The 104,000-nt window shown below is 55.5% G+C and overlaps 6 protein-coding genes across 14 annotated transcripts; 3 read left to right on the top strand and 3 right to left on the bottom strand.

Moving 5' to 3' along the window:
* Window positions 1-4,796: 4,796 nt before the first annotated feature.
* Window positions 4,797-28,427, top strand: RFX1 (regulatory factor X1). The gene is made up of 20 exons (XM_065875574.1): window positions 4,797-5,118; window positions 12,068-12,177; window positions 12,415-12,498; window positions 13,407-13,511; window positions 14,447-14,563; window positions 15,678-15,773; window positions 17,254-17,348; window positions 20,568-20,934; window positions 22,997-23,178; window positions 24,201-24,320; window positions 24,411-24,526; window positions 24,753-24,871; window positions 24,954-25,063; window positions 25,515-25,666; window positions 25,741-25,838; window positions 26,941-27,090; window positions 27,184-27,392; window positions 27,826-27,979; window positions 28,063-28,108; window positions 28,258-28,427. The coding sequence occupies exons 1-20, from the start codon at window positions 4,797-4,799 to the stop codon at window positions 28,425-28,427; spliced, it is 2,922 nt and encodes a 973-aa protein (XP_065731646.1).
* A 1,365-nt stretch (window positions 28,428-29,792) lies between these two features.
* On the bottom strand, window positions 29,793-37,708 carry DCAF15 (DDB1 and CUL4 associated factor 15). Of its 8 annotated transcripts, none has more exons than XM_065874134.1 (13): window positions 37,573-37,708; window positions 35,889-35,986; window positions 35,664-35,799; window positions 34,922-35,028; window positions 34,703-34,842; window positions 34,447-34,617; window positions 31,846-32,280; window positions 31,649-31,740; window positions 31,418-31,546; window positions 31,240-31,325; window positions 30,902-31,006; window positions 30,709-30,824; window positions 29,793-30,321 (listed from the first exon to the last, which is right to left on the bottom strand). In XM_065874134.1, exons 1-13 carry the CDS (start codon window positions 37,702-37,704, stop codon window positions 30,266-30,268), a joined length of 1,803 nt encoding a protein of 600 aa, XP_065730206.1. In that variant the 5' UTR covers window positions 37,705-37,708; the 3' UTR covers window positions 29,793-30,265. The 8 variants fall into 8 exon arrangements, with proteins under 8 accessions (XP_065730206.1, XP_065730210.1, XP_065730209.1 ...); XM_065874138.1 differs by having other exon boundaries at window positions 35,664-35,742; window positions 37,573-37,704; XM_065874137.1 differs by having other exon boundaries at window positions 35,889-35,950; window positions 37,573-37,704.
* Window positions 37,709-52,905: 15,197 nt separating this feature from the next.
* PODNL1 (podocan like 1) lies at window positions 52,906-57,397 on the top strand. The gene is made up of 9 exons (XM_065873820.1): window positions 52,906-53,184; window positions 53,680-53,773; window positions 54,052-54,116; window positions 54,276-54,385; window positions 54,631-54,787; window positions 55,050-55,165; window positions 55,613-56,270; window positions 56,971-57,119; window positions 57,247-57,397. The coding sequence occupies exons 1-9, from the start codon at window positions 52,906-52,908 to the stop codon at window positions 57,395-57,397; spliced, it is 1,779 nt and encodes a 592-aa protein (XP_065729892.1).
* An 885-nt stretch (window positions 57,398-58,282) lies between these two features.
* CC2D1A (coiled-coil and C2 domain containing 1A) lies at window positions 58,283-76,099 on the bottom strand. Of its 2 annotated transcripts, none has more exons than XM_065873229.1 (29): window positions 75,839-76,099; window positions 74,335-74,470; window positions 72,716-72,831; window positions 72,557-72,622; window positions 72,162-72,296; window positions 71,844-72,078; window positions 66,252-66,385; window positions 65,863-65,935; window positions 65,613-65,684; window positions 65,390-65,520; window positions 65,238-65,310; window positions 64,401-64,534; window positions 63,918-64,029; window positions 63,664-63,836; window positions 62,850-62,972; window positions 62,712-62,770; window positions 62,504-62,620; window positions 61,302-61,375; window positions 61,168-61,226; window positions 61,002-61,053; window positions 60,812-60,911; window positions 60,634-60,724; window positions 60,193-60,330; window positions 60,037-60,101; window positions 59,402-59,465; window positions 59,181-59,307; window positions 59,030-59,106; window positions 58,896-58,943; window positions 58,283-58,812 (listed from the first exon to the last, which is right to left on the bottom strand). In XM_065873229.1, the coding sequence occupies exons 1-29, from the start codon at window positions 75,896-75,898 to the stop codon at window positions 58,792-58,794; spliced, it is 2,865 nt and encodes a 954-aa protein (XP_065729301.1). In that variant the 5' UTR covers window positions 75,899-76,099; the 3' UTR covers window positions 58,283-58,791. The 2 variants fall into 2 exon arrangements, with proteins under 2 accessions (XP_065729301.1, XP_065729302.1); XM_065873230.1 differs by having other exon boundaries at window positions 58,792-58,812; window positions 60,037-60,098; window positions 75,839-75,898.
* A 1,066-nt stretch (window positions 76,100-77,165) lies between these two features.
* On the top strand, window positions 77,166-94,587 carry BRME1 (break repair meiotic recombinase recruitment factor 1). The gene is made up of 9 exons (XM_065873819.1): window positions 77,166-77,196; window positions 80,904-81,078; window positions 83,691-83,772; window positions 84,017-84,121; window positions 86,782-87,727; window positions 87,851-88,068; window positions 91,748-91,836; window positions 93,926-94,018; window positions 94,434-94,587. Exons 1-9 carry the CDS (start codon window positions 77,166-77,168, stop codon window positions 94,585-94,587), a joined length of 1,893 nt encoding a protein of 630 aa, XP_065729891.1.
* A 2,734-nt stretch (window positions 94,588-97,321) lies between these two features.
* Window positions 97,322-99,776, bottom strand: NANOS3 (nanos C2HC-type zinc finger 3). Its single transcript, XM_065875372.1, has 2 exons — window positions 99,317-99,776; window positions 97,322-97,389 (listed from the first exon to the last, which is right to left on the bottom strand). Exons 1-2 carry the CDS (start codon window positions 99,774-99,776, stop codon window positions 97,322-97,324), a joined length of 528 nt encoding a protein of 175 aa, XP_065731444.1.
* Window positions 99,777-104,000: the final 4,224 nt, after the last annotated feature.

The raw sequence follows: 104,000 nt of genomic DNA, 5'->3' as shown, positions 1-104,000 counted from the left end.
CCGGGAAGCTGAGTGCTAGGACTCTAGTTTCTAGTGGGAAGGTGTCACTCTCCTAAGGCCCTTCTCCAGCTTTAGGAGGTAGCCAGAAAGAAAATTTTTCCCTGGGCCCAGGCTCAGACTCAACCTTCCGGGAGGCAGCTGGATGAGCTGGGGCTGTGGGTGTCATGGGAAAGGTGGGGACCTGGGAAGGGTGTCTCTGGAGCTAAGGGTCTCTCCCTCCCCTTCCTGCCACATGCCCCAGCATTTTGGGGCTGAAGACAGGGGATAGGCTAGGCAGGATCCACCCCCCTCCCCATCACCACCTACTAGGGACACGGCCTCCAGATAGCAACCACACAGTGCATAGTCTTCTGGCCTAAGGGGCCTGTTCTGGACCAGGAGACATCACCTGCCCCTGTAGCACAAGCTTGCTGCTGGCAGGAGGCAGTAACTTTTTCACAAGGTCTTACCAGTCGGCAGATTTGAACCGGCTTTTGACAGTCACTAGCAGTGTGTTCCCAGCATTGTGGACACTCATTTGACAGTAAAAGTTGAGCCCCAGCTGTGTGCTTGTCAGTGTTTTAGTAGCTGGGGATAGAGTCATGGGCAAGGCAGGTCACATCTCCACCCCTGGGGAAAGCTTACCTTCCTGGTCGTGGAGGGAAGAGGAAAATAAACAGGATACAGGGCCAGGAAAAAAATAAAACAGGAGTATGTACTCCAGAGGGCTTGGAAGGGGGTTACTTGAGACCTGAGAAGGTGGCATATGAACTAGGACATGAGTGATAAGGAGCCAGCAGCTGGAGGCGAGGAGAGCATGCCAGTAGATGGAAGAGCTGGTGCAAAGGTCCTGAGGCAGGAGGAGGCCTGGAGCATTTGGGAAGCCACATTGTGGCTAGAACATTCAGAATGAGAAAGGGGAAAGGGCCAGATCCCACACGGCCCTATGGGTCATGGGGAGGGCTCTGGATTTTATTCTCTGTGATCGGGTGCCTTAGAGCCTTCTCAATAGAGAAGTGACACGATAGGGTTTGTGTTTTCAAAGGATCTTATAGACTATACAGGCAAGAGTAAAGCCAGGAGCCAGTGATGAGAGGGTCCAGGCAAGAGTTGATGGTAGCCCAGACTAGCATGGTATTGATAACGATGGAGGGAAATGCCCAGCCTTAGGATCTGTTTTGGAGGAATTATTGACAAGTCTTAAAAACTAAGTGGCTAGGGAATTCCCTGGCAGTCTAGTGGTGAGGACTCCATGCTTTCACTGCTGGGGCCCAGGTTTAACCCCTGGTTGGGGAACTAAGATCCTACAAGCTACATGGTGTAGCCAAAACAAAAAACAAAAAAACTGGATATAGAGGATGAAGGAAACACACATTATTATATTTAATTTCCCCATTCCCCCAAAAGTTCATTTTTGAAGCCAGTCTACAAGTGAGGGAAGTGAGGTTTTCTTTCCATTTCCTTGGGAGGGCCTTGTCCAAGATGTAAACCATTCAGTTAAGTATCTGGCATCTAAAACAGTTGGCAAACTACAGCCTTCACCTGTTTTATATGGCCTGTGAGCTAAGACTGATTTTTACATTTTTAAGACTGATATTTTGTGACATGATTAATATATCATGATATGTGAAAATTATGATAATTCAAATCTAAGTATCTAGAAATAAACTTTTATTGGCACACAGCCACACTTGCTTGTTTACATATTGTCCATGGCTACTTTAATACTCCAGAGGCAAAGTTGAGTCATTGCAATAGGCTGTCTGCCTTCAAAGCCAAAAATGTTGACTGCACAGAAATTTGCCAGCTCCTGACCTAAAGAATTGATTCAAACATTCTCCAAAAACAGGTGTTGGCTTTGAAGATAGGTGCAGCCATTGGTGCTTTTTTTTGGCAGTTTCGTTGCTAAGGAACAGATCTGCTGAGTCATGCTCAGATAGACCGGGAATGCCTCATCCTGTATAAATATTTGTGACTTATTCCTCTCTAGGGGACACCCTACAGAACTCTGCTTAACCTAGTCTTCCACAAATGGCAAAAAAATGGGGGTTCCCTGGTGAAATAGTTATGGGAAATATGTCATTCTGTGTCATTCTTCCTGGAGACTAACAATGACAGTGCTGAGAAGGTCTCCCAACAGAGAAGTTGGTTTAACTGTTTTATCCATCTCCTCTTTCCCCCGCTTTTTTTTTTTTGTGGTACGCAGGCCTCTTATTGCTGTGGCCTCTCCCGTTGCGGAGCACAAGCTCCGGACGCACAGGCTCAGCGGCCATGGCTCACGGGCGCAGCCGCTCTGCGGCATGTGGGATCTTCCCGGACCGGGGCATGAACCCGTGTCCCCTGCATCGGCAGGCGGACTCTCAACCACTGTGCCACCAGGGAAGCCCCTCTTCCCCTTTTTGAGCTCAGCCTTTCAGTTGTCTCATCGCCACCTCCCCCTGCCCCTGAGGGGAAGGGAGGAGGCCTGCAGGGTTGGCACCTCGAGGAGGAGAAAGCACCAGCAAGTGTGGAGCTTTTAAAGCCCTTTTGTGGTGGGAGGGGCCCCTAGGGGCCAGCTCTCTTAGGGTTGGGAAGGTCCAAGCCAGGGTTTCTCAGTGCCCCCAGAACCACCTGCCTCTGAATCATCCAGGGGACTAGCTCAAACAGCAAACTCCAGGGTCATCCCAGACTCTGGCAGTGGGGCCTAGGAACCTGCATTTAACTAACTCCCCAGGTGAGGCTGATGAACACCAGAGTCAGAGTCCCCCTTGGCACCTCTTTCCAAGAGCTTGAGGACTGTGTCTCTCTCCCCCTACCAGCCCGAACTGGCATGGATGTTTGTTGAATGAATAATAATAATAGCAACTTCCATTTCTCAGTGCTTATTGGGTGCTGGGCTGATCACATTGGATCTTTACAACAGCCTTATGAAACAGGTGTTCTCATCATCCCCAGGTGACAGATGGGAAAACTGAGGCCGGGAGGAAAGTCAGCTACACGTTTATGAATTAAGAGACAGGCCAGGGTTCATGTGGAGGTGGGTCTGACACTGGGCAGACAGGTGCTGATCAGCTGCAGTGACTTGAGCACCTGATCTGGGCCAGAGTTTGGACCCAGTAGTATGAGACCTGAGGAGGTGGGCCTCTCTAATGCTGGCAGAAAAGAGTTTGGGAAGGGCAGGGGCTGGGGGAAGATGTCTTCTCTGTGTGCATGGCAGGCAGTAGCCTCTTCCGTCTCCCGGTGGGCAAGCTCCCCCTGCTGCCTGAGTCCCTGGCAGGCCACCCTTCCGTCCTGCCCAGTGGGAAAGCCCAGAACAGCGCCCCTGGACCTGAACCAGGGCCCATTCCCCCTTGGCAAGAGAAACCATGTGCCTCACCCAGCTCCTGGGAGAGGGACCACAACCTTTTAGCAGCCACAAAAGCTGCCTCTGCCTGGTCAGGTGGGCCCCATTCTGAGGTCAGCGGGGGCTGCTGGGCCTGCCCTGTGGCCAGGACCTGTTCCCAGCCCAGCTGCCCCTGGTCCTAGAAGGCCACTTTCCTTGAGGAGCTCACACCTGATGTCACCACCCGTAGCTGCCCTCACTTTTGTGGCATCAAGCAGCTCAGGAGGCTTTTTGGACTCAAACAGTATCCCTGTGTCTGGCACCCCACTGGGAATGATACTCAGCCAAGGATCCAAGCCCAGATGGCAGGCAATTAGGGAACTGGCACAGGTTGGCCAGGAGATAGCTTTCCCCATGACTTTCCTTTCTGGCAATTAGCCAGCTAGTCAAGTGCTTAGAATGCCCAGGGTTCAGACGCAGTCCTGCCACTTCCCTGCTGTGTGGCCTGGGGCAATCTCAACCTCTCTGAGCCTCAGCTCCTCCTCTGGCAGAAGGAACCCAAATTCAGATGTGATGGTTGCAAAGTCTTAAATTAAGGAACGTAGGGGGACTTCCCTGGTGGCGCAGTGGTTAAGAATCTGCCTGCCAGTGCAGGGGACACAGGTTCAAGCCCTGGTCCAGGAAGATCTCATATGCCGCGGAGCAACTAAGCCCGTGCGCCACAAGTACTGAGCCCGCGTGCCGCAACTAATGAAGCCAGCGTGCCTAGAGCCCATGCTCCACCACAATGAGAAGCCCGGGCACCGCTCGCCGCAACTAGAGAAAGCCCATGCGCAGCAACGAAGACCCAAAGCAGCCAAAAATAAATTAATTAATTAAAGAAAAAAGAAAACCACAAGCTTAAAAAAACAAAAAGTCATGTAGGGACTTCCCTGGCGTGGCGGTCCAGTGGTTAAGACTCCACACTTCCACTACACGGGGCACGGATTCAACCCCTGGTCAGGGTACTAAGATCCCACGTGCCACGTGGCGCGGCCAAAAAACAAAAATTAAAATTGAGTAATGTAAGGAAAGCACTCAGCACGGTGCCCAGCCTGCAGGAGCCCTCAGGAGAACTGTATTATTTGTTTTTGGGTGAGAGCGGGAGCTCTCCCAGCACAGGGGTCCCCCAGGCGCTGGGGTCTAGGAAGGAAGAAGGCAGGAATCCTGGGCAGGGATGAGTGGAAGAGGTGCAGACCAGCTCCAGTCCATACTTAGTTGCCCTGCAGTGATGGATTTGTTATATCTTGCCACCAGCCTCAGGATTTAATTAAGTTACTGATGAACTCAAATGTGTCTCTAGGGAGCCAGGAGCTGTCCCTGGTTTCCTCTGCCTGTAGATTAATTCTTGTTTTTCCTTCTTGTTTTTTCCTCCTCTTCTCCCCCGCCCCGCCCCACCCCACCTTTCTTCCCAAGCAAGCAAAAAGAAAAAAAAAAAAGAAAAGCCTTATTTATTATCATTTTCCCCACTGTTGGCATGGCAACACAGGCGTACGTTACTGAGCTACAGGCAGCCCCGCAACCATCCCAGCCGCCACAGGCCCCTCCACAAGCCCAGCCCCAGCCACCGCCACCACCAGCCTCAGCAGCACCCCAGCCCCCCCAGCCCCCCGCCACCACCGCCACCCCCCAGCCCCAGTATGTCACTGAGCTGCAGAGTCCGCAGCCTCAGGCACAGCCACCGGGCGGCCAGAAGCAGTACGTGACAGAGCTCCCGGCCACCCCCACGCCCTCGCAGCCGGCCGGCACACCCGCCCCGTCCCCGGCGTCCCAGCAGTACATCGTGGTCACCGTCTCCGGTAAGTGGACACGTGCTCAGAGCGAGGGCACTCGGTGAACAACCCCAAAGGGAGTTTTGGGGAGCCTAGCATCCTGGATGTGGGGGCACCCTGGCGCCCTCCCATTGTCACTTATTATGCCTGTTACCAGGAGGGCAGCTTTTAAACTCTCTGGGGTTCCCAGGTGGGATCTGGGGGGTACCTCTGGGGAAGGAGTAGTCAGACCAAGCAGGGAGGCCTCTGTGCCCCCAAACTCCTCCCCACTGGGGCAGCTCTTAGAGCTGTTTCTGTCTCTATCCTCAAGTAAGGTGTCACTTGAAGAAAGGATTGGGCAGTGGAGTTAATTTGCAAACGCCTGCTGGAGATGGAGGGTGCACACACAGCCATCATCCGTAAAGGGATCATAACAGCTTCGAGCGCTCAGGGGCTGCGTGTGAGGTGCTCCCTGTGTCAGTTCAGGGAGGTCCGCTGGGAGGCCTGGAGGGACCACTTCCCCTCCCCTCCCATTTCATTTTTGGCAAGACTCAGGCCAAGCGGGGCTCTTGGCTGGGCGAGTTCGTGAGCATGTGATGTGGCCAAGGGCTCCTGTTTGTCACTGTGGCCGCCCCTTGAGGCTGTGGAGCAAATGACCAGGAAGCTTGGGTCATGGCACCCATGGTTCCTGCCTAGAGCATCTTCCCCATGCCCGCTTATTCTAGAATGGGGATGGGCTGAGCAGAGGGAAGTGGGAGCACAGGGTCACGACAGGCAGTCTCCCCCCTAAGGGAGAATGTGGAGCTCCGAACAGGGCTCGGCGTCATTAGTGGTTTCTGATGTGCTCTGTGTAGAGGGGAGGATGCAGCGAAACCTCATGTTGAGGCTGGCCCTGGTCCTCCCAGAGTGGAAAAGGAAGTGGTGGGCATCCTAAGGGCATCCTGGGAGGCTGCGGAAGGAGCAGGTCAAGACTGCGTTTAGGACCATAGGACAATAAAGGGTCAAAATTTGTGGCAGTTGACATGGCCCCATAGGACCAGGACAGAAGCAGCTGGGCCCCGGCAGCATCCTGGAGGCTCCTGGCTGTGTCGGGGTCCCCAGGGAGGGCCAGGGGGTGGGGCACGCAGGGGCTCAGGACAGTGACTCTTTAACACACAGACTGGTGTGGAGGGATGGTACGCAAGAGTCAGCTGAGTGCAGAGTGAGGCCAGGCCAAGGACGTGGCCAGGGTCACCGGGCCACAGATCTCCAGGGGGCTCTCGGTGCTGCACAGGGATCCTGCTACATTTCCTAGCCAGCATACCCCTCACTGTCCGAGAAACCCACTCCCGCATCTCTCACCTCTGTCACCTCCCTCTCACTGTGTGCTTTTGACCCCTGACCCTGCTGCTGACCTCTCTGGGGACAAGGCATCATCACATGACAAGAAGGACCCCTTCTCCCACCCAGCCGGCCTCCCAGCACCCGGGGTCCATCTGCACCCACCAGCTCTGCTTTCTGGCTTCTGGAAGGGTGAATCGGCCCCCTGCCTGTTCCAGGCTGCCCCCTCCAAGACTTGCTTCTGCCATCCTGGCCTCCTCACTGGGTTCCTCTCTTGCTGATCTTCTCCACCTGCTTGAAAAGATGCAACAGCTCCCATTTTAACCGGGCCTCCCAGGCCCTGCACCCCCTTCAGCTGCTGCCCGATTTTCTTCCCTTTAAGTTCGAATTCCTCAAAGGATTCATGCTCCCTTCCTTAGTCTCTTCTCCCTCACCTCAGCCACTTGCACCTTCCCTCGCCATAGTCCTAGTCAGGGTCACCCATGGCCCCTGTCTCGTCGATCCACTGGTCACTCTCTGTTCTTCTCTTCCTTAGCCTCTGGGCAGCGCCTGACACACTGGTCCCCCTCCTCCCAGAGCTGCCCTCCTGCCCTGGTCTCTGCCCACCTCCCTCCTTCCTCCTCATCTCCCTGACTTTGTCAGCAATGACCTCATCAGGTCTGAGGTCTCCTCTCTGCTCCAGTGATTCTCCCTTCATGGTGGCCTTGTCCAGTGCCTCAGCTTGCGATGCCACCTCTTATGCTGACAGTGCCACGTTGAGGTCTGCATTCTGGGCTTCAGCCCTGAGCCCTAGCTACCTGGGAGCCATCAAAGGGACCTCTCAAACCAGCATGGCCAAATAGAAGTCTGGATTTGTTTCCTTCTTCAAATCTGGCCTCCATTGAGACTTCCTTGTCCTAGTAAATATCACCCCCAGGTCTGGGTCAGCCTTGATTCCTGTCTTACCCATCCTTTTTTATTTTTTTTCTCTGGCTGTACCGTGCGGCACGTGGGATCTTAGTTCCCTGACCGGGGATCGAAACCTTGCCCCTGAAGTGGGAGCGCAGGGTCTTAACCACTGGACCGCCAAGGAAGTCCCCTGTCTCACCCACCCTTGAGCAAGCAAGATCTCTTGGCTCCACCTCCTAAATGCAGCCAGAACCCACCACCTCTCCCACCTCCACGGCCCCCTACCCTGGTCCAGCCTCTGATCATACCCTTCACAGTCCTCCCCCCACAGCAACCAGAGGGAGCCTCTTGCCAGCTCTTGATTAGGTTCCATCATGTCCCAGCTCAACCCAGATGATTCCACGGCAGGTGGCCCTGGGAGCACTCTCTGAGAAACCTTGGCCTGGCCTTTCTTGGCCCTAGGAGATCTGGCCCCCTGTGGCTCACAGGAAGGGGCTTAAAAAGCTCCACACTCCCTGTGCCCATGCTGACAAGTGTCCAACCTCCTGACTCTGGCCTTCAAGGCCTGCTGGCCACCCAGCCCTACCTGGTACTAACCTGCCCCCTAGCATACCTGCTTCAGCCCCACTGGTCTTCCTGTGGCTCCTCAAACCTTCCAGGCTTAGTTCGTCTCTGGGCCTTTGTACTCACGTTGCCCTCTGCTGGGAGCACTCCCATCCCAGACCTTCTGGTGGTTCATCCCTCGCGAATGCTGGCCTGACCCAGCTCAGTCCTCATACCCCATTAGCCCCTGGGCAGCCAAGAGCAGGTAGGAGGGCTTGTCTGTCACTGCTGGAGGACTTTTCGTAGCCTACAGGGCATCTTATTGGCCCTGAACCTCCTGAATGCTGGCTTTTGCTGCTTCAGGTGTCCAAGGTCCCCAGAACAAGGGTCTGGAATGGATGCACATCTCCAGGCCCCAGAACACCCCAAGTCCCATCCTACCTCCTCCCTTCCCCTTGTCTTCTCCAGCTCCTCCCAGCGCTCCCCCAGGGAGTCCCTGGTGCTTACAGGTCAAAGCCTTTGTTTCCCTCCTCCCCTGGTCCCCCCATCTTGCTGTGGGGCACTCAGTGTGGACGGGTTGCAGTGTTGGCGTGAATGGCTGTTGGCGTGAATCTTAACCTCCCTTCTTTGGTCAGGCAGTGGCTTAATTGTCTTCCACAGTGGTCCTGGGGAATTTCATTTCCCTTCTGCTCCCTGTTCTGCCAGGAGCAAGCCTGTCCCCGGAAGGCTTACTGGGCAATGCTTCCTTGATTTGTTCTAAGAGGAGGTTGGGTTGCGCCCTGTCACTGAACTCGTGCTGCTCCGTTCACCCCTCCCCCATCCCCTTGCCGTGATTTCCTAGGGTTCCTCCATAACCCTCTCCCAGTTTTAGTGTCCCTTTTATCTAAGGGTGGCCCTTGGGCCATGTGAGCCAGTCCTAGGGGTGGAGGTGGGGGTGTAACTGACACCAGCAAAGGCTGCAGCAAGGTGCCTGGGGTTCCTCCAGAGCCAGAAGCAATCTGAGCTGAGCAAGGGCCCAGGGAGTGGCAGGGAGGAGGCGGGGAGGGGCCCTGGACCCAGACCTGGAGCCTAGGCTGGAAGCCAGCCAGGAGCAGCACCAGAAGCGGCTCAACTAACCCGAGCCTTGCAAGCTCTGCCCTAAGGTGACTTTGCAGGTGACGGGAAGGAAGCTCAACTTTCCCGGCTTAGGAGCAATCCTCTAGATCCATAAATCCCTGTCCTCAGAGGCAACCGGACTCTCACCCAAAACCCGGGTGGAAGGGTCCTGCCAGCTGTCCCTAGGAAAGCGAAAGTGAGCCTGTGGAAGGGGATAGGGCTGGGCTGAAGGAGGGACCATGTCCAGCCTCTCTTCCCTGCTTCTGACCTGGAGTCCTTGGGAGTCCAACAAGACTTGTGTCCAGGAGAGGGACATGGAGGGTGTTTGTCAGTGTCCCCAAGCATAGATGGGGAAACCGAGGTCAGGGCAGACAAGGGACTTAGGACGCTGGGGGCAGCAGGAGTCCACAGGCCCCCGCAAAGAACCTTTGACTGAAATCATCGGCAGGACGGGAGCAAAGGATCAGGAGGGAGAGGGCCCTGACTGCCCCATCTGTTGTCCGTGGTGAACTGGGTCCCAGCTTGGAGTCGAGCCTCAGGTTTCCCTCCGTCTTCCCCTAAGTAGCTCGTGACATTTGAGGCCTGAGTAGGTCTCAGTGAGGAAGTGCAAGGCCCAGGGAGGAAGAGACACTCATCAGGTTAAGGGACAGGAAATCAGCTGCCGCTTCCTGACTGGAGACTTGAGACAGCAGGGCCCTCTCTGGTCTGGTGCACATGCCCAGAATGGAGTTTGCACGCACGCGCACACACACACACGCGCACACACACACACACACACACACACACACACACACACACACACACACACTCAGAGCCAGGGCTAGACACAATGGTAGGGAGCCTGCCCTGGCTACAGGCAGACAGGGGCTCACACATCGGAAGCCCCTTGTCCAAAGAGTAGACTCTGGAACCTCACCTGCCCGGCATGCCCTCCTGGCCTGGCAAAGATGGGGATTCTGGCCTTGAGGGCTACCCCAGAGGCAGGAGATGGGCAACAACACTGGTTCCCAGGGCTTCCCTGTCCCAGGCAGATGCTTGATCTCAGCAAGTCCCCAGGCCTCCAACTGCTCAGGGTCCCGCTTAAGGATCAGCCTTGGCATTTTCATCAGGGCACCGGGGCCTAGGAGGTGGCTGGGGCCAGCCCCCCATTCGCTGCCCACCCTGAGCCAGGCCAAACCTGCCACGGGCCTCCTCTGTCAGGCACTATCCCTTGGGCTGTGCCTGGCTTCCTGTGCCTCATGGACACGCAGGTGTGCCGGGCCCCTCACATGACTTGGGGCTTTCTCGGGTTCCTCCCAGCGGGCCAGCTCAGGGAGGGCCTCCTCTTTTACCATTCAGGGAAGCCTAAGTACAATAGATGCGAGGGACAATTCCAGCAAAACATAGGAATCGGTGCCCCCTGGAACTGGTTGCAGAGGCAGCTGGCCAAGCAGGCCTGTGGTTACTGTCCGCCCCACATCTGGCTACCACTCCCCCACACCCAGCATACATACATTCATGTGCTCTGCCCCAGACTTGGCCCCTGAGGTCCTTGCTTCTACCTAGGGTGATCTTTCTGTCCCGGCCAGGCCCTTCTCCATGTCTCCCCACAGCAGCTGAGGCCCAGCTCCCTGCTTTGGAGAATGAGCCCCAAAGGGATGCTCTGGACCTTGTGGTGTCCCCATAGGCCCCTGGCTCACTGTCCTCTGGTACCCACAGGCCTGAGTCTGCACACCACTGCCTTTGGGCCCTCAGCCTGGGCCTGACCGTTGACTCTGGGTTCCACGCATGGTGTGACATTCATGTGGGCACAGACACGAGCCTGTGTTCTGGTCTGCCAGTTCCCGGCTGGACGACCTCGGACAAGTTACTTCCCCTCTTCTGGTCTCTGTTGCCCTCTCTAAAAACAGAGGTAATAAAAGTTCTTTCCATTTCCAGCTGCCCAGGAAGATGCTACTGCAGTGCCTGGGGCACCGGAAGTGCTCTAGTTACTTTTATTATTCCTTGCCCACTGCCCTCCACTCCCACCAGAGGGCTCCCAGGGCATGGGACTGGGACCTTGGCTCCTTCTGGCAGCACATTGGAGGAAGGGCAGGTGCATGTGTGCCCCCAGCCCTACCCCACAACTGAAACTGCTGGGAGCAGCCAGGCGACACAGAGGGGGTGGGGTGGATTGTGTCCCAGCTGGGGTGAGGGTCTCCCAACCAGCGCCTCTCAGGGACACTCGTGCTCCACGCCCCTCCCTCCCCCCCAGCTCCCCTGTTAATCACTTAGCGAGATGTGCATGAAACTCGACCCGTGCCTTCCTGATAGCATCTCTGGGTACCAGCCTCCCTCCTGACCCCACAGAGTGGCCCCAGCCCCACGAAGGCCCCACGAAGGCTCTGCCCACTGGGAGGGAAGTGTGTTTATCCCAAGAGGACAGCCAGGAACTCTGCATCCACTGGGGGGATTAGCTCCCCAAGGTTGCAGGTATAAAGCCGCCCGCACAGCCTGCTGTGCCCGAAGAGGTGGGCGAAGAGTGCTGGGCAGGCTCCCCGGGCGGTGGGGCAGGTGGGCGCCATGTTCTATGATTGCCTCTTCTTGGCTGCCTGTCAGCGTGAGTACCCGCCCGCCCGGCTCCAAGCCCTCTGCCCCCCTACACCCCAGTGAGGACTGGGAAGCAGGGACGGTGGAGAGGGAGGGGGTGTTTGGCCGCAGGCCTGTGAGACCTTCTGGGGCGACTTCTCTGACCAGCTTCCATCCCTGGGAAGCCAGGGGTCATTTCAAGGAAGGTGGCCCCGACGCCTTGCAAGGCTGTGGGACCTGCGGGGGGGCGGGGGGCGGGGTCAGTCACGGTCCACAGTCCTGCCTGTTGGGCAGAGGCGTCCATCCCTCCAGGCCTCCGCTGCATCATGGCTTCTCAGTCACCGCTTCTGGTCTGACTTCGGGACAGTGAGGGTGGGGGTGAGGAGGGAGGCTGCTTCTGGGCGTTAAGGATTATAGGCCCTTGGGGCCCCCAGCGCACCCCAATGGGCAGTGCTGGGGCTGACCAGGGGCCAGGCAGGGTTCTTGGAGAGCCTAGCCCCATCCAGAGCTAGCTTCAGGCTGCACTGTCGCATCCCAGCGGGCTCAGGCTCAGGGTGGGGGCGGTGGCAGCAGGCGGAGCTGACCTGGTGACCTTTCCCTACAGAAGGTGCCATGCGGGCCAGCGAGACTGTGTCAGAGGCCAGCCCGGGCTCCACGGCCAGCCAGACTGGAGTCCCCACTCAGGTGGTGCAGCAGGTGCAGGGCACCCAGCAGGTAGGACACACACCCCTCCCCCAGGGGTGTGTAGAGAGGGCACCTGAGGGGGGCAGCGAGGCTGTGGCCGTGGGTACCTTGCTTCCCCCCTGGTCCTGCTGCCCGAACCATCTGCTCACCTGTTCTTATCAAGATGTTCACTGCTGCCGCCCCAGCAAATCCCCCCACCTCCCTGCTCCGGGCCGGGCCTCCCTGGGGAAGCCAGCGTGGCTCAGGTCCCTCCTCCTTCCCCCGCAGCGGCTGCTGGTCCAGACGAGTGTGCAGACCAAGCCGGGCCACGTGTCACCCCTCCAGCTCACCAACATCCCGGTGCCCCAACAGGTAAGCGCCCCGCATCCAGCCCCCACCCTCAGAGCCTCCCCAGGGTGCAGAACCCACCCCTGTGGCCTGTTCTTATCTACCCTCACCAGCATCAAGGCTATGGGGCCTATCCAGGGGCTGCCCTACCTGCTGCCCCCAGCCGGTGAGGCCGTGTCAGTCAGGGCCCATTGGGGAAGGAAGAGCTGCAGGAGTCATCTTAACAGAGACCTGAGGATTGACAGTAAGGAACGTGGCTGGTGGGTCCAGCCCCAGTGTCCCAAAGCAGAGAAGCCAAAGCCGGTTAGGAACCAAGAACCCATAGCCAGCACAGGGGCGTGAGTGCATGGTGGTCTGTCGCCTGGAAGGCTACACACCGGGTGCTGGCATCCAGCGTGGACCGGGACAAAGTCCTGTCAGGTTTCAAGGGTGAGAGCACATTTCCTGTGCCCGGTGGAGCCAGGCTCCCTGGACACACACTCCAGCTCTGCTGCATTTGGGCTCCAGGATCTCGGGCAAGTACTTTCACTGTCCTAAACCTCTGTGAAGTGGGGGAGTGACTGCAGCATCAGGACTGTCAGGGCGATTCTGTGAGCTAGCAGGCACGCAGCACTAGAACGGCGCCTGGCACAACACAGGTGCTCATTTAAAACACACAGGCCGGGGCTTCCCTGGTGGCGCAGTGGTTGAGAGTCCGCCCGCCGATGCAGGGGACACGGGTTCGTGCCCGGTCCGGGAAGATCCCACATGCCGCGGAGCGGCTGGGCCCGTGAGCCATGGCCGCTGAGCCTGCGCGTCCGGAGCCTGTGCTCCGCAACGGGAGAGGCCACAGCAGTGAGAGGCCCGCGTACCGCAAAAAAAAAAAAACAACAACGAAAAAACAAAAAAAAACCCAGGCCGTTGTCAGTGAACTGTGGTCCTTCTGGCTCCAGGCTCTCCCCACACAGCGTCTGGTGGTGCAGAGCACAGTCCCGGGCGGCAAGAGTGGCCAGGTCTCCCTGACGGTGCATGGCACGCAGCAGGTGCACTCACCTGAGGTAGGTGGCGGCCCCTTTGGCCACCCTCCCCACGCCTCTCCCCAGAGGAGTCAGGACTCACTCCTCCCAAGTCCTTGTTGACCCTGGCTGGGGTGGCTCGGCCGCCAGATCCTACCCCGTGCTGGCTCTGAGCTGAGCCCGGCTCCAGGAGGAGGAGGCAGCTTCTCCCCTGGGTCGGCCTTGAAGCTCCAGCTCAGGGCACTGCATCCCAGGAGGCAAAGTGGGCCCCTCTTCCCTTGACAGGGTGGGTAGAGGTTCCTCCTCTGACCACAGGATGGAATCCAGGGACCCCAGAACACCAGTGAGGGTGTGGAGGCAGGCGAGCCGTGGGTGGCCGGGAGCATGGGTGTCAGCAATCAGAGCTCCAGGTCAGATCCCTGGCTCAGCCATTCAGTCCTGGGGACTCTGGGCAGGCCCTCAGAGCCTACTGAGCCCCGAGTTAGAAATGTGTGGAACAGTTAGTGATACGCACTGTGACACAGCACGGCCCAGAGCTGTCGGGCTCTGCAGCCAGCCCACCTGGGGTCGGCACCTGGTGCCACCGCTCACAACCGTGTGGCCCTGCACACGTCCCTTCCCATCTGTGCGTCAGCAAATCATCTGGAAAGTAGGGGTGCCCTCACCTATCCTCTCTCACTTCAGGGCTGCAGCCCATCTGATGATGGAGGCAGCAGGTGGCCCATGAGCTGAGGCTCGAGTCCCAGCCCTCTTCGCTGGGGAAGATGGGTCTGAACTCTGAGCCTTGCATCTGGGATGACTGGGGCTGTGGTGGGGACCAGGCATTTGGATGCAGAGGATGGTTACCAGCTTAGGTGGTTGGCTACGTCCCCTCTGGCTGCTGCCCTCCCCTAATAGCTCTCTGGACAGCCCTTTTGAGCAGGGTTTTGTCAGGCCCCGGCTGCTCCACACACACACCGTGTCTCCTTCCATTGCAGCGGTCGCCAGTGCAGGCCAATAGCTCCTCCAGCAAGACGGCTGGGGCCCCCACGGGCACAGTGCCTCAGCAGCTGCAAGTCCACGGCGTCCAGCAGAGTGTCCCCGTCACCCAAGAGGTGCCAGGCAAAGGCGGGCAGTGGCAGGGGCGAGGGTGCTGGCCAGGCGGCCTCTGCATCCTCCTTCAGTTGTCAGTGGGAGTTGCAGTGGGGAAGGCCTGTGAGAGACCAGCAGATGGGGGTCCAGCCCCAGCCTGCCACCTAGGCCTTTGGCAAGCACCTCTGCTTCTCTCCAGACTCCACGTTCTCACCTAAATAACGGCTCCTCCCTGAGGGCCTGGGAGCAGGGCGGTTGGGGCCGCCGTGAGGATGAAGTGCGTCCTCGTGGAAAGCACCTGACACCGAGCAGGCACTGGAAACAGCTTCGAGAAACAGCCTTGGCCTCTCTGGGCCCATTTGCCTGGAGGAAGCCCCAAGGCCAAGTCCTGGCTCGCCCCTAGGGGGCTCAGCGAGAGGCCTCAGCCTCCAAAACCATGCCCAGTCTTCTGGAGGAGGCCTCGCTCTGAGCTGCCCGCCCCGGCAGCCAGAGCAGGTTAAGAGGCAAGGGCTGTCTGCCATCTGGTCGTTACCACTCAGGTTGGGAGGTTCCCAATCCCCTGGAGAACCAGATGAAAACCATAGACCCTTTCCCTGGAGGAGAGCAGAAACCCCACCCTGAAGGATTCACAGATATTCTCCTGCCTGGCACCAGAGCCCCTCTGAACCTCTAGGCCTGGGTTCAAGTCCTGGCCCCATCACTCAGCAGCTTCCCGCCTCCCAGCCTCTGTCCCTCACTCTGTGCCCTGAGGGTAATGCCGCATCCCCTCCATAGCATGGAAGTAAGGACAGCCAGTATCATGGGCGTGCGGGATAACCCATGTAGGGAGTGGGGGTAGAGCGCAGGGAACCCCTCAGTCAGTCCCAAGTTCAACTCAGTGCTACTTCCCATCAGCCTCACCTTGTTGAGCCTGGGTTGCACACCTGTAACATGGCGCCCAGAGGCAACCTGATAATGAACCTGGAAGGCACTAGGTGCAGGGCCAGCAGTGAAAAGCCGGAGAACGGTGGCGTCTTTCCTTGTGGGGCTGCTGTGAGGCTTACATGAGTTCACGTGGGCAGGGGGTGGTGCTTAGGGGCAGGTGGGCAGCCATCACCGCCATCGTTACCGTAGTCTGACTTGCCTTTCCTTCCGCAGAGGCCCGTGGTCCAGGCCACTCCACAAGTGCCCAAAGCTGGCCCCATGCAGCAGCTCACAGTGCAAGGGCTCCAGCCGGGCCACGTGGCTCAAGAGGTGTGTGTCTCCCCCACCTACCTCTGGGCAAACTGGGGCTAGGCCTGGGTTGAGCTGGGGAGGGGTGCAGGCCCCTCAGGCCGCAGGGAGGGAGTGGAGCTCCCCTGGGGGGATGTGGGTGGGTAGGTGGGGAGGCAGCTGGAGCCTTCAGAACCCCAGCCCCATCCTGGGCGCTCCACCTCTGGCCCTCGGCTGCGGACGCGGTCCTGGAGCCTTACTCTTTCCGGGCACCTGGCAGTTTAAGGCCCAGGTTTTGCTGAGAGAGATCTCGGTTCTCCCTTCCCTCACACGGGGTGGGGATCTTCTGGTCGGGTTGCTGAGTGAGCTCAGCAGCCTCGTGGGCGGTGGAGGCCTGGAGCCCCACCCGCGGCCGCCCCCGGTGACCCCCCAGTGTCTCTGTTTGTCCTCCAGAGCTCAGGCAGTCAGTTTCCCGCTAGGAAGGCAGAGCAGCAAGAGCCCCGGCCCACGCCGCCACCGGAGCCGCCGCCCCGGCCGCCCACGCCTGGGCCCGGGCCGGGCGTGCTGGCCCCGGAACCGCCAGCGTGCAGCGGGGAGGCCCCGCAGCTAGGCAGCCCCGAGCCGCCGCCGCCGCCTCATTACGAGCCGGGCGCCGAGCAGTGGGTGGAGCTGGTGGGCGTGCTGCCCCCGCACCTGCTCCTGCCACAGCAGAAAGTGGTCCTCGAGCCACGGCCCGGGCTCCTGGCCCGAGCCAGCCCCGACCAGAGGGTCAGGATCCAGAGAGTCCCCCAAGTGCTAGTGTTCGGCACGGCCGCCACGGCCCTCAAAGTAGGTGGCGGACGCATGGGCGGGGTGCAAAGAGCGGGCGGGGGCGGGATCCGCCGGCCCCGGCCCGCGCCCGGCCCCGCAGGCCCTGTAGACCCCACCTCCACCCAGCCAGTCTGGGGGCCCGCCTCTGATTCCCCCTAAATCGAGCTCCAGGTCCCAGGCTCTGCCACTACAGACTGGGGTGGGGGATGGGGTGGGGAACTCAGGCCCCGCCCCTAAGACTTTGTCAGTAGTTCCAGATTCTGGCCCACAAACGGGGCCCCACCCCTGGCCCCGGCTCCGCCCCTAGCATCCGGTTCAAGGTTTCTAGGCCGCGTCCCTGTAGACAGGGGTCCGTCCCTGATGCAGGCTCCAACCCTGAAGCCATGTCTGTAGTTCCAGGCTCCGGCTTTAGTGACAGCCTTGTACCAGGACTTGGCTCTGCCGCTGGGTTTCAACTTTCACGCCCACGGTAGGACCCTGTCTGGGGTCCCCTCTGTGCACCTCAGGCCCTACCTTTACTGTCCCCAGCCCAAGCAGAGAGTCCTGGCTTCTCCTGACACAGCTGTGCCTGATTCCCAGCCCTGGCCCCGTCCAGGGTATTCAGAGAGCCCAGAAGTGCAGCCTTCCAGCTGGGGAGCTGCCAGACTTTTAGAAGCAGAGGCGAGGAGCTGGCCCACCCCTGACCCTCTGTGTACCCTTCCTCCTGTGCCAGGTGCAGCAGCTCCAGCAGGTGCCAGTCCCACATGTGTACTCCAGCCAAGTGCAGTATGTGGAGGGCAGTGATGCCAGCTACACGGCCAGCGCCATGTGAGTGGGGAGGGGACTGGGGGAAGGGACAGGAGGAGGGGCATGGGTCTGCTCAGGACCCCCTGGGACTTGAGGCCCCAGCCCCCAGCGGACCAGCCAGCCTTCAAGGCCTCAAGTGGCGGTAAAGCAGAGGGGACCCTGGCAAGTTGGGAAGGGCATCCCAGCAAGGCATAAGAGCTTTGGAATCAGGTTGGTCTGGTTCTATGCAAGAAAACAGAAAACAAAAATGGGAAAATTTTTTTTTTAATTTTACAAGATAAAAATTTCTAAGGAATAGGGAATGTTAAACTGTGAAAAAAGAGTTTCCTTCACTCCTGACCCCCAAACATGCCCCAGAGGGGAGGCTGTGGCCCATTTCTTTGTTTCCTCCCAGAGATACTCTGAGAATAGAAATTACCCCCTTTCTTTGTTCAGAAATAGAGGCAGCGTGTTCTGTCCCCTATCTCTTCCCCTGCCGTGTAGCTCGAAGCTCTTCGACCATGTGGGTCCCAGTCACCCTCTTTAACTGCTGTGTGATACTCCACCATACAGCCGCAGCATGAATGACATAGCCAGTCCCCACCCAGCCAACACGTAGGTGACTTCCACTCACTGGTGCTGCACACAGCTCAGCGTCAGCATGTGCCACATCAGGCGGATGTCAGCCCCAGGCCTGCCTTAACCCCGGCTCTGGCTCCTTGCTGGGGATGCTCCATATATATTTCCATGGGGAAGGAGCTCCCCTTCTCCATGGGAATAATTCCAGGGCTTATAGTCTCTAGTTGTTGTTTCAGTTTTTGGAAGCTTCATTTGGCTTTCTTTGCATTTGCCTGATTTTTTTCTTATGTCCCTGCCACCTGTTCTTGTGGGCATGACACTGGGGGTGGATTAGCTCATGGAATGACTTGGTCTCTGGGTCCTGATGCTGTGGCTGACCCCAAAGGGTGTGACCCTGGTACCTGAGTCGTGGTCTACAGCATGCAGCTACCTCATAGTTCTGTTGATTTATTTCTAGTGCTGCCAGTCTCTCTTATCTGTGCAGTTGACCAGAGCTGGCAGGGACCACAGAGGACATTCCAAAGAGGAGCCGGGCTCCTGAGGGCCCCCAGGGGCTCTTCTGCCTCTCCTGGTCTGTCTTTTGCTTCTTTTTCTTTTTTAATAAAATTATTTATTTATTTATTTTTGGCTGCATTGGGTCTTCGTTGCTGCGCACGGGCTTTCTCTAGTTGCGGTGAGCGGGGCCTATTCCTCGTTGTGGTGCACGGGCTTATTGTGGTGGCTTCTCTTGTTGCGGAGCATGGACTCTAGGCACACGGGCTTCCGTAGTTGTGGCACACAGGCTCAGTAGTTGTGGCTCACGGGCTCTAGAGCGCAGGCTCAGTAGCTGTGGTGCAAGGGCTTAGTTGCTCCGTGGCATGTGGGATCTTCCTGGACCAGGGCTTGAACCCATGTCCCCTGCATTGGCAGGCGGATTCTTAACCACTGCGCCACCAGGGAAGTCCTGGTCTGTCTTTTGCTTCTGGTTCAGTTCTTCCTTTTGTGTTTATGTGTTTGATCACACGGAGTCCATTGTTGCCATCAGATTCTTCTGCTATGTGAAGTTTTTGAGGACACTGTATCTTATCTCTCCCTCATAGTGGGTCGTTACCATGTTCCCAGCCCTTTGCTGGTCCAGATCCCCACGCTGACCAAAGCCACAGCCCTTGGGCCTCCGTCCCTGGCCCTGTCCAGCTTGTGTCCAGAGATACACACATTCATTTATTCAGTCATTCAGCCAACAGTTACCAAAGCAATGTTTTCTGGGAGCACGTGTCGCGTGTAGGGTGCTGGGCTGGTTTTGGCTCCTGCCGAGGTGGGCACGGGCACTTACCAGTCCCTGCTCAGGTCACGCACTCTGGGTGTCACTCACGCAGTAGATGTGAACTGATGCGAACCAGGGCACAGTGATCAAGAGCTGCATCCTGGTGTCTGATGGGCAATGCTGCGCACCTCAAGTGATCACATCCCCCAGCCCAGTCCCTCTCCTTGCTGCCCGCAGAGGCCCCCAAGACTCCCTCCGCTGCATCCTTCAGCACCTTCTGAGCCAGGCCGCTCCTGACGGGCCTCCCTCCCTTTCTGGATTCTAAAAATTTAACTTATGTTTTTAAATCACTAATACATTGAGAGGGCTCAAAATTCAAAACTGTGTCCAGCCACGTTTGGTGAAGTGCCTGCCCCCAGTCGGCGGGCCCTCCACCCTCACACATGGCAGATATAGATACGAAATGCCATGTAATCTCCCCCTTCTTCCCACTCTCTGCACCCTTCCCTGCCTCTTTTGTTCACCTAACCGAATGTTCTGGAGCTTGTTCTTTGGCAGGACCCCAAGACCTTCTTCCTCCTTCTTCACCCCTGTGTCAGATTCCATCACCTTTTAACTTGGCATCCCGCTAAAGATGGACTCCCCCCCCCCCACCCCCCGCCAGTCATTTTTACTCTCTTGCTATGATTTGCAGCCTTGAGCTCATGTGACCTGATGCAGATCCTGGGATAGCTGGAGAACTCTCCGGGGTGGGGTGGGTTTCTGGGTCAAAGGGAAACACATCTGTACCCCGATAGTCATTGTTGACCAGCCCCTCAGCGTGACGGCTGCTGGATTTAGAAGTAGAGCCCCCGCTTCTCCAGCACCCTCTTCCTGCCTCATGTGCCTTGGTGTGTACCACCTTCTGAAGTGCCCTCAATTTACCTTTGCACTTGGCTTCTCCTCTGGCTCCCTCGCTAAGGCATTAACTCCCCCGTGGGGGACCTTTTCTCTCTCATCCACTGTTGGGTCCAGCGTACCTAGAACAGTGCCCAGCATACAGCAGGCACTCAATAGTTCTTTTTTTTTTTTTTTTCGGCTGCACAGCGTGGTTTGTGGGATTTTAGTTCCCTGACCAGGGATTGAGCCCGGGCCCCTGGCAGCGAGAGCACGAGTCCTAACCGCTGGACCACCAGGGAATTCCCTCAGTAGTTCTTTTTATGATTTACTGAAGCGTGTAGCCTATTGCAAGTTACTTAGCTCTTCCAGTTCCACTTCCTCCCATCTGAAGTAGGGACTCCCAAGTCAGGGGGCCACTTTGAGGATTAAGTGAAAATTTGCCCATCATGCACCTGGGGTGATGCACGGGGCTGTTGCTTCCTGCTCTCCTTCTGCCCCCTCAGTCATGCCCCTGTGCCACCCAGCTCTTGTCCCCTGACTCCCTCCCTCTACTTTTGCAGCCGCTCCAGCACCTACCCCTACCCCGAGACGCCGCTGTACACGCAGACGGCAGGCACCAGCTACTACGAGGCCGCGGGCACGGCTGCCCAGGTCAGCACACCTGCCACCTCCCAGGCGGTGGCCAGCAGTGGCTCTGTGCCCATGTACGTGTCCGGCAGCCAGGTCGTCGCCAGCTCCACCAGCAGTGGGAGTGGGGCCAGCAACAGCAGCAGCGGCGGCAGTGGCGGCGGGGGAGGCGGTGGCGGGGGCGGTGGCAGCGGCAGCAGCAGTGGCAGCGGAGCAGGCACCTACGTGATCCAAGGCGGCTACATGCTGGGCAGTGCCAGCCAGTCCTACTCCCACACCACCCGTGCCTCACCAGCCACTGTAAGTGCCAACCCAGGCCCCAGGGGAGGCGGGGTGGGAGGGGGACCCTGGGTGGGAGTGGTGGGTGGTGGATGGTGGTTGCTGGCCACCGTCAGCAGGAGCCTGGTTAGCCTGGTGTCAGGATGCTCAGGTGAAGATGGCCTTGGATTGGATCCTCGCTGTGTGGCCTCAGACAAGTTACTCAGCCTCTCTGGGCCTCGGCTAATATGCATGACGCTCTTGGAGCTGTTACCCAAGAAGTGTCATCTACTCTGATAGTAACTGGTGATGGCGGATAGATAGCAAGGGGAGGGAGATGCAGGCACCACCACGCAAGAAGCTGCCCCGAGCAAGGTTCTGTGTCCATCCCGAAGGCAGCGAGATAACCTTCCTCTGCCTAGCGTGGCTCTGTGGAGCAGCCCTAGATCCTAATCCTGACCGGGCTTCTCACCAGCTCTGTGACTGTAGGTGGGTCGTCCTGGGGTGGTTCCTGTCCTCTTGGAGCTTGACGTCTGGTGCGATGGCTTCCCCTCTTTTTTTTTTTTTTTTTTTTTTTATTCATTCATTTATTTTTGGCTGTGTTGGGTCTTCATTGCTGTGCGTGGGCTTTCTCTAGGTGCAGTGAGCGGGGGCTACTCTTCGCTGCGGTGCGCGGGCTTCTCATTGCGGTGGCTTCTCTCATTGCGGAGCACGGGCTCTAGGCGTGCGGGCTTCAGTAGTTGTGGCTCACGGGCTCTAGAGCGCAGGCTCAGTAGTTGTGGCGCATGGACTTAGCTGCTCCATGGCATGTGGGATCTTCCTGGACCAGGGATAGAACCCGCGTCGCCTCCACTGGCAGGCAGATTCTTAACCACTGCACCACCAGGGAAGTCCCTTCCCCTCATTTTTAACTATCGCCCTCTCCCATGGCGACCCATTGTGGACCCCATAACCAAGACAGAAGTTTCTCAGAAGACAGGACCTCCCTTATGCACCCATGCAGCCTGGCTTCTAAGTCTAATATTTTAATGCTGGTCATAACCCACATAACTGATTTCATGACTCCCTAATGGGTCCTGAAAACATGCTTCGCCAGACCAGTGCCGTCCGATAGAACATCCTCCAGTGATAAATATTTCCTCTCTGTGCTGCCTATTGCAGGGGCCACATGAGGCTATATTGAGCACTTGAAATGTGAGTTTCAAGGTCCTGGGAACTGAGTTGTTTTTTTTTTTTGTTTTTTTTTTTTGTTTTTTTTTTGCGGTACGCGGGCCTCTCACTGTTGTGGCCTCTCCTGTTGTGGAGCACAGGCTCCGGACGCACAGGCTCAGCGGCCATGGCTCACGGGCCCAGCCGCTCCGCGGCATGTGGGATCTTCCTGGACCCGGGCGCGAACCCGCGTCCCCTGCATCGGCAGGCGGACTCCCAACCACTGCGCCACCAGGGAAGCCCCCTGAGTTGTTTTTTTAAAAAACTATTTCGAAAGAATTATAGTCACAGAAGCTGCACAATAGTACAGAGATCCCTGTGGACCCTTCACCCAGGTTACCCCACTAATTACACTTTACGTAACCGTAGTACAGTATCTAGCTAGGAAACTGATATTGGTACAACGTGAGGGTGTCTACTTCTGTGTCTTTTTATCACATGGGTAGGTTTGGGAAACCACTATCACAGTCAAAATGCAGAACTGTTCCGTCACCACACACCCCTCCTGCTAACCCTTTGTAGTCACCCTTGCCTTCCTCCCTCCCGGCATCCCTAACCCCCGGCACTCACGAATCTGTTCCCCATTTCTCTAATGCTGTCATTTCGAGGATGTTCTATGAATGGACTCATACTTTACGTGACCTTTTGACGTTGGCTTTTTCCATTCGGTGTAAATTAATTTAACAGCTCTGTGTGGCTGGTGGTGACTGATTTGGACAGTGCAGTTCTAGAGAGTTCCACTGGATTTAGTTCCCATGGGTGATTGTGATATGACACCCTCTTCAGTGTGGTTGTCAAGATCACAATCAGAAATAAATAGAGAGAGCACTTAGCAACGAGCACTTGAGAAATGGAAGCAATTCTTAGCATTCTTCCATCCCTCCTCGGGCCCCAGGTCCAGTGGCTCCTGGACAACTATGAGACAGCCGAGGGCGTGAGCCTGCCTCGGAGCACCCTCTACTGCCACTACCTGCTGCACTGCCAGGAGCAGAAGCTGGAGCCCGTCAACGCCGCCTCCTTCGGCAAGCTCATCCGCTCTGTCTTCATGGGCCTGCGCACCCGACGTCTCGGCACCAGGTGGGGCCACCTGCCCCTGACAGTCCCTAGCAGCCACAAGGCCCAACCTCACCCTAAGTTATCGAGGTCCTCAGCTCCCCTTGTCCCCTCGCTCACTCCACTCCAGCCCCACTGACCTCTTCACAGCTCCTCTGACACTTGCATGCTCCTACCTCAGGGCCTTTGCACTGCCTGTGCCTTCTGCCTCACGTACCTTTCCCCACCTCCTGACTCAAACGTCCCCTGACCCCCTTAACTAAAACTCCAGCCTTCCCTCACCTCCTTGGCATCCAACCCCCTTACTTTATTCTCCTTAGCACTGAGCACCATCCAACATGCCTCTTACGTTACTTCTCCTTTCTGATCTGTCTTCCAGTGCTGAAATGCACGTCCCTTGAGAGTGCAGGGGCTACACACAGTCAGTGCTTAATCAGGGCCTATGAGTCAGTGAATTCACGTAGGAAGGAGCAAGGAGCCCTCCCATGAACCCGCTCTTCCCTGCCTCTCCTTTGCAATCCCCCACACCTCTCCAGGCTGAGCCCCGCTCTTCTCTTGGTTCCAGCTCCCAGCTTAGGCCTTAGACGTCACCTCATTCATGCATTCCTGCATGTGTACATGCGGAACCTTGGGCAAAGTACTGCATGTCTCTGTGCCTCAGTTTCCTCAGCTGTCAATCTAGGATGCTAGGAGTACCCTTCATAGGGTAGGGATGAGGAGCACGTGGATTCGAATACGCTAAGTGCTCAGAACAGTGCCTGGCAGATTGTTATGACTAGCAGGCAGCAAACACCTGCTAAGTGCCTGCCCCTGACTCTGGCCCTGTCTTCACAGAGCTCAGTCTGCAGTTGGGGGCCTCTCCTTGGCACCCATAGTCCCTGTGGCTTCCCCAGCCCAGCACCCCCAGCTCTGTGGAAATATGGGTCTCGCCCCCTGGGCTCTGTTCGGCCCCCTAGCAGAGAGGAGAGGCAGGTGTGATGTGAAGCTCCCGGTGGACGATCGGTGACCACCCCCAGCCCAGCCCTCATCCTCTGCCTCCCTCCCAGGGGCAACTCCAAGTACCACTACTATGGCCTGCGCATCAAGGCCAGCTCACCCCTGCTGCGGCTGATGGAGGACCAGCAGCACATGGCCATGCGGGGCCAACCCTTCTCGCAAAAACAGAGGTAGGAGGGCAGGGCTGGCCCGGTGCTGGCGGGCAGGGAAAGGCATGGCAGCCCATCTCCACTCCAGTCCCCTGCCTATCCCTTCTCCAGGCTCAAACCCATCCAGAAGATGGAGGGCATGACCAACGGTGTGGCCGTGGGGCCACAGCAGGCCACTGGGCTGTCGGACATCAGTGCCCAGGTCCAGCAGTACCAGCAGTTTCTGGGTGAGGGCTCCCTGGACTCTGGGGCGGGCCCAGGGCAGGGTCTGTGGCCCCCGGAGAGTGTGCAGATGGCTCACTTGTCCTCCCGGAACCTCTTCGCCCCCAGTGCGCACGGGGGAACTTCTGCTCGGTAGCAAAGTGGTGCCGACTTAGCAGGATCCCAGAATGAGGCTCAAGGGTGCAGGCAGCTGGGGGATGCAGGGGCTCACGGTGTCTCCTCCGCCCCCAGATGCCTCGAGGAGCCTTCCTGACTTCTCAGAGCTCGACCTCCAGGGCAAAGTGCTGCCCGAAGGCATCGGGCCTGGGGACATCAAGGCCTTCCAGGTCCTGTACCGGGAACACTGTGAGGTAGGGCACCTGGGCAGTGGGCAGGGGCGAGGGAGGGCCGCGCTGCCGCTCAGCCCCCTTGAGCATCCAGCCTCCCCAACAGGCCATCGTCGATGTCATGGTGAACCTGCAGTTCACCCTGGTGGAGACGCTGTGGAAAACCTTCTGGAGGTACAACCTGAGCCAGCCCAGCGAGGCACCGCCGCTGGCTGTGTGAGTGCCTTTGGGGGAGGGGGGAGGAAGGGAGGAGGCTGGGTACCATGTGAGTCAGCCCCCAAGGCTGGGGCGGCCAGACCTCAGACTTCATGCAGGAGTGGGGGCTCCTCTCTACCCCTGCAGTTTGTGGGGTGCACGTGGCCTTCTGAGCCCGCCTCCAGAGTGTGCATTGGTACCGGTCTGATGCTCGGTGTTTGGGATGGCGTGCCCCACCAAGCCATTTCCTCCCTGCGGTGGGTAGATGCCTGTGCCCCAGTGTGCAGGGTGTTAAGATCCCTGTCTGACCCTGGGGGCAGTGGGGTCTGTGTCAGCCTGACCCCGGGAGTCTTCCAGAGACAGAGAGTACCTGCCTGACCCCAGGGTGGGGTGAGGGTGCTGTGCCCTTCTGACCCTGGGTACAGGACCATGGAATGTCCTTGTGACCCCCGGGTGGGGTGGGTGCCCACAGGCACGATGAGGCCGAGAAGCGGCTGCCCAAGGCCAGCCTGGTGCTCCTCTCCAAGTTCGAGCCCGTGCTCCAGTGGACCAAGCACTGTGACAACGTGCTGTACCAGGGCCTGGTGGAGATCCTCATCCCCGATGTGCTGCGGCCCATCCCCAGTAAGTGCACGGCCCCCCGGTCCCCACACCCCACCCCACCCCTAAGTCCTGACCAGCCCCCCTACCGCCCACAGGTGCCTTGACCCAAGCGATCCGGAACTTTGCCAAGAGCCTGGAGAGCTGGCTCACCCACGCCATGGTGAACATACCTGAGGAGATGCTGCGGGTGAAGGTGAGGGCGTGACGGGGGCTGAGGGGCCAGCTTGGCCCACAGCCCGGGGCCTCCCTCCCGGCTGCGGTGGGGGGGCTGGGGGCCTCGGTCTCCTCTGCCTGACAGAGGCGGTAAGATTTGTCCCCGTGTCTGTCCCATCAGAGTGAGCTTTGGGCGTTGTCTTTACAAACCAGCTTCCTCAGGAGCCCACTTCTGAAACACAACCTGTGTGTGGTGTTTTGTATGCAACACGGCATCTTAAAAAAATTAAAACCAAATGCACACTTGAAGTAGTTCTCTTCAGAGAGCTTCAACAGAAAGTGCTTTAGGTGTTCAGAAAGAGATAAAATCTTAAAAAAACCAAAACCAAAAACATCTATAAGGAAACAGAATAGCCCTCTTTGTCAGTGCTACACATTCACTAACTACCAAGATGTGAGGAATTAGATGGGGTGTGCTTGCTCTTGAGCAAAAAGAAAAAACAAGAAAAGAGAGAGAGAGAAAAAAAGTTTGTTTTCAAAGTCCCGAAAATGCCAACAAGACAGCTAAACAGAAAGGGATGTCTGAAGAATGACCCCTGGGTACGCTGGACACAGGGCTGGGGTTGGGGGCCTGTGGAGAGAGTAGAAGCTGGATCCCCGGGGAGCCCTTCAGAACGGGTAAGACTTATGTATTCATTCATTTATTCCACACGCATTTATTGAGCACCTGCTGTGTGCTCGGCATGGTTCTGAGTGCTGGGAGCACAGCAATGACCAAGATGCACAAAACTCTGGCCCTCCCGGAGCTGACATTCAAGGGAATAATAATACAAACAAAATGAAACCAAAGGTTATGGAAGTAGTGCCCTTTCTGGGCAATGCCCTCCGAGATTTACTTGTGTCCTTTGATGAAAAATAATAATGCTGTTCAGATACAATACATTGAATTTTTTTGGAGGCATTCTTTGGGTGGGTGGTCGCCCAAAGTTTGAAAACCCCGACCCTTTGATCTCCCAACGAAAGCAACAAGGTACATTCCTCCCTTTTAGGAGAAAGAAACAGGCTCAGAGAGGTCGCACTGGGTGGGGCAGGGGGCCGTGCGGGGTGGGTTCCGCGGAAGCCACAAGCCCCGGGCCCCACAGGTGGCAGCGGCCGGCGCCTTCGCGCAGACCCTGCGGCGCTACACGTCGCTCAACCACCTGGCGCAGGCGGCGCGTGCTGTGCTGCAGAACACCGCGCAGATCAACCAGATGCTGAGCGACCTCAACCGCGTGGACTTCGCCAACGTGCAGGTGAGCGTGGACGGGCAGGCGAGCGCGGGGCGGCCCGGCGGTTCGGGCCCGGGGCGGCGGTTGAGCCCCGGGCACCCGCCCGCTGTGTCCCAGGAGCAGGCCTCGTGGGTGTGCCGCTGCGAGGACCGCGTGGTGCAGCGGCTGGAGCAGGACTTCAAAGTGACTCTGCAGCAGCAGAACTCACTGGAGCAGTGGGCGGCCTGGCTGGACGGCGTCGTGAGCCAAGTGCTTAAGCCCTACCAGGGCAGCGCCGGCTTCCCCAAGGCCGCTAAGCTCTTCCTCCTCAAGTGGTCCTTCTACAGGTGCGCTCCGGCTGGGCGGGATGCGGGCGGGGAAGGGGCTGGGCGGGAGGACGTTCCTCCCACCAGGGCCGGACCCAGAGAAGGCTCCTGTGCTTTGGGATCGGGCCAAAATGGGACCGGTGAAGGCTCCGCCTCTTCGAGGAGGGTGGGGCTGGATGAGGGCCCCAGCCCCACCCTCTGCGGCTGGACCAGAGAAAGCCCCACCCCCTGGGGGGACTCGGGTGCCTTTTAGAAAGTCGAGGGTCCTGCTGGTGGTGGGCGGGGCTCGGGCCCTCCTCCCTCTCTGAGGGACGCCTTCCGTCTCTGACCGGGAAGCCTGTGCGGGGCCGGGCGGTGGTAACTGGGCTTGCTCGGGCCTGGGGTCCTTACGGCAGGGAAGAGGGGCGCGGGGCGGGTCCCGGCCTGAGGATTTCCTCTCTGTCGCCTCCCACAGCTCCATGGTGATCCGGGACCTGACTCTGCGCAGCGCCGCCAGCTTCGGCTCCTTCCATCTCATACGGCTGCTCTACGATGAGTACATGTACTACCTGATCGAGCATCGCGTGGCCCAGGCCAAGGGCGAGACCCCCATTGCCGTCATGGGCGAGGTGCGCACGACGGGTCCGCTGAGGGCACGGGAGGGGTGCCCCTAGGCAGGACCCTCATTCCTTCTCCTCTCCCCTCCTTCCAGTTCGCCAACCTGGCCACCACGCTGAACCCCCTGGACCCGGACAAAGGTAGGTAAAGCGTGCCCCTACCGAGGGCCAGAGTCCAGGGGGTGGCGTACAGCGAGGCTGGGGTGGAGGAGGCGGCGGTTGGGGAGCCATGTGGCGGCCTGGTGGCGCCGCCGCCCCACGCTGAGCCAGGCCTGGTCCGTGTACCCCAGACGAGGAGGAGGAAGAGGAGGAGGAAAGCGAGGACGAGCTGCCGCAGGACATCTCGCTCGCGGCCGGTGGCGAGTCACCCGCGCTGGGCCCCGAGGCTCTGGAGCCACCGGCCAAACTGGCGCGGACAGACGCACGTGGCCTCTTCGTGCAGGCGCTGCCCTCCAGCTAAGCCTGTGGCCTCCCCCGCCGCACCCCGCCGCCCTGCCCGCCCTACCCTGCTGCCCCTCCTCGCCAGGGTCCCTCACAGCTTCTGTGGCTTCGCTGTCACCCCTCCAGCCTCGGCCGGGGCCGGGAGGGGGCCTCCGAGACAGGGAAGGTAAGGGGGTCCCTGCCCCGGATGGAGCGGGCACAATCACAGGGCCGGGCGGAGCCGCAGCTGCAAACTCTGACACAAAAGACGTGCCTTAAGGAACCCGCCGACGTGCCCAGGTGCCCCCTGGGGCAGCCAGCTTGGCCCTTGGCCCCAAAGGCCGCAGCATCTCCCTCCCCCAGCCCCACCCCCACCACCCCCCCCCCAGGGGGCAGGCAGGCAGGCCCCCTCCCTTGCAGAACTGTTAACTTATTCAGCTCGCTGGCTTTGCACAGCCTGTCCTAGGCCCAGCCCTGAGCCCCGGGTGGGCGCAGGTGGGCATCACCTGGGGACCCGCCACTGTCAGCAGCAGCCCCGGGATCCCTCCCCCAGCAGCCCCACCGCTTCCCACTCCTTGGTATAAGTGCAATTAAAGCTGTGGGTGTCGCATCTTCTCCAGAGCTGGGCCCTCCCTTGCCCCGCAGCCCTAGAGGGGGGCACTGCCCGGCCTGGACAGGGGGAGGGCAGAAGGGGCACCACCTCCAGCTTCCAAAGAGCAGCGGGCTGGACCGGGCGCCAAGCCCAGAGGGACCTGCTGCAGGCAGCGGGCCCGGAAGTGCCCACGCCTGCCCCGGCCAGGGCTGGGTGCTCCACTCGCTCAGATCCTGGACCCTGAGTCCCGGGCCCTCCTCGCCGCTGGTTTGTAATGGAATCTCTACGCTCCTACTCTCCCTGGAGACCGTGCTTCTCCTCCATGCGTGCGATCCCCGCCCTCCACATGACTATTGTGCGATTTGTGAGCGCCGCGTGAGCGGGGTCGGTAACTTGTTGGGGTTTTTTCCAACCATCATGGCCTTATCTGTTCCGGTTTTCTCAGTGTTTTCAACCTGTGAGATAGATGTTTATGGCAAAAAGCGAAAAAAAGAAAAAACACACCTGATCTATTGTATAAAAATCACTATTTTGTGTGCTCCGTGTGCTCCAGCTTTTGGGGTGGCTTGCCGACTCCCCCTCCTTACCCCTCGGGGCCTCCCTTCTCCTGGTGGTGGAAGTGTCCACGCGTGTGGTAGTCTAGTGTGCCGAGCTGTTTTCTACCTTTTTGTAGTCTTTCTTAAAACACAATAAATTCCGCTGTGATATTTGCCTACTGCTGACTTGCCGGGCCTTGGTGGGAACCTTGGGGCTGGGGGCTCCAGCTGGGCCCCGAGCACCAGAGTGGCAGGCAGTAAAGGGAACTCGGTGAGGTTCAGAAATAAAACATTTATTATGTGAAGAGGAACAACAGGGCCGGGAAGGGGAGGTGTGATGGCCACGAGGTTCACCACCTCAGGTCGGGGGAGAGGCTGGGGGTGGACAGGGCAGGGGTATGGGATCCATCTGGCCTCCCTGGGGTGGGGGTAGGGGGGCAACGTCCACACCTGTAGCCGAGAAAAGGGGCAAACTCGTGAGGAACGAGGGCCCACGCCCAGCTTAGGGTGAAGGCGGGCGCTCAAGGCTGGTGGGGCAGGGGGCTCCCTCCCTCTGCCCCTTTCCAACTTAAATAGGCATAAATAAGAAGCGTCCAGACTCTCAGGCCACCAGGGGCTGCCCCGCCCAGCCCCCTTCCCGCAGCCTAACACTAGTGCCGGTCATCGGTCGGTCGGCAGAGGCTGCCGGGAAGGCGGCCAGCTCCCAGGCCGCGGAGGTAGTTGGAGTCAGTGTCCAGGGCGGCCGGGCCCTCACAGCACAATCCACGTGTATCGCTCACTGTCTGCCAGAACCTTCAGTGAGCACCCTGCAGGGAAGGGTGGGGACAAAGCCTTGGAACCTTGGCCTGCCCAGGCTGTAGGAGAGGCCTCTTTCCCTGACTTGATATGGGCCCAAAAGGTTCTGGAAGGCAGGCACCCTGCAAAGTTATGTCTGCCTCCTGCCTGCAGCCTTTCAATAAAATGTCTGTTGAATGACTGAATGACTGGCCGGGGGCCCCCAGGTGCCACACCTGAGCTGGCCCCCTGGCCTTGGCCTGGGCTGCCCTCCCCTCACCCAATGCCACGGTGTCCACTAGCTCAGCCAATGTGCTCCTCCATTCAGCAACACTTAGGGATTAGTGCGTGCTCTGGGCCTGGCCCGGCCCCAGGATAAGGACCTCAGTCCTGGACTGTCGTCAGGTCACGGGGCCCACCTTTGTGCAGCGCCTCGTTGGTCATCCTGTTGACATAACGGCCGCTGCTCTCAGGCACCAGCCACTTCATGACCATGTCCACGCAGCTCTTGCGGTATGAGCTCCAGACGCTGCCGCTGAGGGAGAGGGGGTGAGCAGTTCTCCTCACCCTGGCCCAACCCACCCCCAGCCCTGGCCCCCGGCCCTGCCTCACCTGGTCTGCCCTTTGACCTCAGTGAGGTCGCCCACGCTGACTGTCACAAAGATGCCCGTGTTGAGGTCCCATGCCACCTTGAGGCTGGTGTGATAGGTCTTTGGTCTACAGCGGGGAGGGATGGTGAGCAGAGGAGAAAGGGAGTGGGACCACAGGGTCCCTGAGCTTGAACCCAGGCTACCCAGAGGGGCCTATATCTTTGAAGCAGTAATGGAGCGGCCAGTCCGAGTTTTGGTGGGCAGGGGGAGTCTTCTCACATCCCCCCTTCCCCCCACTGAGAGGTCTTGAGTGCAGGACCCCGCCGGGCAAGGGTGAGGGTGGGGTCCCTGCCCACTCACCGGAGCTGGCCCTCCTCGGTGGGGGACGGGAATGCCAGGAGCAGCAGGCCAATGTTAATGAGGACCTGGTTGGTTTCTGGGCAGACCTGGGGGGCGGGGTGTGGATGGTGACACGTACTGAGAATGCTGCCCAGAGCTGGGAGGCCCTGGGCCTGCCCTGCCCGACACCTGGGCCCACCTCCAGGATGACAATATCGTAGTCGCTGAAGGAACAGAACTGGTGACCCCAAGTGGCATCATGGCGGATGACCTCGTTGATGACATACTCGAAGTCCAGTGTGAGCTGCTCCACTGTCAGGTACTGACCCTGTGGACAGTGGGCAGAGGGGGAGGGGGAGGATTGCGCCAACTGCCATCCCAGCAGGTCCCCCGGGAGCTGCCCCTTGGCCTGCCCGCTGCCAGCACCAACCTGGACGGCAGCCTGCTCCCGCATGGGCCGTAGGTTGCGGCCGCGGAGATCAGTCACCACGAAGGGCAGGGAGATCTTGTCATCCTCCAACTCTGAGAGGGCAGGATGTGGGGGTAGGGATGGCGGTAGGAGGCCTAGAGGCCCCTCCAGGCCAGCCTCCCACGCCTGGGACCCCACCAGGTGGGCTCCCCGCTCACCATCCTCTGGCTCCGTCCCCTCACCGGACCCCAACACATAATACAGCTTGGTGTAGTTGACGTATCCAGGCTCGGAGGCGGGCACCTCTGCTGCAAGGGGGCTGTCCCGGGGCACCGCCTCCCCACCTGGGGCTAGGGGCTCAGAGGGCAGGCGGCAGCGGCTGCTAGAGGGCCCCGGGCAGGGGGGTGGCCGGACTTCCTCTGAGGTCCCACCCTTGGCCTCTTTGGCCCTGCGGAAGATGTCAGCCACAAACTCCTTGGCTTTGGCGATGGCAGGCGAGTGCTCGGGGGCCCCAGAGGGCCGGGCTGGGGCCGCTTCGGAGCAGGGGGCGGGGAGGACAGGGGGCATCTCTGGGCTCTGGGGCCCAGGGGGGCTGGGAGGGGCCGGGGGGTAGGTGGTGTGGTCGTACAGGATTTGGCAGAAGCTGCTATCACCTGGAACATAAAAATAAAGTGATGGATGTGGGAAGGGGGTCAACAGATGAGTTCAAGTCCAGAATGCTCTTCCGATCTCCCTCATTATGCTGGGGGGTTCTTAGAAATCCACCATGAGGAGACCCCTCTAGAAGATGTACATATTCTGAGATCAGTCTGAAACACCCAAAAGGGAAAAAGGACTTTTACACACACACACACACACACACACACACACACAATCATGTTCATTCAAACCTTACTCTTGAGCATCTGCTGTATGCCACACACTGAAGACTGAGGAGTGAACAAGACAGACAAAAATCCCTGCGCTTGGTAAGCTGACATGTCATCATCATACCAGATAAAAGCCACTTAAGTTTGACAGTTTACTACACAGCCCTCTGTCCTTCCCAACGCAAGCCAGACCAGCACAGGCACAGACTGCCCGAATCCCAGGCCTCTATGACTCCGTCTGACTGGGAGGCAGATCCCCCTCTGGGGAGTGTCAGTGTGGAGAACCCAGCGCATTCACGAGCAGCAGCATGGCCAGGCCCTGGGCTCTGCCTGCCCTGCTTCATTTGGGCCCCCCTCAAGCAACCCTTGGAGAGGGGAACTGTCCTCCCAGTTCAGACTCAGGACTGAGGCTCAGAGAAACTTGTCCAAGGTCACACTGAGAGATAATACAAGTCTGCCAACGAACTCCTGTCTGCCAGAGTGGTGGCACTTCTTCCGGAGGGGAGGGGGAGTGAGTAGAAAATGTTCAAGTCAAAACTCCCCCTCTGTGTGAGTACCCTCCTAGGGTGAGATGAGCGTTGAACACTGATGACAATGCCCCTCACGTGAGCTGTGTGCACACGGGCTGAATCCTGTCCCATGTGGTCCTTCCTGACGGGGCAGGGGGTGGCGGCCCCATCCAGGCCTGGCTTGTTGGGGGCTCACGGCTTGGCGAGAAGCAGGGCCTTGCCCATGCTGGCACAGGTGGCCAGGGCAGGGGTGGGAGCCCCCTGGGCAGGCCTGAGGACAAAGCACCCTGCCCCTTGCTGGCCTGTGGGCTTAGTTATATACATAGAATCCTCTTTTCATGTCCAATACCCTCCCACACCCCTAGGGACAACCATTTTAAATGTAGTTAGTGGTATTTTTTTTTTTTGGCTGCACCACGCAGCTTGCAGGATCTTAGTTCCCCGACCAGGGACTGAACCCAGGCCCTAAGTGAAAGCACAGAGTCCTAACCACTGGACTACCAGGGAATTCGCAGTGGGCATCTTTATTTGACTGCATTCTGGCAAAATTGGAACACGTCTTAAATTTAAATATAAGTGGTATCAGTATCAGGTGACAGATCTTCTTGTGCTTCTTCTGCACTTGAACATGTCTTTAAGGTACACTCTCCACAGATGTTCACGTTGGGGCTCTCCCTGCTGACCCAAGGGAAGTGCCCACCCTGTCCTACCTCCCCAAACCCCAGCGATGGACACCAGGCAGCCCCTGGCTCCTGCCACCAAACCTTCAGACATGTCTGGGTGCAGCGCTGCTGGGCCACAGGCACGTCTGTTGCCATGAGGCCCTGGGAGAGCGGGAGAGCCCCCAGGGCCCCACGCTGCCACCAGCCAGTGGCATTATCCAGCTTTTTAACATCTGCCACTCTGCTGGGGGACATCACCTGATTTTCACTGGCATTTCTGCGATCATCAAAGATGTAAGAAGGCCATCTGTCCACTAACCACTCCCTGAAATTTTTAATCAACGTTTCTCTTTTTGCGGAGAAGAACGCACTGCACTGTCCAGCATGGTAGCCACTGACCGCATGTGACTACTTGAACTTAACATGACTAAAACTAAATTGAACAACTCAGTTCCTTGGTCACATGAGCCACGGTCAAGTGGCTACTGGTGGCAGCTATAGCAGATACAGCAGATCTGGAACATCCCAGCCCTGTGGAAAGTTCTAGTGGACAGCGCTGGGGTGGGGAGTGGCTGGGTTTGGATGCCACGTTCCCACTTCCTGGCTGTGTGACCTTGGATGAGGGACTTCACCTCCCCAGGGCCCTGGTCTCCTCATCTGTGATGCAGGGTAGTGACAGCACCGAGCTCGCAGGGCCGCTTGGCCGAGTCATTAGGTCACAGGGCCCCGAGGCTGACAGCGCATGCGCAAAGGGCCTGTCCTCAGACCTGGGGGCCTACCTGCCGAGTGGACCGAGACGGCGCAGGCCACCAGGGAGTAGCTGGTGTTGAGCAGCACCACCTGGTCCTTCTTGAGCTGGAAGGCGGGCTGGAAAGTGGGGAAGGGGTAGACCACCTGGTACTTGGTGTGCAGCATGAAGCCATGCCGCAGGCACTGCGCGCTCGGGTCACCTGCAGCGACACAGGCCACGCGGGCTCAGCTGCGGCCCCAGGGCGGGGAAGCAGGCAGCCTGCGCCCCCGGCCCCGGCCCCTCACCTGGGTGGGCGCGGCTGGCGTCCCGGCAGGCGGCACAGCGCCCCGGCGGCGGCACGGCCACGGTGCTGATGTAGATGTCCCGGTGGTTCTCGTCGCTCATCACCATCATGTTCATGAGCATGCCGTTGGCTGAGCGAGTGCTGGGGGCCGGCACAGCCTCAGAGCCCGGCCCAGGCGCCCGCCCCCCCCACCCCTGACCACCCTCTCCCCGAGTCTCACTTGAAGCCGAAGACAATGACCTTGGAAGCGTCACTGGGCCACTCGCACACGGTCAGGTACAGGTCACTGTAGATCTCCTCATCCTGGAAGAGCCGGACCTGCCGGACCTGAGAGGCATGTTTGGGTCGGGGGTCCGAGCGGGCCCAAGGCCCACCCGAGGCTGCACCAGCCAGCAGTACCGGGCCAGGGAGCCCCAAACAGCCCCCACCAGCACCCCTCTGCCTTCCTGAGGACAGGCTGAGGAGACTCACAGGCATTTCCCCTCACAAGTGGGGGACACAGGGAGGCCGGGCCCAGGATAGGACACGGCCAAGGAGAGCCCTGCCCCAGCAGAGGGGGCTCAGCCAGACACATCGGTTCCAAGCCCAACCCACCCTGAAACCTGTTCTTCTCTCTGAGCTCATGTGTAAACTGGGGTTAGCGGCACTCACCTCCTGGGGTGGGGCGTTTGAGGAGTCGAGGTCAGGGCTAAAGTGGGTGTGGCAGCCTGCTCGGCCCTAACAAAGCTAATGGGCCCTCCTGGCTTGAGCCCTCAAACCATATGAAATTGCTACCATTGACCCATTTTCAACTCTAAAAATGGCCACTTCCTACACTCCGACCTAACACTTGGAGTCTCAGCAACGGCCCCACGAGTACGCTGTTCTCATTTGCGGACATGAAACCCGAGGCGCAGAGGGGTGCCGTGACCGGTGGGAGCCATGCTGTTGGAAGGGACGCCCAGCGTCAGGCCTGGCCCTACCAGCCTGAGCTTGCTGTGGACGTTGAACTCCCACCAGTACAGGTGGTAGATGTAGAAAGAGAAGTCGTCGTCCCCGCTGCTGCTGGTGTAGGAGAGAACATAACGGCCGCACTTGGAAAAGCCCAGGAAGATGTGTCTGTGTGGATGGGGGGAGGGGCAGAGTAACCAGGTCAGGGCCAGCCTGACGCCCCACCCAGCCACCCCCCTGCCTGGCCCCAGCCTCACCCTGCATAGAGAAAGTCTTCGTCCACAATGTTCTTGAGAGAGACGCAGACCCTGGGTGGCAGCTTCCGGAAGAGGCGAGGAGAGAGCTGCCCACTGATCTGAGGAAGGGGCAGCCAGGGCTCTTGAGGCACCACGTGGCGGAAACAGCCTGCAGTCCCCCAGTCCCCTCACCCAAGGCCGAGCAGCACCTTTGGGGTCCAGCCCAGCCATGCAGGCCTACTCCCTGCCAACCATAACGGTCCAGGGAGGTCCAAGCTCTGGAAGGTGCAAACGGCGTGAGCCTGATTCTCCACCAGGGACCCGAGCCATCCTCCCACCTCCATAGCCTCAAGGTTCCTCTTGCCTAAGCCCCCAACCTTTGAGGACTAGGACTGGCATCACCACCCCCAGTCACCCCTGGCCCACACTGGGCCACGGAGCTGCCTTCCTGAAGGCTGCCTCACTGCACAGTGAGCTGTGGGCATCGAGAACCGCTAAGGAGCCTGGAATGGGGGCTTGACCAACTACACTCACCTGTTCCCGACCCACTAGCCCATACAAGGGGCACACAGCCCCCTCGGGGGCCAGCTGAGGCAGACAGAAGGGTAAACCTGACCAGTGACCTTCCAACTCCTGCCCAATTCCCCCTTCCAACAGACTCCCTCATCCCCAAAACTTCACCAAGGACGGATTTGGGGGGCCAGGCAGGCACAAGTTGGGCACTGGGGGATCAGAGCACCTTGGACCTTGCTATCCAGTCTAATGGGGGAGATACAACCCAGCCCTCAAGGAGATCCCAGGATGGAACAGCCCTGTCAGCGAGGCCCAGGCTGCTGGGGAGACACAATCCCTGTCCAGGGAGCTTCCAAGCTAAGGGCGGAGCCACAGCCCAACCCAGGGAGCAGTCAAGCTGAGGGTGGAGACTGTCCCTGCCCCAGGAACTCCAGTCAAAAGGAGAAGCCACAGCCCTGCGCTCACAGAGTTCCCAGCCTAATGGACAAGGCACGCTGCTCCCAATCCATGGAGACACAGACCTGCCCCAGTTGCTGCTGACCTGACAGCAGACTGTCCGCCCTCCCAGAGCTCCCAAACTGATGGGGTAAAGAGCCCAGCACACTGAGAGTTTACAGTATCATGGGGAGACAGAGCCCTGCTCAGGTAGCTGAAGATCAGGCCTTCTCCAAGGAGCTCCCTCCCATTCAATGCGGGAGGCAGACGCAGCTACAGGAACTCCCAGCTCCCCTGTGGTCAGAGCTGGACAGAGAGAGGAACCCCAGGCGGAGCAATCCCAAAGCCGGTAGCAAGGGCTCTGCCAAGGGGGCGGTAAAGCTCCATAACGGAAGGGCCGTGGGAGCAGGGTTTTGAAAAATGAGTCTGACCCTGGATCGCCCCCTTCCTCCTTACTCCCCCAGCGGCCTCTAAGGCCCCCTCCATCCAAGCCCCCTTCACGGGGCCCCGCCCCCAGCCCCTCCATCCAAGCCCCATCCCCGGGACCCCGCCCCCAACCCCCTTCATCCAAGCTCCCGCAGCCGCCCCCCCAATCCAAGCCTTCTCCCCGGGGCCCCGCCCAGCCCCTTTCCTCCGAGCCCCCCTCCCCCGGGGCTCCGCCCCCAACCCCTCACCCCGCGAACGCCCTCCCTCCCTCCGCCTCCCTCGTCCCTCCTCCCCACCCTTCGACGCGCTCCTCCCAGACTCCAGGCCTCACCTTGACCCGCTCCAACTGCTTGAGGACGTGCTCCCGCCGCCGCCCCGTTGCCCGCTTCCCCCCGGCGCCCCCGGGGCCGCCGCCGCCGCTCCCGGCCCCGCTGTTCCGCTCCGATTTCGAGCTGGGCGCCATTTTCACCCCCTCCCTCCACTTCCGGAGCAACCGGCCTCTTAGCCCCACCCCCTCCGCCTCATCATTGGCCCTTTCTCGGCACTGCCGCCCGCGGGTTGGGTGAAAGCCCTCACTCAGGGCCTTTGCCCGCTACGCCTGTCCATCACAGCCACCTCGGCCCTTGATTGGTAGAGACGGTACAGTCCCCGCGGCCTGTCGCCGTATTCCCGCCTTCCCGCAAGGACGCCCCCGTCAGAGGCCCCATTTGCGCCCCTCGCCGAGATGACTTTGACTCAATAGGCAGAGGCGCCCATCAGTCCCCACGGCGTCACGCCCCCTTGTGGCTGGTGGGTTTCCATGGAGACCCAGGTGGTCCAGGCCTGTGGGCGGGGCGATGGGAGCCTGTGGTCCAGAAGGGCCAGAATTCCCAGCCCAGGGATCTCCGCGCCCCGTCCGGGTGCGCGGAGGCCTGGCGAGCATCCCGGGGCCACCGGGCCGGGCCCAAGGAGGGGATTTGCAAAATAAAAGGAAGAAATTCGATTAAAACATCTTTCAGATGGTCTGGGGGGCGGCCTGACTGGATGATGATGATGGTAATAATGACAACATTAATCACTTGTATATCACTTTACACTTGCCAGAAACAGTTTGGAGCTTACGGTTCTATGTAGTAGGTCGCTGTTATGCCCCTTTTATAGATGATAGTAATAACAATTGTTTAATGTCTGTTATGAGTATCATCTTCCTGTGCTTTTAGCTCATTTAACTTTCAAAACCGTTTTGGAGATGGGTCCTTTTATTATCTTCATTTTACACATGATGAAACTGACCCTTACAGTGTAGCGCTCCTGAATGGTACATATATACCCCAGATGCAAACTGTTACTATAATTAGAGAAGAATCAAATGGATCTGGCTCTCATATTCTTCCAAGCCTCTCACATTCAGTTATTCAACAAATACTTATTGAGCACCTACTATGTTCTAAGCGCTGGGGATACAGCAGTAAAAAAGACAGATAATAAACAAGGAAATTAATTTATGTTATCTAATTCCAGCTAGGATTAGAGAGGAAGGAAGAAGGCTGCTTAAACAGGGCAGTTAGTGAGGGGCCCTGTGAAGGTGAGGAGGAGGAATATTCCAGCAAAAACAAAGGTTTCAGGGTGGCAAGATTGAGAGACCATAAAAAGACCAGTTGGGCCAGAACAGGAATGAGCAAGGAAGAAAGTAAGAAAGGAAAACAGACAAGGACCAGGAAGCAGGTAGGGAGTGTATGAGGCTTGTAGGTAAGAAAGACACCTGAATTTCACTCTTAAGGAAGCGGGAAGGCATAAAAGGAAGTCTCTGGAAGGTTTTTAATAGAAGATGATGGAATCTGAGATGAACTTTAAAAGATCATTGTGATCCAAAGAATTAAATACCCATAAGTCCATACTGGTATAAATAAATGATTGAATAAATAATTGGGGGGGGAAGGGACCAATCTTCCTTATAGAAGATGAGGGAATAATAATAAAAGTAGGGGACTTCCCTGATGGTCCAGTGGTTAAGAATCTGCCTTCCAATGCAGTGGACGCAGGTTCAACCCCTCTTGGGGGAACTAAGATCCCACATGCCATGGGGCAACTAAGCCTGCCTGCTCTAGAGCCCATGCGCCACAACTAGAGAGCCCTGGCACTCTGCAACTATTGAACCTGCATGCTCTAGAGCCTGTGCAACACAACTAGAGAGAAGCCTGAGCGCCACAATGAAAGATCCTGCGTGCTGCAACGAAGACCCCGCAACTAAGACCTGACGCAGAGAAATAAATAAACAAATAAAAATAATAAAGGTAGAAGGAATGAGGGAGGGAAATAGAAAATCATCATCAGACAGTTACCATAGTAATCATTGCAGCAAGCAAGATCTACCAATGGATGCTAAAATTCATGGATGAAACTTGAAGGAGAAATAGGACTTTTGCCTACCCTAAAGGTATCTCTCCTAAAATATTTATTCAGTACTGGCAGTTTTTAAATATATGTCCACAAATTATTTGATGTGCCTCCCTCCAGGAGGTGGAGCTTAATTCCCCACGTTGGGTGTAGGCTGGATTTAGCGACTCACTTATAAGGAAGAAAGAACGGAAAGGGGACAAGTAACCTGGCACTGAAGAAACCTGACAGATACCACCCCAATCAAGTGATCAAGTTTACCATTCGTAGTGATAAGTCATGTGCATGTCATGGGCTCTTGATGTGATGTGATGACACTCGCACCTCTCTGGCATTGTCTCCAAAACCCATAACCTCCATCTAATGAGGAAACATCAAGTGATTGTCCCAAATGGAGGGACAGGACATTCTACAAAAGTCCTGACCAGTATACTTCAAAAGTGTTAAGGTCATGAGAAAGCATGACCAAGAAACTGGCACAGTTTAGAGGAGTCTAAGAAGACATGATAACCAAATGAAATTTGATGTCCTAGATGGGATCCTGAACCAAAAAAGGACATCAGGGCTTCCCTGGTGGTGCAGTGGTTGAGAGTCCGCCTGCCGATGCAGGGGACACGGGTTCGTGCCCTGGTCCAGGAGGATCCCACATGCCATGGAGCGGCTGGGCCTGTGAGCCATGGCCGCTAGCCTGCGCGTCTGGAGCCTGTGCTCTGCAACGGGAGAGGCCACAACAGTGAGTGGCCCGCGTACCGCAAAAAAAAAAAAAAAAAAAAAGGACATCAGAGTGTCCTTTTTTGGGGAAATTCATATTAAGCCTGCAGTTTAGTGAATAGTATTATACCAACAATGGTTAATCTCTTAGTTGTGACAAATGTGCCATGGCTAGGCAAGATGTTAACATTTGGGGCAGTTGGGTGAAGGGTAGACAAGAATTCTTTGTACAAATTATCTGCAATTGTCTTAGTCTGTTCGAGCTGCTATAACAAAAATACTATAGACTGGGTAGATTTACAACAAACATTTATTTCTCACAGTTCTGGAGGCTGGGAAGTCCAAGATCAAGGCACTGGCAAATCTGGTGTCTGGTGAGAGCCCACTTCCTGGATTGTAGACAGTGCCTCCTTGCTGTACCCTCATATGGCAGAGAGAGAGACATAGAGAGAGAGAGAGAGAGAGTGAGAGAGAGAGGCAGACAGAGAGCTCGAAAGCTCCCTTATAAGGGCACTGATTCCATTCATAAAGGCTCCACCTGCCTAACCTAATTATCTCGCAAAGGCCCCAACTCCTAATACCATCAAATTGTGTGTGTGGGGGGGTGGTTAGGGCTTCAACATTTGAATTTGAGGGGGACACAAGCACAGTCCATAGCACAGACCTGTAAATCAAAAAATTCTTCAAAATAAAATGTTTTTAAAGAGTTTAAAAGTTTTTAAAGGTCATTATGGCTGTGATGGTGTCTTGAATTCAGATGGTAGTAGCAGAAAGAGAAAAGTGGTCATATGCAGAGATGAGGGGCGATTCCCTGGATTGGATATTGGGGTGGAGGCGAGAAGGGAGTTAAGTCAGTGACTTCCTTAAGCAAGATGAAGGAAACCAGACAGAGAGTCCCCCTCATCCCCTTTCCAGAGCCCCACCTGCCCCAATGGAAGAGACCTTGTATCCGTTATCCATTGTTGTATAATAAACGACACAAAAACAGTGGTATAAAATTACAATAATCATTTAGTATTATTATCTCTCAGTCCTAAGTGTCGGTTGGGCTCAGCTGGGCAGTTCTCACTTGAGGTCGCTCATGCAGTCAGATGGTACCTGGGGCCGGAGTCACCTCGAAGGCTTCCTCATGCCTCATGCTGTCTGTCAGCAAATGCTGTCTGTCAGCCAGAACAGAGCAGAGTGGTCTGTCCAAGTGTCTTGGGCTTCCTCACAGCATGGTGGAGGGTTTCCAAGGGCAAGTCCTATGAGAGAGAACTGGAAGCAATCTGTATCACCTTTCATGATCTAGGCTCAGAAGTGGCATTGTATAACATCTACCAAACTCTATTGATTGCATTAGTCACAAAGGTTCACCCAGATTCAAGGGGATGGGACATAGAATCCACCTTTTAATGGGGGAATGGAAGGACGTATTGTAAGAAAATCATGCGGTCCCAAAATTTAAATAACTATGCAGTAAAGGGTTTTTTTGTTGTTGTTTTTTTTTGCGGTACACGGGCCTCTCACTGTTGTGGCCCCTCCCGTTGCGGAGCACAGGCTCCGGACGCGCAGGCTCAGCGGCCATGGCTCACGGGCCCAGCCGCTCCGCGGCATGTGGGATCTTCCCGGACCGGGGAACGAACCCGCGTCCCCTGCATCGGCAGGCGGACTCTCAACCACTGCGCCACCAGGGAAGCCCTAAAGTTTTAATATATTTTTTTTAAAAGCACATGGCATTTGAGTTATTGTTACGGCCACCTTTGGAAATTACAATCTGCCATAGTCATCTTACCAAATGTTGATAAATGTGAATTATCAAATATTGAATATACAAAATAATAATTTTAAATGCATGTATATGCCTTGTATAAGAATAAAAATTTTACCAATATCCTTGAAGATTCCATTATCTTTATTCCTCCTCAAGGTAACAATGTTCTGGAATTTTGTTCTATCATTCTCATATGTTTATATCCCTAAATAATATATTATTTGTTTTGCCTGTTTTGTACTTTTATATAAGTGGATTCATAATGGTGGGGGTCTCCTATGACTTGCTCTTTTCACTCGACAATATGCTCTTATGATTCATCCATATTGTGAGTAGTTGGGGATGCATTTACTTTCACTACCATATAGTGAATGCCCCATGATTTATTTATTCATAGTCCTGCTGTTGGAAAGTGCAGCTATTTCCAGTTTGAGGGCTATCATGATCAGTGCTTCTATGAGCCTTTTTGTACACAGGGTTCCCAGGGAACCTGTGCAAGAGTATATCTGAGGCTCATACGTTGGAGTGGAGTTGCTGGTATGTGTCAAATTGTTTCTCCAAAGTGGTTGTGCCAATCTACACCTGTAGCAACAATGCATGAGCATTCCAGTTGCTCTACATCTGCAGCAACACTTGACATAGTCAGACTTCTTCAGACGTGTCCTTTACCAGGTCAGAAACACAGCACTGATGTGTCATTCATCCCTGCTGGGAGTATCCCAGTCAAGAAAGGTATCCGTATTCTAGTTATAAAAAGGTGTAACCTCCCTTAGGAAGCCTCCTCCCCCAAGCTTGGTGGCCTCTCTGTGTTTCCTTCTCCCATAATGGCATTGTTACTGTTTCCATGGACTTGTGGTTGACACACATTTAAGATATGTAGATTCTACTGTATGTGTAGAACCCACAGAAAAACATGGTAGCTTCTGAGGAGGGGTCCACCTGCTGGGATGGTGGCAAGCATGGGATCAGAAGAAGGATACAGGATGCCCTCATGAAGCCACTATTAATTACTGTGGCCAAACCTGTATGCAGACTAATACAATATGTACATAACATTTCTTTTTAATAAATATACACAATTTGTATACATATTGTATATAGTATATACACATTTCATATACATTTTGTATTCCACTGTACTTAAGTTTTTTTATATATACATATATAAATACATTCGTTTCATTGTATTTAAGTTGTTTTTTTTTAACTTTCTGGACACACCACGCAGTATGTGGGATCTTAGTTCCCCAACCAGGGATCAAACCTGTACCCCCTGCACTGGAAGTGCAGAGTCTTAACCACCGGACTGTCAGGGAGGTCTGTACTTAAATTGTATGTGTATGTGTATACATATATATTACACACATATTTGTAACAAGTACAATTTATTAAAGAAACCACCACTTAAGCTTGCCTATTTGTAGTAAAAAAAATTTTTTATCACATTTAAAAATTGTGGTAAAATGTATATAACATAAAATTTACCATCTTATGGCTTCCCTGGTGGCGCAGTGGTTGAGAGTCCGCCTGCCGATGCATGGGACACGGGTTCGTGCCCCGGTCCGCGAAGATACCACATGCCGCGGAGCGGCTGGGCCCGTGAGCCATGGCCGCTGAGCCTGCGCGTCTGGAGCCTGTTGCTCCGCAACGGGAGAGGCCACAACAGTGAGAGGCCCCCGTACCGCAAAAAAAAAAAATTTACCATCTTAGCCATTTTTAGGTGTACAATTCAGTGGCATTAATTAAATTCATATCATTGTGCAACCATCACTACCTCCATCTCGAGGACTTTTTCATCACTCCAAACAGTACCTCTGTCCTTACTAAACATCTCTTCCCATTCCCCCTTCCCCAGCCCCTGGCCACCACTGTTCTACTTTGTCTCTATGAATTTGAAAGTCTAAGGACCTCAAATGAGTGGAATCATAAAGTATTTGTTCTTTTGTGACTGGCTTATTTCACTTAACATAATGTCCTCTAGTTCATCCATGTTGTAGCATGTGTCAGAATTTCCTTCCTTTTTAGGGCTGAATAATATTTCATTGTGTGAATATATCACATTTTGTTTATCCATTCAGCCACCGATGGACACTTGACTATTGTGAATAGTGGTGTTATGAACATGGTGTGCAAATATCTGTTTGATTCCCTGTTTTGGTTTTTTGGGGTGTATACCCAAAAGTGGAATTGCTGGAACATAATTTTATGTTTAATTTTTTGAGGAACTGCCATACTGTTTTCCACAGCAGCTGTACCATTTTACATTCCTCCCAGTGCTCAAGTGTTGCAATTTCTCTACAACCTCGTCAACACTTGCTATCTTCTGGTTTGTTTGTTTGATACAAGCCAACTTAATGGGTGCAATCATTTGATTTTTAATAAGTATTATATTCACACGATTGAAAATTCAGCAGGAGGAAGACATAGAATGGGCAGTAAGCACATAAAAAGTTACTCAACATTATTAGTCATTAAGGGAAAGCAAATAAAGTCACAATGATGTACCACTACACATTCACTAAAATGGCTAAAATTAAACAGACTGACTACACTAAGTGTTGGCAAGGATGTGGAGGAACTAGGACTCTCTTAGACTGCTGGTGGGAGTGGAAAATGACACAACCACTTTGGAAGACAGTTTGGCAGTTTCTTAAAAAGTTAAATGTACACTTACCATACAATCCAGCCATTTCACTCCTACATATTTACCGAAGTTTCTAAAAGACATATGTTTGGGACTTCCCTGGTAGTCCAGTGGCTAAGACTCTGCGCTCCCAATGCAGGGGGCCCAGGTTCCATCCCTGGTCAGGGAACTAGATCCCACATGCTGCAACTAAAGATCCTGCATGCTGCAACAAAGATCCCGCGTGCTGCAACTAAGACCTGGCACAGCCAAATAAATAAATATTTTTTTAAAAGACATACGTTTATTCAAAGACTCATATATGACTGTCCACAGCAGCCTTATATGTATCATCCAAAAATGGGAAACAAGCCAAAAGTCCATCAACATGTGATTTAAAAAAGTTGGTCTATCCATTCACTGGATACTATCAAGTAATAGAAAAGAACGAATTATGGTACACGTAAAACTATGTTTTATGTCAATTATATCTTAATTTAAAAAATAAAGACAATTTTAAAAAAACCACTATGGTTACATTTGATAACATGGATAAACCTTGCTACAAAATGGAAGAAGTCAGACAACAAAAAGTACACACTCTATGATTCCATTTATATTAATTTCTAGAAAATGCAACCTAATCTATGGTGACAGCAGACCAGTGGTTGCCTGAGGTGGGGAGTAAAGGGAGGGAGGGAGAGAAGGCTGACAAAGGGGCATGAAGATACTTTTGGGGGTGATGGAAATGTTCACTAAACCATGGTGATGGTTTCATCACAGGTGCATCGATGTTGAGTTTTGAAATGATGAGGTTTTTTTTAATTGAAGTATATTTGATTTACAATGTTGTGTTAACTGCTGTACAGCAAAGTGATTCCGTTATACATATATATTCTTTTTTAAAATATTCTTTTTTATTATAGTTTATCACAGGATATTGAATATAGTTCTCTGTGCTCTACAGGAGGACCTTGTTGCTTATCCATTCTATATAAAAGCTTCCATCTGCTAACCCCAGCCTCCATTCCATCCCTCCTCCAACCCCCTCCCCCTTGGCAACCACCAGTCTGTTCTCTATGTCTGTGAGTCTGTTTGTGTTTCATAGATAGGTTCATTTGTGTCGTATTTTAGATTCCACATATAAGTGATATCATATGGTATTTGTCTTTCTCTTTCTGACTTACTTCACTTAGTATGACAGTCTCCAGTGGCAGAAATGAGTTTTGACTCATGTATGCTTTAAATGTTTTCATTTTTATTGTATGTCATCTATATCTCAATCAAATTTTTTATCCAACAGATATACAAGGATATTTGGTGGCAAGCCCCCTCTCCTCTCAGCACTAGCCACCCAGTTCTCCCCTCAGAGACAGCCAACTTATGAAAATGTTTAGTTTATGAAAGTGATCGCTATTGTTAGCCTGGCTCTGCAACTTTTTTTTCTCTTCACAAGATTAGCTCGACTCACACTAATCCATATAGTGGTTTGAATGGTGATCCACAAAAAGATGTGCTGACGTCCTAACCCCCAGAACATGTGAGTATGACCTTATTGGGAAAAAAAGATATATTTAAATGAAGGATTGGGAGATTATCCTGGATTAACCGGGTGTGCCCTAAATCCAATGACTGGCGTCCTTAAAAGAGACAGAAGAGGAGAAACACAGACACACACACAGAGAGAAGAAAAGGCCACGTGGAAACTGAGGCAGAGATTTGCGTGATGCAGCTACAAACTCAGGAACAGCAAGGATTGCCAGCAACCACTAGAAACTGGAAGAGAGACAAAGTAGTCTCCGAACGGAACCAACCCTGCCAACACCTCGACTTTGGACTTCTAGCCTCCACAAGTCCAAATAAATAATTTGGACTTCTGAAACGAATCTGTTGATGTTGTTTAAAGCCATCCAGTTTGTGGTCATTGGTTACAATGGCCACAGGAAATGAATACAATATGTGTAGAGTCCCTTGTGCGTCCTAGATCTTGCTGTCTATTATTTTAATAGGACACTTTTTTTTTTTTTGTCTGTTTATCTGTTCCCCTCTTACGGGGTTTTTTTCACTCGCTCACACAACACATGTTCATGGATCACCTGGCACTCAAGACGCACTGTTCTAGGTTTGGGGAGACATTGGTGCCCACCTCCATGCAGCTAATGTTCAGGTGGGGGAGACGGCCAGTGGGCAGAAATATAAATTAGGATGTGAGAAATGCCAGGAAGAAAAATAAGGCAGGGAAGAGGAAACAGAGTCCAAAAAATTGCTTCTGATCAGGGGATTTGGTGAGGGGGAGGGGGTTCTCTGCGGAAATGAAGTTGCCAGCCTTGTGAGATGGAGAGCAAGAGAGAATTCTTATTCCAGTTAACGCGCCTGCAGGGAACGTCCTTGTGCCTACGTGTTGGGGCTGTGTAAGAAGAGATGGCTGGTCCTTGGGTGTCGCAGAGAGGGTAATATTCCTAATATTCCACTGGCTTCTCTTCACCAGCCCGGTGCCCCGCCCAACCCCCGTCGATTTCTCCCTTCCTTGCGGTCACGCAGGACCACGTGACTAATCCGTGCCAATGAGACGCGAGCAGGAGGGTAGAGGGGCCCTTCAGAGTGGAAGCCCTGAAAAAGTGTCGGGGAGTCTCTCTCTTCAACTGCGCCGGCCACGCAGAGGCTGCCGTTCAAGCCAGTGCGGTCTCTGTTGGACTGGATCGCAGAGTGACTGCGGCTCCGAGGCCCCTGCTGGTGATCTGCTGAGATCGCGGTGCGGGGATGACCGACTCTGATGTTAGTCACTAACTGTTGGGGTTGTTTGCTGTGTGGAATGATCTTGCCTGCCCAATATGCACGTACATACATTTGACCGTTGAACGGCGTGAGGGTTTGGACGCTGACCCTCTGCATAGTCAAGAATCCGTGTATAAGTTTACAGTTGGCCCTTCAAAGCCAAGGTTCCAGATCTACAGATTCAGCCCACCATGGTGTGGTACTGTAGCACAAATTTGTGAAAAAAAATCCATGTATAAGTGGACGCGTGCAGTTCAAGGAAATATATATACACACACACACACACACATATATAAAATGTGCGTGCGTATATATATAAAATATGTGTATATATAGTATATATGGATATATATAATACGGTTGCTATATATATCCTTTTACATATATAGGTATGTGTATCCTTTTATGTATTTATTTAAAATCTATATAAATAAAAGGAGAGGGAATTGACTTAAGTGATTATGGAGGATGAGAAGCCCCACAAGCTGCTGTCTGGAAGCCGGGGACCCGGGAAGGCCGGTGGCATAATTCCAGTCTGAGAACCAGGGGAGCCGATGGCGTACATCCCAGTCCTGGGGCAAGAGAAGACTGATGTCCCAGCTCAAGCAGGCAGGCAGCACAAGAGAAAAGGGGTGAGTTCCTCCTTCCTCCGTCTTTCATTCTGTTCAGAGCTGCTGTAGATTGGATGATGCCCAGGCACAATGGGGAGGGTCACTGAGTTTACTGAGTCCACTGACACCCATGCTAAGCTCCTCCGGAAACACCCTCACAGATGTGCCCAGAAAGAGTGTTTCATCTGGGGGGGTGCCATGACCCAATGAAATGTTATCATATGATTTTATATTTGACACATTTAACCATCACCAATGAGTATGTGTCAGGCACATCTTTAGTTTTACCAGATACTTTCAGGTTCCTTTCTGACCCTCCTTCTCCATGGTCATCGCTGGCTTCTCTTCTGCCCACCCCTCAAGCATAAGCATCCCTTGGGGGTCTCCCTTGGATTCCCGTCTGTTTTCCTTCTAGACTTTCTCCTTGGTGAATATAATCCACGCTGTGTCTCTACAGTGAGGTGAGAGGAGGGGAGGGAATTCCCTGGTGGGCCAGTGGTTAGGACTCTGCGCTTCCACTGGCAGGTAGTGTGGGTTCAATCCCTAGTCAGGCACAGCCAAAAAAAAAAAAAAGAGAAAAAAGAAAAGTGTGGTGGGGGAGAGAAGAAATAAAAGAGAGAGAAATGGTGGCTTAAACAAGAGAGATCTCTTTTTCACGCCTGGTCAAAATGACTGGCGCTGGTTGTTTGGAAAAGCCTGAAATTCCAGGGGCTGCTTTGCTATCTTTGAGTCTCGTAGGGCCTCAAAGGTCTAACTGTGTTTCCCTGCTTTTGTCAGATATGCATCCCCACCCCCAACCACCTGACTTGTTTCTCTATCAGCCAGACCAGCCACACCCCATGTGGTCCTCTACCTAATGGGTTTCACCTCTCTGCCAGACTGAGAAATTATTCAAGCAAGACAATCACATCCTCTGATGGGAACCAGAGGTCACCCCTCCCTCTTGTCACTACCAAGCCCATCTCCCACAGCCCCTGCTTCTTGGTTCAGCTGCTGAGTGTACCCCCAACCAGGTGGCTCAGTGCCCTCCTCCAATTCTGGCCTGTGAATGTGACTAACTAATCATCAGATGATGTCATCTATCCATATTAGGTGTCATGTGTTTGGCCATCTTGTACTATTTAGGGCATGTGATTCCTCTTTCACCAACGGGGTCAATAGGAGGTGATCAAAACACTGGTCAGTCCATGGGTAGCACAGCCTTCCATGGTATGTGAGACCCAGGTTCCTGCTATCTTGTTGCTCCACCATTCAAGGCCTCTAGTCCCAAGGCAATGTCATGGCCCAAAATGGCTGATGGAGTTCCAGCCATCACATCTACATTCCATCAGGAGGAAACAGAAAAGCACCCCCCTTTCCTCAAAGTTGTACATACCACTTCTGCTTACATATGGCCACATCCACCTGCAAGGGAGCCTAGGAAATGTAGTTCTTTATTCTAGGCAGCCATATGCCTGTCTAAATATCAGTAATTTTATGGACTGGGTCCAGATCCTGAGGGGCTTATCAGCCAGATGAAGTCTGACTGAGGAATTTGGCCTTAGCCTGTGTCTCAAGGCTGGATGCCATCATAGGATGAGGAGGGGCAGGCCCAAGGTGTGCCTTGGAATCATTAACTGCTACTGAGTTAAGACCTCTCCTTTCCTCTTCTAATTGGGAAAAAACTACATTTTCCATCAGCTTCTTGCTCCCTCCTACATCAACCCTGCCTCTTCTTCCCACCAACCAAAATAAGACCAGATTGCTGCACTAGCTGCCCACAGTGTTACTGCAACCCACTGACTCCACAGTCATCCCTACTCTGAGATCAGAGCCTCAGGGAAACCAAGAGACACCAACAGCCCTTCCCCATGCAAACTTCCCCACACGTACAGACACAATTCTACATGCATTTCATAAGGTGTACTAAATGCTGATTCTGCCAGGCTCTACATTGGTGGACCATACTCCTTTGCTGCCCCTGCAGAACTCCCTCCTGGGCAGGGCAGGGCAGTGGAGGACTGAGCTGGGCTGGGCAGAGCTGGGATGGGCTGGACTGGGCTGGGCACTGCAGAGTGTAGAGAAGGGAGTTTGTTGCAGGAAGATAAGTCCAGTGGGTCATTTACAAGAGTGGTGATTATGTTCCTAGCCAATCAGCACATTCCATCTCTCTGTGGCCATAGGGACTGATTCCAGATGGACATGTGACCAAAGCTAGGCCAATGACATATAACCTTGGGGCTTTCAGCAGGACTAAAGCTGGAGATATCTTGGCACTGCCAGAGAAGCCTGCCAGTAGAGCTGAGAGGTAGAGAGAGACTCCATCCTTAAGGTGTCATTTGAGTCCCTGGATCCAGCTATGCCTGAAGGACAGCCCCTCAACATTTCCATTCATGAGTTAATAAGTACCCTTGTTTGTATTAGTTAGTTTGGCTTGGATTCTCTATCCTTTGCAACTTTAAGAGGCCTGCCAGAAACACACAGCTTGGTTCTCATTGCCACTTCCCTGGGGTTAGGGTCAGTGCAGTAGTTCAGTAACTCTGTGGGACTGGCCGCATTACGCTGCTAGGGAGACTAAGGGCCTTCTACACAATGTCCAAGCTAGTGGTGGTCAGTCCCACAGGGAGAGCCTGGAGTGGGGCCCATTGTTCTCTTCTGGTCGAAGCTAAGACATGTCTTCTGTCCTAGCCCTGAGGGACCCCTCTCCTGAGGCCACACAGTCCTGGGAAACGTGGTCAAATGAGTACATTTTTGGGTCCAAGTTTCCTCCTCTGTGGAAGAGGGATTAATAATACAGACACCCTCTGTCTCCATCATTCTTCCACATCTTAGTCCCTTCTTCCCGCCCACCTGATATACTTCACTTCCATCACCCCATGGCTTGACACCCCCCCCCAAGCCCCCTGTAGTTGGTGCTGTCTGGGGCCTACCATGCCCGCCTCTGGCCTCACCAGCAGGCATGTAATATCTCTTTAGGGATGGAGTCTACTCTACCCAAACTGCCAGGGAATTCAGATCACTTGGGGGCAGCTCTCAACCAGTGACTGATGGAGGGAGTTGGAGGATCAATACCCCAGCTCTCTCACCCCTCGGGTGAGATGACTCTGATCCCCCAGGGCTCCCCAGCAGGACTGAGCCCCAGCTGCCTATAGTGAGAATTTGCTTAATTACAAGAGTGACCAAACTATCCCAGTGTGACCAGGACTGAGGGTTCCCCAGATGCAGGATTTTGAGAGCTAAAGTTGGCAAGTTCCAGGCAACTTGATTACCCCAGTGATAACTCGATTCATGACTGTTCCCTTCCTTCTCTCTGCCACATCCCTGCTCCCCTACAGCTGCTGTCTCCCAGACAAATACACTCAGTCCTCATCTCAATCTGTTTCTGAGAGACCCCAATCTCCTTCATGCCCTCTGAGCAGCCCATCAGCCACTCCAACCCAAGCTGAGCACTTGTGGGGCAGATGCCGTGCTTGGAAATTTCAGCCCACTACCTGCCTTTGCCTTGTGACTGCCTTTTGAGGAGGGAGTCTTCTGTCAGCTGCATTTTATGCATTGGAAAGCTGAGGTTTGACAGGAAAATGACTTCTCTGAAGTCTCACGGGTAAGTGGCGTGTCTCGGGGGATCGGACCCGGGGCAGAGACGGGCTTCCTCACCCCTCAGCACACACTTCCGCTCTGCGGTTGAGGGCCTGGCATGTGCTGGGCACCGTCTCACCCCCTTCTTTTTTTTTTTTGCAGTACGCGGGCCTCTCACTGTTGGGGCCTCTCCCGTCGCGGAGCACAGGCTCCGGACACGCAGGCTCAGCGGCCATGGCTCACGGGCCCAGCCGCTCCGCGGCATGTGGGATCTTCCCGGACCGGGGCACGAACCCGTGTCCCCTGCATCGGCAGGCGGACTCTCAACCACTGCGCCACCAGGGAAGCCCTCACCCCCTTCTTATGCATGATTTCATTTAATCCTTACACCACTCCCGGGAGGCGAGGCAACTATTCCCCCACTTTGCAGAGCGGGAAACCAAGGCCTGGAGAGGTGGCAGAGCCCAGGTTCAAGCCCAGGCAGGCTGCCACTGAGTGCACATCCTTAACCACCAGGCTGGTGCCTCAATATGTGTAATTTCCTTTTGGGCGGCGGCTGTGGCTATTTGGGGATGGGGGAGCCTGGCTGCCAGTGAGGCCAGCTGGCAGGGGGGAGGAGAGGCCCAGATGGCAGACCTGGCTGGGAGCCCACAGACCGGTGTCTGGACTGGCAGGCTGAGACCAGGCCTGCCCCAGTGTCGGTTCCTTGGGGACCCTCCTGTGGCCTGAAGCATCCTCCACTCCTCTGCCCCCACCTCTACTCCTGCGGTTGGCCCAAATACCAGACAGGGCAAATCTCAGCTTTCCCCCAAACATTCCTCTTTCCTGTGGCCCGGCCCAGGCTGGCCGAGGTTACGCAAGCAGAGCTGGGGAGGCGGCGGGGGGGGGGTGGGGGGCGGTGGTGGCGCGGAGGATTGGGGGGAGGTGGGTGGGACAGAGGGGACAGGCTGGCCTGTCCTCATCACCCCATCCGGCGCCTGCCTGCCCTCCACAGGGCGGCGAAAGGGTGGGCCAGCTCCCCTGAGCCCCTGGGAGAACAGGCTGGGGGGGGGAGGGTGGCCAGCGCCAAGAGATGGGGGGCAGTGGTGGCCACAGCAGAACCTCCAGGAGGTGACCGCCTGCTTTCCATTAGGGAACCCTGGTCAGCAGTTCCGGCAAGACGGCAGACCTGGGGCTGGCTATGGTAAGTCGGGGCAGGGGAGGGTCTGAGGGTGGGGCCTGCCTGCCCGCCCCCCTCCATGCGGGGATGCTCCTGTCGCCATGGTGACCCGGTACCCAGCCTGGGGACACCCTGAGCCGTCCCTCAACTCCCAGTGGCTGAGCCTACTGCTGTTGCCCCTGCTGCTGCCTGGGCCCCCGCCCGCTCTCGGCATGGAGGACGCCTCATTCCCCCACCTGGGGGAGAGCTCGCAGCCCCCGCCCCGGGCCTGCCCCCCACGCTGCTCCTGCCCCCGGGCTGACACAGTGGACTGTGCTGGCCTGGACCTTCGGGTGTTCCCGGACCACATCACCAGGGCAGCTCAACACCTCTCCCTGCAGGTGGGGCCTGGGGTGGGGGCGCAGGGTAGCTCCCAGGGGAAGCGGGGAGCCTGGGGAGTGGTTGGGTTGAGGGCGATGGGGTGTGGGGTCCATGTGCAGGGGTGAGGTATTGGGCGTGAGGGTCTTGGCATGGATGCAAGTCGGCCTTGAGGAGGGTGCAGGGCTCTGTGTGTCCGGTGAGAGGAGGTGAGGGCATAGATATTGGAAGTGGGAGGGGCTGAGGGTTTAGGGGAGTCGGGGAAGTCAACGTCTGGTGATTACAGGGTTGCTTGGGGTCAGCGTGGCGGGGCATTTGAGATCAACTGTAGGGGTGCGTGGGGCGCTGGGGGCCACTCTCTTTTTGGTTACAGGGTTGTTCCGAGGTAATAAGGCATTTGGGATCAAGTAGAGGGTGATGGGGTGTCAGAGCTCACTGCTCAGGCTGACGGGAAGCTGAGAAACAGGGCCCAGGGTCACGGGGGTCAGGGTGTGAGCGCCCCTCTCCCTGCCCCACAGAACAACCAGCTCCAGGAGCTCCCCTACAACGAGCTGTCACGCCTTAGCGGCTTGCGGACCCTCAATCTCCACAACAACCTCATCTCTTCCGAGGGTGAGGGGGACAACGGGAGGCGGCCCTCCCCACCACAGTCCCCGCTGCCCTCTCCCTCCCCAGCTCGGTCTGTGGGCAGGTCTGCGGCTGTTCCCAGCACTGCCCTTTGCTGAGCAGGATGGAAACTCAGGGGATGGGGGGCAGGGGCTGTGGCTTTTGAGGACGTGGGGGGCGGGGCCTGGAGGAGCCTCTGCCAGTCCCTGGCTGGGTGGGAGCACAGACTCTGCCCTGCCCCCACCCCACACCAGCGGTCCCCTCACTGCCCACCTCATTCACAGGCCTGCCTGACGAAGTCTTTGAGTCCCTCACGCAGCTGCAGCACATCTACGTGGGCCACAACAAGGTGAGCCCCCCTCACACACACACACACACACACACACACACACACACACACACAGGGGTGCAGCCGGGCTGGGGTCACATAGCGCAGAGGGTAGATGGGACAGCGGGCAGTGGGGTGCAGGAGCGGGGCCACAGGACCAGTGCAGCTCTGCTCCCGCAGCTCTCTGTGGCCCCCCAGTTTCTGCCCCGCTCCCTCCGTGTCGCTGATCTGGCTGCTAACGAAGTGACGGAGATCTTCCCGCTCACCTTTGGGGAGAAGCCTGCGCTCAGGTAGCCCCTGGCCCAGCCCAGGCCCCAGGGGTCTCAGATATGCCTGGGGTCACTCCCCACCTTGGGGGGGGGGTCTGGTGGGGAGACAGGGCCCTGGATGCTCTGTTTGGAGAACTCAAGACTGAAGCAGAGAGCACGCACGCTCACACACACACACATACACACTCTCACACTGAAGGTGGCTGGGGTGCGGGGCGGTGGGGAGGCCAGGGCGGGGTTGGTGGCTGGAGCCTGGCTCCCCTCAGGTCCGTGTACCTCCACAACAACCAGCTGAACAACGCGGGCCTGCCCCCCGACGCCTTCCACGGCTCCCAGGCAGTCGTCACCCTCAGTCTCTCCAGCAACCGGCTCAGCTATGTGCCACCCAGCCTGCCGTCCTCGCTGGAGCGGCTCCACCTGCAGGTGCCCCTCCTTCCCCTCACCATCCCCGTGTCCCCACCTCCCTGGGCTCCCTGCACCTCTCTCCTGCGGGACCCCGACACCTCCTTGTTATCCCAGTAGTCAGAAATGTCTCTGAGTCCCTTCCGCTGGCACTGGTCGCTCACAAGCTCTCTGTGGGCAGCCTTGCTCAAGCGAGCTCCTGGTCCCTTACTCAAGAGCCCTCTGTGGCTCCCCACTGCCCTCTGTCCCGGACCCTCAGTCTCACGCTCTGCTCCCTTCCCAGAACAACCTCATCTCCAAGGTGCCCCGAGGAGCCCTGAGTCGCCAGACCCACCTCCGGGAGCTCTACCTTCAGCAAAACCAGCTGACGGACAGCGGCCTGCACGCCACCACGTTCAGGTGGGGCCTGGGGACAGGGGGTTCGGGGGTGCGGCCTCGTACCGGCAGTAGGGGCTGAGGATTCAGCATCTGGGGGCCTCAGGCCTCCATCCCCCACCTCTGTACGACTCTTAACTCAAGGCCTCACTGGGTGAGTGCCCACGTTGGGCCAGGCTCAGCCAAGCACCTGGCAGCATCCTTGTCTCCAACCACCCTGGGCCTCGGTCCTACTACCCAACGACACTGCTGCCACATGAACATCTCAGACCCAGAACTCTGTCCGGGTCACCCCTACATTTAATCCTCAGGCCGGAATCTGCCCCGATCACCCCCAGGTTTACCTCCTACCCAGATCTCTCAACTCATCACCCCCAAGTTGGACCCTCCAGCTTACGTCTCTCAGGACCAGTCCTCAACACCCCCCACTCTGGGCGCCCAGCCCGACGCCGACCCTCTCTCTCCTGCCAGCAAGCTGCATGGCCTGGAGTACCTGGACCTGTCCCACAACCAGCTGGCCGCGGTGCCCGCCGGCCTGCCGCACACCCTGGCCGTGCTGCGCCTGGGCCGCAACCGCATCCGCCGGGTGGAGGCTGCGCGGCTGCGTGGCCTGCGAGGGCTGCGCTACCTGCTGCTACAGCACAACCGGCTGGGGGCGGCAGGGCTGCCGGCCGGGGCACTGCGGCCGCTGCGGGGCCTGCACACGCTGCACCTCTACGGCAACGGGCTGGACCGCGTGCCCCAGGCGCTGCCCCGCCGCCTGCGGGCCCTGGTGCTGCCCCACAACCGCGTGACCACGCTGGGTGCCCGCGATCTGGCCGCCACGCCCAGCCTGGCTGAGCTCAACCTGGCCTATAACCGCCTGGCCAGCGCCTGCGTGCACCGCCGGGCCTTCCGCCGGCTGCGGGCCCTGCGCAGCCTCGATCTGGCCGGCAACCAGCTGACCCTGCTGCCCTCTGGCCTGCCCGCCAGCCTGCACACCCTGCGGCTGCAGCGAAACCAGCTGCGGGCCCTCGAGCCCGAGCCGCTGGCCGGCCTGGACCAGCTTCAGGAGCTCTGCCTGGCGCATAACCGGCTGCGTGTGGGTGACATCGGGCCTGGCACCTGGCATGAGCTGCAGGCCCTCCAGGTCAGGGGTGGGCTGCTTGGCCACACTGAATGCCCGCAGGTGTCCCCAGGACCCCTCCACTCCCCGGCCTGTCTGCCCAGCAACTCCCCTGCAAGGCTCTGAGATGCCAGAAAGAGAGCTCCCACTGCAGGCCAGCCCTGGGGTGGATAAGACAGATCCAGCCCCCAGGCCTTTGCCTGTGCTGCCCCTGCCACCTGGTCCTCCACGACCACCCCTCCACCTCCCCAGCCTCTAGCTCCTTCTGAGTGCTGTTGACGCCACAGAATGCAAGCCATCTGTGGGTGCCGGGCGCTACTCTAGGTCCTGGAGATGCCACTGGGCACAGAAGGACACAGCTCCTGGCCCCTGGCACAGACATCCTAGTTAGGGAGAGAGCAGTCAGCAACAATCATAAGCAAACAGTTGTTAGAAGGGCACGAGGAGGTAAAGGAAGTACCACCTTTGTGAGGGATTAACTGAATCAACGGTTCCCACAGCAGGCAGGGACCCTGCCTGTCTGGGCCCCCACCACCTAGAACAGGGCCTGCCCCAGAGGGGACTCAGTTTACCTCTGTTGAGGGCAGGATTTGGCAGTCACAAAGTAGCTGAGGGAGGGGGCAGAAGGACCGGGCTGGGAGGAGAGCAGTTTGGGGCTTGGTTAAACGGGTGGCCCAGGCAGGGCCTGGGGCCGCCACGGCGCCATCTCTGCCTGCCTGCCCAGGTGCTGGACCTCAGCCACAACGAGCTGTCCTTCGTGCCCCCCGACCTGCCTGAGGCCCTCGAGGAGCTGCACCTGCAGGGCAACCGCATCAGCCACGTGGGCCCCGAAGCCTTCCTCAGCACGCCCCGCCTACGTGCCCTCTTCCTCAGGTGCCCTGAGGGTGGCAGGGCCAGGGGGCTCCAGAGGGACAAGGGAGGGCTGTGGGGGACGTGAGCAGGCCTGGGGGGGGGGGGCACCTCCCCTCAAAAACGCCCTCACGCCCACCTCTCGGTCCAGGGCCAACAGGCTTCACGTGACCAGCATAGCGCCCGAGGCCTTCCTGGGCCTCCCGCACCTTCGCGTGGTGGACACAACGGGTAACCCTGAGCCAGTCCTGGTCCAGCTGCCACCCACAGCCCCACGTCGGCCACGGGCAGAGGGCCCCTGAGCCTGGAGGGACCCAGTAGAGCAGCCCAGACACCTGGGGCTCTGCTGGGCTGTGGACTAAGGAGACAGCGCCCAACCTGGGGCCTCGAGCTGGCTCTCCCAGGCCTGGAGAGCTGGGCCCACCTAACCCACGCTGGCCAGGATGCTGGGACACGGGTGCCACCTCGACACACAGGGAGCCCAGGGAGAGACTGAAGCGTGCAGCTTGCACACACTCCGACCCTGCTGGACACTCCCCCACTGCCCGTGCAGACGGACACGGCAACAATAAAGCCTAGCCCGGAACCTCCCTTGCCGTCCAGTGGTTAAGACTCCGCGCGTCCACTGCAGGGGGCGCAGGTGCGATCCCTGGATGGGGAACTAAGATCCCACGTGCACACAGTGCAGCCAACAACAACAACAAAAAGCCTAGCCCTTTCAAGTGTCCACCACCGACCAGGTGCCCTTCAGCGTGTGGGAGGGGCTCTCATCTTCCCTGCGCCCAGCAGGGGAAGCTGAAGCTCTGGGATGCTAAGCGGGTCAGGCAATTTGGCCCAGGTCCTGTGGCCAGGGAGCGGTAGGGCTGGCTGTCAAGGCCCTGAGACACACACGGGTCACCAGGCACCACCACGTATGACCTGACCACACGTGTAAACCCAGATACGCCCAAGGCCACCAGCTGAAGAGACACTCGCAGATGCCCCCAGGTGGGCCACAGACGCTCGTGACACGTGCACGGGCCTTCACACACGTCCTCGCAGCAAGTGTGCGCGGAGCACACATCCTTCACGGGCACACCCCCTGCCAGCCTGCTCCTCTCGCAGGCACCTCTCCATCAGCCCCCAGGGGAGCCGTGAAGGAGACCCAGCCCAGGCACTGAGGGCAGGAGCAAGAAACAAAGGCAGGACAGAGTGAGCCAGGTAGGGCCCTGGCTGTTTATTCCGTGTGTCAGCCCTGGGGGCCCAGCTGGGCCAGGGCAACCCTCTGGGGAGCCAGCTGGGCTCTGGCTGGCCTCAGTGGCTTCTTTGGGGTGTGGGTGGGCGTCAGGGTTAAGGCTGGGGACGGGCTGGAACTAAAGTGCTTGCAGGGGCCCTTGAGGTTTGGTCCTAGCCGCCCTCCCACCTCGGAGGCAGGCAAGGGGCCGCACACCCCTGGGCTGTGCAAACGGACTCTCTGGGGCCTACCCGGCCAGGCCTAGGTGAGGGGCACACACAGGCTAGCGCCCGCAACGCCCCCTGCCAGGGAGGCTCCAGTCGGGCCAGGTGGGCCCAGCCGGGGGAACGTGTCCATCCAGAGCCGATTGTCCTCTGATTGTCTGATTGTCTGGTCTGAGGCTGTGGCCGTGTTAGCTCCTCCCAGCGCCGGGGCCTTGGGCCCGCTCCCGGCTCTCCAGGGGCCGCCCGCCCCTTTGGCCCCTCACCTGCGGAGCCGCTGCAGCTGAGGGGAGAGGCCACCGGGGTCGTAGGGGGGGGACATGGCCACAGCCACCCACCCCGTTCCCCAATACCCAAGCCTCTCACCTCACTCTCGACCAGGTTCCGTCTATACAGTGCCTCCTTGGCAGCCTCCTGGGGGGCCAACAGGAGGTCAGTGGGCAGCCCCTGGCAGCCCCCGGTCCCCCAATGCCTGCCCGCCCGGCCCGCCTGCAGCTCACCCTGCTGCCATCATTGCCCAGGCGCCGGGCGGCCTCTGTGTAGAACTGCAGTTGCCGCTCCAGCTGGGCCATGTACTCTGAGGGAGGGAGGGGGTCACGACGGGGCCCCCTGCCTCGCCCCTCCCCCATATACTCATCCCTGAGATCCTACCCCGTCGGATGCCGGGGCCCCCCTGCTCCAGCTGTGCCCTCTGCCACTGGCTGCGCTGTATGGTGTCCTGGTACTGCTGGGCCACCTCGGGGGGCACCGGCCGCCGTGCCTGCCTGAAGGCCAGGATCTGGGGGGGGGGTGCAGAGGGAGTTGTGAGGGCCCTGCCCGGACCTGCAGACCCCCAATCCTGCCCCACTGAGCCTTGCAGGATGGGTACCCACCTTCCGCTCCAGACGCTCTTGGTCGAAGGCCAGCACACTGAGACTATGCAGGGGCCGGGCTGATCTATGGGGTTGAGGAAGGGTGAGGGGCTGCAGGGATCTCCCACCCCCGACCCCATTAATTCAACAGACACACTGGGCACTGGGGAACAGTGGGAGACAAGCCAGGCCCACCCCTGTGTTGCCGAGTCCACAACCTAATAGGGACAATGGTTGTACACCCAGGCAACTGTGACGCCAGGTGTCAGGGAGGGCTTCCTGGAGGAGGTGAGAGCCAGGTTGGGACTCAAAGGAGTCAGAGTTGGGCAGAGGAGCAAGGAGATAGTGTGGGGATAGGGGTGCTCAGGACATCGTAACACAGAGAAGCCCAGAGGTCAGTGAAAACTAAGTGTATCCATGAACCAACAGGAGGAAGTGGGGAGAGAGAAGGCTGGACATATTGACGGAGATCACAAAAGGTCTTAAAGATCAAGCTGAGGAGTTTAAACTAGATGCTCCAGGAGAAGGGACGCCAGGAAAGGTCTTGGAGCAGGGGAGAGACGTGCTCCAATTTGTGCCTGATGGGAAGTTGTCCGGGACAGGCTGAGATAAGAAGAAGGGGGCTCTCTCCAGCACAGCCGGGCCCAGCCACCTACCTGCTCCCTGGCTCCCTCGTAGGAGCAGGCACGGGAGGGGCTTTCGCTTTGGGCCCAGCAACCTGCTTCAGAGGACAGAACCAGTCTTGTGAGCCTTGGTCCCCTTGAACCAAGCCTCCCTCCTTCGCTGGGGCTGCCGATGGGCAGGGGTCTCACTGTGGGCACAGCTGCTGGCACGGGGTCGATGACCAGCCACCTCTCAGTTGTCGTCTCCAACTGCTGGGCCGTCAGTGGCTCCCGAATCCGAACCATCACCTCCAGCCGCCCCCCTGTGGGCCTGCGACCATCCAGGACCTGGGTGGGAGTGAGGGGAGCCTGTTAGGAAGCAGGCAGCGGCTGGAGGCTCAGGGCTGGGCTCAGGGAGACCAGAGCAATTTCCAAAACACGAGTCCATGGGTATGGCTGACACACCAGCTGCTCATAATGGAGCAGGGTGCTGAGGGTATTTAAGGCTGGGTAGCAGGGAGGTCTGGGACTCCTGGGGAGGGGCTGGGTCAGCAGAGGGGACCCTTGGGGGCTCAGGGCAGGCAGCACCTGGGTGGTGTTCACGAGCGGCACGGCCATACCGGAGCGTTCAGACGAATGTCCACCTCTCACCTCAAGGATCTCCCGGACCTCGCATGCTGTCTCCAAGGCGTCCAGCTTCAGCTGGGCTGTGCCCAGGACCCGGTCGGTCTTGAACAGCCCCCTGTGTGTGTGAGAGGGGACAGGATGGTTGGCCCAGGGGAGCTCCCCCTCTTCTAGAGCCCATGCAGCACCTGTGGCCCCAGCTTACCCCTTGTGGACCACTTCGAACTTGATGCCTTTGGTCTGGATGGCCCTTCGGAAGCCACGGTGGCTGCGGTTGATGCAGAGTTTGAACTGCTCCTTGAACTCTGCCCAGGGAAGGAGGGAGGGAGGAGGGAGGGGTCAGGCTATGGTCTCATGGGCTTTCTGAGGAGGGCTGCCTCCCTCCCAAGGCTCACCAGGCGAGTCCGTGTTCTTGATCACACTGGTCTTGTCCTTCTGCGCTTCTTCCTGTGACCAGACAGGAAGCGAAAAAGCTCAGGGGCGTCTGCCCTTGAACCCCGGCCAGACTCACTCCCGGGCCTGATGGGGCTTGCGCCTGTCCCTCCTCAGCTCCCCACATACCACATTGGGATAGGGGAAGTCGAACCGAACAAAGACATCCAGGTCACCGGGGGACAGCCCTGTGGGCAAATGAGGGTCAGGGCTGGGCAGAGGGGTGGACCCCACGGCCCCACCCCTGTCTGGCGCCCCCTCACCTGGGGGTGTGGGCAAGTTGATGCCCTTCACAATGAACAGGAGCATGTCGTTGCTGCTGAGGTCAGGGAAGATCCTTCCAGGAGGGCGGGCAAGAGACAGAGGCACCTCAGTGCCACTGCCTGCCCGCCTTCTCTGCCCTCCCCCCAGTCTCTTAGGGGTGTCTCAGTGCCTAGGCTTGAGTTTTAGGACCAGACTAGAATTCTCTATCCAGGTCCACCACTGGCTACCTTTTGAGTCCTTTCTCCACTCTGCATATATTTATTTGGGACTTACTCTGCACCAGCCAGTGGCCCTAGCTGCTGTGGGACCTTCTCTTTCTTTGACAGTATTTCTTGAGCATCTACCATATGCCAGCCAGTGTCTTCACTGCTGGGGATACAGAAGTAAACGAGGCAGACCCCATGCCTTTGCTCATGGAACCGGGGCTAGCTGAGTGGACAGATGACCCATGAATATATAAATAAGCAAACAAAACAACAACAACAACTCTGCAGAGAATTAAAACAGGGGAGAGAGAGTAGAGTGTGCTCAGAAGGGGCTGCTTTAGACAGAGTGATCAGGGAGGGCCTCTCAGGGGAGGTAACATCACAGGTGACTCTGAATGTCAAGAAGAGGCCGCTACATGGTAACCTGCATGAGAGAGTCTGAGCAGAGAAAATAGTTGGTGCAAAGGCCCTGAGTGGAAACACGGCTGGTGTGTCTGATTGACCAAAAAGAGGTCTATGTGGCAGAAAGTGAGTGAAGTGGGGACAGTGGGAGGAGATGAAGTGATAGGGAGCCAAGCTATGCAGACGTAGGGGAGCCGGGGTAAGGGGTGTGGGTTATCCTAGATGGTGATCTTAGGTTATCCCAGTGGCTGCACCTAATGTCACCTACAAGTGGGAAAAAACAATCCCAACTCCCTGGGGTGTAAGAAGACTTAACAGGAGCAGAACCAAGATCACCATCGCACGGGCTTGCCCAGGCCTTTGGGACCAGGCACACGTCTACAGTCACTAGATCATCCCCATTTCCAAATGTGTCACTGTCAACACCCTACTGCCGTCCTTCACTCGTGCGTCACGTCTGCCTCAGGACCCCTGCACACACTGTGCTCCCACCAGCTCCCCAAACTCTACTCCAGAGGCAAATCCTCTGCTGGCTTCTGGGGCGCACAAACCCCTCTCCAAAGGGCTGGGGGGGCGGGTCTCAGGGGCCTTACTTGATGACGCTGAAGGTTCTCTGCTCAAAGCGAGCAGTGGGTGTGGGGAGACCCCGGGCAAAGGCCTGCTTCAGAGTCTCCATGCTCCACTTACAGTCCTCCGCCAGCTTCTCAAATCTGCCGGCAAGAGGGCCCTGCTCAGGTCCCGGGTCCCAGGGGCAGGCTGGGGGTGCGGACGTCTGGTGGGGATGGGGGCGGGGCCTCTTACTTGCTGGTTTCGGCGATGTTGCCCAGGTGGGTGAACTGGTTAGAGTGGTTCAGGCACATCTGGGGGAGCAGAAGAAAGTGAGGGGAGGGTTGGGGGCCCATGCCCTTGTAGTGACTTGGGCGGGGAATCCCCCTTCACCTCGTGCTGCTGCCTTATGAGCTTGGTGAGTTCACCGTAGCGCCGGACAGACTCCTGAGACAGACCTGGGCCGGGCCGCTGGACCAGGGCAAAGTCGTCCTTGTTGACAGGGGCAGGTGGCACCTGGGGAGGACGAGGCTCATGAGGTAGGGTCCGCTCGTCAGCAAGGAGCAGGCCCACCCGGGGCTCTGCCGAAACGTCACCCCTCCTTAAAGAGGCCTTCCCTGACTATGGCTTCATCCCCTGTCCCTGTTCTTCCTTCTTGCCCAAGGAGAAAAGTAATGCTCAAAGGGAAGTGGATGGTCCTGCCCCAAATGGCAGAATCTGTTATCCATTTTCCTCCAAGTCTGATCCCCACCCCCTCTTCCCTAGTAATGGAGTCCTGCCCGGGCACACAGCAAGAGACTACATGTCCCAGTCTCTGCTGCAGCTAGGTGTGGCCATGTGACTGAGTTCTGGCCAATGGGAGGCAAGCAGAAGTGATGGCAACTCCATGTAACTTCTCATAGCTGGGATGCAGACAAGGCATCAAACCACTTTGACCATGTGGACAACACCTAGGGCGTGGCAGAGCAACAAGATAAAAGAACCTGGGCCCTGAAGGGCTTTGTCTTTTAGAGACCAGAATGCCCTGAATGTTACATGCAAGAAACATAAATGTCTGTCTTGTTTCAGCCACTGTCTTGGGGAGGCCTAGTTGTTTCAGCAGCTTAACCTGGATGCTGACTAATACACTCCAAGTCCCATGGCTGCTAAGCGGCATGAGCCTGAAGGGTGAGTGCTTGGGAAGGTCCAGCAGGCCTAGAGGGTTCACCTTGGTGATGTCCACGGGCAGCCCGTTGCGTGAGGCCTCCAGCATGGGCTCCAGCCCCTTGGCCTGGCGCAGGTGCATCTTGGCGCCCTCCACGTCATTCTTCTGCTTGGCTCGCAGCGCCGCCTGCAGGAGCTGCTTCCTGCGGCCCTCCAGGAAGGCGAGCTGCTGCTGGGCTGTGGGCACAGGGGCGTCTGCGGGTGCTGCCCAACCCACGGCCAGGCAATAGGCAGCCCAGGTGGGGCAGCTGTACCTACCTCTGGTGGATGCGCCTTTGGGGGCCGCTTTGGCTGCTGGGGCAGATCCTGACTGGGGTGCCTTTGAAGGTGGGGCTTTGGGCTGGGCTGTGGGGGCTGCAGGGCTGTTGAGCTGCTGAGGGACAGAGAGGAAGTCAGAGCTTTCCCAGCACCTGTGATGAGTCCATTCCCCAAAGGGTCAGGGCCTGACACTGACAACACTGACCGTCTTAGTTTCTGTTTCCTCAGCACTGAACACAACATATGATCTTGTTCACACTGAATATTTGCAACAGCCCTGGGAGGTAGGGACTATTACCGTGCTCAGTTTACAGAGGAGGAGCCCGAGGGTCGGAGAGCAAAATGACTTGCCCAATGGCCACACAGCCAGAAGGCAGCAGGGCTGGCTGTGTAGCCGAGTCTTTCTGGCTCAAGGCCAGGACTGCTGGGGCTTGGCTTTGCTGCCACTCCCTGGCCTCGCCCCAAGGCCCCGGCCCCTCATACCTTCTTAGGCTCCTCATCCTCTTCGTCCTCTGGGCCTTCATCCTGGTTGGCCAGCTTCACGGCAGTCTCGAGGACCCCCACCAGGCTCTGTTGGGTGGGCTCCGTGGCCTCCAGGCCCTGGATCGGGGGAAAGCCTGGGCGGCCAGTTGGGACCCAATCAGGAGGAAGGGGCCAACACCATAATGGTGGAGACTCAGGTTCCTCCCCCATAAGGAGCCTCAGGCCACTGAATCTACTTTGCATGTAAGAAAAGAGACGCTGCTGGCTGGGTGGAGATTGCCAGACCATTCCAACCTCCCTCTTGCCTGCCCTTCCTCTTGCCGGACCCCAGCTGGGCCTCGACCATACTCCAAAAAGTAAGCACGGTGTGAGGTAGTGTGCTGGGCATAAGAGGTAGTCTTGGGCCTGGAGGTTCTCCCATGGGACCAAGGTGCAGACACATAATTGCTCTCATGGGGGACACACAGGCAGCTCTGAGATCCCAGAGGATGCCTCCTACCCACTGGGGGGCTGATGGGAGGCTGAGCAGGTATCTGTAAAACTGAGAGCTGATGACTAGGAAGGAGTTGAGTCAAAAACAAAGAAGAAAGGGAGGGAGCAGGCAGTGGTGGGCTGGTGAACAGGCTCTCCAAATAAAACCTCCTGATTTTTATTGTTTCCCAATTTCCGTGGTATAAACTCTCCCATTGTGACTGATTTTAAGCTACCAATCGTCTAACAAGCTTGCAGAATCTCTGAATGCGCAAGCCATCGGCTCCCTGAGACTGCAGAGTCTGAAGGAACAGCACCTGCAAAGGCTCAGAGGTTAGAGGGGTAGGGGCTGGGGGCAGGGCCTACCTGGGGGCACAGGCAGCTCGGCCACATCCACGGCTCGGCCAGCCTTGTGGGCCCGGATGGCATCTTGGTATTGCTGCAGGGAACGCAGGTGTTAGGGCTTCCTGGGCAAGGTTTCGAGGGGCTGCCAACTCGCCCACCTGGTCTACACACACCTTAACAATGCGCTCGTGCATGCGAGCCTTCCGCTGGTCCCCCTTGGTCTTCGCCTGAGCCGCGGCCACACAGTACCGCTCCATCCGCTGCTCCAGCGCCTCCAGGAGAGTCCTTGGGGGTGCAGGAACCTCTGGGCCAGACCAGGGGGTAGAGTTAAGAGTCTAGGGTCGGGGAGACTGTCTTGCTCTGGCTGGCCCACCCCACAGGGTCCCAGAAGCCTACCTGGCGTGGAGGGCACGACGGCAGGAGTTGGAGGCTGTGGTGGCAGTGACGGTGGGTCTGGGGGCAGCTGGTCTGGGGGCAGAGAGGTCCAGTCCAATGGGGGGCTTGCTGGTGGCCGCCCTTTCCCCCACCAGGCTGGCCTGGCCTGAGGGTGGGGTCCCTGGGCCTGACCAACAGGGGCGGCAGTATTAGAAAGAACTTTGTGGAGGCCTCCAGCAGTCCTGGAGGGTGGGCAGGGTGGGGTCCTCACCAGGTGGAGGGGGCAGGCGTGACAGGTCCACAGGCTCCCCCCGGCTCAGGGCCTCCAAGACAGCGTCAAAGCTCTGGGAAAAGGAAGATCAGGGGAAGAGGCTGCAGCTGGAGGCCACGACCCTGAGGGGAGTCTCTATGCCCTGCCCACAACAGAGGACTCCCCGCTCTGTCCCTTCCTTTGCAGCAACTTGCTCAAGGCTCTTCCAGACACTTATGCCCATTTCACAGAGAGGGTAAACTGAGCCTTCAAGAGATGCAGCAAACTACAGCTACGGAGTGACCAGGATTTAAATCTGTCTGACTCCAGAGCCCTTGTTCTTTGCCATCATGCAATGTCAGGAGCATCCTGTCCTCTCCCTCCGACCCTGTCCGTCAGTCTGGGCACACCTTGGCCACGCGGAAGTGTCTTGCGGCAGTGGCGGTATCTCCCTGCTGCTTGGCGCGGAGGGCGGCCAGCTTGTACTCGCGCTGGCGGCTCTGCAACTGGGCCAGGGACCCGGGAGGTCCTGGGCTGCAGGGACCTGGGAGGGGGAACAGCACGCAAACCATTTCTACTTAATTCTCACAACCAAGACCGTTCTTAGGCCCACCTTGTAGATTTGAGAATTAAGGCTCAGAGAGGGGATACTGCCTCCCCAAGGTCACACAGCCTGAAGATGACATGGTGGGGACTCAACCGCACGACTGTCAGTCTCTGGAGCCATTGCTGTTTTGCCCCCAAGAGAATTCTGGAAAACTTTATGTATCCTTACACATTTTTAAGTTGACATCGAAAACTTTTCATTTTAAGTTGAAAAAGTAGCAAGGGTTGTCATTTCCAGTGTCTCCAAATATTGACATTTGATAAAGAAAACCATCACACCTCTCTTTGAAATCAAACGTATCCTAACTACTATGGTGATTTGAAACTCACCAATATTCCCTTTTTATTTTTTCAAACTGTGGTAAAATACACACAACATAAAATTTACCATCTTAACCCTTTTTAAGCGTACAGTTCAGTGGCATTAAGCACACTCACAGGGTTGGGCAACATTCACCACCGTCCATCTCCAGAACTCTTTCATCTTCCCCAACTGAAACTCTGTCCCCATAAACACTAACTCCCTATCCCCTCTCCCCGAGCCCCTGGCACCCACCGTTCTACTTTCTGTCTCTACGAATTTGACTCCTTTAGGGACCTCCTATAAGTGGAATCACACAGTATTTGTCCTTCTGTGACTGGCTTCTTTCACTCAGCAAATGTCCTCAAGGTTCATCCATGTTGTAGCACGTGTCAGAATTTCCTTCCTTTTTAAGGGTGAACAGTATTCCATTGCATGAATGGACCACATCTGTTTATCTATTTACAAGCATACCTCTGAGATATTTCGGGTTTGGTTCCGGACCACCGCAATAAAGCAAATACTGTAATAAAGAGAGTCACTCAGTTTTTTGGTGTCCCAGTGCATATAAAAGTTACTACACTATACCGTCGTCTATTAAGAGTGCAATAGAATTATGTCTAAAAAACCAACGTACATACTTTAGTATAAAAATATTTTATTGTTAAAAAATGCTAACTACCAACAGAGCCTTTAGCAAAGTGTAGCAGTAACATCAGAGATCGCTGACCACAGACCCCCATAACAAAGATAATAATAATGAAAAAGTCTGAAATACTGTGAGAATTGCCAAAATGTGACAGAGAGACACAAAGTGAGTAAATGCTGTTGGAAAAATGGTGCCAACAGACTAGCTCAAAGCGCGGTTGCCACCACCCTTCAGTTTGTAAAAAAACCCCAGTATCTGTGAATCACAATAAAGCAAAAACTAGAAAAAATGAGGTATGCCTGTATCCGTCAATAGACACTGTGTTTCTTCTACCTTTTGGCTGTTGTGGAAAATACTGCTAAGAACACAAGTGTACAAATACCTTTCCATGTCCCTGCTTTCAATTCTTTTGACTATATACCAACATTTACTATATATATATATATATATATATATATATATATATATATATATATATATATGTTTTTTGCTCGGTAAAAATTTTTAATTTCTTATATAAAAAATAGCAAAGTTAAAACTGACTGGGGAAAAATATATAGAAAAAGGTAAAAATTATTTTTTGCTATTTTATTAGTTTCCCGGTGCTGCTGTAACAAATTACTGCAAAGTCAGTGGGTTGAAACAACACAAACCAACATTTACTATTTAAATATATGTTAGGATTCACATTTAGCGATCAGGAATTTCAGATCTTCTTTTGACTATATACCAACATTTACTATTTAAATATATGCCAGGGTTCACATTTAGCACTCGGGAATTTCAGATCTTCCCTTATTTACATCCACGTCTCCCACAGAACTGCATCCTAACATGATATATGTGGGTACTTGAAAGGCTTTTTTTGACAACCCCATCGTACATTTAAATGTACATCTATGCACTGCATCAGCAAAGTTGGGAAACAGGATTAAATGGCTTATTAAGCAGTATGTTAATTACAGTTTCAAACAATATGCTCAGTTTTTAGGGGAAGTATCCCTAAATTGAAAGCAATAGGTACAACTGTCAGTATATTAAAAAAAACACAATAGATACACCACCCAGTGTCCAGAAATCCTAGAAACACCTGAAAACCAGCATGCATTGTACTTTTTCAGACTGACAACTGGACCCACTGCTTTAGTTTTGGAGGGCTTGTCTGAAGAGGTGTCTAAAACACCTTAACGCTTTTTTTAAATTGAGGTATAATTAATTTACTACGTTGTGTTAGTTTAAGGTGCACAGCAAACTGATTCAGTTATTTATATTTATTTATTTGTTTATTCTTTTTCAGATTCTTTTCCATTATAGGTTATTACAAGATACTGAGTAGTTCCCTGCGCTATACAGTAGGTCTTTGTTGTTTACCTATCTTCTGTTTTATATATAGTAGTGTGTATCTGTTAATCCCAAACTCCTAATTTATCTACCCCTCTCCCCAACACCTTGACATCTGATTGGCTTTGTTTACTGCCATCGCAAGTCTCTGTGCTAAAGAATTTTTCTTCCAGGATAGAATTACTGTTACAATTATTATCAGCACGAAATTGAGCAAAGCCTAAATATATTGAGCTTTTTTGACAAATAATTTTTATATACTGAGAGTAAAATGTTACTGGCAAGGCAGCTCTTGCTGACACGGCGGTGGCTGGGTCCACCTCCTAACATTTATCTCTGTTTCCTTGTTTATGCTTTTCCTACTTTCCTTTTTTGTTTTTAATATGTAGAGAAACCTGCTTCACCTCAACAAATAGAAGAGACAGTCTTATTATCGACGTCACGTGATTCTCAGAGCCCCTGCCCAGCTACATACCAGAAACTCCATTATGAAAAATTGTTGATGATTTCAGCTGAGAATCTCAGGTGATGATTTCTGATAGTCGTCCTTGAATTTTGCCAAAAACAAAAGCTTAGAAACCAGCCTGGCTGCAGAAGGATTTAGAGACCAGGGGTTCAGTTTCTGAACCCCAGGCCAGTGTTTCAAGGATCTCTTTGGTTCCCACCAGGGCAGTGTTTGCCCCGGGGGCAGATGCCCATGTTCCTTCCCTAAAGGGGAGAAGGGAGGTTGGGGGAAAGAAACTTCTTGGGAGGTGCGTCCTCCAGCAGGTGAGTTTTATAGGAAAGACAGACAAGCTGAGGGCTTGCGAATTATTCACTCAAAACCCTATGTGTGGGAATCAAAAAATCTACAAACAATAAATGCTGGAGAGGGTGTGGAGAGAAGGGAACCCTCCTACACTGCTGGTGGGAATGTAAACTGGTACAGCCACTATGGAGAACAGTATGGAGGTTCCTTAAAAAACTAAAAATAGAGCTGCCATATGATCCAGCAATCCTACTCCTGGGCATACATCCGAAGAAAACCATAATTTGAAAGGATACACGCTACAGGGTGAAGTAAGTCAGGAAGAGAAAAACAAATACCGTATGTTAACACATATATACAGAATCTAAAAAAATGGTTCTGAAGAACGTAGGGGCAGGACAAGAATAAAGACACAGATGTAGAGAATGGACTTGAGGACATGGGGAGGGGAAGGCGAAGCTGGGACGAAGTGAGAGAGTGGCATGGACATATATACACTACCAAATGTAAAACAGATAGCTAGTGGGAAGCAGCTGCATGGCACAGGGAGATCAGCTCGGTGCTTTGTGACCACCTAGAGGGGTGGGATAGGGAGGGTGGGAGGGAGACGCAAGAGGGAGGGGATATGGGGATGTATGTATACATATAGCTGATTCACTTTATTATACAGCAGAAACTAACAAAACACTGTAAAGCAATTATACTCCAATAAAGATATTAAAAAAAAAAGGATACATGCACCCCCAACATTCACTGCAGCACTATTTACCACAGCCAGGACATGGAAGCAACCTAAATGTCCATCAACAGAGGAATGGATAAAGAAGATGTGGTACAGGGACTTCCCTGGTGGTGCAGTGCTTAAGAATCCGCCTGCCAATGCAAGAGACATGGGTTCGAGCCCTGGTCTGGGAGGATCCCACATGCTGTGGAGCAACTAAGCCCATGTGCCACAACTACTGAGCCTGTGCTCTAGAGCCCACGAGCCACAACTACTGAGTCCACGTGCCACAACTACTGAAGCCCGGAGGCCTAGAGCCCATGCTCCACAACAGGAGAAGCCACCGCAATGAGAAGCCCACACACTGCAATGAAGAGCAGCCCCCTGTCCACAATTAGAGAAAGCACGCACGCAGCAACAAAGATCTAGCGCAGCCAAAAATAAATTAATTAATTAATTAAAAAAAAGAAAAAAGAAGATGTGGTACATATATACAATGGAATATTACTCAGCCATAAAAAAGGACAGAATACCGCCATTTGCAGCGACATGGATGGACCTAGAGATTGTCATACTGAGTGAAGTAAGTCACACAGAGAAGGACAAATATCATATGATATCAGTTATATGTGGAATCTAAAAAAAGAGTACAAATGAACCTATTTATAAAACAGAAATTGAGTCACAGTTGTAGAAAACAAACTTACGGTTACCAGGGGTAAGGTGGGGGAGGGGGGAGGGATAAACTGGGAGATTGGGGTTGACATATATACACTACTATATATAAGATAGATAACCAATAAGAACCTCCTGTAAAGCACAGGGAACTCTACTCAATACTCTGTAATGACCTATATGGGAAAAGAATCTAAAAGAGAGTGGATATATTAACATGCATAACTGACTCACTTTGCTGTACAGCAGAAACTAACACAACATTGTAAATCAACAATGCTCCAATACAAAAATTTTAAAAAAACCCTAAAAGGTCTTGAGATTTTGAACATTGTCAATGTGAAAAAAAATAAAGAGGTCATGATTAAAATCACAGTGACTAATAAAATAATGTTGTGTTTCTGTAAAAAACAAACCAAAAAACCCCCCAAAACCCTATGTGTGGGAATGTTACCCTGTCATAGAAAGGAGTAGAGTTCTGACACACATACTGCGACATTATGCTAAGTGAAGGAAGCCAGACACAGGAGGGCAGAGAGTGGACGGACGATCCCACTGACGTGAAATGTCTACAGAGGCAAACCCACAGGGACAGAAGGTAGAATGGAGGTTACTAGGGGCTGGGAGAGAGGGAATGGGGAGTTAGCACTTAATGGAGACAGAGTTTCCGTTTGGGGTGAGGAAAAAGTTTTGGAAACAGGTGATGGCTGAGCAATACTGCCTCTCAATCGCACACTGAAACAGGGTTAAATAGCAAATGTGCTGTTAAATGTATTTACTGCCACCACACACACAAGACTTCTCTGTGAGCTCATGTCCCCCCTGGGAGGTAGGCTCCGGGGAGGGAAGGGTGTTAAAAATATCTAACCATCAGTGTCGGGCCTGCAACCCCGCAGAAGGCCCTACCGCTGAATAAATACCCGGCCCATCCCACGTCAGCCCAGCCCTGTCCTTGGCCTACCTGAGGGCAGCTGGGGCTTAGCGGAGACCTGGGACGAGGCTGGGGCAGTTGAAGGAGGACCCTCCACGATGACCCGGGGATCTGGGGCCGGTGGGTTCGTAGGGACCGGCTGGGTGGGTGCTGGGATGTGGCTGGGCGTAGCCACTGGGCCCTTCCCCACAGCCACAGGCGGCGGGATGTCCCCTTCATCGATGGCTTTCCCCTTCTGGACGGAGGCCAGCAGGTTTTCAAGCGTCTGGGAGAAGATGTGAACGTGCGTTTGGGAGGGGCCTGGAGCTGGGTGGTGAGGTCCCAGCACCCTCCCATCTGCCCGCTCACCTTAAGCCCCCGGTCGTAGCGCCGCATCTTGGCACCATCTCCGGCTTGCCTGGCGGTTTCGATCGCTGTCTGGTAGAGGGCCAGCCTCTCCTGCAAGGTGGCCTCCAACCCTGGGCTGGGCGTTGTGGCCTTTGGCTGCGGGAGGGGCCGAGCACACAGTCTGGGCGGTGACCCCACTCGGGCCCACCCTGACATCTTCCTTGGTTGAGCACCTACTGGATACCAGGCATGTTGCTACCCTAACCCCAAAGGGGCAGAAATCATCATCCCATTTCCCAGGGCAGAGAACTGGGGCTCAGTGGTGTCCCGCCACCTGAGCGAGGTCCCATGGCTGAGAGGGGAAGAGGAAGGCCTTGAACCCTGGGCTTCAGGGACCAGTGTCTTCGGAGGTATACCTGGGCCACAGGAGGGTGGGACTCCAAAGCCTTCTGCTCCTCCCCAAGGACCTCATTCAGTTCCGCCTGCAGGGACACACAGCCAGGGGCCAGTCGTGAGGGCCTGCCAGATGGGGCAGCAACGGAAGGGAGGTCCCCTGCCCCATTCCGGGTGCTCACCAGCAGGTCATCATCAGCCTCCACATCCTCCTCGTCCGTCCCCTCCTCCTCGTCCTTGTCCGGGTCTCTCATGCACAAGCTAGCCATCTTCTCAATGGCCTCCATGGGCAGGGGACCTAGAGGCAGGGGGAGGCCCCAGCTGGACCGGGATCCTTCAAGAGCCCCCAGACTCCCGTCCTGGTCACCCACGGCCCCGAAAAATAGGGTAGTAGGCGGTGGGGCAGCATGTCCCCCTCCTGGCCCTTCATGGCACCCCATTGCCCTCAGGCCAGCTAGGCACGATCCCCCTCCCCGCCAGTCTCTCTGGTCTCATCTCTTCCTTATCCCGCCTGAGTTGGAACCCCAGATCTGCAACTTTCTCACTGTGGGACCTTGGGCAAGTCACTTCACCTCTCTGGGCCTTAGTCTTCACATCTGCTGGATGGGGACAACAATAGTCTCTCCCTCATAGGTAGCTTGTGGGGACTAAAGGTAAATGAAGCTCTTAGAACAGCATACTGTCAGTATTTTGTTGTTCATGTTATTCTGGTTATCCGCAGTACCCATGTGCTATAAAGTTGCCGCAAACACGGAATGAGCGAATACTGAACCATTGTCCCTGGAGGAAATACAGCATTAGGTTCCCGTGAGCCTCTGGGCACAGTTTTGTCAACCAGCCAATACATAACCTTGTCTTAGGTGTGCTTCTATTTAAAGACACCTTATTCTCACGCTTAGGAACGGGAGACAGCACTTCAGCACTACGCTTGGGGGCCATGCGGATTCACGAAATCACCAACAAAAAGCACAAAAAAGAGAAAAATGTGGCATTAAACACACCAAAGAAAGGATACTTATTTATGCGCTGAGACAAGAAGGCAGGGTGCCGCCTCAGCTGGGAACGTGCACGTCGGGAGACAAGTTTTCTGTGCACGTCTGTGAAAGACTGCAAAAGTACTGCAAGCACTGATTTGGGGGTTACAAATAAATTTAAGCTAGTAGGTGAAATCACAAATTCAGAATCCATGAATAACGAGTATCAACTGCATTAGCTACAAAGTGTAAAGGCTCCTTCTGCCCCGAGCTCCAGCCCCACTTGACCACTGCAGAGTCCCCTGGCCGCTGCCATCTCCTCCAGGGCCTCTGTATGTGCTGTGACCCACCCCCCAGAAGCAGTCCCCCACTCTTCACCTGGCCCTCCCCACTGCAGGTGCCTCCTCCAGGAAGCCCTGTCCAGCTCACAGGTCTCCCCCGTTGCTCTGTGCCTTCCCCATCCCAGCCCCGGTCACGGAACAGTGGGTTGGAGGGTGCGCCACGTCCTATGTGAAGTGCCTGATGAACACTAGAAGATTAACTCCTGTGATGTAAGTGTGGTCATTATTCCCATTTCACAAACAGGGAAACGGAGGCCCACACAGGTGCTGGAATTCATCAAGTCACACAGCCAGTAAGTTGCAAAGGTGGGATTCGAACCCTCATTCTGGCTCCAGAGTCGATCGCTTAACTCTTACCCAGACTGTGGATGCCAGAAGGGCAGGCACCTTCTCTGTCTCCATTTCACCAACGCCCCAGAGCCCAGCTCCAAGCTCCGCCCACAGAGGGAGCTCACAAAATGTTCAGGGGTGTGTTGAGAGTCTTACCTTTGCCTTTAAGCTTCTCCAGGGCTTGGGGCTGGCCCCCCACCAAAGCCAAGAACTCAGCCTCCAGTTCCTGATCGTTAACTCCGTCCTCAGGGATCATCAGGCCATCTGGGGAGAGGTCAACTAGCAGGCCCAGCTGTGGGAACAACGGGGGTTCAGTCAGACCTTGGGATGCACCCCAGCTAGCTCGAGGCAGCCATGATGGACCTGGAGTCCCCTTGGAAGGAAGGGAACCCAGAGCTGGGGAAAGCCATTTCCCTGGGGAGTGCCAGGAGGCCAGAACAGGCCCCAGAATACAACAGATGTCCCAAGGTGGGCAGGTCCTCTGGCACAGATCAACATGGGGCAAAGGGCAGCTAGAGAGACCCAACTGCCCGCTCTAAGCCCACACCCATGATGCGCTGCTAGCCAAGGTCAGTGGGGAAGGAAGGCCCCACACCCTGCCCCACAGCAAAGCCACTCTGCACACCTTGGTTTTTCCTTTCCAGCATCTTTGGCAGAGCGAGCCATGAAGGAAGGTTGGAGGTGTCAAGAGCAAATAGAAGCCTAGACAACGTAGAAGTTGGAATTGGGGGCTTTGCTGTGTAACATACCTGTCTTCCTATCCTATCCTGGTTAATGACCAACCATGATGTGATAATATCAGGTTGAAGTACACAAAATTAACCCCCTTTCTTTGGATCAAAAATGGCCAAATATTGGCAATCATATATGTCTCCATCTAATAGTAATAATGATGATGACAACACTTATTGAGTGCTGTGTTCTAGTACTTTCCATAAACTATCTCAATGAATTTTCGCAACTATCCCGTGACATAAGGACTCTTAGGGGCTCCATTTTACAGATGAGGAAACTGAGGCTTAGAGTGGTGAAGCCAAGTGTCCAACGTGTAGAATCCAGGAGGGAACTTCACGTCACTCAGACTGTAATACCTGGGCACTAGGTTATGGCCTGAGCTCCTTCCATCAAAGCTGAGAAAAATCAAATTCTCCCAGTGCCTGGGGTAAAGGCAATGAGGGAGGGAGAAGGGGCCCAACCACAGTTCTGCGGGCTCATGGCAGCAGCTCTGGATTTGTGCTTAGCTCTGGCCAAGCATTTAATCCTTATGACCTTGGGCAGGTGTCTTCACTTCTCTGGGTCTCAGTGTCCTCATCTATACAATGGGGATAAAAGAGTCTGACCTGGCCAGGCTGATGCGAGGGTTCCACGAGTGCTCAGGCCAGGAGACCCGTAACTGTCTTTCTTACCCCAGGTCCGAGGCCTTCCCCTCCCGAACTGGAGCTGCTGCGGCAACAGGTGGCCCTGAGCCCTGGGAGGGGCGCCAGAAGCTGGGGAGCCGGGGCCAATAGGCCGCACTTTGGGAGTCGAACCTAACCAGAGGGGCGGGGACCGGGGCTCACCTGGGGTGAAGATCGGGCTCCCCTGGGGGTGGGGCCCTCCCTTGAATGTGTGACAAGGGTGGGAAGGGTCCCCTGGGCCGGGCCGTGGGGTACAGACTCACCTGGCGGGCGGTGGCGGCTCCTCGGCCCGGGGGTCCCGAGGGTCCCTTCCTCTTGTGCATCTTCCAGGCTGGATACTCGGACCACCGGACCCCTGGCCTGGCCTCCCCCGGGGCCTATGGCCGCGCACGAGCCCTTCCTGAATCCCACGACCTTCGCTGGCGCCCCGCAACCGCCGACTTCGCGTCCTCGGCCTCCCGGTTGGCCGCCCCACTTCCGCCTCGGCCCTTGGGCTCCGCGGAACCCGAGCGCAGCCACCGGACTTGCAGGGCCCGCCGCACTGAAACTACAACTCCCGGCAGGCAGTGCGCGAGCGTGCAGGCGCGCTGCGGAGCGATGGGCGGTGCCGCGGGCTGCGCGGGAAAGAGGCGGAGCGTGCGCAAGTGCGAGGGACGGTGTTGGCATCGCGCGTGCGCGCGACGAGGCCTCGAAGTGTGAGGGGCAGAGGTGGAGTGTTTGCGGGTGTGAGGTGAGGTGGAGGCCGACCGACGGTTGGCCACCTGCGAGCTCCGGCCTCTCCTGGCGATGCTGGTCTGGGCATTCCTCGCTTTTCGGTGGCCGGGGTAGGGTTAGGGTGGGCCTGGTCACCAGAAGCCGGGTCCACAGTGGTCAGGCCTCGGACCCCCAGCTGCCCGGCCTCCGTGAGGGCCAACTTTACCTTTTCTTATCTCAGAAAAATCTTACGCAAATTATTTAACCGAATTATCCCCCAACAGATCCAGGTAGATCTTCCCAGTTCCCATTAAGGACAGAGGGACCTCGGCAACTTCTCTGGCCCAGATTGTGTTTGGCCTGTCTGGCCCCCTAGGCTGGAAGGAATTGACCTGTGGCGGCTACTCCTGCCTCCCCAAGACCCCAGGCATCCCCCGAAGGGCGCCCCACCCCTTGAAGTGTTACCCGGTGGCCCCTCTAAAGTCCTCCGATGACCCTGAAGGGCCCCACGTGTCACCTCGAAAATCCTGCATTGTCCCTAGAAGAGTCCTAGGTAGCCCAGCTTGGAGGGAGGGGGCTTCACACAGGCTGCCCCATCTTAGAGACTAGAGGGGGGCGGCCCAGGTGCTCTCAGACCCTGGACAGAAGATGGGCAGTTCCTTCTCTGCTCTCTGCAATATGGAGGAGTTTAAATTCTTAACTCGGCCATAGCCCAAGGTAGCCATGACTCCCACCCTGTGTCCCCTTGGGGCCCAAGTGACCCCTGGGGCAGCCAGATGGGCCCAGGTGGGGGTGGGGTGGCCTCAGCCAAGGCCACTGGGTCTGTACCGAGAGACAGGACCTGCTCGTAATGATGAGCTTTGCTCTTGCTTTCAGATTTCTCTAGGGAGGGATACAATGAGTAAGAGGAAGAAGCTTCGGACCTCAGGTATTTGGACATTCAAGTTGACACCTCTGCTTGCTGCTTCTGCTTACAGGAGGAAGGTGGACTTATTGCAGAAATGCTTAGATGATCACACCAAGCTCCTTAAAATAACAGCAATGACTTCACACATGCAATGACTTAATACAAGTGTAAATCATGGAGAAGTGCTTACAGTAAAAAGGGAAAGCTTTGTGGAGCTTTCCCCAGCCTCTAGTGGGACCCCACAGCCTAGGGGAGGCCCCCAGGCTTCAGGGCAGGGGTCCAGCCTCTATGCAGGCCCACTCTCAGAGATGACCCATGAATAGAGTTTGATGTCCTGGTGTGTGGCCAACTGCTTCACTCTCGAGCCAAAAACCCGGGTTCATCCCTCTGTGTGATGGCAGATGACCTACTGTGTGTCTCACTTTCCTCCTATTTGTAGGGGATAAGAGCACCTATGCTTTACTTTCGAACAGTGATTCTCAACCCGTTGGGGGGAGCAGTTTGACCTCCAGAGGACATTTGCCAATGTCTAGACACATTTTTAGTTTTCACAACTGGTGTGGGGGGGGGGGCGGGGGCGGGGGGGGGGCAGTGTTGGTCCTGGCATTTAGTGGATCTAGGCCAGGGATGCTGCTCAGAATCATAGAATGTGGTGGACAGTCCCCACAACGCAGAATGACCTGGCCCCAAATGTCAATAGTATCCAAATGTCAATAGTGCCAAAGTAGAGAACTGTGCCCTAGAGCTCACATGTGGATTAGTGTTTGTAGAGCACGGAGAGTAGATCCATGGTAGGACACAAATACATGCTGCTGTAGTCACTGCCCTTTCAGATTAAGAAGAAATTTTTCATTCTGAAACAACTTTAAGCTTACAGAAAAGTTGTAAAAATAGTTCATTTCTGTTTGAATTAAAAAAAAAAAGAAAAGAAATCAGGGACAGTGGCTACCTTTGAGGGAGTTGCGCCTGGAAAAGAAACAGAGGAACGTCCGTGTTCCTGGCAATGTTTTGTTTCTTGATCTAGATGTGAAATACACTGTTCGTTTTATGAATTTGCAGTGAGTTGTACACCTATGCTAACTTTTCTGTTCTATATTATTTGTCATTAAAAAGCTAAAGAAAAAAAAAAGGAAAAAAACAAGTTCAGAGCTCTGTCTACCCTCCCCCAGCTTCCCCTAATGCTAACATCCCCCTCAACCATAGAATGATGGTCAACCATATAGTGTAGCATAAAAAACAGGAAATGAACCTCAGTACACCACTTCTTCCAAACTTTTTCTTTGTGTACACAAATACAGTGTTTTCATTGGAAAATGGAATCATCACACATACTGATCTGCAACCTCTGTTTTTCAACTTCACGGTATTTCGAGACTGTCTTTACTGCTCAATATACGTAGAGAATTTCCTCATTCGAAAAGGAAAACACCCAGTGTTACATAGTATAGCTTCATTTTCCTGTCATGGGCTAAGGTAGTTTAAATTTCTTCAAAGTTGAGAAATGACCCCTTCACTTAGTGGTTAATGAACTTCGAGAGTAGCACTCATTTTTTTCCCAAGATGTGGGACAGGAAAGATACTATCAACAGATTGAAGGTGTTTTGTGCAGAGATGAGTAACAAGCTGTTTGGAGGCACAGGAATTTCTCTGACCTTCGAGCGGGAAGCTGGGGCCAGCCAGGCCCACCCACAGCAGGTCATATGGGGCCTCTCTTTGCAGTGGACTCCCCTGCTCAGTGGACCCTGGGCTGGCCCAGGACAGCTCTTTCTGTGTGTCCTGGATGGCGTGGAGAGAAAGGAAGAAGATTCTGGCAGGTGGTGAAAGGAGCCCTTTCCCTTGTGATGTCTTTGGCCTCTGGTGTTGAACACAAGGTTCTGCCTTAGTTCTTAAATTAATCCTGTGGGAACAGATCACAGGAAGGAAATGGGAGCCTCTTCACTTGTGATATTTTTGCTTTTTATTTGGTACAAATAAATGTCCATTGGATGAGCAAAGCAAGCTAGTGTTTGGACATCTTAAAGAAACTAAGTAAATGAAACTGCTGTATTTTTGCATTTTATGGCAGACCACAAGGTGGGAATGTGTTTGTGTAAGAAACATTCACTGCAGCTTTGCTCTGGGTGCAGTGCTGGCGTAGGCACCTGAGGTGGGGGGTGGGAGGCAGGGTGAAGATGAGATCAAGATGAGACTCAGTTCCTGCCCTTGACAGCTTCAAGGTCTAGTCAGGGGAAAAAGAAAGACGTTTCTCACTGAGAGAGCTGATCAAGTAACAGTGGGGTGAAGTTCTAAATGGGCACACACGAACCGTAACTGACAGACTTGGGAGAAATTACAGGAAAGCCACTGTGGTCTAGTGAAGCCCCAAAAGCTGAATGGATGCTGAGGAGGACCCTAGCATTCAATGTTGGAGAGAGGGGGCTTATTCAATGGTTTTACTTCAAGGTATGTAAGGAGCTGAGTTTGGAAAGGGTCTACGTGACTGACCTCCAAGAAAATCAGACCCGGGTCTGGTTTGTCTTTTTGTTCTCACTGCCTAGTCAGAGATGCAGTACATAGTAGGTGCTCAATAAGTGCTCAAGTATACTTAGGTGTGGAGGCTCTGGAACTGGACTGCCTCGATTCTGTTCCAGATTCCTCAGCCTCCCTGTACCTCAGCTTTCTCGTCCGTAAGATGGGCCTAACATCAGGGCCCTGCCTGAAGTTTTGTCATAGCGCACCTGAGTTCTCAGGACAGTGTCTGGCATGGAACTCAGTAGAGTCAACCCTTATTATTTGTTCATTGAATAAATGGGTCAGTTGGGGCCAGATTTTGGGGGGGTTTTACAAGCCAGCTACTATTGGCAGTTTCTGTATAAGGGGATTTCCTTCATTCAACAAATAGATGTTAATATGCACCTTTAGGCTCTAAATTGCTTTCAATGCTGGGAAAGGTATCGTAGGGATACAACAGGGACCAAGAGGCAGCAGAGAAGTCACCTCCTTAGCACTCGATGACTCTGGGTCCCAGTTTTCCCAGGATGGATATTCTGCAAGCATCACGGAAAACCAGAGTGGTACATAATTTAGTGTTGTCTGCATTTCCTGGGAGGTGATCTGGGTTTTCTTGTGCGTTTATTCAGTCATCTGCCAAGTATTTATTGAGCACCAACGGTTTATTAGATGCTCTTCGAGGTACTTGAGACCCAGCAGAGAGTGAGATAGATGAGGCCCCTCCTTGCGTGGAACAGGTTGTAGTGGAGGAGACAGAAAATGACCCAGTGCATCAGATACTTGCAGAAGTTGTGAAGTGAGTAAAACAGAGCACGGGCCCGAGAGGAGTTGCTCTGTAGAAAAGGCAAGGATGCCACTGCAGGGACATTTGAGCTGAGACCCGAAGGAGCCAGCACACACCTCTCAGCACTTCCGCAGAGAGACAGTCAGCTGGGCCAGGTTGTCTCGTGTGGTTCCGAGCCAGGCCCAGTCACCTCAGGATTGAACGTCAGTCGTGACCAGTCCATAGCTTAAAAGCCTTTGGATCCCATGGCCATGTAAGCTCCTGGGTCCCACCTGGATGAAATTCCATCTCATCTCTCACTCTCCAGGCAAGCGTCAGAGCAGGGATTTCCTGCCCTTTGCACAAGCCTGCTCATGTTGCATCAGTGGCCCAGATGTGTGTGGTGGTCGGCCGCGGCAGTGCATGCTCCCGCCATCCCCCTCCCCTTCATCTTCTTTTGTCTCTAAACCAGGAGGGGAAGGAATCCGTCCTCCAAAACTTCCAAAGAACCCAAGGTTAGGAGACTCTGACGGGGACCCCCAGAGTTCCAAGTTGGGCCATTGGCATCACCCTGAAGAGACAGAAAGCAGATCAGGACCCGCTCCCTCTGCAGAGCAGAGCAGGGAGGCACCAGGACAGGCAGCTTCCAGGTAGGTGGCTCAGAACATTCCAGCAAGCCTCTCCGCTGACAGTGGGCACAGGATGCAAAGGGGAGGGAGCCAGTCAACACGACCCATCCAGTGCCATGCATCCCCCACAGGGGCTTGGGGCCCTTGGATTGAGCTTCTCGAAGTTTTGCTCTGGGGACTCTCCTCTTCAGGGAGAAAGGTCGATATTTTAACCACGGGCAAGGAAGACCTTGAATTTTTCAAGGTCACTTAGTTATGGAATGCAACTTGTCCTGCCTGTTGGTCAAATCCATATTTATCCCACATTTCCTCTTAATCAAGAGGGGACTGAAGGAGTGGTGGGTCTGTGAAACAATAACCCATAAGAGAGATTAACGATCTTTATGTTCCAGGCAGTATTCTAATAATAAATACTTTACACACATCAGCTCATTTAATCCTCACGGCACTGTGACATGGGTTTATATCCCCATTTGGCATATGAGGACTCTCAGGCTTCGAGAGATCAAAATGACTTTCCCAAGGCCACTGAGCTGGTACAAGGCAGGCTGGGGTTCTGGCTGCGTCTGGTTCCTTTGCTCTTTACCACAGTGGTTTCCCAGTTCCCTTATTTTTTCAGAAAATATGTAATTAAGCACGGTAGGGGAAAGGAAGAAAGATCTGGAGAACCATTCAGTCTCCATGGGGTTAAACCACTTGTAACTATAGCAGAGTAGAAAGGGTTAGCAGGAGTTAGGAGAAGGAAGGTTCCTGCTACCTGAAGTCTTCAGAGAAAGCATCATGGATTGGACTAGCACGTTTTCTGAGTGAAAAATTGAGGCATGCAGTCTGGCTGACAGAACCATTTTCTGGGGTGTGTGTCTGTCTGATCTCAGGTCTTTGCAATCTTAGGGCTAAAGGCTGTGTGTGTGATAGGAAGAGAGGGGCCATGTATCACACCTAAGCTGTTCCCCCAGACAGACACAGTGATGTCACACTGTGCCCCTCACCCCTCGAGAGGCCATATCAGGGCTGATGGGGTCATGGCTGCTGCCCACCCTGCTGTCTGAGACCATAAGAATAATCAGAACCCACAGAAGTGGGTTCCCACTCTTTTGTTTCTGTTTTTTAAATGTTTTATTAAGAAATACCACACGGGCAGAAATATAACAGAAGAAAGCAACATAAAGCAATCAGTTTAACACATTTATGTTGAGAAATGAAACTTTGCCAGTACCCCAGAAGCCACCCAAACAACCCATCCCAATTAAAAATTTTGAAACAGGCGGTTGCTATCAGTATCTAGAGTTATTCTGTCTCCATAACCTTCCTTGGCACGATTCAAGCCCATTAGTGTAGCTTCATGCGTTTTCCTGCTCCACTTCCAAAGTTGAAACCATGAAGTTTCAGTTCCAGATTTTGATCTTTTTTTTTACAACGTACATATCCACATTTATTTAGACATAACCATAAGTCTCACCAGTTTTTTTAAAAAGGGTTTACTTCTTTAGAGCAGTTTTAGGTTTACAGTAAAATTGAGAGGAAGGTACAGTGGTTTCCGATACACCTCCTGTCCCCACACATGCACAGCCTCCCCCATTATCACCATGACTCACCAGAACGGTACATTTTTTAACCAAGGATGAACCTACATTGACACAGTCCACGGTTTACTTTAGAGTTCATTCTGTGTGTTGTACATTCTGTGGGTTGGCACAACAGTATAATAACATATATCCCTCATTACAGTATCATACAGAGTCTTCTTATGGCCATAAAAATCCTAACCTACTCATCTCTCCCCCCAACCCCAGGTAACCACTGATCTTTTCACTGTCTCCATAGTTTGCTCTTTCCAGAATATCATATAGTTGGAGTCACACAGTAAGTAGCCTTTTCAGATTGGCTTCTTTCACTTGGTAATATGCATTTAAGGTATCTCCATGTGTCTTCATGGCTTGAGAGCTCAATCTTTTTTTTTTTGTAAAGCAGATGGCATGATTTTATTTTTTAAAATTTTTATTGGAGTATAGTTGATTTACGATGTTGTGTTAGTTTCAGGTGTACAGCAAAGTGAGTCAGTTATACATATACATATATCCACTCTTTTTTAGATTCTTTTCTCACATAGGCCATTACAGAGTATTGATTAGAGGAGAGCTCATTTCTTTTTAGCGCTGAATACCGTCCCATTGTCTGGATTACCACAGTTTATTTATCCACTCACCCACTGAAGGCCATCTCAGTTGCTTCCGCATTTTGGCAGATAAGAATGCACCCGTTTTTTTAGACACTGTGTTTTTTTGTATCTACAACTTCTTTACTGTTTGCAGAGCTGGGGGCTGGAGTGTCAGTCAGTCCAAATGAGAATTCCTGTTCTTACTTCAGGAGCCAGTTCCTGGGATTATAAGAGTTTAAGTGCTGCCAGAGCAGGCAGCTTGGATTCTGGATGTGGGACTCCACACCCTTCTTGGCAGTCACATGTCCCCTGCTCCATCCCACCCTCTCTCAGCAGGTGCTCCAGGGCCTCCCTCTTAGGAGACCCTGGGCGCTACTTTGCATTTGGATTTCATTCCCCGCTGTTTGTCTTACTATGCAAGTTAACAGCATAGGAGGACTTGAGAACTTCCTCTGTTTTGTCTTTCTCCTCCCAGCTCTCCTTATGAGGAAGCAGGAGCTCCCTCCAGGCTCCTCGGGCAGCCAGAAAAAGAGCCAGTTCGCCTTCCTCCTTCCCAGGTGAGCCTGTTTTGCAGCCTGACGTATGTACAAAAGATGCTGCCTCCCTTCAGCTGGAGATCTTGTCTCTATTCCTCATCAGTAACTGCTGGTGGGAGGGTGTGCTGGGGATGGAAGGCAAGGGCCTTGAGAGTTTGAGATTGCAAGAGAGAAACTTGTTCTGGTGTCTGCTTGCTTGATTTCCGAGACGTCATTCCTCCCTCATCTTTACTGCTGTTTTGTTCTTGTTGTATCTGGTTCACAGAACTCAGTCGGGAGGTTTGTCCCCCAGTTTACAAAACCCAGGAAGACAGTGACAGGACGAGCAGAGAGGAGGGAGGAGGACCCCAGGAGTGGGGCCTTCAGCTTGGTAAGGTCCTACCATCGACCTTCCTCTTGGCCCAACCTTGGCAGCCAAGTTCAGCCTTGATTTCCTTTGGCAATGGCTAGCCCTGCATCTCTACACACACACACCCCGTTTTTAGCACTACAGATGTCTGTGGATGGCAGGTGCCATGCCAGCAACTCGCAGGCCTGTGAGAGGTACTCAGGACAGCCGTGCCTGCACTGAAGCTGTCGAGGCCAGAGCTCTCTTCCCCAAGTTGCATGAAAGTAGTGAAACTCAGAAAGGCAGCCCACATTCTATCCCTGAACCCCTATGCTTCTCAGAAGCTTTTGTGTGAGTCGGGGTGGGTGGGTCTTAACAGCAGGCTCTCTTGTCCTTGCCACCATGAGCTCCAGGGGTCATGATGTCTCTGGAACACACACACCTAAAAAAGTGAGTGGGGGCTTCCCTGGTGGCGCAGTGGTTGAGAGTCCGCCTGCCGATGCAGGGGACACAGGTTCGTGTCCCAGTCCGGGAAGATCCCGCATGCCGCGGAGCGGCTGGGCCCGTGAGCCATGGCCGCTGAGCCTGTGTGTCCGGAGCCTGTGCTCCGCAACGGGAGAGGCCACAACAGTGAGAGGCCCGCGTACCGCAAAAAAAAAAAAAAAAAAAAAAAAAAAAGTGAGTGGTGGGCATTCCCAGCAGCTTTGTTTGTAATCGCCCCCAACCGGGAACAAGATGTCCTTGAGCTGGTGAATGGTTGAACAAATCATGGTCCATCCACATGATGGAACACAACCCAGCAATAAAAAAGGAACAAACAGGTGTGATACACATAACCACCTAGATGGATCTCCAGGGCATTATGTGGACTCAGAGGAGGTTGCAGAAACAGTATGCTCAGCCATAAAAAGGAACGAAATTGGGTCATTTGTAGAGATGTGGATGAACCTAGAGACTGTCATACAGAGTGAAGTAAGTCAGAAAGAGAAAAACAAATACCGTATATTAACGCATATATGTGCAACCTAGAAAAATGGTACAGATGAACCGGTTTGCAGGGCAGAAGCTGAGACACAGACGTAGAGAACAAACGTATGGACACCAAGGAGGAAAAGCAGCGGGAGGTGGTGGTGTGATGAATTGGGAGATTGGGATTGACATGTATATACTAATATGTATAAAATGGATAACTAATAACCTGCTGTATAAAAAAAAATAAAATACAAAAAAAAAGGAAACAATATGGCTCCAAGTGTCCATCGATGCATGAATGGATAAACAAAATGTGGTATATCCGTATGACGGAACGGATATTTATGCATCCATGTTCACTGCAGCATTATTCACAGTAGCCAAAACGTGGGAGCACCCAAAGTAGCCATCAACAGATGAATGAACAAATAAAATATTGTATATTCACACAACGGAAAGTTATTCAGCTTTAAAAAGAAATTCTTTTTTTTTTTTTGGCCGCACCGTGCAGCATGTGGGATCTTAGTTCCCCAACCAGAGATCAAACCCGTGCCCCCTGCATTGGGAGCATGGAGTCTTAATAACTGGACCACCAAGGAAGTCCCAAGGAAGGGATTCTGACACGTGCTACAACATGGATGAACCTGAAGGACATTACGCTAAGTGTAATAAGCCAGACACAAAGCAACAAATACTGTATGATCCCACTTATACAAGGTCCCTAGAGTAGGCAAATTCTACCGATTCCGCAGGAGGTAGAATGGGGGTTGCCAGGAGCTGGGGAAGTGGGGAGTTAGTGTTTCATGGGGACAGAGTTTCAGCTTGGGAAGATGAAAGAGTTCTGGAGATGGATGGTGGTGATGGTTGCCCGACCTTGTGAATGTACTTAATGCCACTGAACTATATACACTTTAAAATGACTGAAGTGGTGGGAACTTCCCTGGTGGTCCAGTGATTAAGAATCCGCCTTCCAATGCAGGGGACACGGGTTCAATCCCTGGTCAGGGAACTAAGATCCCACATGCCATGGGGCAACTAAGCCCGCACGCTACAACTACAGAGCCCGTGCCACACTGAAAGATCCCGCGTGCCGCAACTAAGACCCAATGCAGACAAATAAACACTTTTTTAAAAAAGATCATTTCCTTCAAAAAATAAATGATTAAAATGGTGAATTTTAGGTTATGTGTATTTTACCAAAATTAAAAACAAAACAGTACAGAGAGGCCCCCGTGTGCCCTCCCCGAGCATCCCCCGGTGGTAGCATGTTATGTAACTGTAGTCCATTGGCAGCACCAGGCAACTGACATTGACACTGGTGCGATCCACAGGACCTCCTTGATTTTTATATCCTTGATCTTCCCAAGAGCCTCCACGTGTCTGGTGCTGGTGGGGAGAAGGAGCTGGTAGAAAGGGGGTTCCTGGGGCTTCCCTGGTGGTCCAGTGGTTAAGACTTCGCACTTCCACTGCAGGGGGTGGGGGTTCAATCCTTGGTTGGGGAAGTTCCACGTGACGTGTGGTGTGGCCAAAAAAAAGAGGGGTTCCTGTACTTCCGGTTCCCCCTCTAGCCCCTGGCACAAAGCTCTGCCCAGCATGGGGACTGATCCCTATTTGGGTGCACCGTCATCCGTGCAGCTTCTGAGACTTTGTACAGGGGCAGTAATGAGTAGAAAAATCCTCAGAGCTGTTGATTATTGAAGGCCCAAGGCTGAGTCTTTTTCTCTCCACAGGAAACGCTGCCAGAACCCAGTGCCCAGCAGGCCAGAAGCCAGCCTCGAGAGGAGTCCCCAGGGCTTGCCCTCCAGGAGACCAGGGACCCAGGAGACCAGACCCAGGCAGACGGCGCCTGCCCCGAGCCCAGCGGCCAAAACCCTGTGACACCTGTGCCTGGCGATGGGGATCCTCAGCCCTTGGCCTCCAGCATTGCCTCTCTGGAGTGGGGGACAGTGCCCTCGGCCTCAGAGAGGGCCAGCCAGGACCACCTGTCAAAGCATGGGACCAACGTGCCAGATGGTGGAAGCACGGAGGAGGGTTGGGTTCCAGGTGATCATGGCCAGAAAGGGCACCTGCCAGGCAGTGATGCTGAAGAGGAGCCAGACCAAGGAGCCCCTCAGGAGGGAGGTGTCCGAGGGGAAGCAGGAGCTGAGCTGCCTGAGGAGCGCCAGGAGGAAGAAGATGGCATCCTGGGCCCAGAGCCCAGATCTGCAGCCCAGGGCCCTCCTGGGCCTCTGCAGATGCCCAGCTGGACTGGCGGGGGAGCAGAGGGGAGCTATAGCAGCCCAAGGTGCTCCCGCCTTGGGGCTGTTGTCATCGCAGGTGTGAGCACAGACACCACGGAGCCAGAACAGAGGGCTCTGGGGGTGGCTGGGCCAGACGGGACAGTCAACGCCAGGGTGACTGCCTCTCCCAGTGGGAAGGCTCCTGATGGAGGCCACAGCAGGGCCCTGCTCGGGTGCATGCCTCTCAATGGGGAGACCACAGGAGGCAGAGAGAAGGCAAGGCGGGAAGACAAGCCCCCTGATGATGTCCCGGGGGGCCTTGCAGCCTCCCCGGCTCCGGCTCACGAGATCCAAGAGCCCACAATAGGTGCTGGGGATTCCAGCCCTTTAGCCTTGAAAATGGGTCCAGGTGTGGGTCAGACACAGCTACCAGGCCCAGATCAAGAAGGGCTGGGAGGTATGTGCTTGCTGCCTTTGCTATCGCAACCTGTGGCTAAAAAGGCAGCTGAGTTAGGGAGCCATAGCCACAAACAAGACCTCAAGGGGCGCAGTTTGTCCCTCGGAGCCTGTGCTCCACCAGTGTACAGAGAAGCAGTGGACGGCCCTCCCCAGGATGCTGGGGCACGTCAGGGCAGCCCAGATGCCCACACAAGCCCAGCAGGCCAGCCTGAGCACCCTGCTGACTCTTCAGAGCAGGCTGTCTGGGAGGGGTCCTCAGCCATGGAACTCTACTTCCTGCCGGACAGCCAGACGCAGGATGCCCTGGAAGCCCCTGGTTTTGAAGCCCCACCTGAACAGGTAAGAGCTTCCTTGAGTTACAGCGAGATGTCCTAGTACAGGTGCCAAATGGCCACAAGCCCTCCCAAACCACCCGGTAGTGGGGGAAAGGTGGGCACGTGGCCATCTGTTTGTACAGCAGATGAGTCCAGGGGTCTGAGTCACAGCTTCAGCGGGTGTGGAGTCTGTGATATTCTGGAGAGGATAGACCTGCCTTTCTATGAGGGGCCCATCTGTGTGAGAGCTGAAGAGCCCCGGGATGTGACACACATGTATTTTGTCAGCCCAGGGAGAGCCCCTGGTGCACCTGCCCCCTCCACCCTTCAGTGCCCTGCTCTGGCCGGAGGTTCCCGAGGGATGTATGGAGGGTGACAGACCAGATGGGGTGACCTAAAGAAGCCAGTGACCTCAAACCTGGGCCTGCGGGCAGGGACTTCATTCCCCCACTGGAAAGAACCTTTGCCCATCTTTAGGGTCATTTGGGGGCCCAGATACAATTCTTTTTCAGACACATACATGGAATTTCATTTGTCTGCTGGAATTTTAGGGGCTTTGCGTCCTTCAGGGATCTGCCTGCTGAGCCTATGCTGGCCGTTGGCGGTCACCTGTCAGGGCAGGTGGCAGTCCCTGCTTTGGCCCCGCCCCCTCAGGAAGCGCCACATCTCTGGCTGCTGGCGCACTTGAGCCTGAGCTAAGTGCTTTGCAGCCTCGCCCGGATAGGTGGGTGGTTCTCTTTCCACACACTGGGTGTGGCTGAGAGGCTGAAGAAGGTTGGGCACCTGCCCCAGATGAGGCAGCCAGGAGGGGAGGAGCCTGGGTCTGTGCCCAGGTTGGCCTGATTCTGCAGCTGTGCCTCAACTGTTCCGTCCTGGAGCAAACGCAGAGCCCATGTCGCTTCACAAACATGGCCTCCGTTTCTTTGGCTGTCCCTGTTTTAAAACTTCATTTTATTGGTTGTTTGAAAATGTTTTTAAGATGTGAGAGTCCGCTCTATGCCAGGAGTGAACAGATCAGGCATGGTCCCTGCCCCCATGAGGTTTTCAGTAGCACCGTTCCCACCTGCCTCTCCCGGAGTGAGCATTTTGTACCCTGTCATTTCGGCACTTAAAAGAATCTTATCATATGACACAGCCCCCAAACAAGCAAAGGACGTCATCTGGTGCCCAGCCGAAGAAAGCCAGCTGTTCCCATTGCAGAGGGGGGTGCGACTGGGTTGAGCTAATGTGGGTCTCAGGCGCTGCCTTCCCAAGGGATGGCCAGGGGTCATTTGTGACACAGGCCTACCCGGTGACTTTGCAGACCCAGCCCTCCCTGCCACGGCCCCAATTCCTTGTACCACCCATCGCACATTGCTGTGATCACCAGATGAGCAAGAGCACAGAAATCGAGTCACACCGCGGTTTGGTCATAGCGTTTAAACATGGTCGCCGGGAGGGGTGGGCGCTCAGGTGCTGGGCAGAGCTGAAACTTTACAACTAAAGCTGCATCCCTTGAAAAATGCAAACCCCTCTCTTGGAAAGAAGAGCTAAGTCATCCCCAGTCTCTGGTTTCTTGGGCTGTGGCTGAGGGATAAGGCTGGGGAAGCAGTTGGGACCTTGGGTGGCGCCCAGAGGGCAAAGGAGCAAGCCCTCCCAGACCTGCCACCAGTGAGTGCACTCTGAAATCACCGAGGAGCTGGCAGCACCAGTGCGGGGGACCTAGCAGCAGCTGGGGTGGACAGCCCTGCTGGGAGAGGAGGCACTGCCCTGACAAGGCTGTGGGCGCCCAGGCACGTTTTGTTTTGACACTGGGCGTTCCTGAACAAGTCGGGGCAACCCAGGCACAGGTTCCCACGGGAAGGTGCGGGCAGGCCCTGTGGGCAGGGACACGTGGGAACAGCGCGCAGGTGGACCGAGAGAGCAGCCCTCGACCTCACTGTGGCACAGCTGTGAACACCGCTTCAGAGGAGGGGCCCTGGGGTCTCACAGCAGTGACAGACTGGCTTCAAACCCAGCTGCCCTCACAGGAACACTTGGTGTTTTCTTCTCATTGCGGCTCCCTGGGGACGTGGTGCTCACCCCAGGGCCGGTGGAACCCTCCTCTGCCCACAAACAGTGTCATTTAAAACACTGACTCCCAGGCCCCTCTCACAGCCCACAGGGGTGGTCCCCACACATTCAGTACAAGCACCGCCTTTGTCATGACATTTACACAACCCTGGTGGGAGCCGTGGTACCTGTTGGGAAAGAGACTATCCCTCATGACCAAGAATGGTGCCGTGAATTGGGTGAATCTGTGGCATCAAATTGTATTTTTTTTTTAAATTTATTTTTGGCCTCTTTGGGTCTTCGTTGCAGTGCGCGGGCTTTCTCTAGTTGCGGCGAGGGTGGGCTACTCTTTGTTGCGGCGCACAGGCTTCTCATTGCACTGGCTTCTCTTGTTGCGGAGCACAGGCTCTAGGCACGCAGGCTTCAGTAGTTGTGGCACGTGGGCTCAGTAGTCGTGGCACGCTTGCTCTAGAGCACAGCCTCAGTAGTTATGGCGCACGGGCTTAGTTGCTCCACGGCATGTGGGATCTTCCCAGACCAGGGCTCGAACCTGTGTCCCTGCATTGGCAGGCGGATTCTTAACCAACTGTGCCACCAGGGAAGCCCTCAAATTGTATTTTAAGTCACAGAGTTGCCTCCGTGAAAGTCAGCCAGGTGCACGGGAGAAACTATCGCCTAGAGCAGGCTTCCCAACCTCGGCACTAGTGGTGTTGGGGGCTGGATCACCATTCTGTGCGCAGCAGGGGCTTGAGCAGTGTCCCTCGCCTCCACCCCCAGGTGCCAGGAGCGCCCTCTCCCCCGGGCATGACAACCAAAAGTGGTTTCGGACACTTAAGTGTCTTGGAGGCGGAGTCATCCCCACGCGAGAGCCGCCGGGCTGCAGCCAGTTCCTCACGTCTGTTCATTTGGATTCAGGGACCCTTTGCAGGTCGAGCGCAAGCCCTTCACCCCATCCGCCACCCCAGGACTTTAGTGTCCTCAGAAAAGGCCCAACAGCCCTGGGCCGGCCGCTCCACTTGAGCCTCTTTGCCTCTTTTCAGAAGGACGTATGTCACCTCCACGACTGAGCCTGACATTTTCCATGAAAATTAAACCACCGTTGACATTTAGAAATTTAAGCTTCTCAGGGTTATCTGGCTTTCTCCCCTATTAATTATGAATTTTCCCTTCAAAATACATTTGCAAAATCTCTTCCTGACATGAAACTTGTGGCCTATCTAGCCGACCTCTTTCCCTCCATGCCAGATGCCCACCTCGCCACAGTTGCCACCACTCAGGGTCTTCTCTGTACCCTTCTAGATACTGCAGGACAAGGTGGAGACAGCACCACTCCTCAGTTGTCAGGGACAGAGAACGTGTGGATGAAGCCGCCCACCAGTACAAATCAGCCTGTCGAAAGGCGCAGGTCCGGGACGGGACCCCAGGGTCAGGCCCAGTATTGCCCTTCTGCTTTCTTTCCAAAGAGGGAGGGTGAGAGCAGCCCGGGCTGGTGGCCCGTAGGTCTGGCCATCGTGGCATCTGTCCCCCACACCACTTTTCCTCTGCAGGAGTCCAGCCTCGGTGTTCCTGGCATGGCAGAGGAGAAGCCAGACCTCCCCTGCCTGACTTTTCCTTCCCTATGCAGGGCTCACCCAGCTGGGCCGTTCACACGTGTGCATGCTCTGTCTTTCCAGTTGTCTCCTGCAGGGAGCGGGCTGGACCCTTGCTGGCCTGGCACCAGCCCACGTGCCGATGGAGGCTCCCTTGCTGAGGCCCAGCCAAGGTAGGCAGGGTGGGAGGCCACCCCAGAACGCTTTCCTTGACAGGAGTCCTCCTTTTGTCCCTGGGAGGGGAGAGAGTGGCTGCTTTCCTGGCACTAGAGCCCCCATGCTCTCCCTCCCCCCAGCCCTTTGAGCTCCCATTTTGTGGATGGGAGTGTCGGAGGTCGCCCTGGCTCTGCCTTGAGGGGCCTCACTTTCCTCGGTCCAGTAAGGTTGCTAAGCCCCGACTTTCAAACCACCCATGTCCCCTGCTCCCCGCGAGTGGAGAACTCGTCAGCACTCTGCACCCAGCCAGCATCTCTCCCAGGAACCCCTGGGATGATGCCCCCAGCTCTGTGGTTGTTTTAATGCACATTGTGTGTTTTTCTGGAGAGAAGGTCCAGAGCTTTCCCTGAATCTCCATGGAGGGGGAGTGGACCCAGACAGGGCCAAGAACCATTGGCCCACAGGGGCCATCCCCTCTCTGGCACCCTCGGGCCCTCCAGAGTCTCCGACCTGCCCCATCTTATTTCCTGCTTGATTTTATTCCCCAAGGCAGCCCACCTTCTTTCCCTCCTGCAGGCACCAGGTGTGCTTTTCCTCCAGCTTATTGAGTGTGTGTATGTGTGTGTGTGTGTGTGTGTGTGTGTGTGTGTGTGTGTGTGTGTTGGGGGAGTCCTCTCCCCCCACCCCAGAGCCTCTCACAGTCCATCACCTTTCCTGTCTCCCAGCCTTGCTGGTGGCTAGCACTGAGCGACAGTCCTCTCCCGTTACCTTGAACCTGAACTGGCCTCTCTGCAGAGTGGCGGCTTATTGATTATTTATGGCCAAGCTTCTGTTTCTGTCTGGCAAGTGTGGAGGAGGGTTAGGGAGTCTGTCTCTTTCCTCTTTCTCCTCCCCCTCAGGGGAGAGGGAGGCCATGCTCCCACCTTCTGCCCTTACACACATCTGTAAATAGTACCTGTTGTACCACTTGTTGCCCCACCCCCTGCGCCCCCCTCCACACACACACACACACACACACACACACACACACACACACACACACGCACGCACGCCCTGCACAGGGACCAGAGGCAGTTTAGTCAAAGTGGCCCTACTATTGTTTGAGCAAAGAGGAGGGAGATTCCTGGGTGAATCTCCGGCGGCCTCCATGGATGGCTGGAAGCCCCCAGGTGGGTCCCAGGGTCTGGTTCTGTGACCCATGGCTGAGGGAGAAAAGGCAAGAGACTGAGGCCCGGACTGGCCAGTCGTCTCAAGGTGACCGAGGCAGGTGGAGCAGAACCAGGGTTCCCATAGTGACAACCCAGGAGATGCTGCCAAGCTGGGCAACCCCCTGCCCACCACAGGCTGCACCCGTTAGATACGGTGGTACAGAGGCACATCCACCCCTTCCATAGACACTGACGCCCGCCAGTGCCGCCTCTTCCAGGAACTGCTCTGGGCACTGGGGAGGCTGCGTGGGACAAAACATGAAGCTTCTACCTATTGGGGGTCAGAGCAGGGGTGAGCGAGAGACAGACAAATTAGGTGGTCAGATGGCAGAATGTTGGGGAGAAAAAGCAGGGCAGGGGTTAAAATTTTAACCTGTGGTGATGGAGAGGGCTCCCTCCTCCCACCTTCTCCACCCCCCCCAAGGAGGAGACATTTAGGAAAGAACATTCCAGAGCCCTAAGAAATGCTCAGGGAATGGCCAGGAATTCAGTGTGGCTGGAGCAGGGAGGAGCGGAGACGGGAGGGAGGGGCTGGGGCCTGGAGGTGCGCAGATGATGCAGGGCTTTGGGGAGGGGCTTTAGGCCTGCTTTCCATTGCCACGCCCTCCCCTGCCCCCCAGGCCACAGCGGGGACAGGCTGTAGGGGCAGGAGCTGGGGGTCGGGGAGGCTGTGGCAGCTGTCGGACAAGGGCCATGGTGGTGGGGGAAGTGGCTGGATTCGGTGTGATTTCAGCAGTAGAGCCGGCTGGGTCGGCCATCAGGGCTGTGCCCAGGGTGGCCTCATGACTGTCAAAGGCATTCATCTCTGGAGAAGACAGCTCGCAAAGCCCTCCAGGGCAGAGTCTGGTGGAGCTGTCCAGTGAGGTCAGGCCTCTTGCCCTCTCTCCCTTCCCACCAGGACCCGAATGGGGATCAAGACCTGCGAAGCCACCAGGATGGAGGATGCAACAGACACCGTGCGAGGCCTCGTCATCGAGCTCTCCAACCTGAAGTAAGGGCTGGGCTCGGATCCACGGATCCACAAGTCCCCAGGATGGGTGGAGGGGATGGGGCCGCGGGAGGTTGGTGGAGGGCCCAGTACAGCAGCGATCCTGGGGTGTCAGTGTGGGCCCGGAATCCCCAGCGAGGGGCCTCTGGGAAGCTCCACCGTTCCTGGGCCCCAGCCGGTTGTGTCATAAACCCGTCCTTCGCAGAGTTGTTAGGTTCTGAAGAGAGGCTAGAAGGGTCACAGCCTGCCCTGCTGCAGGCAGATTCTGATTATGTACATGTGCATGCCTGTGTGTGTGTGACCTGTGAGTACACATGAGGGTGTGAGCCTGTGTGAGCAGGCTGGTGTGTGCCCGAGTGTGAGGCATGGTCCCACTCTGCCGCGAGGTGGAGCACAGCTCAGACCCTTTCCCACACAGCCGGCTGATCATGAGCGCCCACCGGGACCTGGAGGCCTTCAAGCGCCTCAACTACTACCAGAAAGCAAAGGCGGCAGGGAAGGCCCCTGCAGCCTACACACCAAAGGGGGCTGGGAATCTCCCTCGAGGGGAGCAGTCCTGGAGGGACTCGTAGGTGTGTGTGCTCGTACAAGCTCACGGGCCCCCAGAAGTGCCTGATGTTCCTGCCAGACAGCTGGAAACAATCCCTCAGTAGACTCCGGAAAGCCTGCTGGCCCCTGTGTGCCCCCTGTTATTTTGTTACCATCCAAGATGCTCCAGCAAGTCCTGGTGGGCTCCAGAAACCTCCCCTCAGCTGACCTGGAAGTCAACTTCCTATGGGAAACAGAAAAGGCCCTGCCTTCCTCAGCAGCCTTCCTCAGCACTCAGCAGCCTCCCTCGGGGGTCGCGTGGGGGAGGGAACCTGCTCCTCCCGGTGGCAGAGGCCTGGAAGCTGGAGGCAGAGAGGGGGGCTGGGGCGCCAGGAAGCTGTGGTGGCCCCCCCCCCCCCCCACAGAGCTGCCCAGATGTTTATCTGGGTTTGCAAATTTCAGCTCCTTAGCCGAGGTTATGGAAGGTTCAGAATTTGTTTCTTTCCTGGAAGAGAAAAGGGCTAGCTTTGTTGGTTGTACCCTTGTTTTTTCTCCGGCTTTCCATTTTCTTTCTTTTGGGAAGCCCATTAATAAATGATTCCCTAGCCAGACCTCAGACCTCCTGACCTGTTGTTTGGGGTTTGAGGCATTTTCAGTTCCTTGATATCTTGCCCACAAACCTCCCTAACCATCTCTTTCTCCTTTGACTTCTACTTTTCGTCTTCCCTGGGAAGACAAGTTCGGCTACTGTTGGATTCAGGGGTCCCGCACGCAGTACTGAGCGTGTCGGACTCAGGAGCAGGTGGCTGTGTGCACGAATTCAAGCACACAGAGTATCTTGACCGATTGTCCAGCTGGAGTTTGCGAGTCTGTATCCAGTGCTGAGATGGCTTCGCCTGTCCTCCGTGGGACAAGCTGCTTGGAGGCCTTGGCCTGGAAGGAGGCAACCCTGGGGGAATGTTCCTGATGCAGACACAGCTACTGCCTGGAGGGTGCTGAGGGCAGGCATTGCACACCCCACCCCACCAAACCATGCCACAGCCGCAGTGATGTCACACTGTCATAAGCAGTCCAGGGTGCTGCTGTCAAACCCATTTTGCAGAAGATGTGCTTCTATTAAATAGGTCACCACGACATGGACCACACCCAATACTTTGTTTCTCTGCCTGTGGCTCCTGCACCCTAACTCCTACAGCCAAGGCAGGGCCCCCTCCCACAGCCTTTTTATACCCTGGGATACCCCATTTGCGAGGGAGCAGGGTGGGTCAGGGTCCCCCAACCCTTCTGCCTGCTGGCTGTGCAGCTACTTCCTTGAACGCTCCAGGACGTGCCCAATCGCCCAGTTCCCTGTGTCTCAAACCCCAGCGGCTCTGGCTTATACAATTAGCATTTGCAGGCACCTGGGGGTGGCTGGGGGACCGTGTCCACTGACTCAATCTGAAACTCTTGGGGCTGGTAAAGAGGCCTCCTCTGTGTCTTTCTCCTCCTTCCCTCTCGTCTTCAAGCCTGGGCAGCAGGCTGTCTTCAAGGGCCGTCTCCCATCCCCGGCTCACCCCAGCCCTCCTCCTGGGTGGCCTCAGGTCCCAGTTCAAGTGGAAGTCCAAATCCTGCCCCCACTCAACCCTGGGAGACCTTGTCGGCTGGGTCGGTGGAGACCGGGCCCTCAGGCCAAGCCCTCAGATTGGGGGAGGGATGTGGACAGGCACTTGTCATCTGCTGCCCCCGGGGGGCTGGGGGAACAAGATGTAGGGGTGCAGGAGGCAGACGGGATGGGGATCCCCCCAAGCACAGCTCCCCAGGAGGACCAGATCATACTTTATGGGTGGGGATGGATGTCCACCCCACACCCACTCCTGCCTAAGCACAGCCAAATCGCCTCCGTGGTGCCCGCTACCCATGGCCTCGCCTGGCCCAGCCCCCTCTGGATATACTCCCATTCCTTGCAGCTCCCCACCCCACCCCTGCCCCAGCCTAGAAGTCCTTCCCTTGCTCTGAAGAGCCTGCGTGTGACTCCATGGCCCCCAGTTGCTGGGGCATCGATGGTGACCTAAACGTTCACTAAGAGCCTCCTGGGTGAGGACAGCGATGGGGGGGAACCTCTGTCTCCCCATTGCTCTTCCTCAAGTCAGGCCCCCACCTCCAGGGTAGGGGATTCCACCTGATATTGTCAATATGCAGGGGGCGGCTGGAAGAGTCTGCAAACACGAAGTGTCCCAGAAACAGCCTCACGATGCCAACCCAGCAGCAAGTGCCCTGCTCATAAGTGCCAGGCTGGGACGACCCCTCAGAACCCCATAGCTAACCTGTGGTGCCCACTCCCATTTTTCAGCACAAAGCAGCTCACCCCAAGGCCCCAGGGTAAACGGCAATCCAAACAGCAGTCGGGGCACGTGGAAGTCAGAGTAACGTGGGGGCAAGGGATGAGCCAGGAGAGGAGGGTCCCCAGCCCCATCGGCACAGTTCACGCTACCCTGTCCCAAGACCGGGCCTGCTATGATGCTGATCCATTCATAAACATTTATTGAGAGCTGACTGGGTGCCCAGCGCTGGGGAAGGAGGGCGGGGGTGCCTGAGAACCACCTCCTTCCGTGAGGGGGTCGGGGCACCCTTTGGGCTGTGCTTCCAAGACGGGGCTCCTTTGCCAGGCCCTCAGGCTGCGGGCAGGGCCTAGGGGTGGATCCTCGGTGGGCGAGTCTTCCCTGAAATCCAGCCTCCAGTGAGCCTGGGTCCCCAACCCCAGGTGAAGGCAGCATCCCCGTCCTGCCCGCTCCAGCCTCCTTAGGCAGAAGTGGAGGGTAAGCAGGAAGAGGGGGTAGTTCCAGTAGGCTTCCCGGCACCTTTGGAACCTGGATTTTAAAAGCAGAAGGGGAGGAGAAAAACATTTAATAACAGGGATGATTCAATGCTCCGGAAGTACCGACTCAACCTGCAGGGCTGCCATGGCTCTGGCGCCACCTGCAGGCTATTTCTGGAATAGCACGCCCTGTGACATTCCCGGCCCCGGGCAGCCCCAGGTGGGACCCAGAGCCAGACACAAAGCGCAGAAATTCCAACTCAGTCCTGCCGTGCTGCCTCCTCCTGGGAGGACGGCCTCAGGCAGCCTTTCTGTGCCAATATCCTGGTGAGGGCTTCCCCCACCCCGCACGCCCGCGGAGGCAAGTTTTCCTGTTCTCTCGGACTTGAGGGGAAAAAAGGAAGACTCTGAGATCATCATCTTTGCGTCCCTTCAGCTTCCCACCTCTCCCAGTTGGACCTCGTCAGACCTCATAGGGAATACTATCTTCTCCTGGAGGCAGTCTCTTCTAACAGATGTTCACTGCACAGCTGCCGGGGTAGGGAGGGGTACTCCCACCCGGTGACTTCCCCAGGGGCTCACAGTCTGATAGGAGAGGCAGTACCCACACCGGGCACCCAAATGGGCGGGGGGACCGCCCGGTCAGACCCGTCTCCTCTGTTGCTGACTTCCTCAAAGTCAATGAAAGTTGCTAAAACGGATTTGTCTTTTAAAACCCTGCAGAAGCTGAGGTCTTTCTCATCTGTAATAATAACTTCAAAGCCTGCTGGTCCGTGGCCTTGCAGCATGGCAGCGTCAGGGGAAGCTGGTTAGAAATGCAGATGCTCAAGCCTCACCCAGACCTGCAGAACTGGAATCCACATTTGATGAGCAAGATGGGGGCGGGGGGAGCGCCCTATGTGGTGGACCGTGCAGTGTAGGGATAGCCCTTTAGACCTCAGGGAGGCTTCAGCCATCTCTCTCTTCTAAACTTCAGCCCCAGCCAGTGGCTGATTCGCACACAGCAAACTCATGGTAGTTCCCTCCAAACTGACATTTCCCCAGGCGCTGGGACTCTCCCTCTTCGCCGCCTTGAACACCTCTGCCCGGAGGACCAGGCTCTTCCAACGCCTTCAGATCCGTTCCCACGGTCCAGCCCGTTAGCCACGGTCTAACACATTCACAGTCCAACACATACAGACCTGGTCTTGTCCCTTCCTTGGCTCCCTAGTACTCAAGTCCAAACCCTTTGAGGTGACCAGCAAGGACCTACACGTCCTTGTGCCATCCCTGAAATCTCTGACACCTTCCCCTCCGACATACATGCACACATACTCTATCCCAGACACACCGAACTTCACTAAGTTCCTAAACGAGCCCCATTGCCTGGGCTCCACTTCAGCGCTCCACCAAACTGAATTAGGCTTCCAGAAATCACTTTCTCCAGGAAGACCTCCTGGACCCCTTCACCTGGATCAGGTGCTTCCTCTAGACTCCCCCATGCCTGTGTTTTAACTCTCACTCTCCCATCTACCACGGCGGGCCAAGCCCAGCCCAGTGCTTGGCACCCGGCAAGCCTCAAAAACTATCTGGTGAATGAGTGAACAAGTGAGGCTCAGTTTCTCTAACTGAGCCATTTCCCTCTGGTCACACAGTTCCCACGAGCCAAGCCGGATTGGAGCCCCTGCTGTACCTATCCGCAGATCCCACCAGTAGTCCCCACAGCCTCCCTGCTAGATCACACCGCGCCTGGAAAAGGACGGTGTTTCCCTTACGGGCCCAGGGAGGGAGAGTGCCTTGCCCAAGGCCACACAGGGGACCCCATCCCCAGCTTACCAGGGTAGGGCAACAGTTCTAGAATACTGCTCTAAGCTGTCTACATGGATTATCACCCCCCAACCCTCTGAAGTGGGTTGTGACCCCAGGGGTTAACCCACTTCACAAAGGCCCCTAGGGGCTCAGCCCAGGACAGACCCCCCTCCTCAAGTTCCCCCAGCCACCTGCACAGGCACCTCCTCCTCGGCAGTGTCCGGGGTCCTGCGTCCTGGCCTTGTCCGAGCGGACCAGCTTCCTGCCAGCCGAGTTGCGGGTGGTGTAGCTATAGACGGAGGTGTAGCCCTGGCCGGTGAGCGGACAGAAGCGGCGGGTGTGGGCATGGTCGCGAGTGGCACCACACTGGGGGCACACGTAGTCTCGAAGGATGGGGCACAGCACCCGGCCAGCTTCGTCCTTGAGCACGTGGGACTGGTAGATGGCCCGGGACTCGCCGTTGTGCTTGCAGAAAGAGCACAGACGTTCAGGAGCTGGTGAGGATTCTGGGCTGTGTGTCTGACCCTCCTCTGGTCCTGGCACTGGTTCTGGCTGGGGGTCCAGCCTGATCTCAGGCTCCTCTTCCCCATGCAGAGCCCCCACCAGGCGTGCCAAACCCAGGTAATCTGTCCATAGATTGAAGGTCCCCATGGCTGGACACTGTGTGCCAGGCCGAGGGGCAGAGAGAGAAGAAACCCAGCCGCCCCAAAGCTTGTCTTTCTACACCTTCCTTCTTAACCCTCCCTTCCCCTCTCTGGAGCCGAGCAGTCTGGGCTGTCAGTTCCCTCCTTATACCTCCAAGGGGGTGTGAAGAGGGAGGAGCAGGCTGTAGGAGGTTCCTTATTGTCACAGGGGGGGCTTGCTGCCGCTCCCCCAAAAATGCACCTGCCAAGGGGATGCATGGTCTCTGGGTGGGCTGGAGGCGAGGGGGGGGTGACAAGACACAGGCTGCAGGGGGCACCAGTAATATGGAGCCACACACCCCGCCCAGAGGGCATTGGGAGGGTGACCCCTCCTTAGAGCCTGCCTGCCTCTCCTGCCCCACAGGGTGATGGGGGTGGGAGGGTTGGAAGCCCCACCCGACAGACTAGCATTGATGTAACCAGTAACTTAGTAACTTCTTTCTTCCTTCTCCTGGGCTGGGGGAGGGGCCGGGTACCCCTGTGCTCTTTGGGAAGGGTTGGGGAGCTACTGATGTTCCAACTGTCTTCGGAAGGAGAATGGGCCTGGCTTATGGGGTGGGGGGTTAAGGACCAAGGCTCCCAGCTCTGGTCACCCTCAGGGAGCTTTCACACCACTTTTCAGTGGATCCCGCATTTAATGGATGAACAAACTGGGGTATGAAACCACCTGCCCCTGGGGTTATTCACAAAGACAAGCACAAAAGCCTGCCTCCCCACACAGTTAGTTACCAACGGAACTTTAGGTATTGGAGAGCCTTAGGACGAGCTCCTCCTGGTCCTGGGGTGGAAGAGGGGTGGAGCAGAGCACAGACACAAGTTGGGCTAATGGGGGGACCCGTAGCATTCGCCTGTGCCTTGATCTCCCCCTCAAATGAGACCTCAGCTCAGTCTCTGGAGGATAAGGTGTGCCCAGGAGTCACCCACGTGGGGCACACAGATGGGCAGGTGGAAGGATCAACTGGCATCAAGGTGCTAGGTGGGCAACTGAAGGTAAAGCAGGGGTCTGCTGGTACCAGGCAAGGAGGGTGAGAAACCTGGGCCCGGGACTTGAACCCAGAGAAGAGGTGCTTGCTGCCTACCCACCTCACTCATTCAATCATTCAAGAAAACTCTATTGAGCCTTTTGGAAGCAGGGCCTCACTAATCGGTTTCACAAAGGTTTCCCAGCTGCCCAGCCCTGAGCCTGTGATTCATGCCCCCAACCCTCCAGGATGTATTCTCCAAATCCAGCCTGTGTCTGTAAGGATCCCAGACACCAGCCCTCACCAAGGGGTGAGAGGCTGGGGTCAGGGTCAGGTACTGGCTGAGCAATTTTGGGGGGGAGTCCAGGGTGGGGTTTTTTTCCCCATCCCATTCCCCTTAGGCTGTGTCCGGCCCAGACACAGTGACATTCATCCCCCGGTGGGTCTGGCCTCCGTCCTCACAACCCACCGACAACAATGAATGTTGATTGTGACCTTTGCTGTGGCCTAAGGGAGGGGATGTGTTCAGGATCCCCTGGCCCCCCCAGATCTGGAAGGTGGGGGTCGTGATGGGTGGACGGCAGTTCCAGGCCTCGGGGTCCACTCAACGGTCGATGGTTTGCCTGAGCTGCCCAAACTCACCGACAGGTTGAATGTTCCCCCAAACCCTTGGCAACTTCTTGGGGAGTGGAGGCTGGGTGGGGGTGAGGGAACTGGATAGGATGAGGGGAGAGGGGAGGGAATAAGGAACTTATAGAATCATTAAGTCAGCAAATAGTTATTAGGTGCCAACTCTCTGCTCCGGGAACTGGAAAAAGCAGGAGATAAATAATAACAACAGTAGATATTTATGTCGCCTTTGCTATGTAAATGTAGCAGTACTGGGCGCTGGGCTCAGCTTTTCATGCATTTACCCAAAGCACCCTCAAAACGGCCCTCAGAGGTGCATATTACTTCCGTTTGTCAGTTTGGGAGACTGAGGCCCGTAGGGCACCGCTAGTGAGAGGCAGAGGAGGGATTCCTAGTGGCCCCAAGATGTCTGGCTGCCAAATGGTTCTTGTCCCGGAGGCATCGATGCAACAGAGAGATAAAACATTTTAATACAATGTAATTCCTTCGGTGAGCTACATCGTGTTCCGGGCACAATTGTTTCTGAATCACAAGAACCCCCAGGGGTTGTCAGTCTCCACTTTGCAAATTCGGGCCAGCAGTGGGGCCGCTACCAGGCAGGCCCCGCCCGCAGGTCCGCTTGCGGGACTTTGGACAGGGGCGAAGCAAAAGGACCACAGAGGACCACAGGTTGCCAGCCTGCTTGCAGGGTCTCGGCTTGCAGGGTCTCGGGCATCTGAACTCAGGCCCTTGTGGCGGTCAGCGCCCAAGCGCACAGACACGCGAGGGCTGCCCCGTTAACGCGGGGTGCGGGTTCGCCCACCCTCGGGCCTCGAAATGGGCTGCAGTCAAATCCCTGCTTCGGCTCTGATTGCGTCAAGATGCTGCCCGCTCCGCATTTCTTCACCCGCAAACAGGGCCCCCAGTCCTTCCCTCCAGGGGCTGCGCAGAGTTGGGTGCCCGCCCCCTCGGGTGCCCCTAGGCGCAGTCTCGGGAGACCGCCCCCCACCTGGGTCTGGGGCCCTCCAAGGACAGTCTGGGAGGGGACTTCAAATTTCCTGTCCCCTCCCATTTCACTGAGGGCAATATCGAGCCCCAAAGGATGAATCCCCTGGCGTAACCCTAACGTGGATTAGGGCCCCCAGGGGTGCTGAGCTTGAGTGAACCCCAAAACGACCCTCCTTGGAGGCGGCCTGAGGCAGCGCAGCCCTTGAAGCCCCACCCCCGAGATCCCCACCTAGAGACAGCCTCCAGAGACCCGCCCCTCAGAAGCCACAGACTCAGGCCCCTCCCCCAAGACCCGCCCCCTCAAAGCCCACCCATAAATTGCACGTCCCTAGGACCCTCCCTCTAAAGCCCGCCCAGATAGACTACCATGTAGCCCGCCCCCAAAAGTCAACCTCCATAAAACCCGCCCCCTAAGCCGGTTCTCAAAGAGCCCAGCTCCCTTGAGACCCGCTCCGGAGCCCCGCCCTCAGGGCCCCCCCACTGCAGACTTCCCATCTAGTTTTGGCTCTGGGAGCGCCCAAGGCTCCAGAACCCCGCCGTCTGGGATCTCTAAAGTCCGCCTGCCTAGACCCCCAGGGACCGCGTCCCTACGGAGTCCCCAAGGCCGTTCCCTGGAGCTCAACCCCGCTAAGGTCCGCCCTGGCACGACCTTCCCCCAAACCGGACCCCCTCGGAGCCCGCCCCCCGCAAGACCCGCGCCCCTTGAAATTCCCCACCTCATGGAGTCCCTTCCCCAGAGCCCGCCCTCTCGCCCACCCTGGGCCGGGGTCCAGTCACGTTCCCATCCCTGTCTGGAGCTCCGGGTGGGGCGCCCTCTCCCGTGGCCCATCCACCCGGCCTGCAGGGCCCCATTCAGGCACAGGGTATCCAGGACCTTCTCAGGGAGCATGTGGGGGGTGTCTTGCTTTGAAGATGGTGGTCCTAACAAGCAGAATATGGAGAGAGGAGGGGTAATAATAATAATGCTTTATATACGTCACCCTATTATTAGAATACCCATTTTATCGATGAGGAAGATGAGGCTCTGAGAGTTTGGAACAGAACTCTCTCGGCAGTTCCTAAAAAGCCTTTGTTCTTAACGACCACGAGGCTAGAATGCGGGGTCATCAGGCACGAGGTACTCTGGCCACACTGCGCGGGGTGGGGGGCTCCCCATGACACCGCTGCTCCTTCTATGCCTCCTCACAGGTTTCCCGGAGGGCTCTAACCTTGACCTACCTAGGAGGTAAGTTCCAGTGAAGGTGGGGCTAGGGCAAGAGGGCGGGGCTTCGGGCCAAGGGGAGGGGTGGGAGGCGGGCAGTGCCCAGACTCATCCTATGGGGGAGGGGCTGTCTGGGCACAACCTGGGGTCTGACTGTCTCCCTTCGTCATGGTAAGTGTTGGCTTCCCGCCCTCGGTGTCTGTCTGGGTCCTCTTGTCTGGGTCTGACCGTGTCCCTCACAGGCGGGGATTTGTCTGGGTCCCCAGCCCTGCTGTGTGCGCTGTCTCTGGCTGTCTGGGGTCGCCTGTGTGTGTCTGGCCCTTTACACCTGATCTCCCCTCTTTGTCTGTCCACCTGTAGGACAGACATGTCCGGGGCTGCCCTTTGGTGAAAGGCGGCCTCTGGTCTGTCT

Source organism: Phocoena phocoena, chromosome 3, assembly GCF_963924675.1.
Source record: "Phocoena phocoena chromosome 3, mPhoPho1.1, whole genome shotgun sequence".
Lineage (NCBI taxonomy): Eukaryota > Metazoa > Chordata > Mammalia > Artiodactyla > Phocoenidae > Phocoena > Phocoena phocoena.
The sequence above is the reverse complement of the archived record's forward strand: the minus strand, read 5'-3'. Positions and strand labels throughout refer to the sequence as shown.

Coding starts and splice junctions, on each gene's coding strand:
- BRME1 (XM_065873819.1), top strand. CDS start 77,166: ATGAGTAAGAGGAAGAAGCTTCGGACCTCAG. Junction 84,122..86,781: donor GGAGTGGGGCCTTCAGCTTG/GTAAGGTCCTAC, acceptor TTCTCTCCACAG/GAAACGCTGCCAGAACCCAG. Junction 94,019..94,433: donor ATCGAGCTCTCCAACCTGAA/GTAAGGGCTGGG, acceptor TTTCCCACACAG/CCGGCTGATCATGAGCGCCC.
- DCAF15 (XM_065874134.1), bottom strand. CDS start 37,704: ATGGCGCCCAGCTCGAAATCGGAGCGGAACAGCGGGGCCGGGAGCGGC. Junction 35,800..35,888: donor GAAGACTTTCTCTATGCAGG/GTGAGGCTGGGG, acceptor CCATCCACACAG/ACACATCTTCCTGGGCTTTT. Junction 34,843..34,921: donor GTCATTGTCTTCGGCTTCAA/GTGAGACTCGGG, acceptor GCCGGCCCCCAG/CACTCGCTCAGCCAACGGCA.
- CC2D1A (XM_065873229.1), bottom strand. CDS start 75,898: ATGCACAAGAGGAAGGGACCCTCGGGACCCCCGGGCCGAGGAGCCGCC. Junction 62,973..63,663: donor TGCCCGTGGACATCACCAAG/GTGAACCCTCTA, acceptor CGTCCTCCCCAG/GTGCCACCTGCCCCTGTCAA. Junction 62,621..62,711: donor AACATCGCCGAAACCAGCAA/GTAAGAGGCCCC, acceptor TCTTGCCGGCAG/ATTTGAGAAGCTGGCGGAGG.
- PODNL1 (XM_065873820.1), top strand. CDS start 52,906: ATGGTGACCCGGTACCCAGCCTGGGGACACCCTGAGCCGTCCCTCAAC. Junction 54,117..54,275: donor TCTACGTGGGCCACAACAAG/GTGAGCCCCCCT, acceptor CTGCTCCCGCAG/CTCTCTGTGGCCCCCCAGTT. Junction 54,386..54,630: donor GGGGAGAAGCCTGCGCTCAG/GTAGCCCCTGGC, acceptor GGCTCCCCTCAG/GTCCGTGTACCTCCACAACA.
- NANOS3 (XM_065875372.1), bottom strand. CDS start 99,776: ATGGGGACCTTCAATCTATGGACAGATTACCTGGGTTTGGCACGCCTG. Junction 97,390..99,316: donor AGGAGGAGGTGCCTGTGCAG/GTGGCTGGGGGA, acceptor TTTAAAATCCAG/GTTCCAAAGGTGCCGGGAAG.
- RFX1 (XM_065875574.1), top strand. CDS start 4,797: ATGGCAACACAGGCGTACGTTACTGAGCTACAGGCAGCCCCGCAACCA. Junction 5,119..12,067: donor CATCGTGGTCACCGTCTCCG/GTAAGTGGACAC, acceptor CTTTCCCTACAG/AAGGTGCCATGCGGGCCAGC. Junction 13,512..14,446: donor AGCAGGTGCACTCACCTGAG/GTAGGTGGCGGC, acceptor CTTCCATTGCAG/CGGTCGCCAGTGCAGGCCAA.